Raw genomic sequence first — 121,896 nt, forward strand, 5'->3', positions numbered from 1 at the left:
ACTCGGAGCTACTCCGGGCTGTTTTAGCGAAGGGAAGGTGTGGGGAGGGGGGAGAGTGCACGAGAAAAAAAAAACTCCCGATTCATCGACTCCGAATCCAGAGCAGTCCGGATCAATCCAATAGGTTTTTTTTTTATCTGACGGAAAAGGTCAATATTATTGCAAGACGGAAATATTTTAAACTTAAAGAAAATTGTTATACTGAATCGTACATATTCGATGCTTTACTTGAAAGATAACACACTCATCAAAAATTGTCTGTAAAATAATGAACAGTCATTTTGGGAATAAGCAATTGCAACGTCAACCGAAACTACTCGCTAGGACTCTACCGGACTCGTTCAGACTCATCATGTTCCATTCGGAGTCATACTGACTGATCCGGACTGATCCGGACTGATCCAGACTGATCCGAACTGATCCAGACTGATCCGAACTGATCCGGAGTCGAATCCGGTTATGATCCGGATTAAAACATGAGTCGGATCAATATGTTGCGTACCGGAGTCGGAGTTGATCCATGACTTTGCTCCGGATTACCCATCACTAACTGATAGCTGCAAAGAATCAAAATTTACTTGTAAATAATCTATTCTCATGGAGATTTTCGGACTGATTTCGCTTCTGAAACTTCCTATTTCAATTCAAGAACGGATTCTCATTCCGGAGCTGATTCCAACTCGGGAGTCAATCCTGATTCCGTTACCGGAGCAAATTGCGATTCCCAGGTCAATTAGGTTTCCGAAGCCGATTCCGACCCCGAAGTCAACTCCGGAATAGGCCCCGGAATTGACTCCGGAATCGGAATCGGTTCCGGCATTGATTCCGAACATGAAATCGGAATCGAGTAGGTCCGATTCGGAGCTCCCACTACTACAATGTATACTGCATTGGACAATTACTGATGCAAATTGTACTGATTTGACATTTGATCTGTAAAATTTAGAAAATCGCGTATCTCCGAAACCGCGTTACTCGGGAACAGACTGTACATTCACGTGTATGTATACGTGCCAGCAGGTTTGAAATTTTGGAGTAATTGCTTTTATTACTTTTAAAAAATATAAATCATTTGGTCTCATTCAGCTCTTTAAATTTTTACTGTAATGTCCACTTGATATTCTCCATTTTTCATACACCAACCTACTTTCTTACATATACCTCATCACGGTATAGAGATCCGATCACGCAATTTTGTAGAAAGTATCGTAACAGTTGCTTAACATCTTGGAGAAATCATCACTATCATTTCTGGTCTCGGTAATACTCGCATCGTGGCTCTTCTTCATGTGTGCATTGAGCTGCACCTTGTACTTGTACGACTTATCGCAGAACGTACAGCCAAACGTGACGCCGCTGTGCGTTAGCTGATGTGCCGCTTTGGCGGTTCGGCTTTTGAACTTCTTGGGACAGTGCAGACACGTGTACGGTTTTTGCGTTGTATGCACATTAGCGTGCAATTTTAACGATTGGCTGGAAGGGAAGGTGGAATATAAACATGAATCGCAGTTTGTGCTACTTCTTCCTGGGCCAATGTATCCGTAGGCCAGTGCCAGAACGCCGGGCTCCTCTGCGCATCGCACCGTTTAGCTTACCTGGTTTTAAAACTCTTTCCGCACGTGGGGCAGTCATAGTTGCTGTCGGTCAGATGAAACCGCTTTATGTGGTCCCGCAAACCGTTCGGATGCCGGAACACATTACCGCACACGTCGCACCTGTACGATTCTCCAATTCCATGCTTAGCGCGCTGTAGTAAAAAAAGCGTGAAGCATTAGCACATAACGTATAAAAACTCCATCTGCTCCTACTTACCATGTGCGAGGTGTAGATGTTTTTGTGTGTAAACCCCTGGCCGCACAGTTCGCAGGATTTGACCACCTTCTTCAAGTGCACCGCCTGCACGTGACGCATCAGGTTAGCCGGGTCCTTCATTCGCGTCGGACAGTGCGGACAAGCGTATTTCGTTGCCGTCGCGTGGCAGGCACGGTGCAACGTCAGATTGTTTACCAGCTTGCCACACGTCGGGCAGAGCTGCTTTGGCCGGTTTCTGTGCGCGGGGGCGGCGTTGCTTCCGTCATCCACCGTTGCCATGTTCGTCGCTTTTCGTTTCAATTTCGGCCGCTTCAATGGTTTGCCAGTACTAGGTGGAAGGGTTAGGCTTGCGTCAGTATCGTTATCTCGTTCGGCCTCCGACTTTATTTGGTCCTGTGCGATACAATTTTCCGAACAATAGCCATCAGCCGAGTGTGGCGAATCGTGTGAAAACTCTTCGACACTGTACTGCCATTCCGGCCCATCCTCGGTTAATTTCGTTGGCTTTTCGCACACTATTTCAATTTCTAATTGTTCTACCTTTACGCTCGATGCTGCTGTTGGCAGTGTTTCGTCGGGAGGTTCTTCCTCCTGCCCGTATATAATGCTACTACTGTACAGCTGCTCGAAAAGCGCACTATTGGCTAGGCAGTTGTCTCGAAAGGCGACGGATTGTTTTAATTTTTCGGCACAATCCCGGCACAGCGCGTATGAGCCATGTTCTTCGTGGTGTAGCTGCGAAACGTTGGGACCGTGTGTTAGTGGTTGGAAGTCAAACAACGCGCCCCACGCTGCCCCTGTTACCTGGATGCCTGTAAAGCGTTCCACACTTTCTATCGTAAGAGATCCGTCCAGTGAGGTTGCGATTAGATCGAGGCGGGTTTCATTATCGCACAGACAAAACCGACAAATGGGAAACATTTTACTATCCGGTCCGGTGTCGTCCGTGTTTTCACTTGCTGGATAGGTGGATAAACAATGCCAGGGAAGGAAAATTGTCATAACAAAACAGTGACAGCGAAGCAAGGCACAGGGTGGTTCTGAAAATCGTTCGTTCGGAAATTTAAAAATTAACTGATTTGTGCTTGAGGCGAATGACTACGCCCAAAATCTCTATAAAAATGGTTAAAAAAGGAGAGATGATGGGAACAATGTGTTGTAACAGTGGACGCAACAATCAACTTCCTTTTCATTATCATTCTCCCCGCTCAAGTAGCTTTGGGTTTGCTTTGGTAATCGTAGAGGACTTCTGATTTAACGTACTCCCCTTGGAAATGATTAATACTCCTACTCATATTCTTCCCGGGGCGAGGACTCTCATCTTAAATCTACGCTTGAGTATCCGTTGTTTGCTCCGTCTCTTTGGTGGTCGCTCGTTCTAACGGTGCAGTACTGTCTGATTCGCTATCCGGATGCGTTTTCCTTAGATGCACGTTGAGCTGGGCCTTGTACCGATAGGATTTGTCGCAGTGTCTGCAGCGAAAAATAACGCCCGTATGGGTAATCTCATGTATTGTCCTAGCATAGCGATACTTAAACCGCTTCGGACATTGTCGGCACACGTACGGTTGCTCCGTCGAGTGGACCGGCTGATGTCTTTTCAGTCTCTCGCTGGAAGTAATCGAAAGATGTAGTGAATATACGGGCTGGTTTTCTCATTGTGCAGATTGCAAAGCTGCGATTCTTACGGAGTGCGAAACACCATGCCACAGGTAGCGCAAGGAAACGTCTCGTTGAGATGAACGCTTCGAAAATGGTTTCGCAGTGCACCTTGATGTCTGAATTTGACGAAGCACACACTGCAGTCGTAGGTTCTGCCGATGTTATGCTGCGAGCGCTGCAACAACAGCAAGATGGGAGTTTGTGCTGTGAATGTTAATGTACACGCGAAAGGCTAGTACATCACAGGAGACGCTTACCATGTGCGAAACGTAATTATTCTTATGGGTAAACCCTTTCCCACACAGTTCGCAATACATGATTATCCTCTTCTCGTGCACCTGTTTAACGTGGCGCATCAAATTGCACTTGTTGATCATCTTCACAGGACAGTGCGGACATGCAAAGTTAGCCTGCTTGTTGTGGCTAGCGATATGCCCATCGATATTTGTAATCCAGATGCCACACACGTAGCAGAGCACTTTCTTGTGCTTCGGGGCCTTGGGTTTCAAAGATGGGTCACTTTCATTCTCTAGTATCGTTGGCGTCCGACTGGGCTGCTTGGTGGCGTCTGACCGGGTGCCATTCAAGTCTGCTTTTCTTCGTCGTGGTTTCCCCTTCCGTTTCGGTTCGTCAGTATCAGTATCATCGGAGAAAGGTTCTCCAAGCTCGATGTAGTTGGCTGAGTAGGGCGCGTTGTACTCTTCTGCTTCCGCGACCTCTTCGCAGGAGACTGTTTCTCTGGCAACTTGATTGGCAATTATCTGTACGCTTGTGTCTTCGTCATACAGTTTAGTTTCAACGAGTTCATCGGTGAGCATATCAAATTTCAACTCCAACGGATCGGCATCAGGCAGCACCATTGGATTGTATTTGAGATTGGTCGGATCTTTTTTGTCAACAGAGGATGGCCCAACGCACAGCCGACTAAAGGTGGCATCATTGCGAATGCATGCGTACCGGAAGTCGGTAGACTTTTTCAGACTGCCCAAGCATTCAAAACATATCGCGCAACGCAACACATCGTCGGGAAGAATCTGCAATGAAAGATTTCTATGCAATGCACATGGCGAAGTGTTTGTTTATTTTCTTTTTCCAATTAATATGAACTAATTGAATCTATTTGCACGAGGGTCCGGATGGATGAGGAACTTGTTTCAAAGGATATCGAAACCGCGGTCACTAGTAAACCGCCCGGCAATTCCTTAAAAATTGTTTTTCTTACCGGTATGCCAGTGAATCGTCGTACATCTTCGATCGTCAGGGAAGAGCATATCGTTTTTGCTATCAGAAGCAACTGTTTCTCCTCCTGGCACAAACAAAACCGACAGATAGATGATAATTCTTGTGGAACGATCGCCATTCAGAACCGGAAACAGGTTGTGTTGATAAACAAAGTCGATGGAACGATTGTCAAAATCCGACAAGGTCAACATAGATCAAGATGTATGAGGTTGTGTGATGTGCAATCATTGGTTCTCCTTTTCCATTTTCTGTATGTAGATCAAATGTTGGAAAACCATACCGTTGCTGGAAAAAATATCAAGCGAGCAGAGGTACATTAACTGATTCGTGTCCTATCATGTAGTCATCCAATTCAAAATCTATACTAACTTCGTTCCGTCCAGGAACTATTCCGAGACCCTTGACCCTTCCTCGATACGATAACGAACCGATTTGTGGTATAGCAACAATGAAGGAATTCAAGCGAAACTCATTTAGTGTTGGGTAAATCTGATTCAGATTCATGTATCTGAATGAATCTTTGGAATGATGCAATGAATCTGAATCTCGGTTAGAAAGAGTCATAAATCACGACAGATTTATGAATCTCGAAAGATTCTTGAATCTCGAAAGATCCACGAATCTCGTAAGATCCATGAATCTCGAAAGATTCTTATATCTCGAAAGATTAACGAATCTATAGGGATTCATTAATTTCAAGAGATTCATAAATCTCCCAGGAATCATAGAATTTATTTATTAGTTTTATTATTAGGATTTATTAGTCTTATAGATTCATGAACCTTAGGAGATTTATTAATTCTTGGAGAGTCATGAATATTTAGAGATTCATTAATCTTTCATGATCAACTAGAGATTCGCATCACTATTCACTGAAGATCACAATATGAATGAATCTCAACGAAAGATTCATGAAACGCAACTCTAAACTCATTGATATTACTGAATTCTGAAGTAATACTGAATTCATTAAAATATTACTTAAAATACATTGTATAGTATTATACAATGCTTCCTTTATTAAAACGTACAAAATAATCAGTTACAGTATGAATTATGCAGGTGCATCTATGTACAATTTCTGGCCGTCTTTGCTATCATGACGAATTTCAATTCCACACAATTTTCAGTTAAACGAGGGCAACTCTAGGAAACATTCCCGTGATCTTGTTAACGAGTAAAGCAACTGAAAAAAAACATGATGAGACCCACCACAATCCCAGCCGTGTCGAGTTGGAGCATCACAGGACCTATGGAGTGACATGTACCTGTTCTTTTTAAGGTTGAGTTAAAAAAAAAACATATCTCTATCAAACGACCTGTTGTTGTAGTTTGCACTCTTCCGCATCCACCCTTTTTCGCTCCTTCTGTCCATTTGCATAGAAAATCACACCTCGCATACGCCTCGAATGAATCATTTCGAGCAGGTTTTTGCTATGCTGTGATACTTTTTAAAATGATCTTCCAAACCACAGGAACGGGCAAATTGTTTCGAGCACACCTGACACTCAAACGATTCCCCAGCGTCCTGATGCATGCGCTGAAATTGCAAAGCGAAGTTGGACTTTAGTTCGAAAACACGCTCCAACCGAGGGAATGGCAAACTTGTGCTTTCCATTCCCTACTATCTTCACTTACCATGTGGTATCGGTAGGTTTTGTGATGGATAAAGCCCTTGCCGCATATTTCACACCGCTTGCCAACCGTTTTCAGGTGCACCGTTTGGATGTGTTGCGCCAGATTGCCCTTCTGCTTCATCCGCACCGGACAGTGCGGGCAGCCGTAGGTAGCTTCCTCCTGGTGGATCAGTATATGGCTCGGTATATGGTTCACGAATATGCCGCACCAGTCGCACAGGTGTAGTTTGCGCTTGCCACGCATTCGCTCATCTGTAGATTTACACACGGAGGAGATGAAAAAAACAAGCTGTATGGGACTGTCACTGGCCACATCGGTCTATCAAACCTCGTTACCTCGTTTCGATTTTCGGTCCCGTTTTCTAGATTCACTATCTCGCTCGAGCAGCATGTAGTCTACGCCGTCATCATCGGACATCGGTTCACCGAGTTCGATGTAGTTGGCCGAGTAGCGGAAATCGTCCAGCTGGTCCAGCGCCTCCTCACTGTTGCCCACACTCATGCCCTCCGTGCCCTCTAGGATGTACTCTTCCTCTTCGTACCGCACGTCCGCGTCCGGGTCGCTCTTTGGGCTGGACGGTCCGGTCCACTGCTCTGTCGTGTAGACGTCCATCGGTTGCTGTTCCTGCACTTCGTACACCTTTTGTTCCTCATCCTCCTCATCGAACTCGCTTTCCAGATACTCGACGGTGTCGTCGTAAGCACTCTCGGCACTGGCCGCCAGCACGTTACTTAGCTCATGGAAAAGCGTATCATTGTTCAGGCAGGTGTTACGGAAGTTGGCCGAAATTTTCAAACTGTTCGTACACTCCAGGCACATCGTGTACGTTACGTCGCCGTCGGTGCTTATCTGCAAAATAAAGCAAATGGATCGGTTTTGCTGGCAAGCGTTGCTTCATGGAGGCACCACCGAGCACTGTCGCGAGGAACACGCACCTTAAGCCCGGAAAACCGCTGTACATCCTCGATCGTTAGCGAAGCGTCCAGCATTTTCACGATCGGAATGAGATACTGTTCGTCCTGGTTCAGACAAAATCGGCAAATGTTCGATATTTCCTGCTTGATGGACGCCATCCCGAGCAACGCAGCAGCGGTTGCAGCACATCGAAGGAGTACGTTTTGTTGACAAACAGTGCGATAGCTGCAGCAAATGTCAAATTCGCGCGCACTCTCGCTCGCACACACCTTGGGTTTGGGGAAAAAGGGCCTCAACAGTACAGGGTGATTCGCTGAAGCGTTGCTCATATAGCAAAGAAAGGGCACAGCTAGTGATGGGCAAAATGGGTCTGCAGACGGATTTGGATTGATGCGAATCCAGCTGCTTTCGGATTTGAATCCGGATCAACTCCGGAGTTAGTAAGGGGAGTGCTTTTTGGGATGTATAGTAAATTATTTATAATTATGAACTCTTAATTACACTTCCTAATTTACGTTCCCTTATCTGCACTATACAGAGCCACTAGACACTGTATGGATGTAGCCATTAGCTATAAGTTTTCTAAGATTTGTTGAAAACTTTCCAATTTGTCTATGGGTTCAGCTCATGATTTATTGTTAGCTTCCAGAAAGTATTTGGATTCAATTAATTTATTTGAACTATTCAACAAGTTATTGAACGATACCCTAAATTGTTTGAATTATTCGTTTGAAAAATATTTAAATAATATATTTTTCTTTTGAAAAATGCCAACTAATTCTGGGAATAGGTAAACATATGCGGAAAACTGTTAGTATAGCGTTGAAAGAATCCAAATATAGGATTTGGGAAGCAAACCATAACTTACGAGATTTATCAAAACAATTAAAATCTAGAAACAACTAGAAAGCCATGGAAAACTCAGTATACGGTTTTGGCGGTACGCACATAGACAATCGATTTTTACTTATAAGTTCTTCCATTTGGCGTTACCTCCTACGCGGACATGCCGGCCTATACAGGCTTTCGAGACGTCACTAGGCTCAGCTACAGAGTTGGTCGGAAAATGGACGTTCGCAACTACGTCTCCCGTTTTTATCAACTCTGCAAATCACGTCTGCAAACCTAATCTGGTCCTGGAATGTTTACTCGTTCGGGAGCATGAAAGAAGTAAACTTGGCAACATCTACACAATGATTTCTGTATTTCAATTCACAAATCCACGCGTTGTTCTTCCAACCTTTTCACTTCTAATAAATATTACCAGGCGCCTTCAGTTTTCGCCATACTCGATAACGGTCGATTCCCCTTCCGCCGTACCCTCGCCGTGTGGTGGCGTTTCTGCGTCGTTTTCGCCACCTTCAAGCGGGTGCTCCTTTTTGATGTGCGCATTGACGAGATACTTGTACCGGTACGTTTTGCCACACAGGGAGCAACCGAACAGGATGCCGCTGTGGGTGAACTCGTGCTTTTTCCTGGAGGTGTCGCTTTTGAAGCGCTTCGGGCACTGGCTGCACATAAACGGCTGCTCTTTAGAATGGACTAGCTGGTGACGCTTGAGCATGTCGCTGCAAACGCAAAAAAAAAAAACGTTAGCAATCGTTAGTTATGAGCTGCATAAGAAGCTTCCCGTTTAGTACGTTAACTTACAGCATCTTGAATAGTTTGCCACAGATGGGACAGGCGTGCTCCTGCACGCCGTGGAACCGTTTCACGTGCTTTCGCAGCACACAGGCGTCCGGGAACGTTCTCGAGCACACGCGGCACTCGTGCAGCTCACCGATTCCGTGCTGTGTGTACTGAAAACATAAAGCAAAGCACTGGAGTTAGAAAAAAAAAATGCCAAAATTGTTTTTTCCGGCCAAAGGATAACGCCAAACGTACCATGTGCGACCGGTAGGTAGAGTAATGGGTGAACCCAATGTCACAGATTTCGCACGTCTTTATGTTCAGTTTCAGGTGGACGGCTTGTACGTGGCGCAGCAGATTCGATGAATTGCTCATCCGTATCGAACAGTGCGGACAAGCGTGGCCCATCTCTTTGCTGTGTGTTGCGCGGTGCGTTGCAATGTTTGTCACCACCTTACCGCACGTTTCGCAGAGTGGCTTCTGACGCTTGCGCTTGGTGCGGCGAAATAGAATGCTCGTCGAGGTGGCAGCGCGAGTATTACCGCCAGCTTGTCCGCTCCGCACTAACACGAGCTTGGCTCGTCTGGTGCGTGAACCAGTCCAGCAGGTAAGATTATCATTCTTACTTAATGCAGCTTCCTCGCCATCAGTGGGTGGTTCACCCAGCTCTATGTAGTTGGCAGAGTAGAGCGGATCGTCTTGTTCCGTCGATTGCTGCATCGTTACCTCGTCTTCATGGCGTTTAGGCGGACTGGTTTCCGAGATAGCTGTGCCGTCATCATAATCAACGGAAGCGATGACCTCTTCCCTGTACTCCATTGTATCATCGTTGGTGGAGTCTGTATTTCGTTTCGTTCGCGTTCGATTTGGCTCATCATCATCATCCTGTTCGAAGTCCGTTTCATCGTCAGAAGGCGAGAAACCATCGTTTATCGTATTATCAGTGATCTCAAAATCTAATGGATCCTCCAGGACAGAATCATCGTTTTGGACATCATCAGTAGCACCTTGGACGTCGGTGAAACGCGACCTTGAGCAGAGCTGCCGGAACAGGTAGTCGTTGCTGATGCAGTTGTTCCGGAATGCCGAAGCCTTTTTAAGCTTGCTCGTGCACTCCAAGCATACCGCCTGCGTCGTTGTTTGATCCGTACATATCTGTAGAAGCACGCAAAGCAATTTTGCTTTAGTACAGTCACCAATGCGTCGCATTATTCAGCCGTGTCGAACTTACTTCAATTCCTGTTAACTGTTGCACATTTTCGATTGAGAGCGACGCGTCCAGGATCTCATCGAGCAGAATGATTCGTTCATCTTCCTGGGACAAACAGAATCGGCAAACGTTTAGCAATCCCTGCGAGGCGATCGCCATACTGCGGGCGAAATCTAGAAAAGGATTGTTGGTAAACAAATTTCCAACGAAACGGATTGTCAAAACGGCGCCCATTTGTATCGTACAGGGTGGTTCCGAACTGGTTCGGAGACGAGAGAAAAGGTTGCTTTTCCAGCACATGCGTGTACTTTTATGGCAATAATGATTTTAATGCTATTTTTAGGTTTATTTTTTTCTGTGTAACTTAGTGATGTGCTCTTTGGAGCGCACCCACGACTCCGGACGACTGTGGATGACTTCGACTCCAACCGATTGCGGACGACTCCAACGACTCTGAACAACTCCAAAAGACTCTGGCCAACTCCCAGCGACTTCGGACGACTCCGACGGCTCTGGACAATTCCAAACGACTCCTGATGACTCCGACTCCCAACGATTCTGGTCGACTCCGGACGACTCCAGCCGACTCCGGACAACTACGGACGATTCCGAGAGATTCCGAACGACTCCGGATAATACTGGGTGGACCTACCTTCCGAAGTCGACTTCAAAATTATCGGAGACGACTCCGGATTGTTTTCAACTTAACCCAACACCCGTGTAACCAAACACGTTATTTTAACTTGCATTCAAAGCTGTGAAACCGTTTGAAGTGATCTCTCTGCGTGAATTCATTGCTGAACGTTTTGCTGCAATCTTTGCATTCAAATCTTTTCCCAGTGGATTCATGAGTCAGCTAAAATGTAGAGAGGGCGAAAGAAGCTCCGGTTTTTCGATCATCATTTCGACATTATTTGTATGAAACATACATCCCACTACTTACCATATGATAGCGATACGTTTTGTGGTGTACGAAGCCCTTCCCGCAGATGCCGCACGTTTTGCCGACCGTTTTGAAGTGCACCGTGTTAATGTGGGCCATGATGTTGCTCTTCTGCTTCATCTTCACTGGACAGTGCGGGCACCCGTACAGCGACTCCTGCCGATGATTTAGCAGATGGCGGCGTACCCCGATCACGAACACGCCGCACACTTCGCAGAGCGTCTTCGGGCGCACACAGAGGCCCGCTTTGTACTTTTTAATGTAGTAGCCCGGGCTCTGATCAACGATCGATGCATCTAGGATTTTCCGCTTCTTTCCCTTGCTCTTGCCCGGTCGGCGAACGTTGGGCTGCACGTTTTCAAGCAGATCGGCGCCATTTTGTATACTTCCTCTCTGCTTTGCCGATCTTAGCAAGAGGGGATTTGTTCGACTTTCGTCAGTTGTCTCCGAATGGTACGGATCGTCGGGCGCAATATAGTTCGCAGAGTACAACTCTGCATCATCGTCCTGGCATTCTGGCGAGCTGATTGGATTGCGCTCTTGTTCATCGTAACCGTACCCATCCAGTGTGAGTGCTTCGAATTCGATTGTTTGATCGCTCATTTGCTCCTTCTCCTGTTTCTCATCGTCGTCGGACAATTCTTCACACTCCCAATCTTCATAGTACGCGCGTTCTGCACTGTAAATGAAAGTCATGAACAGCTCCTGGAATTTTATATCGTTTTTTAAGCAGGTGCATCGGAACTCCGCAGCCGTTCTTAGCCTGTTTGCGCACTCGTGGCAGATGGCGTAGGTCGCGCAGTCCTCGTCTGGGTTTATCTTGAAAGTGGAGCAATCTCTTAAGTTCACCCGAAAGCGTATCCGATCTCTTCATAGAGCGAGGATTTCTGCTCACCTGTATTCCGGTAAATCGTTCCACATCTGCGTGCGTAAGTGAAGCACTGAAGGTTGCTGTGATCGGACAGAGGCGCTGGTCGTCCTCGCACAGGCAGAACCTGCAGATGGGCACAATTGCTTGCAGTGCATTCGCCATCCCCGATTCCGAATGCTGGTTTGTTGTCAAACAAATATCAGCTGCGATTCAAACGTCAAACATATATGTTTTTGTTCACAACAAAACGGTGGATTTTTTTTAATCGTAAAAATCTTCACAGGGTGGTTGCGAAATTACAAGCCCTGAAGCTGTCATCCCACGACGCGCTATCCTTTGCCAACCGTCAAAGAGTCTGCACGCACACAGAACCGGAACATCCTAGGACTGGATGGGCATTTCTCCGAACTCGACACATTTTACCATAAAATAATGGTAAAAAAGAACTCGCAGTGTGGAAATATCAAGAGAACATTGTGATACGTTCGCAGAACACGGGTAGAACGGGTGAAACAGGCGCACAACGCCGTCCAAACAAACTGCGCAGGCTGTGTGTGTGTGTGCGTGCGACAGGTTTGATAGGAAATATGCCGCCAACGGCTGAACCGCCAACCGTGGCCAAGAAAGAAGCATCAGCTGCCCTGCCCAACAAAAACAAAGCAAAACAAAAAGTTTCGCTCAATATAATCTATCCACCCTTTGAACCGGAACTTCTTGACTTTTGGTTTCTTGCCTTGGAAGCCACGTTTGTTATGAATGGCCACTACTCGGACAGGTACAGGTACAATGCGCTCATCACTTGCCTAGGCAGCCGCGCCAAAATGGTCCGCAAGACGATCCAAATGTGTAGTACGTTAAACTCGAAGAAAAAGTACAAAATTCTCAAAGCTGCCGTACGTGCCTGCTTTCCTACGGTAGAAGAGCAGGAACCCGCCACCACACCTCACCCGCTCACCACCGTGAAGCTTGGCGACCGGAAGCCGTCCGAGCTGCTAGCCGAAATGCGCCTCTTGGGCAAAGGATGCCCGGATTCATTGCTCGAATACGTTTGGCTTCGTGCACTGCCGGCCTCGATACAGTCGGCCGTTAGTGTGCATGTCGATGCCGTAGAGGTTCCTTCAATCGACGACTCGGCTGCCAAGGCGGACAAGATGTTGGAGAAATTACGCCGCGCGGAGGAACGAGCCAAACAAAACAAAATAACAAATCAGCAAATGTCACAAGTTACTGCATTGATGGATAAAATTATGAAAACAACCGAAGAGCTGCGACTCCTCTCCGCTTCTTCCTCCAAAGCGCAGGATTCGAGTAGTACCGTTTCGTGGACCTGCTGGTATCATAGCATCTACGGCAGACAGGCGTATAATTGCGAGGTGCGGAATAAAAACGATTCTAGTATTAAGTGCGATTTCTTAGCCAGAAATCCATAATGCAAATTTTAAAATATCTTGTGAAATGTCTGATCTTTTTAAACCAGAATTACAACCTATAGCCATCGATCATTTGACAATGTATTAAATCTGTTAAAAAAAGAGAATACAATAACAAATTGCTTTACGCACATTAATCTGGAACATCCGAATTCCCATGTTTAGGCGAAGTTTGAAGGAGTCCCAAAGTGGCCATGGAGTAAAATCCTATACCAGCATCGATTTAGGCTCCATTTAGCGATAAAGTGAAAATCCTCACGAGGTATCGTTTCAAGATGATATCAAACAAAAAAAACGTTGTCATGTGGGACATTAGATACGAAACGGAGGGGTAATCGTTTCCTCCACCATTTTAGTTGTATTTTACATCACATCTAAGCATTATACATAGATTTTCGTCATTATGATGTAATCAAGCAGAACAAAAAGGACATTTGGGCCTAGGGCAGTTACTACTGGCCCAATCCGAACCACTAGTTCCTTCCGGAGTCGGAGACGTTCGGAATCGTTCAGAGTCGGAGTCGTCCGGAGTCCAGCCAACTCCGCGACTCTGACGTCAACCAATTCCGGAGGACTCTGACGACTCCGAACAATTCCGGATGAGTCCAAACGACTCCGGACGACTCCAAACGATTCCGGACGACTTCGACTCCGACTCCAAACGAATCTGGACGATTCCGAACGACTCCCAACGACTTCGGGCGATTCTGAGCGACTCCGCATAATGCTGGGCGAACCTAGGAGTCGGAGTCGGTTCCGAAATTATCGAAGTCGGATAGGAGTTGCCTTTTTTTCTTTTAATACGAAGGGAACTGTTGAAATGTTATCTTCGATTCATTGTTTGTTTCCTTTTTTCTGTTAAGGCTATAGTCAACTTTCCACATGTACGGCGTGCTGCTGCAGTTGGGCACAGTAATTTAATTGTATTCTCACTAACTGTCAAATAATTTCCTTTTTGTCTAATATATTCCTTTCTTTCTGTTTTGTTCAAAGTCTAACATTGGTGCCCTGGTGAGCCGGTAATAACAGGGGGAAAATATTCTCCAACTACTACCGTACGTTGGCACAGGATTGGCAAAGGCAACAAAATTGCAGTTCCGCTTTTACCGTGTATTTCTTTTTTTTTGAGTGAGGATCAATTCACTCATTGCTAAGATCTTCCGTCGGGTGCATTTTACGACGGTGTATATTAAGCAGCGCTTTGTACCGATAGGATTTGTCGCACACCGTGCATTTGTACTGGATGCCGCTGTGCGTGCGTAAATGGGTGGCTCTAGTTTTGGCGCTTTTAAACTGCTTCGGACACCGCGGGCATGCGTACGGCCTTTCCGTGCTGTGAACTAGCTGATGATTTTGAAGTGCTCTCCTGCAAATAAACAATAAAAAAAGCGGTAAAAACCGATTGATAACATTGTGCAGGGTAGCTCTGTTGTACGGATGCAAATCTTACCTCATTTTGAACGTTTTGTCACACAACGAGCAGCTGTAACTCTCCATTTCGTGATACCTTCTGATGTGCTCTCTCATGCTGCTCCTGTGGTTGAACTTCTTTCCGCACACTTTGCACTCATGCTGCGTCCCGATGCCGTGGTGTGATAGCTGCAAACATATGGAACGATTGTTGCCTGTGTAGTAATTGTGTAAGGATTTCCCTTGCCCATTCAACATCGCTTTTCAAGTTGCGTTTCGTACCATATGCGAATCGTAGCCATTTTTGTGCGTAAATCCTTTGCCGCATGGTTTGCACGTCTTCACTATCCTGCGCTCGTGTACCGCCTGCACGTGCCGCATCATGTTGGCCGAGTGCGTCATGCGGACGGGACAGTGCGGACACGCGTACCGGGCCTCCTGCTTGTGGCTGACGATGTGCGACACGATATCGCTCACCATCTTCCCGCACATTTCGCACAGATACCGCTGGCGCCGATACTTCGACAGGTCCAGCAGGTGGTACATTTCGTTCGAAATGTACTCTTGCTCAACTTTCGACTGCGTGTAGGCTCGTTGCGGTTTGCGCATGATGGCGTTGTACATTTCCGCTATGAAGCTGTCGTCGTCGCTGGAGCCCCGCGCGTCATCGTCCAAATCTTCGCCCGGTGCGATGTAGTTAGCCGAGTACAGTTCTTCTTCCACTAGCTCATCCTTCACGCCACGATCGACCGATGGTGGGGGAGAGGGGCTTGCGAGCACCATCGATTGTGTGGTGGGCTGTTCGCTTGAGAAGCATGAATATCCTTCTTCCTCTTCTTCTTCTTCTTCTTCTTCTTCCTCTTCTTCTTCTTCTTCTTCATCTTCATATTCTTCTGACACACTCGTCCCTTGGGAAGAGGATGCCTTCGGAACGACACTTTCCAACTTCCGGTTAACACACGGGTCGGTACTGTGATTAGCCGCTGCAGCATCTACTTCATCCAGTATGTCATCAGCACACATTTGTGGGTAAATTTTACGTAAATAGGCATCGTTCCTTAAGCAAGACCGCCGGAAGACAGCATACGTGTACAATCGGTTGGAGCAATCGGTACAAATGGCATCGTGAATGTTTTCGTCCGGTTCGATCTACAAAGACAAGCGCGGGCATTAATTTTAACCCAGAAAGGGACGCGACAAGGCAACCGGCAATTCCCTCCTACTTACAGCGATGCCCGTGAATCGTTCTATATTGTCGACGGTGACGTGCTCGTCCAGTGCGTTCCTGATCGGGATAAGAAGATCTTCGTCCTGGCTTAAACAAAATCGACAAAAGTTCCACATTTCCTGCACAACTAGCTCCATGGTTGGTTTCTGTTTCGGTAGCAGCGAACGGCACGTAAACACAACACACAGCACAAACAGCCACAATTCACACGGACGCGAAACGTTGTTTGTGTTGTTTTGACAGCCTTGCACAGGACCAAAGGCAGCACAGGGTGACTAGTCAATAAGTTCAATAAGTTCGAATACTGTTCATCGTTGTGTAGTAGTGATGGGCGGGTCGACCCGAACCTATCGGGTCGTAGCCATCCGTAAGCGAGCTTGAGTCGTTCGGTTCAATCCGAAAGGTACAAGTAGGTTCGATAGGTTCAAGAAAACATAAGTGACTTCGACCCGTTGGTGCAACGAATTTGAGTCGGGTCGGGCCAAGGTGGGTTCATTCAACAGTGGCGTGGTTGCAGCGAGTTCGGGTCGACCCGAATGTTCAGTAGGTGCGAGAAAGCATAAGCGACTCCGACCCGTTGGTCCCGTTGGGTATTGAATCTACCTTGACCCTACCTAACCCGAACTCTCTACATCAACGGGATACCCGGGATTCAATTAGTGATGGGTAATCCGGAGCGCAAAATATGACTCCAACTCCGGATCATAACCGGATTTGACTCCGGATCAGTCCGGATCAGTCCGGATCAGTTTTCGTACATATTCGATATATGACTTGAAAGTCAATGAACTCATCAAGAATTGTCTAAACGATAATTGACAGTCATTTTGAGAACTAGCAATTGTAAGAACTGAAAAAAATGTAAGAACTGACAGAAAAATGATCATGTCTTACTGCACATTACAACGTACGGCAGTTTTTTTTTGTGTCAAAGCCTGAGTTTGACAGAAAAATATCAATCGAGGATGACAGTACTTTCCTTCGTCTAATGAGCCTATTAGAGTTTAGTAATATATCAAACGTATCGCCGTTCTAGTTCTAGCGATACATAACTTCAATGCGAAATCATACAACACACAGAGGGAATGAGAAAGCTCCGTTGTGTGGCTATCCCGCCAACAGATGGCGCGTCACTAGCATTTTTTGCTGCTTTTAGAATGAATCAGTCGTTCATAATCTGTTAAACGAAGTCTTTTTAGATTCTGTCTAAGTTGAGAGCTTGAGCCGTTTAGAACTCGTTTAGTGGTCGTTTAATGGATTTGTGGCACTTGGGTAACTAATTAGAAAACTGTCATTTGTTGTCTGTTAATTTTAACATACTTTTTACTGTTAAACGATTTTAATACACCGCATTGTTGATTCGTCTATCTATACAATTCCTTCATCTGCACCACCTTCGTCTGCATTTTCCGATTTGATCACTGCCTCCGGGTGGTGTTTTCGCATGTGTATATTGAGCAGGGATTTGTACCGATAGGACTTTCGGCAAAGCTCGCAGGAGAACGTGATACCGGTGTGCGTGAGCTGATGCGTATTGCGAGCGTACCCACTCTTGAACCGCTTCGGGCAGTAGCTGCATGCGTACGGCTGATTGTCCGAATGTACCCTGCCGTGTATGTTCAACGCCCGTCTGTGTTGAAGAAGTAAGAGAGTAGAGTAGTGGAATTTAAAACACAATAGAAAATATTCGATTTCAATTATTAGTTTCGGAACAGTTGGGCAATTCTTTGAGCGATAGTAATAAGAGTAAGAGCGCCTGAACTGATATCATTTAAATAAAATCATACCTGGTCTTAAACCGTTTGCTGCACAGCTTGCACTCGTATTTACTTTCATAGGTGTGCATTCGGCTGATGTGCTCCCTCAAGCTGCCCTTGTGGTTGAATATTTTCGGGCAAAGTTTGCACTTAAATTTCTCCCCGATACCGTGTTTGGTGCGCTAAAAATATAAAATGGCTGGCTAAATTCGTATCAGCTGCAGGCATCGGAGCGCGTGCTTACCATGTGCGAGTTGTAGGTGTTGTAATGCGTAAACCCTTGGCCGCATGCATCGCACGTCTTGACGATCGTTTTCATGTGCACCGCATTGATGTGCCGCACGAGATTGGAGCCATCGGTCATTTTCATGGAGCAGTGTGGACAGGCGTACATCGCTTCTTTGGTGTGGCTCAGCAAGTGGCGCTTCAAGTTGGTAACCATCTGGCCACAGAGGTCGCAAAGCTGTTTCGTTAAATATGGCCAATCCAGAACGAACGGCTGTTCTTGTGAATATGCTTTGGGAGTGGCAGCCTGCTTCGTTAGCCGTAGCGTCTTGGACCTTTCGCCCGCTTTGTTTGCTTTCGGGCGTATGAGCCTTTTGCCCCTACCGGCACGAACGTTTACGGCCGCCGGTGTCACTAGAACGGTATCACTAGGATCGTGACGACTGTCCAATTCAATCAGCTCTTCATCACAAGAAACGTACTGCTCAGTGCTAGCAAGAATTAAACCAGTATCATCGCAGTTTACATTTTCAATTTCATCGAGAAATTCATGCTCGCATTCGTCGAAATCATCTTCCGACTTGAGGTGAACAGTGGCAGGAGGTAGCTTTCGATCCGTTTCGTGCCTAGTCTCGGCTATGAATTGTGAGAACATTTGCTGATAGATTCGATCGTTGCGTACGCAAGACTTCCGAAAGGCAACTGATTTTCTTAAACCATTTCTACAATCGGTGCAGATCACGTAAGGTACGTTGTCATCGGTTGGGATCTAAAGCATCCAAAAGGAAGGTGTAACTGAGGATTGTAGACAAACCAACGTGCAAAACAAACCTGTATGCTGGTAAAATGTTCCACATCCTCCGAGGTAAGCAAAGAATCAAATACATTCTTGGCAGGAACTAGGATGTCCAGCTCTTCGCACAAACAAAGCCGACAAATGTTAGTTATTTCACGTAAAGTGTGCACCATCTCGAACGGAAATGAATTTGTTTAACAACAATGCCTCAGCTGAGATATGTCAAACACGATTACAGGGTGGTTCTTAAGACGCAGCGTGCCATGCTGCCAGTTTATTTTTTATTGTTTGCATCTTCTAATCCGGTCCACCAGATCCGTCCGTGTTTTCGGCAAACAACTCCGGGTGAAGTTTTCGCATATGCATGTTAAGTTGAGCCTTGTACCGATAGGACTTATCACAATGCTGGCAGGAAAATATAATGCCCGTGTGGGTGAGTTGATGCGTATTGCGGCCGAAGCTGCTCTTGAACCGTTTCGGACAGTGGCTGCAAGCATACGGCCGGTTGTCGGAATGTACTCGTTTGTGTATATACAGCGACCTTCTGTGATAATAAAAAATATAATTATTAAAAGAAAGACAGTATTTTAACATTCCCCATTCTTTCCCCTTCCCTTGTACATACCCGCACTTAAACCGCTTACTGCAATCCTTGCATTCAAATTTAGTTTCGATACTATGCCGACGCCTGGTATGTTCCTGTATGCTACGTGTACTGTTGAACTCTTTGTAGCATATCTTGCATTTATATTTTTCCCCAACATTATGCACGCCACGCTGAAAACGAAAGATGAATAAAAAATATAAAAATGAAAAGGTATTGGTGTGGCACATGTTTTTTTTTTCAAAGCCCAGAACCAGGCTTACCATATGAGCATTGTAGCTGTTATGATGCTTGAATCCTTTACCACACAATTCGCACGTTTTAATGATCAGCTGCATGTGCACGGCTTCGATGTGGCGCGCAAGATTCGAGCTGTCCGTCATCTGTATCGGACAATGCGGGCAAGGGATTCGTACTTCTTTCGTGTGCGTCAGCTGGTGTCGTTTGTAATTGGTAGTCGTTTGGCCACATATGTCACACAGGTATTCCACATGACGATTCGCATACTTTTTGCGTCGTTTCCTAGTGCGTATTGGTGGGTCCTGCAGGTTGCTTGTTTCGTCAATTGCCATCGGTTCCGGGCGAGGAGACGAGAGTGTTGATTTTAAAGGGGTAGCTTCCGTTTCAATGCTTTCCAAATCTCTTTCATCAGCGCTAACTAGCTGCTTGTTCTCAGAAGCAGACAGTTGCTTTGGATGAACGGGGTGGGTGAAAACCGTAACATCGATATCATCATCGGGTGTGTGATGAACAATCGTTGCAGGTTGCTTTCGATGCGTTTCGTTCCGAATCTCGACGATCAATTCCGAGAACAATTGGCAATAGAGTCGATCATTGCGTACGCAAGACTTCCGAAAGGCAGCTGATTTTCTTAAACTACTTCTACAGTCGGTGCAGATCACGTAAGGTACTTTGTCATCGGCCGGGATCTAAAACATCCAAACAATGTTGTAACTGAGGATCGTAGCGTCCAACGTGCAGAACAAACCTGTACACCGGTGAAGCGTTCCACATCCTCCGTGGTAAGCGAGGAATCGAATACATCCTCGGCAGGAACTAGGATGTCCAGCTCTTCGCACAAACAAAGCCGACAAATGTTAGTTATTTTGCGTAGTGTGTGCACCATCTCGAACGGAAATGAATTTGTTTAACAACAATGCCTCAACTGAGATGTGTCAAACACGACTACAGGGTGGTTCTTGATTAGCAGCGTATCTTGTAGTGATGGGTAAATAACAATTATTTCCGGAGTCGGATTGATCCGACTACGGCACCCATTGGAATCGCATTCGGAGTTTCCTCGGACTGTAGTAGCGGGGTGGAGGGGGGTCGTGCACGAAAAAAAAACTCCGGACTCGTCGACTTCGAATCCTTATCAGTCCGGTTCAGTTTGGATCAGTTCTGTTCAGTTCGGGTCAGATCGGATGATCCTGGCAGCGTCCGAGCGAGTAGTTTAGGTTGGCGGTATAAAAACAGTAAGGTTATTTCACTTTTGACTGAATGTAATGGGAGGTATACGGGAACTACAAGGAAAAAAGGTTTTTTAATCTGACGAAAAAGCTAATATAATTGCAAGAACGAAATATTTAAAATAGAAAAAAAAAAAACATTAGGTTAGGCTGAAAATACACGAACCGAGATCGTTGCGGTACGACGCAATTCGCGCCTTGCCTTTATAACAGTTGAAGAACAGTTGGGCTGCCAAATCTTTCGCGCCTCCAGTTTGAATCCCTGCTGTTGCGCAGAGATACCCAACTTCGGTATTGCTTGAGATTTTCGCTGAAATTTGTTTGAAAACTCATGTCGAGAAACGAGTTTTGTATTTGCTTCACAAATTGATACAAAAAATTCCATCTTGGCACATTCAAATGTCACCAAACCTCAGATGAGTCCATACACGAACCGCGATTATCTCGGCTATTTGTCAGATTTTACAACAAAATTTAAAGTACAAGTCACACGCGATTTTCACGGTACCGCGAAAATTTTGTTTCAATTATTTCCAGCCTTATCGTATCGTATTGGATATCTTACTTGAAAGCGAACGAACTCATCAGTAGTTTTCTGAATGATAATGGACAGTATTTGGGAATTAGAAATTGCAACGTCAACCTGACGTTACTTTCCCGGACTCTACCAGATTCAGTCTGACTCATCCGAACTGATCCAGACTGATCCGGACTGATCCGGAAAAGTCCGGATTGATCCAGACTGATCCGAACTGATCCGGACTGATTCGGAGTCTAATCCGGTCATGATCCGGAATCGAAGTTGATCCATGACTCCGCTCCGGATTACCCATCACTAGTACCGTGCTACCACTTTATTTTTGAATTTTAAGTCCAACGGATCCGTCCGTATTTTCGGCAACCGACTCCGGGTGAAGCTTTCGCATATGTATGCTAAGCTGGCATTTATATGGATATGACTTATCACAATGCTGGCAGGAAAATCTAACCCCTGAGTGGGTGTGTTGATGCGTATTGCGTGCGAAGCTGCTCTTAAACCGCTTCGGACAGAGGCTGCAGGCATACGGCCGGTTGTCGGAATGCACTCGACCGTGGTGTCTTAGATCTCGACTGAAAGAGAAACGAATGATATGATTGCTTTTGCTATTGCTTTCTTCCACCTTTCAAACCAACCTCGTTTTAAATTGCTTGCTGCAAAACGTGCATTCGTATCTTCTTAGTGAGCTGTGTATCCGGTTGATATGATCTCTTAATGTACTCTTCCCGTTGAATTGTTTAAGGCACATTTTGCATTCATACTTTTCTCCGATACCGTGCGTGGAGAGCTATGAATAGAGTTTTGTCATCATATACGCTGAACATATTTCCCCATTTTAATATGTTAGTAGAGGGCTTACCATATGCTGGTTGTAGGTGACCTGATACGTAAATCCTTTCTTGCATATTTCACACGTTTTAACAGTCATTTTCTTATGAACCGACTTAATGTGACGCACGAGATTGGAGCCATCAGTCAGTTTCGTGGAACAGTGTGGACAAGCGTACATTGCTTTTTTGGTGTGGCTCAACATGTGACGCTTCAAGTTGGTAACCATCTGGCCACATATGTTACACAGACGTTTCGTGAAATACGGCCAATCAAGATGCAACGTACTTTCTTGTACTTGTTGTGTACCTGAAACATCATCTTGTTGCGTTGTTAGAGGTGCTGTTGTCGCTTTCGTTGGTTTACTTCGCTTGCTTTTGGTTGACCGAACGGCTTTCGCAGCAGCCGACTTTGGCTCACTCAGCTGACTGGAAATGGGGGTGCCAGAAAGGCTTTCCAAATCATGGTGAACAGTTTTGGTGGCTTGTTGTTCTGTTTCGTACCGAATTTCGACGATCAATTCCGAGAACAATTGGTTATAGAGTCGATCATTGCGTACGCAAGACTTCCGAAAGGCAGCTGATTTTCTTAAACCATTTCTACAATCGGTGCAGATCACGTAAGGTACGTTGTCATCGGTTGGGATCTAAAGCATCCAAAAAGGAAGGTGTAACTGAGGATTGTAGACAAACCAACGTGCAAAACAAACCTGTATGCTGGTAAAACGTTCCACGTCCTCCGAGGTAAGCAAAGAATCAAATACATTCTTGGCAGGAACTAGGATGTCCAGCTCTTCGCACAAACAAAGCCGACAAATGTTAGTTATTTTGCGTAGAGTGTGCACCATTTCGAACGGAAATGAGTTTTGTTTAACAACAATGCCCCAGCTGAGATATGTCAAACACGACTACAGGGTGGTTCTTAAGGCGCAGCGTGCCATGCTGCCAGTTTATTTTTTGCATTTTCTAATACGGTATAACGGTCAGTGGTTTTGGCGGGAAAGAGGCGCCATAGCAGATCAGCATGGTTTTAATTCCATTATTTATTTTTTAAATTTCAAAGAAAATCCTCTGCAATGCGCAATTACAGTTCGATTTATGTTGAATGTAAAAGACAAACAATAATGAAAATGATTTAACAATTCTCAGGATGTACTTTTTTGACGTGCTGGCTAAGCAGTGACTTGTAGCGATACGATTTATCGCAAACCGAGCACGGGAAAATGTTCCCACTGTGTGCTAGTTCGTGGGTAGATCGGGCAAATTGACTTTTAAATCGTTTCGAACAGATTCCGCACGCGTAGGGCCGGCTCGACGAGTGTACCGTGCCATGGTGCTGAAGTGCTTGTCTGTTTGTAAAAGAAAATGGATTAGCGGGACTGAAGGAAAGCAAACGTAGGTGCCTACCGACCTGCTCTTAAACAGCTTTCCACAAACCGTACAGCCAAAGTTCCGTTCGTTTTTGTGAAATAGAGTAATGTGCTTCCTGTAGCCGCTCAGTTGTTTGAACGTTTTCGAGCAAATTTCACACTCCAAAGGCTCTCCTACGCTATGCTGCGCACGCTAAAGAACAGTTCAAAATTCAATTTAAAAAAATGACGATTACAAAGCAACAACTCTACGTCCCCGACCTACCATATGAGCATCATACGAATTTTTACTCGTAAAACCCCGGTCACACGGTGTGCAGAACATGATTACTTTTTTCTGATGCACCGCTCGTATATGACGCATTAGGTTGGAATGGTCCGTAAACGTCTGGGAGCAATGGGGACAACTGTAGGTACTGTTCTTGGTGTGGCTATTGAGATGTCGTGCTAAGTAGGTGACTGTTTTGCCGCATAACACACACAGCTGTTTCTGTTTTGCCCGCTTATGGCCCGGTTTTTGGGGAGATTCTTTCGGCTCATTGGTGTTTTCCAGTTCGCAAACGGCAACAGATTCTGGATTGGAACATTCGTCTTGTTCTGGTTCAAATTCCGGGATCGACTGTTCGAAGGATGATCGATCACCGTCCTCTACAGCAAGTGGTGTGGTTACTGTAGCTGGATTAATAAATTCAATCGCATCAGAATCCCACGCTATTGTTTCGGCGCTGCATTTGGTCTCATCGGTGTGATCGTTGCTATAATTGGATTTTGAGAAAAACAATTGCCTAAACAGTATGTCATTGTTGAGGCAGGCGTCGCGGTATTCAACCGAACGCTGTAGGTTAGCTTTACATCGCAAACAAATAGCGTATGCCAGTTTTCCTGCAGGGTCAATCTGTAGAACCATCGGAAAGGTAAAACAATTACTCGAAACATCATATGTAGGTCACAATGAGAGGTAGAAGAGGTCGTTCATACCTGAATGCCGGTGAACTTTTCTATGAGTTCCGTAGTAAGGGAAGAATTCATAACGTCCGATGCGGGAATTGTTTCGTCTTCGCCCAAACAAAGCCGACAAATGTTGGAAATACAAAGCTCTATTTTCACCATGATGCAGTAAAAGGGAATAATACAGCAAGGACAGCACAGCTCCACAGTTCACTAAAATATCTCCCGCATCTAGGTAAATTGTTTGTAAACAATCACCAACAGCTGTGAAGAAACGTCACTCAAAGCTTGCTGTGACAGTTAATTATTTACAGGGTGGTTAGTAAAGAATTCAAATTTTCTTTCGTTTATTTCAAAACCTTTCACAAAAGTTCTACGTTGTTTCTGCTCTCAAGAGGCTTCGGAATGATGTTTCTTTACATGTGCATTAAGCAGAGATTTGTACTGATAGGATTTATCACATAACGAGCACGGAAACACGACCCCGACATGGGTCAGCTCGTGTGTCCTTCTGGCATTTAAACTTTTGAATTGCTTCGGGCACATCGCGCAACTGTACGGCCGATCGGTGGAATGTACACTTTCGTGTAGCTTCAACGCTTGCCTGTGAAATGGAACAGAAGTTTCGTTTAGTTGGTAAATATATTGCACTAGAAAAACGGTGCAGCAGCAGGACTTACTTATCCTTGAACGGTTTACCACAGATCGCGCATGGAAAGTTCCGTTCGCTAGTGTGGGTGGAGGATAGGTGCTTTTTATAGCCGCTAGGTTGCCTGAACGTTTTCGAGCATATTTCACACTTGTACGGTTCACCCATGCCGTGGCGTGATCGCTAGCGAATTGGAAAGGCAAGAATATGTTCAAACGTGTTGATAGAGGTAATAGTTCAGACAGCGTGTGCTTCTTACCATGTGCGCATTGTACGAGTTGATGTGAGCAAAACCCCTCCCGCACGGTTCGCAGGATTTTACAATTTTCTTCAAGTGTACCGCTTGTATATGGCGTGCGAGATTCGACTGATTTCTCATTTTTGTGGGACAATGCGGACAAGCGTACAGTGTTGGCTCGTTCGTATGAATATGAACGTGGTGCGACGGATTGCACACCAGTTTGCCACAAGTGACGCATAGCTGTTTTTTGAATTTGGTCGAACCAGTTCCTTCGTTTTGAATTTTGCTTGACACATTCCTCTTTTCCTTTGCTTCACATTCCAAAGGCTCTCCTACGCTATGCTGCGCACGCTAAAGAACAGTTCAAAATTCAATTTAAAAAAATGACGATTACAAAGCAACAACTCTACGTCCCCGACCTACCATATGAGCATCATACGAATTTTTACTCGTAAATCCCCTGTCACACGGTGTGCAGAACATGATTACTTTTTTCTGATGCACCGCTCGTATATGACGCATTAGGTTGGAACGGTCCGTAAGCATCTGGGAGCAATGGGGACAACTGTAGGTACTGTTCTTGGTGTGGCTATTGAGATGTCGTGCTAAGTAGGTGACTGTTTTGCCGCATAACACACACAGCTGTTTCTGTTTTGCCCGCTTATGGCCCGGTTTTTGGGGAGATTCTTTCGGCTCATTGGTGTTTTCCAGTTCGCAAACGGCAACAGATTCTGGATTGGAACATTCGTCTTGTTCTGGTTCAAATTCCGGGATCGACTGTTCGAAGGATGATCGATCACCGTCCTCTACAGCAAGTGGTGTGGTTACTGTAGCTGGATTAATAAATTCAATCGCTTCTGAATCCCACGCTAATGTTTCGGCGCTACATTTGGTCTCTTCGGTGTGATCGTTGCTATAATTGGATTTTGAGAAAAACAATTGCCTAAACAGTATGTCATTGTTGAGGCAGGCGTCGCGGTATTCAACCGAACGCTGTAGGTTAGCTTTACATCGCAAACAAATAGCGTATGCCAGTTTTCCTGCAGGGTCAATCTGTAGAACCATCGGAAAGGTAAAACAATTACTCGAAACATCATATGTAGGTCACAATGAGAGGTAGAAGAGGTCGTTCATACCTGAATGCCGGTGAACTTTTCTATGAGTTCCGTAGTAAGGGAAGAATTCATAACGTCCGATGCGGGAATTGTATCGTCTTCGCCCAAACAAAGCCGACAGATGTTGGAAATACAAAGCTCTATTTTCACCATGATGCAGTAAAAGGGAATAATACAGCAAGGCCAGCACAGCTCCACAGTTCACTAAAATATCTCCCGCATCTAGGTAAATTGTTTGTAAACAATCACCAACAGCTGTGAAGAAACGTCACTCAAAGCTTGTTGTGACAGTTAATTATTTACAGGGTGGCTAGTAAAGAATTCAAATGATCTTTCGTTTATTTCAAAACATTTCACAAAAGTTCTACGTTGTTTCTGCTCTCAAGAGGCTTCGGAATGATGTTTCTTTACATGTGCATTAAGCAGAGATTTGTACTGATAGGATTTATCACATAACGAGCACGGAAACACGACCCCGACATGGGTCAGCTCGTGTGTCCTTCTGGCACTTAAACTTTTGAATTGCTTCGGGCACATCGCGCAACTGTACGGCCGATCGGTGGAATGTACACTTTCGTGTAGCTTCAACGCTTGCCTGTGAAATGGAACAGAAGTTTCGTTTAGTTGGTAAATATATTGCACTAGAAAAACGGTGCAGCAGCAGGACTTACTTATCCTTGAACGGTTTACCACAGATCGCGCATGGAAAGTTCCGTTCGCTAGTGTGGGTGGAGGATAGGTGCTTTTTATAGCCGCTAGGTTGCCTGAACGTTTTCGAGCATATTTCACACTTGTACGGTTCACCCATGCCGTGGCGTGATCGCTAGCGAATTGGAAAGGCAAGAATTTATTCAAAGGAGTTCAATGTTAGTTCCTAGTTCAGACTGCGTGTGCTTCTTACCATGTGCGCATTGTACGAGTTGATGTGAGCAAAACCCCTCCCGCACGGTTCGCAGGATTTTACAATTTTCTTCAAGTGTACCGCTTGTATATGGCGTGCAAGATTCGACTGATTTCTCATTTTTGTGGAACAATGTGGACAAGCGTACAGTGTCGGCTCGTTCGTATGAATACGAACGTGGTGCGACAGATTGCGCACCAGTTTGCCACAAGTGACGCATAGCTGTTTTTTGAATTTGGTCGAGCCAGTTCCTTCGTTTTGAATTTTGCTTGACACAACTGCTGTGGCTGTTGTGCATGTGGTAGGGCTTGCAGACAGTCTTTCATTTTTGTTTCTCTTTTCGTTAGCCTCGTCGCTAATAACAGCTTCGTCGAATTGATCCTCGCGTCCTTCCGAATCATTTAAAAACACTTCGGTTAGATCTTGGCTCAAACCATTGCGCTCCTTAGATGCTTCCTTTAAGTACATAATTTCAATCTCAATCAAGCCGGTATCCTTTTGCTTCGACCGTGCTTCGGTTTCATCATTACTGTTGCTCGAGGGAATAGTGCACTGCGAAAACAATTCTCTAAACAATACATCGTTACTAACGCAGATGTTGCGGAATTGGACCGATTGATTCAGGATATCTTTGCAGTTTCCACACACTACATACGGTACTGTTTCCGCCGTTTCAAGCTGCAAAACGAACAAGATATGTTTTGTTAATCACTAGAACAAAAGAAACCGGATCAAACTTACCTCTATCCCAGTAAACAGTCCAATGAGCTCGGCGGTAAGTGAAGAGGAAAGAATCTCGCTGATGGTAACGAATTGTTCGTGTTCTTTACTCAAACAAAACCGACAAACGGTCGAGAATTTGCGTAAATCATTCATACTAAGTTCATAATTCACTGGCAGAGGCGTTAGCAAAAGTAGGGTAAACAATCACAACGTCAATGAGCTGCCGAAGTAGTTAGACGAGCCCCGTTGTTTACATTCCGATCGACGACGAGAGTCGATAAAAGTCGATGAAATGAACAGTGCGCTAACGATTTACGCGGTACATATGTTCCGAAAATGTAGGCAATTTTCATTATAGTTTACAGAACAGTTGATTTGGCCCCTAAATCAAATATTGTATAGGCTTTATGTGACTTTAAGTAGACTTATTGACGCGTAGATTGTTGAGGATGTAGTTCCAAGACATTTTAATCGACTCAATTACGTTATGTTAAAGTTAAATAGCTACTAATAGAATATCTAAAGAACAACAACAGTTTCAATGAAATTTAGAAAAAAAAAAACCTAATTAACTAACATTATTTAAATACAGATGTTTTCAATTAGCTTATTAAACCGGTAGTCATCATGCGTAGGACTGATTCTCCTGCTATGGACAAATCAATAAGTCATTGAAAGCCAAGTCCACTAGTGATACAGGCAGGCCTTGACCGACATCTATTGTTGTGCCAGAGAAGAGAAGAGAGTCATCATGTAGAGTGTATTCACAAAAAAAAAAACTGGTGATTAACCTGGTATTACGACACTTGATGAGTCATACTAAGCGGCCAGCACTGCAGTAATCGCTATTCATTACTTTTGAGCGTTACCAATCTATCCTAATCAAGGACACTCTATTTTATGTTTTTGTATTTCTAGCAGGTCTTAATCAGGGGTTCGGAAAACAATGTAAAGCGTGATACGAATCATTGAAATAAAAAGTAAAATAGATTTATTTTGAGTATTGATGTCAACAACAGATCGGTCGCTTATTAAAAAAAAAGAAGATGGAATGTCATGAGTAATAATACATTTCAAGAACCTAGCACATAAATGGATGAATATCACGATCACTATTGATTATACCATTTGTGAAATTTGAGATAAGTACAACTTCCAAAATACAAGCGAAAATATCACAGTGCCACTTGAAAGCCAACGATGGCTGACGTTGAGTCGGTTGGCTGCGTTGCAGAGATCGCCTTGGCAAAAGCACATGTACACCTTTTTGTAGTTATAGACGGTGTACGCACAACGATCCTCAGAGTCCGAAGGGCCACGCTGGACGCACATTCGCTGGGTAGCCATATCATAATCTGTTAGAAAGAGTAAAGCAAGATAGGTGTTATCGGATCGGATCAGATCAGGGTTCTTAATTATTGATCAATATTATGATTAATTTCGTTTTAAACATACCATCTTCGCGGAAGGAGCCCATCCCTTCGATTACTTTGCCGCACCAGCCAGACGCACACGGCACTGCCGATACGCCACGTTCGTTTTCGCTCTGTGTAGCATTGAACAGGAACGGATCTTTACAGCTGCCAAGCTCGCTCCGGGATCGACATTGGTAACATCGTTTCAGCAGGGCTAGGGAAAGTAGTAAAGCAAAAATTACAATATTACTTTATGCTTTCAAGATGTGTACGATTCTTGATTTTTTTTTTTTTTTGTTGGCTCTAAAATATACATCGCAGGGATCTTCAGCAGATTCAGATTAATGCTTCAGCAAACGTTTCTCACTATACGCGACATTCTGAAAGTGATCACAACCACAGTGACCTTCAGGCATTGTTCAAGGAAGTGGGCTTGCCGTAATTGTTACATTCACCATCGGATATTGGCGATAGGTGTCACAAACACGTTCTCGTCACTATGAAATCAATGTTTTTTTTATAGGCACGACGTAATAATTTCTAGGATAAGCATCATTTGAATACCTTTTATATGATTTATTTTTTTTCAAAATTTTCTTCAATTTGAAAAGGGAAAAGTATGTGAAATATACATAAAAATAACATTAGTTATCATAGAGCTTGTTACGTTTTTGATTAAAATTGTTTAAAATATAGCCTTTCTCATAAAGTAAAGTTTTTCGTATAACGACTGGAACACTCAAATTGAACTCGTAGAAAGAGGATCCACTGTTATTGCCTAAATGACATCATAGTCCGTTTCGCTGGACAGGCTTTCTCACTCTGCCAGATAGGATTGTTTATGTGCCAGAGCGAGAAAGCTTGTCTGTTTTGTTTAATGGAATAAAAACTTAGTCGATTGGAAGATTTGCAGACCCGCAAAGGAACCTTCTTAATTCGTTGAATTAACTCACCGTTTGTAATCGCAATCTCCGTTGATAGCAAAAGCAATGTAATCGAAGCAAACCAAGCGTGAAACGATCCATTCCGATGAAACATCACTCAATACGTGTCACCGTCCTAATTGATTGAACTATGTTTTGCGTATTGATGACACGTTTGCAATGTTGCAAATCAGATGGCTAAAGTGAGCGCGGGAGTTTGATACGCTTCCGGAGCTTTGTAAGCAAGCGCGAAACGTTTTATTATTGTTTATTCACTGCACTAAGACACTTTGACCTCTCTGAGCATGCGTAAGCCTTCCGGAGTGGTCTGGTGAAATTTATTGCAAAACCAATGTAAACATTAAAATGTCAAACAGCTGCAGCAGCAGTTAGACGAGGTGCATTGCTCTCGTCCCAAATCGACATCGAAAATCGATGTACGCGATGGCTGAAGTAGTGAATAGAGCTAACGTAAAAACTTAATGAAATTTAGTTTGTTATAGGTAAACCGATGTACCGTATTAAACGGGATAGTTCCACATATTATGTACCTTTTTTAAAGTATTGCTTGAGTTGAAAGATTTTTTTCTTGGAGTCAATAGTATTTGAACGAAATTTAAGTTGCGTCTTCAGGACGAAATAAAGCAATAATTATAGCAAATCAAAAAATGCTTCTTAAATGCAAATATTTAAGGAGCAATTATGTATTAGACCCGTGACATTGCTTTTTCGCATGCGATTTTATCGGAAAGCCTGTAAAATTTTTGTATGAGATTCCCGTACAACATTTTGACAGATCTTCCGATATAATCGCATGCGAAAAAGCAATGACACTGGCCTAAGTGTTGTTATGTGAAGTTATAGTCATCAAACAAAACTGAGTACAATAAATTAAAAATATAAATAAAAAAATAAATATAAATAAAAATCAAATACAGTCATTATCCGATATACGCTATCGGAAGGGGACCGAGCACAATAGCGTATCTCGAGTTATCGCGTATAGCGGATTCCTTTGGAAAAATAGTTTACACTACCGGTTCGGTAGTGAAATATATCGCCACAGAGTTTTACAAATTTTATTCAAAACGCATTAAGAACATTAAGAAAATTCAAAAAGAGCATAAAACATTTCAAATAATTAAAATATTTGCAAAAAACACATGAAGCTGTCAAATTTAGAGGAATCGCGTACTGCGAATTCACGTATATCGAGTATCGCGTACTGCGGATAGTTGCTGCACTCTTTTGTCCTTAAAATAGTTTCATGATTTTTTCAAATTGACTGTGTTAGGTTATAGAGAAATGTACAATTTGAGTTAAGTTTGATTGTGATATTAAAACATCAGAAATTCAATTCAAATACTTTTAGTTTAGTGCACATCGCAGCTTGTTGGCCTAACACAAAACAAAAATTTTATATTTATTTAACGAGTAAAAGTGAACGTATTCACAAACGTGTTCCAGAAGGAAAATCCATGTTTTAAATAAAGCCACCTGGACGTTGCACATTTTTTAAATTTTGTCGATGAAAACTGACATCGCTCCCATCGAACTATCCTACCCCCGCACCATACGCCACCGGGCGAAATGTCAGCGCGCTGTCAATTGACGGCGTTTTTTTCTACCCCATTGTTGCAGTGCAGCTAAAACTATCGCGTTTCGACGACCCGCAAGCAGTTGGGAGGGAATTTGCGTGGTGTTTTTTGCAAGGTTTCTGGATAGATTCTTCATCAATCCATCCGTCTGCGTTGCGTATCGTGCGGCTCGACAAAAAGGAATCAGTAAAGGCACGGAATCAGAGCCTGTATCGTAACGCCCCGTTTGGAAGAGAGGAACGATGTACACCGCGCAAAGCTGAAGTGGGAAAGTGGAAAACAAAAAAAAGCAATAAAAAAGAACCTGGCACCATCAAGCGTTGGGCTAAGAATGGCGATTGATGGTCGGCACTAGGAAGCAATGTACTGTAATCATTTGTTAGGAACATGTAAGTAAAAGTGGTTCCGCTGTTTCCATGTTTCGTTTGTTCATATATTTTGGCATTATTTGTTGTTTGTTGGTTTTGCTTGTAGCATTCGAAACGAAACAAATCTATGACCCTCGATGTATCCAGCCCGATCCGACTGAGTGTGACATTGAACGTGGAAAAGCCAAAAAGGTCACAATTGCAGGCGGTTGCCATTGAATTTCCTCCGGGAGACAGGGCCACCAAATTAATTGCACAACGAACCGGTTTGTAAAAAAAAACGACGAACCGAACGAAATTATCCTGCCCGTAAGCATTTCCGGAGAACGGTCCGGCACGGTGGTTAGCACAGAGGTTTTTCTTTTCGTGAAACCCGTACCAAAACGCACACGCACCCAAAGCAAGGCATTTTAAAGGATTGAGGGACGCAACAGCTGCTTCAAGCTGAGGCACGCATAAAGGTAAGAGGCAAGCTTGAGATCTAGTCACCTGTGCGGTGATTGTGTTCTCACTCTATCAAGTGTACTCGTAGTCTTTCGGCTGTGGTGCAAGTACTGATGAGTTTTCATCCCCTTTTTTTCTCTACTCCATTTTTCGGCCCGGGCGCGCACTAGGCAATGCCATCGGCGGTTAGTGGCGGCGGAGGAGGTCACGGCGGCGGTGGTGGTGGAGGTGGCGGCGGCGGTGGCGGCAATATGAATCCGCAGACGAACGAGGAGTGCGGCATACGGGACGTGTGGCGCCACAACCTGGACGAGGAGTTCCGCACCATACGGCTGATCGTGCAGAAGTACCATTACGTCGCGATGGACACGGAGTTCCCGGGTGTGGTCGCCCGGCCCGTCGGTGAGTTCCGGTCGTCGGCCGACTACCAGTACCAGAGCCTGCGGTGCAACGTGGACCTGCTGCGCATCATCCAGCTCGGGCTGACGTTCATGGACGACGACGGGCGCACGCCGGCCGGTTTCTCCACCTGGCAGTTTAACTTCAAGTTCAACCTGAGCGAGGACATGTACGCGCAGGACTCGATCGACCTGCTGCTCAACTCGGGCATCCAGTTCAAGAAGCACGAGGAGGACGGCATCGACCCGCAGGACTTTGCCGAGCTGCTGATGACGTCCGGCATCGTGCTGATGGACAACATCAAGTGGCTCAGCTTCCACTCCGGCTACGACTTTGCCTACCTGCTGAAGCTGCTCACCGACCAGAACCTGCCGGCGGAGGAGGGCGACTTTTTCGAGCTGCTGCGGATCTACTTCCCGACCATCTACGACGTGAAGTATCTGATGAAGTCGTGCAAAAATCTCAAGGGCGGCCTGCAGGAGGTGGCCGACCAGCTGGAGCTGCGGCGGGTCGGCCCCCAGCACCAGGCCGGCTCGGACTCGCTGCTCACCGGGATGGCGTTCTTCAAGATGCGAGAGGTACATAGCAGCGGTTGCTTTGCAATCGTTACCGACCACAGCGCCGGTGGCGCAAAGCACGGTGACAGCCCGAACCGTAGCCGCAACAGTAGCGGCATCGGTAGCTTTGAGTGCACCTGTGCCGATCGGTACGAGCGTTGCCTGCGCCAGTCGCTGCATCACATCGATACGCGGCTGAAGTGCCACCGCAAGCCGGAAGACTAGAAGTGGTGGTGGTGGTGGGTGATGAGGGCAGATAGGAGATGAGAGGACGAACAAAGCGGAACACACATTCCCAGCCAAGCGGATAGCTTGCCTTCGCATACGCTACAACCGATCACGGTATTTTACAGCGGTTTTGCGCGACATGTGGCTGTGTACGGGCCGGGGGCAAACTGTGGCGCGTGTAGGCCAATTTAGACAGTGCAATAGTGTACAGTTGGTTGCAGAGTGGCATTAGGTTGAGCTCAGTGAAGCTCCCATGTGAAGAGTAGACTATACAGGGTTATCCAGGGGTTCTCGTAGTTGTGGGACACTTGCTTAACTCTTTCTTATGGGAAGTTAACTTCATATGATGGGAATTGGACTCTGTGGCACCCTTTTCAAATAGGCTCCTTGGATTTGTTCCTATTGGATTTGTCCAACAAGAGTGCTATAGAGTCCAATACCCATTATATAAAGTTCATTTCACAAAGAAAGAGTCAATAAAGTGTCCCACAGCTGGAACTCCTGGAAAACCTTGTAATTCACAGCGCCACACAGTTCCTTAGCTCGCTCTCGATGCCGCTCCGTCCCTTGCTCGCCGCGTGATGTGAGCGAGGGTCAGTCGGCAATATGATAACTGAGACAGTTTCTCCGTATTGATGCGTTGTGGTGTTTTGGGTTTAAATTTTGAGTTCCTTACTCCTAGCCGCAAGAAGAGATAGAGAGAAGGAGACACAGGATCGTGTGGATGAAACGTGTAGGAAATGGAATGTTGTTGAATTTATCGAACTTTGGAATAGAATTTATATTTGAACCGGCTGCCAGCACAGCCGCAAGCAATGCAATTCGCGTGTTATTTTCCTGCCCTGCGGCTCTCATCCACAACCAGCAAGTAGTAGGGATTAATCGGTGGGGCATCCAAGGGGCAGGCGGGCAGAAAACCTCACACCTCATGGTAGTAGCACTTTGTATTCACTATTTGTCTCTTTTTTTTCTTTCTTTCTCTCTTTCCCCGCCGGACCGATGGTTTGGCGCGAAAACCACACACCGGACGCGCAGATGTTCTTTGAGGACAATATTGACAATGCCAAGTACTGTGGGCATCTGTACGGGCTCGGCACATCCTTCGTCGCGAACGGCAACAATTCGGCACCGGGCGGAGGTGGAAGCGGCGGCGGTGGTGGCGCCGGCAGCGGCGGCAACAGCGGTACGGGTGGATCGGGCGGCACCGGCGGTGGTGCTTCCTCCGGCACGGGCGGCAACAGCGGCAACAGCAACACGACCGGAGGCAACAGCGCAAACAACAACAGCAATAGTACGCAATTAAGCTATTTATTCCTTCCTTCCCTCCTTCCCGCACTCGATACTCCAGATCACTCTTATTCTATCCCTCTCTTTCTCTCTCTCTCTTTCGAACTTTCTATCTCCTCCCCCGTTTGACCGTTTTTGAGCTAGTTTGAGCCATTGGTTTGCGTTAAAACAGACACTTCTTCTCGTTGGTTTGTGAACATGCGATTTAGATCGTACTATTTCTTGCAGGTAAACCGGAGCGGTAGAGCCAGCCAGGAGAGGGGAATGGAACCGTGTCTAGGAGGCGCACAATCCCATAACCCACAGCACAGCACACCCGTGATTGAGGAGCAGTTTCTATGTTTTTCGCGGATTCGATCAGCGCTGGATTCGAACAACGTGTGCCGGTCATCAGCCATCCCTTGTTGCGTCGTGGTCGTGCGCAGGAACGAGCGTTTCCGGGTTGGATTGGCTTCCAGCGAATTGTTAAAAAATCCTTCCCTGCCCACACACACATACACCGCTTGGGAGTGCTTGTTGCTGCAGACGAACCGATTACGATAAGACATACAAAGTTTACGACCTTGACCCTTTGCAAAGTGATTAAGTGTAGAAAATGCGAAAAATTCAGCAGGTGTAATGATAATAAAAAAAAACCACACACACAGTTGTCAACAACCGTTTCGAAGTCATTTTAGAATTCCGACAGCATTATCCGGAGTCGTTAGGAATCGTCCGGAGTCGTTAGAAGTCGTTAGAAGTTTTTAGGAGTCGTTCAGAGTCGGAATCTGCAGTCGTCTGGAGGCGTCTGGAGTCGTTCGGAGTCAGCCGGAGTCGTTAGGAGTCTGAATCATAATGAGTCGTCTGGAATTGTCCGGAGTCGTCCGAAATCGTCCGGAGTCGTTCGGAGTCATTCGGAGTCGTCCAGAGTCAACACGAGTGCAATGTGCTTGTGATCAGGCATTTCATTTCGTTGTGTTTTTCGTCTTTCACTTTGCGCGAGCACTTCTTATACAGGCTTCTGTTTCGAAGGCTGACTCTGGCCGACTCTGACTCCAACCGATTCCGGATGACTCGGAGCGATTCCGGATGACTCCGGACGACTCCGAACGATTTGGGACGACTCCGAACGATCTGGGACGACTCCGACAACTCCAGACGAATCGGAATGATTCAGACTCCTAACGACTCCTGCCGAATCCGAACAACTCCGGGTAAATCCGAACAACTCCGGGCGACTCCAAACAACTCCAAACGACTCCGGACAACTCCGAACGACTCTGGACGACTCCGGACAACTCCGACTAGTGGTTCCCATTTTGATGGAGTCGGAATCGGGCTAAGAATAGCCAATAGACAAAAATTGATGACTATGAAAAAATTGTAAAAAATGAAAGACGCTGTTAAAAATTGCGTCAAATATTGGTGAGTTTGAGGTCAAATTAGGGGAATAGATCGTTCCAACATCCTTTTTTTTGATTTAACATTCATCACTAAACTAAACTTATAATAAGAAAAACTGAGGAGTGTGGAGTACATATCACATTATAAAATAATTTAAATATTCTTTGCTACAAACGGAAGGATTTACACGTGGATTGTTGATTACAAAATGGTCCGTGTTTTTTTTTTACAAAATAAGATTAAAACATGAGTTTTTCGAAAGATTGTTCGGTGTCGTTGTCGTGGTAAAAGTATTGCTAAGTGACTTGATTCCATTCGAGGCTTCTATCTCTCTCCATTTCATTCATATTTACAATTGGTTTGTTATGCTGATTGGCCAAACGTTAGGCTTTACCGGACACCGATTTGCCTGCCTGTGTTGCTTTGATCTGGGAGCTGATTTCTGAGACTAATTGGCATGCACCGCTGCACCGGGTGGTATCCCTGGTAACCACAGGCTGTGCGCTTGCCGCCACCTCTCATCCGCCGGCAGCTCTCATTAGACTCATCCAATTAGTGTACTGCACCCGGGTCTGTACGAGCCTATATACGTTTTGGAAAAAAAACGCTCACATACACAGTATAAAGTGTGGAGCACAAATTAAAAACAACATCCGTTTATCCCATCACTCCGTTTAATGGGTTTTCCATGTTTTACCTTTACACCGGCGTAGTCTTTCGCGCTCGATTGTATGCCACGGGAAAACGCATCAGACACGCTTTAGCGTGATTCGATTTACCGAACGCGCTGGAAAACCCCTTTTATCGAGCACTCACAGCAATTGGTGCGGCGTGTGTCAATTCGTATTGAAACTAATAGAACTCAACGCACTGTGCCGTATTGCGTGAGTTGATGGGGCATTTTACTATTTAAAAAATGGAACAAAATAACTGCTATTCTGCTTGATAAAATGGCACCCAATGGTGATTGGTTTGCCAAATTGGCTTACACCGTGTTGAGAGACGGTGTTAGGAGAAATCTTAATAACATGGGGAACCTATTTTGTACGACCAATGTGTTGAGCGTGTGTTAAGGCGCTGTACATAATTAGTAATGCCTTTTCGGAAACAAACACCCGAACAAAACTGGTTCGTGGCAGTCCATGGGATCGAGGCGCGTGGTGTTTGTTAATTGTTTCGCACACGAAAGCAAAACTAACCATTATGGTTGTGCGATTGTTCGGGCCGATAAATGTTTTGTTTGAAATTCTATTAAGAAAGATGCTTGTTAAGATAGTAGTAGCTGGAATGAGTGATAGAATGAATGATGGGCTTCATTGGACATCTAGAATTGGACCGTTTGTGGACTGATGGAATTTAATTTATTAGTTGTGTTTTCGTTTTCGACATAAAATAGTTAGCAGCGTAAGCAGTTCTTTATTGACTGCAACACTTGAATTGTTGTAATGCGGAACTGTAACACCCGATCTGTTGTATCGTGCACCAAGGACGATAACGAAGGATTAAAGATAGGATTCGCCGTCAAGACGAAGGCTTTGCTTCCATAAGGAAGATCTGTGCCTACTGCGGATCACCTCGTTGGGTCAGATCAGATACGTTCGATTATGATGATCTTATTGACGAATAATACTAGTAGGCAATGATTTTTCTTTCTTCTTACTTGGTGCAATAATTGTCGTTGGTCAACTGTCGCGATGCGTCCACTTACAGCAGGACATTTCTGTCTCGCGTATGTGGTGTATGATCGATTCCCGATTTAATCTAGCAGCGTGACATGTTGTAAGGTTTCACATTTGACGGCTGTACCATTGTCAGTGGCGAGTTTAACATTTCTCCATTTCTTTTGCCTGACTCTGTGTTGTCAAATTCTGCAATACTTATCGCATAATTAATATTTTATTTAACATTTAAAGATATGTATACCGGTTTTGAATAGTCCATTGATGCTCTTAAGTTAGCTCTCATTTTCAGGTAAATGTACGCTTTAGTTAAATTCTATTAATATTTTGTCAATTTCGGATTTAATAATAATTTGTCAATTTCCGATTTACGATTTAATATAAAGTACATTATTTATGACGATTTCCTCTGTTTTTGTGAACATCTTCGGGAGCTTGATGCATTGTTTCCCAAATGTTGTTTATTATTTAATAATGAATTATATGAAACTGATAAAAACTGTCTAGATTAAGAGACAGTAAGAGTACACCCACATATACAACTTCTATTGTATAAAGTCTGTAGTAAATTGGGGAAAGAAGACTCCAAACAAATTGATTTCAATTCATACTGTACACTCGTCCTTGTTTCAATGAAATCGAATTCTTCAATTCGGTCGATTTGAATCAAACAAAGTAAATCTACCCATTGCACATTGAAACATAGCTAGTACATGTAGGTTTCACGTTTCTGTTAAATTGTCTCATGATTCTGTACCATTTCTTCCGTTCCTTTCGAGCGGCAAGCTCCAGCAAGCATCTGCTCGGTGCGCAAAGCGGATTTCCACTTGATAAGCTGCCGTTTTCTGCGGTTTGTGCACCCTTCCCATTTGGTTGAGTTGAGTTGTAGGATGCTTGATGAGAAGACGAAGATATGCAAATCAATCATCAGCCGTGACGCTGAATACGAACGATCGTAATGGAGTTTTCTACAGCGTACACCCGTTGAGATTCAGAACGGCAGGTGAGAATTCGCTTCGTTAGCAGTGCTTCCTCCTTTCGATGTGGAACCTGGGTGGAGAAAACGAATTATTTATATTTTTTTTTGTATAAAAAAAACCGAGAAAGATCTTTAAGCTTTGCCGAGAACCCGGCGAGCTGGAATGAACGCAACGAAAGGAAAAGCTTTTACATCCGATTGCGTGCAATAGAACGGTTTGGGATTAGCGAGTGTACTGAGCTTCTGTATCAAATAGGAGAAATAAATAAAAAAGCGAGACACCACCAGCCCGATAATGATGATTTGATGCTGGGCCTGGTAAGGGGTTGGCTGTTAATGTGCTAAGATAGGAGTAAGAAATTAGCTCACCTTTCATCTTTCGATTGGATGGTCGTCTGCATTGGGGTCTAATTGTGACGGGTAATGGGCACGAGTTTCCGCGCAAGGTGCAATTTACTTGCCCCAGGGATTAGCCGAGGTACGTGATGTATTTAAAGTAATTGTAACGAAGCTGGAGCATGAACACTGCAAGATGTAAGTACGATGTGGAATGATGGGATTAATTTGTGTTCTTAACACTGGTATTTAAATAATTTATCATTTTTTGTACGTTTTTATACCATGTTGCGTATGTTAATTGAGCTTGCTATTCTCTTCTTAAAATCGAAATAGAAAGACACATATGAATAATCAATGATATAGTTCGGAATTAATTGATTGATATTGATACATAATTATGTAAAACATATAAAAATCTTTTTCTAAGCATAAAAAACCTTTAAGAGAACTCATTTTGGTTAGAAATGAATGTTATCAGATATAATTCTTCTTCTTCTTCTTCTTCTTCTTCTTCTTCTTCTTCTTCTTCTTCATCATCCACTTTCACAATCTCGTTCGAATTCGGGAACGATCGAAACGATTGTCAAAATGACATGAACTGGTGGTTTCATTCAATGTTTTTTTAAACATTTTGTCTCGTTGTACTCATCATTGGCCCGGATACTCATGAAATAAGTTAAAGTAACCGTTGTAGCTAGGTAACTGCAAACTATCCTCGTTCGTCTTCGATCGAATTTGAGAAAGAAGCTTTTGCAAAGAATTATAATTAGATGTAGACAGTTGAAGCTAGCTAATAAAATGAACTAATAAAATGAGTCTCAATACCTTTTAAATTTGTATATGTCCATAAAAAAACATTCAATGATTTAATAAATAATCGATCAAACACCAATTGAAACCATCAACGAAGTGCAAAAAAAAAAAACAAAAACTCTTTGAAATTCACATTCTTTTTAAAAACATTCTTCAACTTTCAAGTTTCTTTGTACGTTTGAAGTCTTTAAAAGCCCCTCACTCCCTCAGTTTCAGTTTAAATCGACTACTTTTGAAGCATTCCTTGGGCAAACTTTTCAAACCCGATACGACAGCGTTCCATGGACGGCATTCCACGTTCGAGCAGTTATCGTAATTCATTGCAATTTATGAACTTTAAGGCAGGTGACAAACCGCCAAGCAGCCTGCCGGAAGCGCTCCCATGTCCCAGTTATCGGCAGTTTCCTGCCTCTCGGGGCCGCTGGGGAAACTGTAGTGGACCCGGGCTGTAGCGGAAGTATGCATAAATTATTCGCTGCAAGTACAGTTCCCCCGCGGTCACGCTTCCACTAGCACAAGATGTTTCAAAGCACACCCGTTTGAAACCCGTTCGAACCATGGCACCATGGCGTATTTTGCTCTTGTGGTAAAGGTTTGCTCTTAAAGGGGTTGCTTTTTTTCCTTTTTACAGTGGGAGAAGAAAGAAAGATAATATTGCACTTAACATTAAACTCAGCGAACCCGGCCCGGGCTGCTTGTACGCCTAGAGCGCGTTTGGGGGAAAATAAAAGGAATAGGCTAGCCACGGTTGGCAGAAGTGAACTTAATTAAGCTTAAACGATGCACTCATTGTGACGATGACGATAATAATGATGTTGAGCAGCTAGTTTATCCCGGTGAAAGTATTTTAAAAGTTTATTTTCCGCTTCTCGTTGAACGCAAGCAAAGTGGAAATTATTGATTGAAGTTTATGCATTCCCTGCGTTTGTTGCCTTTTTTTCCTGCACTCCAGATCGTGCATCACTCAGACAACCCCGGCACAAACTCGGAGTTGATCTAAAATAGTTAAATTGCTTCTGTGGAAGCCGTCAACCGCAAACCGGGACATTTTGTTGTGGTGATTTCAGCGTAATTTTGGCACTGTCCTGTTGGTAACCGGGCAACGTCGGTTCACACTGTTGGACACAAGCTAGCGAGACTTACTTCAATAACCACAATCGCGGTATCGGAAGGGTTGAGTTGTGTATTTTATTTTGCTTCCAAGCGGTGGCACTCGATGGTAGCGGGAAGCTCATTGACAAGTATGCTGTTTCCTTTTTTACTCGATGAATAATTAACGAAAGTTTTTGACACTGGCGGTAGCAACATTGAATTGCACCGGAAAGAAAGTTATAACAAGGAACAAACTTACCTTGTCAGCAACTGAGTGAGCAGATTTTAAGTGATAACAGACATTGTTGACGTGTTTGCAGTGGACCATTTGTCGCTAAGGTGGGTGAGTGGGTGATTGTTTCTGTATCGTGTTCTCGGTTAATTAAAATTTAGTTACTGACGATACCGACGCTTTTCGACAACGACACACAGTTGACAGTGAAGTACCAAGTAAGAACTATTCTCAGAAGTGTTCTACAGCAATAAAGTTTATTAAATTAAACTACACATTCTCGGATAAAAATACTTAATTATATAGAATGAAAGTAGGTGTCCTAGAACAGCACTAATCGCAACTGTTAAATACGTAAGTCATCGCCGTTGTGAGTTCTGAAATTATAAATGGTCGTACCACATAAATAAACATATAAGATAATATGTGAAAATTTAGTTAATTCGGGCTCTAATGCATCAATTTGCCACATAGTGCATCAGTTTTTGCCTCTAAGGCACAATTTTTTACTCTAACGCATCTATTTTTGTAGCTAAGTCAACAATGTTTGACTCGTATGGGATTCATGATAAATTTTATAGATATTTGAGCATATTTATGACAACTGGAATTTGAAATCCCAAATGCACTACAAAAATCGTGTAATTTGATTTATTGTATGTGAAAAAAAAAGAAACTTAATGAATTCTAAAGCACACACTTTTCACTCCAATACAGGGTTCCTCAAGGGTGCACTCAGAGGTGCATTCTTTCTTATGGGCAATGAACTTTATACGATGGAAAATGGACTCTTTGGCACCCTTTTTGGACAGATTTATTAAAAATTCTTATTGGACTTGTCTCAAAAGGGTGCTATAGAGTTCAATTCCTTTCACATAAAGCTCATTTCGTGAAAAAAAGAATCATGAAAGTATCCCAAATGTAGAAGTAACCCCTGAAAACCCCTGTAAAACTCCAGAAATTGGCATAATAAGAGTTATATTGTAAATTCCAACGATGAAATTATTAACTACTACACTTACATTCTATAATTTTGGAACTATTTCAGACAGTACGTTAAATGTTGTAAATAAAGCGATTGAGTCACAGTCAAAAATTGATGCATTAGAGACAAAAATGGAAGCCTAAGTGGCAAAAATTGTGACACGCTGTTAAAAATTGGTTCCTTAAAGACAAAAATAGGTTAATTAGAGCCAATGTTTAGTAGCTACGACTGTAAATAGCTTCGTAATTTTCAATTACGAAGCAAACAATTTCAATTGATAAATAAATAAAATAAATTAATAACTATCCTATCTTCATTATATGCCCTCATTATTGCTTGGATAAGAACAAAGTCGTTTGCTTCAATATTCCCTGCTATTGGGCTAGGTATGTGAACATTCCTTAAGCATAAAGTTAAAGATAACAGGAGTAATCCTCAGATAGTATAACATCAGTAAATGATAATCACGTAACCACAGAATGGCATAACTTTAAGAAGACGCGTGTGAACTTTATTAGAGCAAATCATTGATGTTGTTGTGTTTTGTTTTAAAATGAAATTACGGTGCTTGCTCTAACAATCAGCGCTCACGATTGCACATCACATCGTTTCGGACGAAAGTGATTTATGAATATTGCATTAGAGCATTTCCCGGAATACTTTAATGTGAAACACCGCACTTCCGAATACGGTTTTATTATTTCACACTACAGAATAGCTTAATGTTCAGCAAACAGCAATTAAACCATTCCGCACTGACTGTGTTCCATTCCATGGAAAGTAATAATCAAGCGGTAAATACATTCCGCACATAAAATGTCATTATAAGGCGTGCAGATAATGGTGGTCCCGCTATCGGAATGTGTTGTGTCCCCTGACCTGCTTTCGATTATTGTTCCGGCCACACCACATCACCACACCTCCAGGAGGGACAGTTATGTTTTTTTCTTCTTCTTCCGCGATCGTTTGGCATTTTTGGCTGCGTCACGTTGTTTACCTCCCGGTAGACTAATCACAATTTAAATGGTTGTGCCGTCGTTGGTGTGTCCCGCAAGGAGGTTTTTTTTTTCTTCTTCGGCGGCATCATCCAACGTGAAACCGTTCTTTTACCGGCGAGGCTCATCGTCTTTCGTTTGTTCGTGTCGTTTGAAGACATTAAAGTCAAATCGACGAACGTAGTTCGGGCGCCTAACGTGCGCCGATGGCAGAAATGAGAAAGAAAGCTGTCTACGTTAGCGATTTACGATAAAGTTGTCTTCATTTGCACACTCCCTCTGGCTGTTCCTTCTATATTTTGCTTCGGTGTAGGCCGCTTTCGGTGGCCGAACGATTGTGATGTGTTCACTCCGGATGGAAGAACGAGGGTTGGTGGGGAAAGGGGTGGCGAAACAAAATCGAAAAATATAGCTTGTCGATACGATGTCATTCCAATCGATTACCGGGCACTGGGCGTCTCCATCGGGGCGGAGGATGAGCTTTTTTGTTTGCTCGTGCTAGAGAAAGGTTGCTAACAGGTATGGAACAGAGTTAGTAAATGTGGTGTAGATAAAAAAAAAGTGGAGGCCTTTCTTATTTACATTTTGTTGGTTAAAGAATGTTACGATGCGGTTAAAGTAAGCATGAATTAAATCTATTGCGCTGAGGATATTTGCTAGCGAAACGAAGTACAGAAACGTTGGTTTATAAATTTTAGTTCTTATTAATGTAGTAATGTCTTCTTTTTCTGTGGTAAACCGAATGGACTTGACTATTCGGGACTTATTGATTACCCATAGCACTGAGAGCGGTCCAAAGGTACAGTCGTCAACTCGAATGACTCAATAACATCTCCGTCATGGGTTCAAGCCTACAAGGGATCGTCCCCCGTAGCAAGGGGCCACGTAGGACGTTACGCCAAGTAGAAGAAGCGTGATAGCAAGTTATACGTATGGAGCTAATAGAACTATTGACAGAAAATACAAATGGAAGCAATATGTCTGTGCAATACAGTGGAGATATCTAAATTTTTCAAACAAAGAATCAATTTCGATATTCTACATTTTTTTTGCTTTGGAATGTTTTTTAACTAATTGTATATAATCTGCATAGTCTTTATCTGTGGTCCTATATTTTAAATGTTTATTAATTTTATTCATTTAGTATGTGGTTTCCGTGGCTGACAAACATCACATTACACTAATCGCTCTTTAACTAAGAGTTCCTTTTTAAGACCAAGAATAAACTTATTAAAGGATGATTATTGAACGATTGAATAAATTATTGATAATTAATAAATTTTATCAAAATAATATTGTTAATAACTATTAATGATCGATTCGATTAGACAGTGTTGTTTGCTCTAGTTCCTGACACAGAAGGCCACGGCAAATGTTGAGTTTTATTTGCCAACGTGAGCCACTGATCGGGCCTTTTCATGAAGTAAAAATTATGAAAACCCCTGTTCAGAAGCAACAAATATATTTTTATAAAAAAGCATACACTAGGCACATCGATCAATTACACCAAAACACCAAAATCAAAGGACAGTTTCTTAAGATTCTGTTAGGATTCCGTACACATTGGCGAGGGATAATAAGGCAGAAGTTTTATTGTCACTAACCAATACTTGGAAAACAAACAAACAGTAGGCAATTAGTCGGCTATTATCTAAAATTTCCAGACAAAACAACTGACAGGGGGGCTTTAGAAAGGAATAATGTCAGTATTTAACTACGACAGTAATGCTTGAGAACCTTTTTTTAATTTTTTCTTCTTCCTGTCAACTCTGATTTCTTGTGTAGGGAACCAGGGTACTGGACGCATATCCATTTATTGGATACAAAAGGGCCCAAATTCCTCATAAATAGAGCAACTGTCCTAAAAAAAGATAAAATTAGTCGTAAAAATCTACTTATCTTTGTATAATGCCTATCGTCCAATTGGTTGTAGCAATCACAATCTTATGTCATTCTTTGTATATTTATTTGTTTATTTGTAAATGTTAAGTGATTGGCCATCATTGGCCTTATCACTGATCTTATAAACTAAAATTATAATAACATAAAGCATCACGGTACAATGTAACATCAGCACAAAATAAATAACACAGAGTATTACAGCAAGAAAAACAGGTTAACTTAGGGAATTCCAGTCAAAAGAGTCATAATGTGCATTAAATCTAATAGCCATCGCAGTCAAAGGTTCATTATCGCTATATGCACGTCTAGTTTGGTCAACTCTTAGTAGCCTAAAGTTTCTTAAAATACGAGCAGGTACGTGGAAATTAACTCTAGCTAAAAGGTCCGGTGAATCTATCTCTCCTAGGATGATTTTTTTCATAAACAAGATTTGCGCCGTTTCGCGACGAGTAGCTAGAGACTCGAGTCCAAAAATTAAACACCGGGCATGATAACTAGGTCTCGCTGCTACGTTACGCCAGGGTGTGAACCGTAAGACCAAACGGGTGAATTTTTTCTGCACTGACTCAATCTTATTCGACCATAACGACGACGATGGGCACCAAACTACTGAGGAGTATTCTAAGATGGATCTGACTAGTGATTTGTAGAGTGCGACAAGACAATGTGGGTCGGAGAATTCTCTCGACTGCCTGCGTATAAATCCTAGCATTCTGTTCGCTCTATCAATAATTTCGTTATGGTGCACATGAAAGTCAAGTTTACGGTCAAGGGTAACTCCTAAGTCTTTTACTGCACTGTGTCGTTGTAATTGTGTACCGGAGATGCAGTAGTTAAACACTATTGGACAATTAGAACGGTGAAACGACATGGACAAACATTTATCAACAGAAATTTGTAGGTTGTTGTTCAGACACCAGTCGGAAAAAGAGTCGATCGATGCTTGCAGGACATGACAATCACCAAAACACCTCACAGGAAAAAAAAGACTAAGATCGTCCGCATACAATAAACATTCAGATTCCCTTACTACAGTAGTAACGTCATTGAAAAATAGAGAAAACAGCAAAGGTCCAAGGATATATGAACAGCTTTGTGTTACAACCTTTTTTTATTACTTTTGTCAAACTCTTAAGCGTTGAAAGAATTAAAGCTTTGCCTTTCGTCCTGGCTCTGAAGGGTCCACTGTGTTCCGGTATCGATAATAGAAAGCTAAACATTCATCAAAATCAAACATTTTTAAATCTTTCCTTCCCCTCAATGAATCCTCCCAATCGCTCCTATCTGTTTACGAAATATGATAAGCCAATCGGCAGCACAATAACATCGCACATTCTTCTACAATTGAGATGATTTTCCTGGAAAAGCCAACATTTCTTAAACATTTGCTCGGAAGCCGAGCCCGGCCACACCACTCGCTTCCCCGCTCTCTCGGCGAGCTTGTGCAAATATTTGAACGACCCTTACCAGTGACCTAACGGCTCACGGTATCGGTCTTGAGGTTTGCAGCCTCCAGCCCACCCTCATCCTCCGAACAAGTGTCGGACAAAATCTCGTGGGAAAACTTTCGCTTTCAAGGAACGAAAGGCGCTGGTTTCTTTTGTAGCAAAGCATACTTTTGCAGTGAAACAGGAATGGGAAAAGAACATTTTGCTTTGCTCCGGACCAGCTCAGCTACCCTTCGGTTACATGTTAGTTTGGATTCAATTTCCTGGCTTTTGCCCCTTCCCCCCAGCTACAACCATTAAATTGTGACAAAATATCCACGAGATCGAAGTTCTAATAAGCGTTCAATGAAGGTAGGATTCCGTTTCACGTGGGAAGCAATTATTTATTGCCCACCAAATCGTACCCACATCGCACATCACACTCGGTCGCCGTTGGGGTATCGATTTCGGATACTTTTCCCGGCCCCATTTTGTGAATCCCCGTTGACGAAGGGTATCGTGCGTGCGTCCTTTCACAGAACCAGCAAGATGTATCGAAGGAGGCGCTTTAAAGCTACATTAAAGTGGTTTCCGTTGTTGCGGCACTGTACCATCATGGCACTCCAATATGGCAGCATCTTTGGTTTCTCTATGCTCTAGGCTTGGTCGGACGAGAGACGAGCGTACCTTTTTCGCTACAGATGATGAAGCCTTTTGAATATTTATGATCACATTACACGATAACGGACGGTGGCGCCCGGATACACCGTGATGGATTGCTGCGCTTGAGATTTTAGCCGTACAGAGATTTTGTGCTCTCGGTCCAATCGGTGGTGATTGATTTTTAGCATCACGTAGCAGGCAGCGCAAAAGTTGCTTCCCTCGGTGTAAGACGTGGAGTGGCGATCGTACGCGTGAATGTTTGCAGCCCGTCGGCACGCATCGTGTAGACGTGGACGGGTTTCTTCATGGGTGATGGGTGAAATTGGTGTCGATTACGCTCGCGCAGGCAATATGTTTTGTATGATGGCGTTCTTTTTTGCTGTAAAGATTGCAATAACAGATGAAGAGTCACGATTTTTTGCATGCGAAAATAGATAATAAGCATGTGAGTGTACAACCATGTTCGATACTAAGTGATAGGAAGGGGAATTATTGATTCAGTAGTGATGGCTTTGCCGTATCGCTTTCATGTATTGCGTATTTATTGCATTAGAAATATTTCAGCGTTTGGATTTAAACCTCTGAAAATAGTTTAAAATTTTGGAGATTATTAAATTGCGTAATAAATCGTAAGTTTTAACTGTGTTGGATCACGAAATGTAATCTAATGTTTGATTTTATGCGGGATAAGTGGGCGAATAAGATTTTGGAGTTTAGTTGGTGGTTGCACAAATTTTAAAGATTTACTACAAATGATTGAATTCCCTAATCCAGATTGCTTACACTAATTCAATGAATGATTTGTTCGTTACCTTAATAAAATATACATTTAATTTATTTTCATCCCATTCATGCATTTGTAAGCTTTATTTAGTTGCATTTTGAATTAATACTTAATCCCAACAAGAAAAGTGTTCCAAAGGAGTTTTCTTGAGTTGTTTCTATTCTAGTTGCACGCACCATCAACATCCCAAGAGTGACCTTTGATATCTTATGTTTTAAAAATAATAATATACGCAGTTAATATAACCCACGAGCAAGACAAAATTATGGTTTGGAAGGCGATTAAAAAGAGAGGAAAGATATAATGCCGACTTGCGAATAATAATCAAAATGTAATGTGAAATCGACACAAGCTTACCTCCGAATCTTATATGATTATCATAACTATTTGCTGCACCTATTAAAGCTAGTTTTATTTTATCAAAATATATTAAGAATTGATAAATGATGACATAAATTACCTTAAAATTGAAGGAAGTAGTATCTTTCAAAAGAAGCGTGCTATGGTACTTTAAAAATTTTCTAATACACTACAGTTATTACACAAAGACTAGTTAAACTCGGAACAAATGCAAGGCAATTGCCAGTGGCAAATCATAAACAGTGGTGAAAGGATGCAGAAACCCCGGTCAATGCACAAGCACAAGAGGAAGTATCTTATTTCCGCTGCGGTTAAGGGGACTGGTGCGTTTAAAAATACTTAAAAATAGCACCATAAGAGGGAGCCGCTCGTTATCGTACGGTGAAGAATAAAATCAATTGTAATGAAATTTCGTTCGATCGATCGTGATTGATTTTTTATTGAAAAAGGGCACAGGGTTTTTGTAAGGTATTTTGTGGTGCAAGAAAATGAAATGCAGAAAAACAAAGCCTCCAAGCAGCGGGTTCAAAATGTGCCGATGCAAAGGTCAAACACTGACGAAACATCGTCCTTGGTGCACCTGGGCCATTAAATGGGATTAGATTCCCTTTGGATGTAGAATTTTTGATCAAATGTTGTTGGCTAGCAAAGGTGCAAGGCAAAGGCTTACGGTGAAAGCGTTTCACGACATCCTATGCGCGTGAACACAGGACTCAACCCACCGTCAAACCGGTTGTCCCAGTTTATGGCAAGCAGCAAGCAGCAAAGTGATAGTAAAGCGTTCTCGCTACTTCATCGACAATTTGATCGAAAATTGGATTTTGATTGAAGTAGATGGATAGGGTGGCAAGCAGGCAAGTAGGTTGACAAATGAAGTAGGCAGAACACTGGGAACGAGCGCTGAGGGCACAGTGAGGAAGGCTAAAACGGTTGCAGAAAGATGAAAAACGATCATAAAACTGGTTGCGTCCCAGCGCGTACTACTAAAGGAACATCAGAGGGGATAAGGTATAGCATAGAAGCATAAGAAAAACGCACCACAAACGACAAGGAAAGGCAGTGAAATGTCAATATTAATTTTCTGTTCTAAAAGTGAAAACACAGAAGCGCGAGATGAAAGGCGAAAGATGTTCGATGAGGTTTAAATACGAAATCAACTTTACAGGAACGCACCGGCCGGGTGGTAGCGGATATTTCTGTGGTGGTTTTATGGCAATTCATAAATATATTTAATACGTTAATCGTTTAAGTTCAAACTGCAGCTGAGCAATTCAAAGTAAATGGGGAATAACGTTTACAATACAAACGTTTGCAGCAGCTGGGCTGTCTGGGCGTACATTTTCACCTTTTACCTTTAATTGCACCATTCAATCTTTAATCAAGACCTATCCATTTTTCATCGAAAATGGGTTTTCTCCTGGATCTTAATCGAACATTTGTATCGGAGCTCTGGATTGGTATTGGTGAGTTCAATTGAAATGCTTTTATTCCTTTTCATACCCTGAATTGCTGTGGCTCAAAGTGGAGATTGCTTTATGTAGGTAATAATGAAACCGTTAGCAATATCAATTTATAACATTCACAGCGTGAGCGAGCCATGTTGTTTGTGGCACGTTTGTGGAAAGCTCATGCCATTTTACGTTTAATATTAAAGGAGATTGGAATTAAAGTAACGGGGAGCAAAAATTTAATAAACCAATTCAACGAAGTAATAATAAAAAAGATTGCTTTTTTTAGTTCTGAAATGAAATGACATTATTTTTCATTTCTTTTCATTTTCCATCAACTACTACAACTACTATCACATGAATTTTTAAAGTGTACAGATGGAAAACAAACGCAATCAATATAGCAAAAGTAACCTACCTTTCTGAGTAATGCCCTGTTTTATGCAATAATTAATCCCATTAGGCTCATCCATAAATTACGTATTGTATTTTATTTGATGGGGAGTGCGGATGGTGAGTACCTGTTTTATATGTTACACAGCAGTTACAATCTAAATCGCTCCAGTTAAATGTGTTACGTAATTTATGGATATGTGGCGTACCTCGCACGCAAGCTGCACCACACTATAGTTGCGCTAATACACCACACCTGCGTTACACCACACTTGCGTTACACCGCATGCAAGCAATCGGCTTAATTCGGTAATCGTACCGAACCGGATAGTTGCACTACCGTGCATCGGAAATAGAATAAAAATGCTCTCTTTCCATTTTGACCGCTAAGCAAACCAGACGTGAGTAAAATCATTCCGCACATCCGAAGTAGCTAATAATTGACACGCATAACCCTATAGATATTTCTATAACAACGTTTATACTACTAAGGACTGTTGAAATTGTTACTTTATTTTTAAAGATACTTTTGAATAAAGTAACGTAGCAGTAACAACCCTTATTTAATGCGTTACGTAACTTATGGATATTGCTAAAACAACGTTTACACTACTAAAGCATGTTGAAATTGTCGATTTATGTTTAAAGATACGTTTGATTGACTGGTTCATTCTCCTGTTACTGATAAAGTATGATTGAATGTGAATGTTGAAGTAAAGATATGGCATAACTAACTATGATCTTAGTAGTTCAATGCATTTTCACTCAGTAGTGGGGAACCCTATAATTGAAAGCTGGAATTATAACCAATGAAGTAATTACAATCATTATTAACTTATTGTATTGTTAAACTAAAAACAAAAACACACCGACGTAGCTCCTTGAAGAACATTTCGCCCAACACGTAGACACCGTTTGGCCCCACCTTACTTTACCACTGTTTTTATGCGCTGTTTTTTTGCCCCTCCGGAAGCTATCTTCGTTCGTTTCGGAAGCAAAAACATTACCGACAGGGAGTCACTTCCAATCAATGAAGTTGTCACAATTGGAGCACTGGCAAAGGCGGGAAACAGTAGCAAACAAATGCGTACACAATTTGTCTCCATTAGTCTACTGCTGCCTTGCTTGCTTCCGGTGCGTTTGTGTGCGAAGCTCGAGGGGAACGAAAACTACACCCAACGACGACCGAACGACAGTACGCTGTCGGGGTAAAGCCTTATCGTCTTACCGGTTGACATAGGAAAAGTTTGTACCCTGCCTTGGGAGGGTGTGTCTACCAGGCGGGGATGCTTTCGAGCATTTCCGGAGTTGTAGCTTTCGTGCGCTGGAATTTGTAACGTTTGTCCCAATCGGCCGTGGAAACTATCGCCGGAAAGAAAAGTTGTCAACCCTGGATAGCTATAGCCGTCAAGCGTTGGACGTTATTTGATTTGTGTGTTTGATTGTGCCGGTTTTGATGAGATTAGCCCGGCTGATCAAATGGCTAACTCTATCGTACCGGCAGGAATAGGTTGGTAACAGTTGTTTCGATTGTGTGGTTTTCTTTATATATTTTTTAGAAAGGGGATAAGCATATGGGTTATTTGAGGGAGAGTTGGTGGTTTTCATCAACTAGATATAGTAATAGCTAAAGAGAGTGTTTTCTTTGAAAAATTCAAGAGACGGACATTTATTTTTGGATTTATTCGAACTAGATGGCCTTACTAGGTTTATTTACACCACGTGGTAGGGGCCTATTTTGGTCTCACGGTCATAGTTCAATTCTCATCTGGATCTCAATGAGGACCACAGTTTTATTCGTTTATTATTTCATATCCTCAACAATCCTTCGTGTCCCAATAGGTTTTCGTTATTTTTTCGTTTGTGTTACTTTAGCTGTGTTGTTTTGCAGAAAAACAGATGTTATATTCTCAACGTTATTAAAGACCTGTTTAGATCGATGAGTCGATGTTCGAAGGATAAGTCGTTGCATTCATCTGTCCATCAACATTTTTTTAAAAATATTTTCTCAACAGTTCTTTCTCAGCGAACAGGTCTTTCTCAACTATTCTTTCATATTAATTGCTATCCCTGCTTCGGTAGCAGAGATGTTCCAATACAAGTATCTAGATCTAGGTATGGAACAGACAGTGAACATCTTAAAGTTTAGTTTTGAGCATATAGTTTCCCGAACGATGTCTTTAAGTAATTGTATGTAAAATTATACAAACATACAAGAACTGATGGTAATGTTACACAAAATGTGATCGATTTTTTAATAATTAATTAATAATTATATTTTTAATAAAATGCTGAAACAATGACACTGAAGAAAATGCCATAATTTGGTTCTGGTTGCAATACTTGACAATACTTGAGCATGAAAGCTGAAAATTGCTATTTTTCCAATTTCGCTACTGTTCGACAAGCGGTAGCTAAACCAATTAACTTATATCCCTAATAAAATCGATTCAATTTGTAAGCAAATAACTAATTAATGGCTTTGGTAAGCTAAGTTCCCGATGGCGTATACTATTACTTTGTGGGGGTTTGAGTGTAGTTTGGTCCATTACGCTCAACGGAACGATACGTCTACCGTCCTTGAATCCGTTCCCTGTTGCTTCAAAACCTCAACTTTCTATCCGAACTGCACCTGCACGGTGACAGGCTGTTCGAAGGAATGGTGACCAAAGAAGAAACGATAGTCCACCTTCTACAAGTTATGCAAGAACGTTGCGTACCCAGAGCCAGAGCCACGGTCGCCGTTTGCACGGTGACAGAAGCCCTATGATGAAAACACTGCTAGCATAAAGATAAACACAGGAAACACACTCACACACACTGGCTAGCCAGCTTACCGGCTGCGGTGTGTGACGTGCTTTGCGTAGAACCTTCCACTATGAGTTTGCTCTTCCGCTTGCGACACAGGAGATAGAATATGGATTTTATAAATCCACCGAGTTAACTCGAACGATACATTAACGAAACGGATTTGATGCAAGCTCGGCAGGATCCATCCGCCTTTTACAGCACGTGACTGAGGATCTTGGTGAGCGGAACAGTCTGTGTCGGTTCCTTCCGATACCACGCAATTCGATACGGTTCGAGAAACACTCCGTCCTTGACCTTTATAGTACAGTGTGTATTTAAGAGCGGTTGCCATTCGTGAACGATTACGTCCAATTTGTGCTAAAATCTTCATAATGTTTTTACGCTTAAGAAAACACGGCGATGGAGGTGGGTGCGCTTGCGGGAAGGTGCTGCTTTGTACATCGAGAGCAACGGTTGGTAGAGTGCCATTTATGCATGCAGCTGTTGACAAAGTATGGCCAGCCTGGGTATTGGAGCTTCACCGGGATGGTAAATAGGCAATTCTACATACCCGCTACACCTGCTGCTGCTGCTGCTGCTGCTGTAGAATGTTCAGAATTGATTGGATTACATTATGCAGTTGCGGTTCTGCCGGATTGGAAGTTTCCGGAAAACGGGAAGACACTTTCCCTGTGCTTGTGTTTTGTTGGCCCTGTACTTCGAAATGGTGGTAAATATTTATTTACAGATTTGATTGTGTTTACTTACTCACAGGCATCGATCGGTGTGGCTCATTTTATATGAGCGCTGCTTCGCTAAGCGATGACATCGTACCGAGGAGGGAAAAGCTTCCCCCCGCTCGCTCGCAGTAAGCTGTGAAATCGATTAATCTGTAACGATGTTGACAACCTGTCGGAAGTGTAATGAACCGGAAGGTACATTTTTGCACACCGAGCATAAATTGTAGCGTCAATGTATTCGTTTCATTGTAGCGATGCCCTACTCTGGGTGATGAGGGTGATTTGCAAATTGCGGGAATACGCGGGTTTTGTAATTCTGCGTGGGTGTGTTTCGGAACCAGCCCAGCAGTTTGCATGCCGAGAAGAGAGTAGTATTGTTTTTATTTTCCTTTTCAGAGATATTTGTCCTCATAATGGAAGTTTTTGCTTGAGAGACATTCAAAAGAATGCCTATGTATTGTTAAGCAATATGAAATGAGAGCGATATTAAACAGAAACCCCCCAACTTGTGAGAGCTTCGAGGTAACAAGCTTACCGTTCGTTACGTACGTTACAGCTGATACAGCGTTACACGCGTCGGAAGAATCGATCAACTTCTTCTATCCAACGTTCCCGAACGGTTTATGTTTTGTGCAGGTGAACTTTTTAATCTTTGTCATTCGTCATAGAACTGCAGCCATTATATGACAGGGCCGGGGCTGGAGTTGCTTCTAATAAAAAGTTTCTTGAGTCCACACATTGAAGCCCCACATTGCGAGCGAGAGTGCAGACTGCTTCCGTTGTCTGGAGGAAGCGAAATCGATAGTTCTATCGATTTTCACCACAACGTTTTTATTTTTGGTTTATTTACTACACCATCGATAATTGAATTACGGTCCAAAGTGTCATCATTCATCGGGTAGGTTGTCCTTCCTGGTTTAACACAACCGCTACAGTAGTGGACCTTTCGACGGAGGGACACAGTGAGTGCCCAAGGAGTGCCGGTGGGTGCGGCGACATCCGCGAACACTCACACGTACCTACTGACGTTAGCGTTCAATTGTTTTTCGACGTTTCCAAAACTCCTCTTCACTTCGACATGTGAACATTTGTCTTTACAGTCCACTTTATACTCGATAGCAAACACTCTCACACACACACGCCTTGTTGAAAAGGCTATTAAGGTGAGTTCTGGCACCAGGTTTTGGGGCACACGGGGTGAGCACGTTCCCAACAGGGGAATAGAAGTTTAGCGTGAAGGTTATCGAGTTTTCATGGTGGGATTGTCCATACCAGTAGGACACGTACCCTTAATCCCAACGGGAGATGCCGCATGGTACGACTTTGCGAGTGTGTCAGCTGGTATGACCTAACTCGCCTAGTAGTCGTTGGGATTGGCACCACCTAACCTCAATTCCGTCATGTAGGTAAGTGTGCCCGTGTGCTCCGGAGGTCGAGGTGCGTTAGTCAGCGAAGCGATTACTCAAGTGCCCTCGGTACAATAACAGCTGTACTTTAAAGTGGTCTCCTCTCGTTTTTCGAAAAGGGGTCTGGCACACACACACACAGCCCCGGAGAGCTTAAACTGGTTTGAATTGGAATTGGATGGCCTTGTCTCGCTTGCTCGCTATATCACGATCAGGGTGTGACAGTTGAAGGTGGTTCAAGTTTACTGTTGTCAACAGTTGTACTTCAAGTTCATTACTGTGCAATCGATTGGAGATGTTCATCAGTTCATGGATTGTGCAGAATTGATAGAAGGAATGAGTTTAATCGTACGTTAAACTACATTTTATATGATATTTTCATAAAGTGGGTATTCATAAGGGTATATGGCATTTTTTTTGAATGCCATTGTTATACAATATTTGCAGGGAAGTATCTCTTTTGCCTCATCAACAATCTCCTTGCTTTACGCCAACCAGGAATCGGAGCACGATGCTATCAGCAGCTCAGTTGTATCAGACTAACTTTTCCCGCTTTTTAGGAGTAACTTTTTCGCCCCCGCTTATTCCGGGTGCTCCACCAGACCGGGAATATAGTCAGCAAACAATGGAGCACGATAACGTGACAAATTGAGATAACTTCCAAAGTGCTTCGACCGTTAAGAGTGTCGGAGTATTCGGGTGAGATTCAAGTAACGCGTGCATAAAAGCTAAACCCGTGAGATAGCAAAAGGGCAATGAACAAAACATCTAGTGTTTTGCTTCCGGGCGTACTAGAACTTGTCCTCCTCAGCCCCCGTCGAACGTTGGCATTTGGAGTGCCGCACTGGAGAGAAGTGTGGAAATGCCAGCCAAGCTGAAAGTTCACGATATGAATCTCACACCACAAACCTGGTGATGATTATAGAGAGTTGGGAGACTTTCGCAAGGCTTCGTTTTGTCACCGCAAAAACACGACGTAAATGGGTAAGGTCACGGCCAGGCAGGGTAGAGATCGCTCCTCTGAATCGATTTTGGATTTTCCAGGGACTCAAAGATGGGTACCAAAAGGTCGGGTGCGTATCGGGCGCCTCAAAATGCTTGACGTTGACAAATGCTTTGGCAGTGCGAACTTGGGTTAGCAGCGCGTTAGCTTACGCCCGGAAGTGGTTTATTCAATTTTTGCACTCCTGCAACACTCACTCACTCAAACGTATCGCGGCAGCGGTCTGTTTTTTTTTTTTAAGCTGACTTGCAAACCTTCTATATATGTACGGCAGCAAACCACTTCCTGCAAAAATGCGATGCAGTGGGTGGAAAATTAATCTTCCATCCATTCCTCTGGCTCTGTGTTGCGTTTTCGTTATCTCCCGTGGCTGACCTTTTGTCCGTTCTGTTGTGTGTTCTTGCGTGGGATGGGGGATGGAATGAAAGGAAGGAATAAGAAGGGGCAATGAGTTCCTTTGGGGCGATGATAAATGAATGAAGAGCACGGGGCAATGTGAAGAGTGTACTACTACGTGGCCGGTGGTACTGTGCGTTGTGCCTTTGATCGATTGTGCGATGTGTATGATTGGATGTGCACGAGATAGCATGATTACCGCCCCTGCTTAGCTAACGCTCTTTATGTTGTTTTATTGGAATTCTTTGTGAAAGATTATGCTCACCGAAGCACGCTCTTCGTGGCATACACGCTGCAATCTTGCCCATTGTTCGAAATCAATCAACTTTATTGAGGAGTTTATTAGATCGTTGCTTAGAACAGGGATAGGTGCTTTGTGCGTTTTTTTGTTGAGTACCTAGTGAAGAGCTATTTTCATTTACTTCCTACACAGAAAAAGCCGACGTGACGTTTGATAGATTAATCACAATTAACACTCGAAACGCGGAATGTTCTAGATGAGCACACTAAGGACGTTCTTGTGGAAGCAGAAAATGATGACACGGATTGATATAACGAACCTCTTTGCATAAATCCAGCTCAAACAGGACGCACTAACCACAAAAGCACACAGAAACAAAGACATAAAAGGACCATCAGTAAGACCCCGACGTGTATCGCATATCCACCATTCAGGCGGACCAACCTTCGGGATCAGTTCCAGTTGGAAGGTACACACCTTCATGCTTCGGCTGTCGGTAGTACAGGTACAGGTGACGTTTGCACTGTCGCCACACGGATTAGCCACGCCAAGGCTGTCACTGTCGGGTGCAAACATCGTACTCGAGCTGATCCGTACCGGGAGCAACGTACAGAGAAGCGGGACGTTCGGCCGTGTAAGAAAGCCCACTCCCCCCCCCCCCCCCCCTTCTGGATGGTGTTTGCGCTTGGGAGTTTGCCATAATACACACACACACACACATAAAAAAGCGAATCGTCAGCGTAGCCAGGACAAGGTTTTGCTCCTTTACCGTACCGTACCAAAACCAGCGTGGAACAGCGAGTTGAAATGGCAAACACAACAGCCGGTCGAACTGGAAAAGGGGGGGGGGGGTCTGATGTTTGAGTAGACTTTGCCACAACCACGGCTCTCCGCGGTGGTGGTCGCGGAGTGTGAGAAGATGAATGCAACCGAGGAGCTTCGGTTAAGTAAACAATTTATCTTCCAGCGTTCCTCAAGCGAACGACCGAGTTTCGATCGAGCGGTGATGGCGTCAGGAAGACTGCTGGCACAAGGGACCCTACTGGTGCTGTGAGGTGCGGTAGCTGGCACAAGGGACGGGAAGACGTTTCGCGGTAGGCAGCGCTGGCGAAATAGAGTAGTTTTAGTAAGCGCACGCAACGGTGTCTTGACACGAGTACGTCGATTATCTTGCTTTGTTTGGGGGGGCCAGTTGGACAGTTTCGTGTGCTTTCGCTTCTTTGCACTGGCAAGACAAACAGGGAAGAGGTGAAGCATTTCGGCGGGAAGAAGATCAAACTTAACAAGGTACACCTGGGCAGGTGAACGTTCTGTTGGGGGTTGTCTTTTTGAAGCATTTCTGTTCAGATAAAGTGTTTAAGTACTCTTAAAATAATAGAAGATATGGATCAATATAGTTTTTTTTTAAATTATTGTAAATAATTATATAGTATTTTAAATAATAAATTATTATTTTATACAATACTGTTAGTACTTTACTAGAAGTAGAACTTGAAGAAGTTAAAGTCACTTATTGAAGTTATTTAAAATAACAGGATATATTGTCTTCGTGTATCATCAATTCATTTCCATGAAATTTCATCAATATTTACGTTATATCAGAGATACCAAAATCATCGAAATTCTCTAGAATATATTTTCTTTTTTCGAATTTCTTAGAAAATAGATTGATGATCATTGAAACCATGTGCTGAGTGGCTATCTATTATCTATTATCTCTATTAACCTTTTCTTTCTTCGAGATTAGGTTATTGTATTTCGTCGAACGTTTAAAAAAAAACAAAACTATAAAAATATGAAATATTTTTTGCGCATTAAAAAGAATGTTGTTTAAGAATATCGAACGTTTTTTGCAGAAATGTACAAGGAATAATACAATCAGTGAATAGCACGTACCTGTCAATAATGTTGATAGTTGGTTCATATTTCTGTATATGTATGTCGGACAACTTTCTTGATTGGCTCCTGTCCTTCATATGTGCATGTAGTCAATTCCGAATGTTGTACCGGTATCTATGCCTTTTTCTTCTTTTACTCTGTTACTGTTACACAGTTTCCCGCATGCAAAGTTGGCTGCATCCTGCTAAACCCTTCGATCCTGCGATCCTTCGAACATGCTGTGAACCTCTACTGCTGTTGAGTCACTCTGCGCCACTCAAACACACAGTTGCATTCTCTCTTTTGATTGCTCTCGAAAGCACCTGAAACTCAGAAGTTTGAAGAGTCGCGTAGTAGGTGAGACCTCCTGATTCACCTGCTGCATTCGTAATGGGATTTTGTTGTACCGATGTTGTTGGATTGGTTCATATCACGTTCAGTGTCCACTGGTAATACGATACTTTTCCTGTGTCGCATAAGTGGACGTCTGTTACGAGTCTCGTTCGAGGATATGCTTTGCTTCGCATTGTTGAGGTTCATATTGGTGCTTTTCTAAGGTAGTTTGTAAACATAAAAAATAATTAAAATTAGATTAATATTTTAACTAATAATGAGAAAGTCATTTTTTTTTAATTTTACAAAATCATCGCAAGCCTCATTATAGGCTCTTGCAGGCCGCAGTTTGGGGACGCATGCTCTACAACAAGAAAGTAGTATCCATGAATCTCATTAGAGAACTAAGACAAGACAAGGTTGTATCATTATTCCTAATCTCGTCATGGATCTTGTCTGTCTAAATAATTATAAATCTCGTTTTAAATATTTTCTGTAAGACTTACATCAATCTTTATCATTCCTCTAGTAACAGACTAGTTAATTTACAGTGAGAGTAAAACTAGTGTACGATGGAGAGCATTTATTACATTTTTACGTGGGAACGGTGCGTAGGTTAGGCAAAGAAGTCAATCGAAACTATTTTCTAAATGCATTCCGTCACTTACGATATGCATCAAAATGCTAACACTGCCCCGAAACGTAAACAATCTTCAGCATCCACAAACAACAACAGCCCGAGAACGTTACCGCCCCTCGACACAGCGTTGTGGCGTATTATACAGCAGCTTGAAGATACGATTATTCTCCTCCGATTCAAATCAACACTTACCAGTACGTTTGGAAAATGCGTTTCATTTCCTTGGCACGTTTTAAAAGAGCGTTCAGTTTACGCGCGCTCTCGAGCAACCGTCTTCGGCGTCCGTCTGTCGCCGGCTTTACCACGGGCGAGAGTGACCGTGGAGAGAGCGAACGTTAGTAGGCGCTGAGAGCGTATAGATTATGGGGCGAAATTTCGCCCCAACATCGTGCCGCCTGTGCCTTACGGGTGCACACGGCCAGCTGTTGTGGATGCCCCGCTCCGGTTGCGTCGGCGCGTCCCATATGATATTTGTTTTGACTATCGTCAGCCTGTGTCTTCGGGTGCGCGCGCGAAACCACCACACGCGGCGGGATTGCATTTGCGGCGAAAAGCAAGCGGCAACTCGTCCGTTCACATACACACACACATACCGTTGGTAGAGCTGTGAGCCGCCAAGCGCACAACCGGGAGACGGTTGATCTGCCTCTGGGATGGGATGCGAAACAGGTCGATTCGGAAGACATCGGTTCGCTTTGCCCGCCAGTTGGAAACGGTCGGTCGTCGGGTACGCACGCGGATGCAACCCGCTCTACTGTGACTGTGTGCGCCCGTTGGATGAGCAAAGCGCGTGTGTGCTAGTGGTGCCAAGGTTTGGAAGCGTTTGAATTATAGAACAGCAGTTTTGATGAAGTGCCCTCGCACGGGTTTATATATAAACCCACTGGTGGTGGCGAAGAAGCAAGCGGTGTGCCAAGTGTGCTGGTGCGCTAGAATGTGCTGGCGGGCTTACAGATGGGAAACAGGTGTCACGAACAGCGGTCGGACAAATATTGTCAGTATGTAAAGGTGAAACTCAATTCCATTCCGGTGGGGTGCGGCGTGTTTGGAATTGAATGTGATTTTTTATTCACTGTTTTTGTCCGGCACGTGATCAATGGGAAGTTGAAAATGACTAAGCGAAGGGATGAACCGTTTGCGGCTGTAGCTGCCGCAGGCCCCTGGCCAAAGTGTAAATCTCTTATCCCGTGTGTGTGTGTTTATGTGTGTGTGGGGCTCTGTGGAGCAGTGTTTCACAGTAAATTACATGTTTGAAACAAAAATCGATTTTATTGGATGAAAGTTTTGCTTTCGTTTAGTTTTATTCTCTATTCTGTTCTGTTGTGCGATGTGCTAGAGATTATTGCGTGGTTTAAAATGTTGCCTTACAACTCGGCAAAGAAAAGTTAATCCTCCAACGTGTGCTCGTGCGCTGGCAAATGGTTTGAATGTGTTGTGGTTGTGACTGACGTGTAGAATGGGCATCGAATGGTTCCGGGTTTTAAGCTCTTCGTGAGCTTCCGAGTCCGATGGGGGATTTTTGAAAAGGTTTAAGAACGGTTCGGTAGATAAGCAGGAACAGAAGTTTGGGAAGCTTTTCCGGCAACATACAAACAAAGAGAAAGGGTCCGTCAAACCCACACACGAGGGAGATTTTCATAGTGTGGAACGCATTAGTTGATGGTAAGTTTGGTTTGGTTTTTATGGGTTGTGAATTTTAATTAAAAAGAATGGTTCGGTGAAAATTTAATTCGGTTATTAAAGGTTTGTGGATTTCTGTATTATGAAGGTTAGCGTTAGGATTTATGCTTTGTGGTTTATATTTTAATTTTCCATTTGAAGACTAATGGCACATCTGGGAGTCGGTGTAGTAAAGAGTCAGAAACGTGTGAAACATGTGATGAGCCAGATGAATACAGGGTTTCCCACGATTTATTGGTTGGTTCCCATCAATTTTTGGTGGGTTCCCATGTTTGTTTGGTGCGTTCCCACGATTTTTTGGTCGTTTCCCAGAATTTTTTGGTGCAATTGTATTGATATCCAATCGGAAAATACCAATAAATTATGGGAACAAACCAAAAATCTATGGGATACGACCAAAAAATCGTGGGAACGCACCAAAAAATCATGGGAACTGACCAATAAATCGTGGGAAACCCTGTAAGGGTTTAAGTATGCAATAAAAAAATCTTTAAATAACAATTAATAGTCAAACAAAATTTAAATAATAGAATGTTACTTATAGTTTGATTATTTTAGTAACTCTAGTAAATTTAAAAAAAGAAAAAAAGAAATTAATTGGTCGTTTATTTTTACATATGATAACAGCAATCGAGTAAATGATCCATCAGAAAAGCGTAAAAATCCATTTTAAGATTGATGAATTTGATGAACTCATGAATTTTGTAAGCTCGCAATCACATGCCATTGTACAATGACGTGCTGCAGAATGATGTATTGTACGTGTGGGGAAACTCCTAAAAATATCGTAAAACAGGACGTAGACGCTCAGCTATGTTTTCGCTACTTCAGCGTTTACGTTTACGCGATCCAATGCGTTGCTTTTCGCCGGTGGGAAGTAACCAATTTTCGTCTGACGTCACAATTTGCAAAGAGGAAGCATCCTTCTTGGTCGTGCTCGAGCAGCGTATCCTGCTACGTTACGTGGTGTCGTTCTTGATCTCTTGATTTCTCGGCTGCCCCGAGGGACTAGTCGTGCAGGAATGCTCGAACCATTCATAACGCTTCAAGCAACGGAAGGGCAACGGTGGGCAGGAAATGAGATGCAATTGAGTTTGCGGCGGCACTACTCGGGGGAATTCTTCATGGTTTGGCGGTTTTAAATGTTTACTTTTATCGAGCACTGAAAGTGGTTTTGTTCTGGGATGTAGAATTTGTCGCAAATCGTGCCATGGTAGAGGTGTAACACTTTTCTGTTAAAAAGCAATTAAATTGCTTTAAAGCATGTCTTTTTATGGCTGAGAGTGACTAATGTTGATTGTGTAATGCTTTTATTCCACATTTGTTAGTTCGGTGATACAAGTTTCAGATGTTGAAATTTGTTCTAATCATTTTAATTATTAAGTATACTGTTTTTGGACACTACTATACTTACACTGGTTTATTATAAAATTTTAATGAAAATAATGAATTCATAAAAATAATTCCAATAATTTTAGTAGTTTTGACCAGTCTGACTGTTCAATAGAATGTGTATCTTCTTTTTTTATTTCTAATAAATGCTTGAACGTATGGTACGCCAGGTCTGTTCCGTTTTGGAGGAGCCCATCCAGTATTTATTGAGATTTGTGTGTTTTGCAAGGCAGATATCATGAAATACTTCATATGAAACAGTTAGTGTTTTATATAAAGTACAATTATTGGAACTCCATCTATATCAACTGAAAATAGTGTACAAAATACGCAGAACAAAGCTACAATATAATTTAGTTGTATTTACTAACAAGACCTCTTTTTTGTCGAATTGCTAGCAACATCATGTTTGCAATCTGATCAGGAATAAATTATCTTCCAAAAGCAACCCGACTCAAACACGGGATTCTGTATCCGAATCCCACAGTCTCAGACAACAAACAAAATAGATCGTTATACGTTTTCACATTCAGCTCCGGTAAGATAACACGCTGGTGCGCGTTGTTTATTAAAGGCGGACCATCAACGGCTTACGGGTTTCGGTTATCGTTCTGATAAGAATCCGCCTTAGGATATCAAAACCGATCTGGGTGCTGGTGTGTCGTTGCATTAAAACCCGAACACACCGCACGATACCACCACCGTCATCCAGTGAGTGTGAACCACGTTCACAGCCCGACAGAGATATGCTAGTCACGTGCGAAGATGACACTTTCGTGCTGGGGATGCTGTGAACCGAAGCGGACAGTATCTCCGTCGGGAGATTAAGAGGCAATTATTTGCAAAGCAGTATTGTAGCGCGATACCGACCCGAGGACCGGGACCGCCGTGTCTCAAGTGAATGAATCCACATTGACAATGTCAACCAAAATTGGATCAATCTTGATTTTTTGTTGCAAAAAAAAAAAAAAATAGAAACAGTCCGAGAATCATTCCGGACGGACGGATGCCGAACTGCCAACAACTGTCTTTCACATCGTGCCAGCCAAAAAAAAGGGTCGATAAAAATGCGAGGGAGGAGAAATGCTCATCTCGCTCGGTGTTGGCAAGGTAAGCAAAGTAGGTTTATGCGTCGCCCACTTGCCGCGTGTGCGTGCGGGCGAAGCACGGCGACACTCTCCGCTTCGCTATTTCCAGAAATATTCTCACAGCCGAAAAGCAAACGGTATCTTCTGGTTTTAGTGCTTGTCTTTATTTTCTTGATTTGCTTGCTGTGCCTCCTTTCAATCAAAATGGTGCGTTACAAAGTGGCCAACAAATAAATGGAAGGAAAATGTTACTTACCGTCGGTCAGATGATGAGCTGTTTTACCGAAAACGAAACGTTTCTTTTCCTGAGTTGTTTGAGCGAACTCTGAAGTACAGCGCAGGCAGGGAGTGAAGGGAGTGGTAAGAAGCAAAGAAACAGAATTCGGCATCGTATTTCACAAGTGTTTGTTTACTTTCTTCCGGAAGTGATGTGGTTTGGCTGCAGGAAGTAATGGAGCGTAAAAACGAGAGAGAGAGAAAGAACGAGAGAAAGAAATCGGATGCATCACAGTAAGCGAGGTTAAGTGCTTGGAGGAAGCATGCTTGCTTTCTTTCGCCTGCTGCGTTGCTGTGGCGGTATTACATTTTTCTCGCAAGTCAAAAATGAAATTAAACCTGTGTGTTGAAGACGAACGCATTCTATAGCGAGAGAGAGAGAGATGGAGAGTAAGAGAGTAATAGAGAGGTAAGCGAATTGAAAGTTATTCTTTCATTAGTGCAAGTGCTGCACGCACAACTTGATCGTGTGTCGATGAATCACCCACCGTGGAATGGTAAACATTTCAAACGTGTGAAACTGTAGATCCCAATCGCATCCCCGTACGATTGCATTCCGTGCTCGATTGCGGTAAACGCTTTATTTCGAAGAAAAATCAATCAACTGTTGTGGGTGGAAGGAGAAAAATTGTTTTCTCGCTTTTATGATAGCCACAAAAATAAAAGAAATTGGATAGCATTATTACACAGAACGAAACGGTACTTATTGCTTCGGTGCTGATGTTGATGGTGGAAAGTGTGAGACATTAATTTTAGAGTGCGATGTTTCGTTGTTCTTCTCCGGTTTCACAAAACAGCAGCACACCTACGGTGCAAAATGGGAAAATGGGAAATCGATTTACTGGGAAGTGCGGTTTTAATTCTGCGAATTATTTGCTGACCCACCGATACGAACCAGAACCAGCACTGCTAACCGATGAAAAATGATATTGATCATCGGAAGAGCGATCGAGAATGGAGGTATACCATTCGGGGAATGAATTATTACACGCTTTTGCGCGCAGTAAGAACTGTACGGAGGAAAAACAGAAAAATCGACTCACATTTGCATTAAACAAACGGTGAAATCATGCGCATTTTATTTGCCTTTCCACCTCCCTTTTCGGTAACAAAATCAGTCAGCACTCATCCGTCAAATCCAATCCGATTGATCGATCGACCCGGTTTGCCGGTGCCGGCTCGTCCATCCACAGCGGCACACTTATTGTCGGTCCGCTCTGGTGGCCGGCATAACTCTCAGCAATTGCAATAAAACATTAAGCGGACATCTTGGCATCTTCGCTGTCTCTCGGTCGCCACGGTGCGGGGCGACCCCGATAAATGCTGATCTGCTGATTGGGCCAATAAACCGTAAATCGTAAAGCAGAGCCAAAATGCAAATGTTTTCTGGGTCAGTGGAGCGACGACGCTCCCTGGGGCGGGGAGAAGGGGGGGAAGGGGATTGTCTACCAGCGCAGACCAGAACGCAGACCGTCGGGTCCCGTTGAGTGAGATGGTGCCGGCTTGGGAATAAAACACATGTACAAAAAAGCGTCTCGCTGCGAGTCGGAAATTCGGTCAGGTCGGAATTAGTCTTTCCCGAGTTCTGGCCAGCGTTCTATAGCAAGCGTGCGGGATGGCGGAGGCAAAAAAAAAGAATTGGATTTGGATTCTTCAGACTACAATTGTCTGCAGCGCAAAGTGCTTCGTTATGCAGAACTCGTGGAACAAAGTGCAAAATAAGGGTAGCAACTAGCAACATCATAATTGGATGCCAATATTTGGAACACACGAGAGCATGAAAAGTGGCACCGTACATAATCTCGAAATGGATATTGGATTGCCAACGGATTGTTGTTCGAGTGGTTCTGTTATTTTGGCTATTCCCTTCCCTCCCTTGGTATAATGTAATGTGTCCCAACGCCGAATGGAGATAAATTACTTTCCACCTTTTGCGCTGGATTAGATGCTGCGGCGTGACGGCGACATCATCAATCTTTCGTCGGGTTTGCGCGCACCGGGCTCTGCGTACGAGCGTTGGGAGGGTTGAAAATTGTCGTCACGTGTCAACGCTGGGGCGCACTTTTAGAGCGCCCTTTCACAATAAGCAACCGAAATGGATTGATGTCACCGAGTGTGCGCACCACTGTTTTAGGGTCGCTTAACAAACAACTGTAGGGAAGCAGCTGGGGTTTAAAAATTGACTCCCTTTCCCGGTTGCAGTGCTGTGCCGCTTGTACCTTTAGTTGGGTGCATAAAGCCTAGGCAGGAATTGAAACAATGACATTAACGGCCCAGCATACGGCGCTACGACAGGTTTGTGTGTTTGGAACATTAGGGGGTAAACAACTCGCCACTGGCCACGAGTGGGTTTTATTGATTCAATTAAAGCGTCAGATTAAATCAATTTGTTGTGGTGTGTTTTGCTTTGTTTGTGGCTTGGCATGCGCTTTAGTTGGACGCGGTTCAATTGTCGCTGGTGCTGGTGCAGATTGGAGCAGATTTATTGACTGTATACGCCGACCAATCTGATGGTTCGACAGAATGGTTTTGAGGAGGTAGTTTGTAAGTACAGCAAGGGTTCACCGTATAACATTTGCTGGTAATTCAGTATTGGCAATGAAGGGTAATGCTAATTGTGAAACAATTGCACGATGCATCATTTTGATTTGTTGATTAGCATTACGTGAGATCTCAGTCTTATATTCTTGTGTGGGTGTAATATTCTTGTGATAGCTACAGCTACAAAGTCACACGATGATTGTATCGCATCTAGACCACGTCGTATATTTTGATTTAAAAAAAGAGAGACATTAAGGTATTGAATGCTGTCATCTGTCGTCAATAAAACCATTTGAAGCTTATGCTGGGATCAGTACGTTATCAATTAGATTCTATTAGTGGGCCCCTTTTTTCTTTTAAGATCGTAGACTGAAATTTCAGCCTGTCAGCTGTTTGCATTGTGGGTGGGTGTAATAGACAGGTAGGCTTATACCAAGGTGTATGCATTTAGAAGGTTGATTTTGAACGCTTCTGCTCTTGAATGAAGATTTTAAGAGTGTTTTGTGTATTCGCGGAGTTACCAGAAAGTCTTTTTAAGCAAAAACCTTCACCCGTTAGGCTATGAGACTTCCTTTGATTCGAGATTCCTCGCCTTGATATCTTTAATGCACCTTGAGATGAATGAAAAACCCGAACTTGTTTTGCCATTTTTTCGAGCAGGTACTCGAATGTAATTCTAGCTTTGAGACTGAAAATCGCAGCCTAGTTTTGTGTGTGGTTTTGTATGAAATGTTGACATCCAGCCACCAACAGTCAAACTCAAAACAAAAAAGCTGGCTAGTATCGTGAAAGGACCCAGCTGCAGTTATTTTCTATTCCAAAAAATAAAGTAGAATATTGAGCAAATTCAAGTAATTATGATTTTTATTGTAAATCAGTATGAATGTAAATGTTGTGCATATAATATTCATTGAAGTTTACAAAAATCCTATAATTGCTTTGTAGCAGCCTCTTACTTACTCGTACTCTTGTGTACAAACTGGTTTTATATCTTATGTATTAGGATTAGGAGTAACAAACAGGATGATGTGGGAATGAATCTTACTTTACTAATCCCAAATATATTTGAGATGCCCCAAATATGTAAATCTAAATTTTTCATTCTCCGCCCTTAAAACCGTCACTGATTTATTGCCATGTCAGTTTCACACGCTAGCAGCCTGGTAAAAAATGTGGTCAATGATCTTGTGCGCTCAGATATTCTTAGATTTTCACCGGATTATGAACCCAAAAGCCCCATGTACAAGGTAAGATTATCCATTCCAAAACCGCGTAATCTGACGCACCTTTGTCGATGGGAAATGGTTCCATCAGTGCATCAGATGGAAGGTGTTATGAGTGATGGAAAATGTCACCTTCAGTCATGGTTGCTTCCCAGCTTCTAGTTGAGTTTATTTGCGTCTCAAATGTGCGGGCTTAAATGTAGAAGTTTCGATTAGAAGGAATAACTGCTACGGTCGTTTAATTCAACTTTCTTCCCCATTGCTTCCGTTGGATTCAGGATTTGGTTCCTTCCCTCTACCGTAGAGGATTTTCTCTCATCTTATCGAAGGCTTAACAGACAGCCGTATTGATCGTATTTTTCCGTATTCTTGCGAAAAATTGGCAACCGATGGTTTGGATGGATCCCTTTTTATCTCTCTCTCTCTCTCTCTCTCTCTCTCTCTCTCTCTCTTTCTCTCTCTTTCTCTCTCTCGCTCTCATTCTTTTCTTTTGCTCCTAACGGTATCAAAATGGAGGAAGTGAGTGAGTGTTTAAATTCCTGCTTCCGAGAATGCTCGGTTTCGGTGTAAATCGAGCGTTGAAAATTTGAGCCCGCTCGATGCCCGACTGGACGCACCGAATTTCACAGCAACGCATATGGAGCACTCACACACATATAAGAGAGCAATCCCGAAGTAAAAGAAGTAGCTGGGAGATATAAATTCCTTGAATCGCTTATCGAAGTTCAATGAAATGAAAAATTGTTGATTGAGTGGTAAAATAGGCACCGACCGACCATATGATGACCGACCAGTATCAGAGAAGGAGACACGGAATGGGCCACTCGATGTAATTGGGTGTGGAAGATTGTCCTTTGTGCGCGGTGTAAGGTAGCGGAAAGACAGAATACAGCGTGACAGCGGCTGGGTCAAAGATTTGCTGTGGATTAGTTTCGATGAAGCAAGAAAAAAGCTAAAAAAACCGACGTAAGCTGAGGATTATGAGGCACGAAGGAATGTATACTGACTGCTGTGTGCTTTCCGGTGGGTGGAAGTTATTTGTTTTCCTTCTTGGGATTCAGTTCCCAGTTGGCGGGCTCTTGAATGGACGTTGAACCGGTGAAAGCAACATCGAATGTTTGTATCTAACACACTGGAAAAGTATACGAGATGAAGGATGCATTTCGTGCTGCAAGATGGAATGCAACGGTTATTTGTTTTTAATCACCAAAAGTGATAAAGAGCACGTGCTTTGCTGTACCGGGAATGACTGTAAAAGTATATAATTTCCAATTGTAAACTATTTAACCAGCATGGCAAAATGTGGACAAAGTATTACAGCATGTAAAAATTGGATTTATTAAAAATATTTCATATTCAATATATTCCATATATTCAAGGCATAACTTTAACGTTAGCATACAATAACTGAATTGACTAAGGGAAATTGAATTATTGGGAGTAACTCATCATGAGCGTTGTGTTCAAAATATTTAGTTATCTGTGTAAAGGCTTAAATGTTAATGTATTCTGTATGAATGTCTAAAACATGCGATTTAATGGAATTATTATATGGATAGGTCATACATAGTTAAGGTTATAGCTCTTTAGCTGTTCCAAACTTTGTTCTTATGAATTTATATTTCTTCTTTTCTTTCTTTTTCTATTGCCTAATTTTTTACATGTTTTAAATTATTACTTTGTTTTTAAAATATAAATTTTGGTTTAATGATATTTTTCCACAGTAATTTGCAATCATTATAACAAATTATTGTTTATTTTTCAGTTTTCTTTTATCATTTGTTTCAGAATTCGATGTTAAAGATAATTATTTAACTGTGAAATAATCTTTATACAATCCCGCAATTTATTTACATGTTGTTTGTTTATGACTGTATGAATAAAACACAGATTGTTTAGTTATAGCTATTACAACGCTCGCTAAACGATGGCAACATTAATTCAACAGTTTAATACTAGGTTTAAATCTCCATTTAATATTCCAGACCTACTCCAATATAATTTAAAACAAATTCATCAGCTGCTTTCACTCAGCATTTTGCGTTTCTTATTTCACTCACTGTGCACTTCAAAGACAAAAACTGCATTCCGACGACTGCCATTGCTGCTTTGAAGTGCAACTGATGTTTTAAGCGTAACCGTGGACGACTTTCCGCTTGGTGGCATACGCAGCTAAAGTGGTGGTTACTTCTTTTTATTATTGCACAAACGTCCACCGCTGCTTGTTGTGAATTGCAAGATTGCAGTTGCAACGTTTCGTATAACTATAATTGCAACAGTTCTTCAACCGCTGCTAAACGACGCTGCCGCTACGATCGTCCGCCCGTACAGCCCCGTTTAGGTGTTTTGTTGTTTCACGTTTAACGTGGGGGTGTAAATTGCACACCCCAATCCCCGCCTCCCCCAAAAAAAGACACGTACAGAACACGTACGCGCTCATTCAGGTTCGCGTGCAAAGGACAGTCCCGGCATTGTGAAATGCGCACCCGGGGTCCGAGGTGTTTCGTTACGTGTGTACGATGGTGAAGGAGGTGGAAAAGTGTTTACACTGCTCGTTGCTCGCTCAATTGTGAAGCTGAAAGGAAACCCCGTTTACATGCTTGATCATGGAAATCCGGTTACGGTTGAAAATAAAACGGAGAAGAAAGGAAAGGGATGAGGATAGTCAGTAAACAATCCACTCGAGTTGTAGATTGCGCTACGAACGGAGCTGCGAGAAATGTGTGAGAGTCAAGAAAACGTAAGCAAACGTACGTTTCAATATTGCTGTATTGCGATTGGTGCAACCGTGCGAGTGTTTGGGAAAGAGCAGCAAACACACACACACACTCAACACAAAACACTAACACAAGTAACACATCTTTGTTTCCCTTTACTTTCCTTTCCCTACGTAACGCAACACCTCCGCGTTCAAGTTCAATTTGTCCGAAAATTATGGCCCCCTATTTATAGGTGCAGTAAATTTAGAAGTAAAGTAAAAGTCCACCACCGTTTAAGGGTCGTCTCGGTAAGCTGCCGGCGGCAATACGGCGAAACGACACCGTTTGCACACTGATGAGGTTTTGAACGGTTGGTTGGTATGAATTTATTTTACGCCTGGAAATAGGATGTCAGCTTGCGCTTTAAAGTAAAGTGTAATTGTATATAAATTAGGGATATTTTTATATTAGTTTTGTATTTATTCAAATTTAAATGACAATAAATACTCTATAGAAATAAAAGTAAATTTTTAAACTATCGTATTGATGCTTTAAAAGGCATCATCACCTTTAATAGATCCATTTTTTTATCCCCACACGCCACGTGGTTATCTAATGGAGACGCCCGGTACGTCACGCTGTTGGCAAAGTGGACGAGCGTTTTAATTCACCATGATTAGAAACGGGACCGTTTTGCCAAGAGTGTCCAAGGGTGTGAAAAATTGTGTCCGTGCGGTAAGGTGTACAGCCAAATGCACGGTTGGCCGATCGCCAAAGGTGCAAAATGTGCAGTCAATCGCGACGCGAGCGCACACTTGTCTGATGGACGCGTCTGAACGGTCGTCTGGTCGGGCGAAGCGCACATCGTGGTCGTGCCGTTGACCGTTCATGACACAGTAGTAGGAGCGATGGTGTGTGTGTGTGCATGTAGTCTTGTGTTTTCACAGCCCCCTTGCTACGGTATGATGACTGTGACCACCTGTTTCATGATTAGACTGCGAGCGTTTTCATTATGATGACGGTGGTAGTGGTGCTGAATTTAAGGGAAGATCCCGAAACGTAGCCTGCCCCTTTTTGTTCTTGGGCTGGCTTACAAAACACAATAAAATTTTACATCCCTCAGCAGCCGTAGCCGTAGGGGTTATGTGGTGAATGCGTGTTTCATGCCAGGTCGCAGGTGCGATATGCAAAATGTCACCGTCACGTTCCGCATAACCTTTTCGGTGAATGTTTTTTAATTAAATTATTCGTGCGAGTGAAATGTTCGCGATTGTGCAATGCGACGCGTGATGGTGTCATCCAATTTCAGCTGCTGGTCGGTTCGCTGTTTTGGGGTGCGAGTGTTAATTAAATGATTAGAGGCACAAGTGTAGTGGGCACGTGGGTAGTTCTGTTTTGTTCGAAATTAGTTTATTGTGGTGTAGCACGCTGATTAAGTAAGCCATTTAATTATATCAATTAAATCTGGCACCCATGTGTTGTTGATTCGTAATGAACTCAGTTCATCACTCACTGAGCTATGTATGGGGTAATTTAATATGCTTTCACAGTATGCTGCGATGAAGAGTGCAGCTGAGGTTACAGTTTCATTTAATTTTAAAGTAGGTGCAGCATGGGCCATTAATGAAAAACTAATCCATATCCTCATCGGGACTCGATCTCGCCCGGATATGCGAATAACACGGATAATGAGTCAAATAATATATTTAATCACAAATTTTTGATTTTTCTTAAATTTATCTTGTGTTTTGATAAAATAATACCCAGTTCTTATTAGCTTTATGTTTTTCCAATATCCAATTTTCCAGATAAACGGACAGCCTGATAAAAGGTATCCGGATAAATGGCGCTCCACTGTTTTTTAAATGGTAGCAAAGTGAATGTAGTACAGCAGAACAAGGAAAGATGGTTTGTATTTTTAAGCTTTCCTTTTTTATGATGATTGGAATATCCCTCCCTGAAAGAACTACCAAACAAGATGTTTTTTTTTTCTAATTCCCACAAACAAGCTTTCATTGAGCGCGAAACTGCACTCTCATTGTGATGGCAGCTCGTAAGCAGCGTAAAAAGTACACTCCGGCTCGAAGGACCAAAACATGTTTTTTAGTACACGAAAACCTATTAACCAACCGTACCAACAACTGCCGAGGCGGCGGTCTTTTGATGAAAAAACACATCTTCACTCTAGAAAGCCGGAAAACAGGACCGACGGCACGCACACGCCCAGCCAGGACCACTATAAATCATCTCCACCCGGGCCTTTCATTCCCCTTTTGCGCTTTTTCTCATGTGTGTGTGTCTATGTGTGTCTGTGTGTGTTTGTGTGCAAGAGTATGCGGGGTTTTCTGAGGTTTCTGCGCTTTCCTTTCACGCCCGTGATTCGTGATTTGTCGCAATGCCTGCAGGAAAAATGCTGCAAATGCGGACCCGCTCACGGTATGTAAATCGCTTCCCATGTGTTTCCTATGTGTGTGTGTGTGTGTGTATGTGAGTAGTGGTTGTGCGGGCTGCTTCCATTCATGAACCATGCCGTTCATGGGTCATGGCGTAAAGTTCTGCAGAAATCCCTGTGCTGCCCGGCTTTCGTACGTTCCGGCGGGTTTTCCGACCTATATGAGATTGCTATTTCTATCCCCGTTGTGCCGTGCAAAAAAGGGGTTGAACGGTTGGTACAGCCGTTGTTCCGCTTCATCGTTTCGTCGTAGGCTTTGCGGCGCTCATCGTCCATCGGCGGGCGCCCCCATCGACGAAGCATTTGCAGAGGCGGGTTTGGCGACAGCGGAATGAAAAGGTTACGAGACGAGATGTGCGGGCTATTCATGAATAGATTGCCTCGCGCTCTCGCTTCACTTTTCCGATCGTGTGTGCTACTCCCCATCCATCCACCCTCTTTCACCATGCGAATCCATGACGTCGGCTTGTTTGTCAACGGCGAATGACCTCAATAATGGTAATTTAATATCGTGCATATTACAAAGGAATAAATTTTTCGGGAACAGACCTGATTTCCTGCTTTCTTTTATTTTTCGCAAGACGTTTCATGCTGGTCGAGCCATGTGAGACGGATGTCGTTGAATGCGGTGCTGACGGGTTTAGAGCCGAAGAGGAATTTCTCCGAAAGGCTTAGCCCTTTTGGATAGTCCTTTTTTTGGGTTTTGTTTGGGTACGATGGACCTTTTTTCCCCTACGTGACAGCGTAGGACGTGCAAAGACATTCCGACTTGACGTTCGGCGAACGAAACCTTTAGCCTGCGTTTGGGGCCTGCGGTATGTCGGAGTTCATGGGGAGTCGTGCAAACGAATTCAAGGAAATGTGTGGCGTGCATCAGCACATATCACTAGGGATTAGGATGAGCCTAGAGTCAAAATTGTTCTCTCGATTATAGTACGTTTCTTTTCCTCCAATAGTCCGCAAAAAGCTTGAATGTCTAGCAGCTCTAAATAGTAACGCTTTGTTGTGTTTTCGATTCGTTTCAGATCAAAGTTGGCAAACTCTCGAAGACTCTTGCTCGAAGAGCGGAAAATGGCACAGTGGGAGTATCTTCTACTGTCTGCAGCTGGCAAGGATATCGAAATGAGCACAACGCCTTCCCAGTAACAGTCAAGGGGGTTTGTAAACTTAATTAAAATATCTCCAAAGACAAGCTGGCATTGTGTGTTTGTGAGTGTGTGTGTTTGCGCGTGGGTAGAAAAGTTCACTGCTTCCCACTACAGAGATCGTTCGAAATGTAGCATAAGTTCATCGCAAAATCAGATTCCTATTACCCAAGAGAGGCAGGTGTAATTTGTGTTACAAAGTAACGCACGGCGTGATGTAGGGGGAGGGGTTTGTGTTTAATGACCTTTTTGTAGGGTAGAAAGCAAGGGGACAAAATGCTGTCAGTTTGCTGTCAGCTGTAACGCTTTATGTAATTGAAAAAGGATAGGAAGCAACGAAGTGTTCGTATTTTTTTTAAATATTTTTGTGTCTCCTCTAAAGTGAATTAAAGCACAGTGAAGGTTTAGTATGTAGTGGTGAATGTGTAACAAAAAAAAATGCCAACAAAGTGCACACGAAGCGCGAGTAATAATAATTGAATTTTCATCAACCACCATCAACCGAGCGAAGGGTTGAAACAAGGATCGAAAGTGGTAGTGGAAGGTGCAAGCGGATAACGTGTAATCAAACAACGACCAAACAGCGTGTGTGCGATGACGGTGTGCTAGTGGTTGCGGCATCATCGGTGGTAGTGCGTGAATGCGGAACCAGACACAATCGAAGCGCCGAGCAGAAATTAACCCGAGTCACCCGAGCAAGCAAGCGAGCACGTTCCACACGAGAGGAAGCGGGTTGGGGAAGCAGAAGGTCACGAAGATGCTTCGCAACTGTGGGTGTTTTCAGCGGGCTCGGCGTAGCTCCAGCTTCGAGGACTCGTCCTCCTGCCGGTCGTCCGAGATCGAGCGGGGCGGCGAGATGACACCGCACAGTGGCAGCCTGCTGAAGCTGTTCACCTCGAAGGGCTGGTGCAGACAGTGGCGCAAGAGTGGCCGGGGCATGAGCATGACCAAGATTGAAAGAAGTAAGTATTGTGTGATGTGTATGTGTGTGTGTGTGGGGTGTTTTGAGGTTGGGAAGACTGCTGTGGTGTAGTGTTTCAAGTTCAACACCATCATTAACCGAGATCCGAGTAATAATTCCAACGGGGAGATTGTGGGCAGCACGAGGGATATGTGGTAGTTTAGTGGATACGATGGTTTTTTTTACGGTTCCCCGTACGGGAGCATCCATTTGCCGTATCTTTGTTTATTATCTTCTGGCTGGAGAGGTTCGTACAGCGATGGCAAAGGCTATGTCCCAACGGGAATAGAATGTGTTTACGCTCGTTCTTTGTGCCGTCTAAATTGGTTGAGAACGTTTTATTTGTCCTCCGGGGGAGGCAGGATGGGTAAAATTGTTTCATTATCATTATAGCGAGATATGTGACCGACTTACGTCTGGCGTTTGGCCAAGGGTAATATGACCCGCAGGTCAGGAAACTCTGAAGTCGTTTTGAGCATTTGATGGGAAATGTCCAAGGTCAAAATGGACCAAAAATGAATAAAAATAGTCAATTTTAATCATTAGACGATAAGATAATAGGAACGTTAGACAATGGGCCACTTCTCTCATTTATGCCAGAATACTGAAATTTTAGCAGCTAATTTGATGTGAGCAATGCAATGATTTCAGCCACCAAGTGTCAAACTTTATATAAAAAAGCTCTCTAGAATTGTAAAACTCCCCAATAAAGTACTTTGGTTGGGGATGTTCAAAGCTGCACGTAAAAAAACCCGCTCAACCGAAACATGAGTTAAATAAAGAATAAAGAATTTACTTTATCAACAGTTTATGTATTATATAAATTACATGAATTTAAGCGGATAAATGGTAGGAATTCGTTTTTCAAAGCGTTATATTTCAGCTTGTCGATCAAGATACAGGGAATAGTTTAGTTTAAACAGTAATAAAGCAAAAATCAGTATGATTTGTTCTTGTAGTGGATAAATTATCGAATCTTAAACCACAATGAAGCCGTGATGATCTATGATGGAATAATAAGCCAAAGGAGGAGGTTCCAAACATTAACGGTAAAGATATTCGTGAAAACGCTACAGTTCCATTCAAACCGTTAGTTTTCTGGATAAACTCCTTCATTTTTCGTTACATTTCTGACGAATAGATACACTCAGTTAATGCCCTGATCGCTTTATGACAAATGACCTTTAAAATCGACGATATAAAGCTAAAAAATCGATTGGCTTTTTGACATTATATTTGAATAATACAGCTGCAACCAAAACTGAAATGTTCAAAGGAAAATTTATCCAGATGAACAGATTTATGTTTTCAGCACTATCTCGTCACGCAGCTAATGGATTTACTGATTACAAAAATGGCGAATCGTTTCAATCCAAACCCGTCCATCCCAAATCGTGAAACAGGAATATTTCCAAAGTATCTACACCAATAATCAATCTTTACCCTTGATGACTATGACCAGTCACAATTTTCACCAAATAACGCCGTACGAAATGTACCTTCTTTTTCGCCAAATATTTAAGCAAATTAATCTTAATTGGAAACTAAATGGTTGCCATCTTCATCCAATAGAAGAAGGTCATTCGTACGAACAAACAAAATTTTGACTCTTTCTACATGGTTTATCACACACAAATCCACATTTTTTGGTATTTCGAGTACCATTCAAGCAGATCATGGTTAAAAATTTATAACAAAAGTAACTTGGAAAATAAATTATCTTATGAGTCTTTATAAAGAATGTCCATGATTCGTCGACGAGTAATTAGTCTTGACATGGGTGTAACAAATTCTTCTCACACAATTCTTGATTTAAATAATTGAGTTACTAAACAAAACGTCAATATGCAGTCAACTCATAGTAAGATGACAGAGTAAGATGAGACTCTAATTATGTACATTATTGTTCTAACAGAGTTAAACATCCATGTTCTAAGACCACAACTAATACATTCCTTGGTTTAGAATCACTGTATGCCATTAAGAGGAAGAGTGATATGTTAAGTTATAGTGCTCTCAGCAGCTCTTGTTGAAGCAAGACCCTTTGGAAAATACTACTCAGACTAGCATGAAATTACTCCGTAGGACAGCACAGCTCACTTACAACAAACAGTCTTCAGGAAAGCGGATAAATAAAAGCAACTTGCTAACGAGTCCATTCGTTACAAGTCACAAACACACACACAAACGCACACTTAATGTCAGTAATGAAACGTCGTCATTGGGAGATTGAAAACTAGTTTGCTGCCCGTTAGACCCGTACGTAATGCCAGCCCGGAAGAGCGTTGCTGGTTTTGTTTTACGATTTCTGGTGTGCAACATAAAACCCCTCACGCAGCAGGAAGAGCAACCAGCAAAGCAGCGCACGGGGCAGCACCATAATAAAACTGTGACATGCTGTAGCATAGGAATCAGGAGAAATCAAGCTGGAACCGATGCAGCCAGCGGTCGGGCAGATGTAGCGCCAGGAAATGTAAATATTCAATGTAATGCTCGTTACGATAGGCTGTGAAGAGGGCCGGTACACCGGGACAGTGGTTGTGTGGCGGGATGGTTAATGTACGCTCGGAAGCTCTGCGACAGATGATGGAATGCGGATTTACGGGCGTTTGTAAAGTGCGCGGAAGTAATTTAATAAAGTACAACGGGCACGGAGCAGCAGATAGCGCAAGCCGTACTTTGTAGTGTAGCAAAACGTTTTGGTCGTTTTGGGTAGAATGCGATGTGTATGCGTGGAATGGTTTTATGCTCGCGCCGTTTGCGAAACCGTACATTTTATTGCATCTCCTGTGCTCGAGATGTAATCAAATTCCAAGCGTCGTGCATTAAAATGTGCGTTGACTTTAGCAGGGAAAAAGAAGGAACAAAGTAGAGAAAAGTCTTCTCCAAGCACGTGTAATTTGCTGCAGCGAAAAAGTTAAATTGAATCACATAAAATGGAGACGAGGCGAGCCGAAATGATGTCAGCCGTGTGCGAAACAATATTCGACCAATCAGTCCTGCTTGCGGACACCGAAAGTGATTTTACTTTACGTGCGAGAAAGAAAGCGAGTAAGAGAGTTAGCAAGAGCGAGAGCAAGTGAGAAAAAGGAAAATGCAATAACTTCTTCCAAGCAAGCCCAACTGCAACGTGACCTTCGGGAAGAAATTTGCTGGTAAAACTGTCTTTTTTCCCTTCGAGGCCTCGAGGCGTGCCGTGCGTCTATCACGTTCCGTGCCAAATTTCGCACCAAAGACACCCGCGGGACGACAAAGTTTTTCGTGTCTTGTGTGTGTGTTTGTTTCAGGCACAGTGACATACAAACACGAAGACAATCTGAAATGGGACTGTATTTGCGTATTTTTTTTGTTCCTCTTTCAAGACTCTCCTCTACGAGTGGTTTTCCTCCGTGGGTGAATATTTATAATATGCTAAAGGCAGAAATAGAGCGATAGTATAAAAAACAGAGCGAAAATCCAAAAAAAACACAATAAGCCATTAACTTTCCGCGTAACTCTGTTTGTTCAGCTTTTGGGGACGGTGCCAAACACGCAAAAAATGAACTCAAACACCCGAATGGAAGAAGTTGGACCAAAATGGAAAATGTTATTATATGCCTGTGTGTGTGTGTGTGTATGTGTGTGTGTGGAAAATTCTCATGGTCAAACGTTCTCTTCCCCTCACCGGGAGTGCAGTTTGCTGACGTCGTCGTACGTCATCGTTGCGTCAGGGAAGGAAAAATGCTGCAGAGCCGGTGGGAACGCACGAAGGCAAGCAAATTATGCTTGGCAAAACATGAAAACAGCATATCCATCATCGCACCCGGCTGTGTAGGAAGTGCGGGACATGTCGGTCAGCTAAAGTGGTCCAACTTTTTTTTGTTGGGCTCAGCTGGTTACACTTACCCATTGACCGATGAGGGTAGAAGCGATACTTTGTTTGTTCGGCCGCCTTTTTTGTTTACCTTCGGGAAGGAAACTCATTTCCACGGCAGTTCACCTTTACGCGATGGGCGCGGGTTCGGGCTGAGTCATCAGGTGCGTGAAGGGTGGGCAGGATTTACGCATCCGGCGAAACGGGAAGGGACAAACATAACGGAGTACACACATACACTCTATGGGCTGGAAGGATATAAATACTTTTTTATGGCCAGAACAGGCAAACTCATCGGCCAATTCGGACGGGGAGGGTAAGGGAGAGAAAAGGGAACAGAAGGCTGCGTATTTTCATTCATAAAAATTTACGCTCATTTGCCGGTAATGCGATGGTTAGGCTGAAGAAAGGTAGGACGTAAAAGCCAAACGGGAAGTGGTTAGAAAGGAAGTCTCCAATAAATAAGTTTTTTTTCTGTTACATTGACATTCTGTGCAAAAACCAGGAATGCTGAAATGGGATCATTCCTACTCGGAACATGTTTACGTCTTGATGGAAAAAATGGAAATGAAGCAGAAACTCGCAGCAGGGACAATCGAGTAAGCGCGGTGGGATTTTGAAACTTGTTCCATCGATCCAACCCTGGAGGATGTTTCCAGCAAGCGGTGTTACACTGCGCGAAATGTATCGTTTGCAAGGAGAACGTCCTGCAAAGGCCTCATCGTCCGCTGAGAAACGATAGTGACTTTTACTGACGGGCAGACGAAGTTGATTCGATGAAAGCCGCTTTCAAAATCATCCGTCCCAGCACGGCGGTTACCATGGGAATCGGCAAATGCCACCCGGTAATTGATTATTCATCTGTCATGTTTTGTGCGGCGGCGTGTCGGACCGGTCGCCCCCCCGGGTCGGGGCAGGATTGGCGGACTTGGAATTTTTATGCAAACAAGAAGCTCAGGATGGGTTTAATCTGCTCGAAAGGGAAGCAACATTTTGAGGCGAGCGAAATTTCGTCCCCGATGTTCCCGGTTCGGCGCAGTCGCCCGGCCCAGACCGTTGCGCGTAGAGCGTAATGTAAAAGTTAAACGAAAATTAATTCAAATTCTACGGCTGATTTCTGATGCGTCCGGCCGGGGCCGGCCTGATTAAGTTCAAACGGCATGGTGTCTTGTTTGTGTTTGTCATAAAAGTCGAACTGCTCAGAGCTCCATATTTGGCCCGCCACTGTTACTGCTGGGTTGGAGCAGGGTTGGTTTTAGGGAGAATGAAATTTTGGTGAAATGTTTGTGGGGGATGGTGAATTGTGTGTTTTTTTTCCAGCGTACTGTACTGCAACGTTGAGAATTTAACGAAATTAAATTGAAAATTTTATTGGCACCCGACTTAATTGTTTAATTAATTTTAGATGAAGTCGTTCACTTGGTGGGTCGAGTTCTAGAAGGTTTTAATTATAGAATTTGATCGGTGGTGCAATTGAACAATGTTACTTTAATTGCTATCATTTATTGCTCAAAATCATTTAGGAGCAAAACGCTTGACTGTGGGAAAGTTAAAAAAATAAAAATAAAAACTCTTAAATTAAAACGCTTAGAATCAATTTCACCCGTTTGTTGTGTCTATAATAGGTGGAGGTTGTTTGCAAAGTTTGATAGAATTTTATTCAGGTTTTAGAAATATCTTTTTTGTTGAAACATATTGTTTTTCAATATTGGGGTCCTTTCCGTTTTAAGCTGGTAGGCTGAAATTTCAGCCTGTCAGCTGTTTGCATTGTATAGCAGTTTTCGAGCAGCTATCTAACTGGGTATAATATACAGGTGGGCTTATCTCAAAGTGTATAAATTTAGAAGGCTGATTTTTATTGCTTCTGTTCCTGAATGAAGATTTTAAGAGTCTTTTGAGTATTCGTCAAGCCTCCAGAAAGCTCGTTTGAGCAAAAGTTTTTACTCGTTCTGTTAAAAAGTGATGCTCAAAATTGGTTATAAAAATGCTATGAGACCACCTGGACTACATACACTTTGATTCTATATTGCATCACCTGATCTCCTTAATGTACCTTGGGATAAATGTAAACAAACCCGTGTTTTCGAGCAGGTACTCGAATGTAATTCTAGCTTTGAGGCTAGAATAATCTAGACTGAAAATTGCAGGCTAGTTCTTTGTGTGGTTTTGTACGGAGTTTACATGATTTCAGCCTCCAACTGTCAAACTCCATACAAAAAACTAACTAGAATCGTGAAGGCCCCCATTATTTTTATCTGATTTAATATTTCAATATATTTGCAATGTTCCACCTGATTTATGAAGTTTGGGCATCCTTGTAGCAATCAGTTATTTTAATTAGTAAATGATTCTTATGGTAATTAAGCTCATTTGGTGCTGTAAGAGTGAGTGTTTTTTAGTCAAAATAAGAAATGGTGTTGTTTATTGATTTGTTTAACTGATTTGTGCAGATTATTTTAATTTGTTTTATTATCTTGCCTCTCTTATTTTTACAATTACACAATTAACAATTGTAACAATAACAATTTTACAATTATCTTCACTCTAAGTGATTGGTATACAATTTCAATTCTGTAAAATGATTGTGTTTTTAAAATGGTATTTGTTCTTCTTAGATTAAAATGGCAGTACTATCCATTATTTGAAGTTAGAATTAGACCATACTTAAGTAGGAAAAGGTATATGACTGTTTTGTGATGGTATTGTATTAATCCTAGGCAGTCTCAACACTGCTAGAAAAATAGGAACCTTAAATGTTGAAAACAATCTTTCCTCGCAACCAAATGGTCTAGAACATTAGAATCTGTGTTGGAAGAACATGCAAGACATAATAAATTTTGTTATGTATTTTTACAACTTTTATAAAATTACGGCTTGACCCATTTATGTCAAATCATCAATATCATTCTATATTAATAGCAATAAATGAAATGTATGGTTTGATATTCACGATCGAAGAGAATCATATGTTACAATCCAAAATGTTACAAATGTTTAGATAATCTTTCACCTACACTCTTTAACGCATTCAAACATGTCCAACACAAGCACCGTTGACAGATCCAATCTTCTGCACGGGTAGTGTCCTACCCCACCGGTCCCAAAAATACGAAACTTGTTAAGTATCGCTCGCTTATGAAATTAAACGCGAAAAGGCGTAGGTAGCTTTCCACAGCATAAGCTGTACCACCCTTCCAAACGTGCCGCTTGACTAATACACTCTTCTTCACCGTTGGCCGTCATTCTAAGCGTAAATGGATTATGTTTTCGAGCCTGTCCATCCCATTAGCCGTTCCGCGAAATCAGCGGCAGGCGAGCGGTCGCCAGGATCGCGCGCGCACAGCACCCTCACTGACACATCCAAAGCGAAAATAAATCAAGTGAAAACTCAATTTCCTCCATCTGTCACAGTGAGTTTGTTTAATTTTCACCACAAACTCCCGAAAGGGGTGAAATGTATGGGCTGGGCCCACTTTTGGCCCACTCTGGGCGAGCTGTGGGTGGGAGGTTTTTTGTTGCAATCAACTCACTTTCCCTCCTTCCCAGGTTCCTTGGAGTTTTTGCTACGCTGGGAAGCATTTTAACGTACGCCGGAACGGAAAGCAACATCTAATAATTATGTCATCGTGTTGGTTTGGTGCAGATTTGGTGGTCATTTTTGCTTTGTCGTTGTTGGTGTTGTGTACGAGAAAAAAATGTTTCACTTTTTGTTTTGCCGGTTACATCATTACAAGTTTCCCGTACCGTCGGGCGGGAATTCAGGAGGAAAACAGCCCCGGGGGTTGAGCTGGAAAGCCACTCGGTGTCATTCCCACGTTTTGGGCGAAACAAAACTGTCGTTTCACAAATTTATGGTTACATAAAACTGCCGACAACTGGGCTAGAAGGGGGAATCGGTTTGGTAGGAGCCGGTTACGGTGCGCTGCGCACACAAACCGGAACCGTTTTGGGCGAAAAGAGTGGGAAATTATCATTCGTTTGTAGGGTTTGCGCCGGCATTTGCTAGCGAAGAACGTGGTATCCGGCGAGCACCGGATGGAAACTTAATTTTCTGTTTAAAGATGAGATCGTTCTTACGCGTATTCGAATGGGTTCAAGCTGTTCTAGGGTAAATGGCAATGCTTGATTGTGTTGTTTGCTAATAGGTTCCTTAGCAAGTAGACGTTACGCTTTAATTTATTTAAAGTATAATATTGGTAGGGAAATTATGTATTAAAAATTTCAAAAACATATTAAATTGTTACACCATTTTTCTAAACATTCACGACGCTAAAAACAGGGCTTAGCAAATGTATGCAGAAGATAACTTCTGTGTGCTTTTAATATTAGTTTGAAAGTTATGCCCGGGGTTATGCTGTTCGTTGGCTGTGTTTTTGTTTCATGTTTTACGCGCTCGAGAAATGAAGGATTCTTCATCATCTGAGCATGGTTCATAAAACGCAAATGCTGTACCCGCACGAAGAAAGCGTAAAAGCTCCAGCCCTGATCCACCATATTGAAGCGCAAGCAAAGCAAACAAAAATCGCTGTACAAAACCCATAAAGTATGTGTGTGTGTGTGTGGTTATCGTTAAGCGAACGTTTCTTATACCACACGGAGTGAAATTTCCACCGTATTCACAACACACACAAACCGAAAGAACTCTTCTTGTGCCAGCTCATCACAGCCTCGATCCGGCGGTCCGGGGGCCGGGGCGTGCGAAATGTAAAGGTAACCTTCTGCATTATATTATCCGCGCAGTTTACGAGGAAATTACCGAGTGCGCTTTCCTGTTGGTTTTCGCCCGCTTGATGGGCACGGGATGGGATATGGTTTAATGGATTATTTCCACATCGATTGAAGGTTTTTCGTTTGGCTGTGGAAGTTGTTTTTTTTTATTTCGGTGTTCAATGCTAGATCTTGAGAGCTTTCTGATGGAAGATGGAATTAAAATTGTAGAATCATGAAGTAGAGATCGAATCTTTGTGCGGGGAATTACATTCACCTCGGTTAATCCGATGGTTGCAAAGCGATTTAAGTGTTGTGGTGTGTTGTGAATGACGATGTAATTTAAGGTGATGTTTTGTAGTTAAAAATATTACAAATCATGTTTGAAATGGTGGATTTTCGGTAAAGAAATAACTACAAGCAATGTGGAATTTTCGCCATACAGCCAAAGCTATAAAGTCTTTTTTGTTGTACAATTCCCTCGTTACTCGCCGAGGGTAAGGAGGCACGGTTGCATCAACAACCAAAATTGCTAAAAATCACGCGACCACCGTTCTGCAGGGGTGATGAAAAAATTCTACAACATCACGCCCAACACGCCCGTCGCGGGCAACGCAGGTTGATCGTTCATTATCTGATTTCATCCGGTTTGGCGCTTTCTGCTCCCGCTGGGCGGCACGGTCAAGCGTGGCTCGATTTCACGGCACACGCTGGGTAGCGATGCGTACCAATTAAGTACAATTTCCTTAACTTCCCTTCCACTTCCCCCAACTTCCACATTCCTTAGCTTTCTTCCCACTACGAGGGTGGGGGTGTGGAGGCAAAGTGTTGCGGCAACCACCGGAATGGGAAATAAATTGATTTTATCGTGTAGCGTGCGTACCCCGTTTTGGGGTATCGGAATAATTGGAATTGGAGCTCGTTTCGTTTTGGTTTAATTTGTGCGAGATTAAATTTGGCTGTTCGCTCTTTTCTTGCACCCGGCTTTTGATGGGTGAAGTATAGCGCGGAGAAGGGAAAGGCAGTGTAGCGTTTGCTGCCGGAAGGAATCGTTCAACAAATCCAATAATGCAATGGCCCGTTCCGATGGAGGTGGCTGATTAACGCGCAGCGGAATAATTTACAGCAGGTGTTTGTTGGTTGTAAACTTTTTCCTCTGTGGTAGGGATGGAGGGGTAACTTTGAAATGTAAGGATTTTGTTGATTTGATTCAATTGATGAGGTTTTTATTTATTTGATTGTTTACGATGTTAGTTGCTTTGTTGGTGTTTTGTATACAACAATTATGGCTTGGGGCATACTACGTGTCATTTGTTTGATTTTATAAATACATTAAAACTATGATAAAAGATATAGAAAGGGATCATAGAAGCGGATTTAAAGTAATTGAAACTGTTAAAGGCTCCAGCTAATGCTGAGAAACTCATATGCGCTCGTTCTATTGATGTTTTCCTACGTATTAGATGTATGTATGTTTACATTTACCTTGCACGTTTTACATTCTTAAATGATAGAATATGAGCTGAACTTTTATTGCTAGATATTGATTGAATAATCGCTGCCATTTTATATCTATTACTTCTAAATTCTATTTATTGCACAGGAGAAAATATTTCGCAAGCGGAATACATCCGGGATCAATTGCAGGATCGAGACAGAATAAATTAAATACAGTTTTACAACTTTAGGAGTGCTTTGTACATAATCTATAACCTGACCAAATGAGTTGCTAAATCATAATCAAGTATATGTGTTTTTGAAAATACGTTTGATGTTTGATGATAGCTATTCTTTAGTTTTTCTGTAGACCAATCCTGAGTATTATGAAAAACCATGCGTCTCCATCGATGCCATAGCTCTCTGTGCATTACAGTAGTTGCCGCTAAATTTTGACTCTAACTCACCTATTTTTGTCTCAAAGGCACCAATTTTTGACAGCGTGTCACAATTTTTGCCTCTAAGTTATGGGGTTTTTACTGTGAGTCAATCGCTTTATTTACAAAATTTAACGTAATGTCTGAAACTGTTCCTGAATTATAGAATTTAAGTGTAGTAGTTAATCATTTCAATGATAAAATTTGAAATAAAACGATTATTATGCCATTTTTTAGAGTTTTAAATGAGTGAAAAAAGTTAACATGTATTCCCAGGCGTAAATAATGACTTTAGAATTCATAAATTTTTATTTTTTACACATAAAATAAATCAAATTAGACGGTTTTTGTAGAGCTTTTGGGATGTCAAATTCCAGTTGTCAAAAATCTGCTCAAATACCTGTAAAAATTATCAGAAATCTTACAAGAGTCAAAAATTGATGACTTTCAGACAAAAATAGGTGCGTTAGAGTCAAACATTGCTGCGCACTGTCAAAAATTACTGTCTTAGAGTTAAAATTTGGTGACAACGACTCTATTTCAGGATTGGGACAAATTACATAAAAAGGCAACGTTTCCTCTTTGTTTGATGGAGTATTTTCTAATTATTCTTATTGGAGTTTTATTTTGTTAAACAAATCATTCAAGAAACAGATAAATGCATGTGTTGAGCAAGTAGTCGAGTACGTTTAAGACAATGTTTATGATTTTTTTTTGAGATTTCTTTCGAAATCTTCTTCTTCTTCTTATTATACTTCTTCTTGAACATGCTATTGTACAACAGATTTATTTGTAAATTTAAAAGTTGAATTTGCTGAAATCTTTCCTGCGCTTTCCTGAATGTATGTCATTCTGAGGATCATTATCTCGATATGCTAGAAAATTGCAGCATTTGATTAGCTATGCAAAACCGCAACTACAAAAAAATCCCACGGGCAATGCGAAAGAGCTGAATGGCGCTTCTAGCAACTCATAGCAACAACAACAAAAAAAAACTCATCAAAATCGCACACAATGCATACGACCCCCGTTCATGGTATTTTTGCACTGCAACGCCATTTGATCGCTGGTTTTGCGCTATCGTCAGGCAGTAAATTAGCATAATCCAAGAATATCGTGTAAATAGAGCGAAGCGTAGTAAGTGAGTAAGACTCCCATGACACGCCAGAAGAACGCATTTCGTCAGCACTTTCCTCCATACTATTATTTGCCTCTGTGTGTTGGTATATTTTTATATTTCTCGTTGAAGTATTTGCTCCACTCTCTGCCTTTTACGGGTGTGTTGAGTGTAAATGGAGAAGTTTTTTTTTTATTTCGCTCTCTATTTCTCTATAGCCTGTCCCGTTACAACCCCCCCCCCCCTTGAAAATGTGGTTTAATAATGTGAGGTGCCAGGGGTGCCTTGCTGAAATTGCTCGCCGGGCCATGCACAATCCTTTGCCGACCCTTTTTTGCTTGGCGGAAACCGATTTATTTCCGGAGAATTGTACGATGTTAAATAGGGAACGAGAGAGAAAGAGACAGAGCGAAAGAGGGTTATCAAGACGAAGCGGCACCATGTATCCATACGCCACGGTAGCATTGTTGGTGTATTATTTGACGTGCTGGATCCCCTCTCCCCTAAGCTGCTTCTTAGAAGCCCGCTGATGACTATCCCCTGGTCAGGCGTGTGCATCGTAATGACCCACTATTAGCATAATTTGGTATTCATCGGTAGTTTAGCAGCATTCTAGGGCAGGGTGGTGTTGATGGCGGGTAAAAACACGCGCACACCCTTGACGCTTTCCGCTTGCCGTCCCGCTTGCTTTGCAAGTGCGGATAGTGTGATGGGCGAGTAGATAATTTAGCGTTGGTGTTTGGTGGTTTTTGCAGAAATTTGCACAGCATAATGTAGCTTGGACGTGGACCGTTTCCCCGTACTGCCTCGTACCGGGCTTAGTGGCAATCGGCTTGGGTGAGTTCGTTTACTTTTAGTGATTACAGCATGCCTAGAATGTGGGCCGATTTGTGGGCCCAGTGCCGGTATGCTGCCCAACCGCACTGGTCATCGATTTCGGGAACCCATCAAACGGGCCACAGATACCCGATTCAGGTTTTGTGGTCAGACAGTGTATGGTCGTTTGGTATGGAACTAAGCGAATGGAAGAGCTTTTGGTTCGATTTTTCATTTTCCTGCTACACGCAGTGCACTGAGGTGTGTATGAGTTTATGTGTGTGTGTGTTTGAAAGAAGAGTCTTTAGTGGTTTACCGTTCACCGTCGAAAATGCGTTGGTATGGCTTCCGGAAAGCTTACCCGATCGGGGCATAAATTAGATTTAATTCGATGCTGTCAGCCGGAGTAGCTTTCGGACCGAAATACTGGTCTTTAAACACAAATGAGCTTTAGCGTGATGGTTGTTTAGGCGTTTTCTGGTTCTACTGTATGTGCTATGAATCAGCCTGAGTATTAACTTTGTTGAGTTAATTTAAAAATTAAATTTTAATCAGAAAAATCCTAATAGTAAGATTCACCATTGGCAAAAATCCTTAATTGTATACAAAACAATGAAATCTTTCAATTCTTACATAGAGCCTATTTCAATTTCATTTATCTAAATGGTTTGCCTAGACTGGCCTTACAAAAGATAACTAATACTAGACTTAAAGCTAACCTAACTAAACTAACATAACTTGATTAAAATAAAATAACTTGACTAAACTCAGAGACACCAACACAGCTTATTTTACTGCTCATTGAATAGGGATTAAAGGATTAGGTAAAGAAAGGTACGGGAAGATTGCGAAAGGGGGTATAAAAGGTAATGCAGGATAGTAAGCTGGAACTCATTTTAAGTAAATCATAATAATTTGGTCAGAAGATCAAATAGTTTTCAACAATAATGATTGAATATATTGATGAATATGTGAATATTTTGACAATACTTGAATATATTGACAGTATTGGAGATGCAAATAAAAATGGTAGCTTTTTGGTAAAGTTTTCACAATTAAAGAAGATTATCAATATTATTTTAAATGATATCAATTGATAATTTGCGTTTAAGAATAGAAAATTGATACTTTTTAAGCATTTTAATTGAATAATAGAAAATAAAACCTCAGAACGTGTACAGCTTTTTCCAGTTAGGGACCTATTGAATGGATGGACTTTTGATGGAAGGAATGTGCACAGGGTATACTGTTGCATGCTGCTTAATGATAATGGAACTTTGATACACCAGCATTTTTATTAATCATTAGTTTGTTAAAAGCGCATAATTACTAATTTATAATATAAACATTAAAATGAACTTTGAACAAGCTAGTTGTTCTTGCAATCTGTCTAGCAAATTCAAGTTTTTTTTCACGAATTATGTGCAGCAAAACCGTTGATGTCATTAAAACCATGAAATGAACAAACAATAACGAGAAAAAAAAGATTTGCTACCTGTTTGCCAAGCACAAAAATCTCTAAAAGTTCAACAAAAACGCAATACCACGCGCAATCAAGCTTTATCTGATAGGTGGGTGCTCCTTAAATGAGCAACACCGTTTCTACTTTCTCTCACCGTTTCCGTTTTCTAATCAACAGAGCAGAGCGGTTTAAAGTTCAACATCAAAAGAAAAGCACACCTAGCGAGTGGGAGCAAAACATAAAAGGTGTCAACGGTTATCTGTGGCAAAAAAAAGATCAACAAACGCTTCAATCACTGTCTGGAGCTAATGAACGACGCCCTAATTAAACCTTGTTGACCTTTTCCGGCACAGTACGGCGTAGACTAGCGTACGGGCGGCAGGGTGATAAATCGATATCTCCGAAGAGCAATTGATTTAATTAAAAACCGTGAACCAACTTTTTCTTATGGAGTACTGTTTCCTTTGTTTCTCGTTCTCCGTCAGGACTTAAAACTTTATTAAGAAGCTATCGTTTGTTGTTCATGTTCGGTTTTGCTGAGTGAAGAGTTGATAAGGAAAATATATTGGCATACCAACACAGTCGCTGCAGTTAGAAGGAAAAAGGATTGACGCAGAGAAGTTGAAAGTGAAATAGAGATCGACAGCGAAAAGAGAAGAAAATCTTTTTCCATTTGTCATTTGAAGGTATGCAGCTTTTCCAAACGTTCATTTTAATCTTTTCTTCATATCACGATTGGTTCGTTCGCGGAAAATCATGTACCTAAGCGCACGAGAGCTTATCGTCTTACCTTTGGGCAAATATCGGAACGCAGTATGACTATCTAATCCGCTTACGTGAACTGTCCCTGTGGTTTGTGATGGCTTGTGGGAGGGTTACAAAAAAGAAATCGGTTTAAATGCTTACCCAGAATCATTCATAAGCGGTTGAATCGATCTCCTGGCGCGCTGGTAACAAATCGCACAGTGTGTGAGATGAAAAGCTTTATAGCTTAGGAGCGTAATCCATGTGTAAGCAATTACTTCATTCTTGTATCAATAGGAGCACATAGCGGGAATTGATTTAATTTGCACCCCTGGAACATAGCTTCGCATGAACAAGCATTGAGTTGATGTATTGTGGGACTATTTTTGGCATCGATATGTGTACTAAGAAAAGCTACTTGCTTACGCGAGGTAGTAGATTGGTGATACTGAAAGTGAACCTAAGGACTATTTATGAAATGAATGTCTTTTTCCTGAATCTACCACAATAAAAGAAGAAAGAAGAAGTTTAATACAAATCTCTTCAAACCAAGCTGGTTAAGCTAAACTCGACAAATGGTGCAGAGCAATCTAAGTTTTATTGAATTTAATTCAAGCTCAACCATTTTTTTTTGCGAATTCCCAACAATCGCTCTAATGAGGACAGTTTGCCAACGAGATTTGGTACGAGAAATAATGGATTAGTTAGTGGCACACTAACAGTGTGATATTCTGAGAAATATTTCAAAAGCTCATCACGCTTAGTCTTTCAAATTTTGTGTGTGTTGTGTGTGTGTGTGCGTACCGGCACGATGGCTGAGCAAAAGTTTATCTGAAGAAAACCTCGGTATGATCATAGATGGGGCTGCTATAATCTCAGTGGACGACGAAGTTACTTGGCAATTTGGTGGTCTTGTCAAACTGAATCCATTTCTCGGAAATGGTATGTACGTGCCATTGGTGAGAACAAAACCGTGCGAACAGAAAACTTTGTGATGGATTCTTAGTTCATCGTGCAGCTCTTAAATCATTTGCATCTGAGCCAATTTTAAAGAACAGGGGTTTTCAATGCCGACGGCGCATCGTTTAAAATACAGAGCAAAGAAGTCGGAAAATAATGTGTTTTACCGTGAAACATTCACAATTAAACTATCCATTTGAAATCTAAAGCAAAATAGGGCTGTCGTAATCTTTAAGCTAATTGAATACGTTTGCAGACAGCTATTGCCCCTTGGTTTAAGCTCAGAAGCGAATTATCAAGTTAAGAACTTATTGTATAATCATTGGAATGTGTATCCTTTTTCTAATGCGTAATTTTCATTATCAATTCTGTTTGATAGAATTGAAAAGAGTCCTATCGTGTGGAACAGTCATCAAGTCTCAGGACCTCACTTAAATTCCCTAGATATAATTTTCACTCCTGACTTACTTACTTAGCCGGCACTTTCACCGCTTTGTGGTCTGCTGCAGGAGTATCCGTAGCCGTTCACGGTCTCGCGCCTTCGTCTACTGCTAGGCTATGCTAAATTACACTAAGAATTATTCTAAAACACAATTGTATGCCTATGTATGTGATAATACGTCTGGATGTGGCACTAAACGTAGCTTTAATTTCCTCCGAGAAAATAACGATACAATGGGACATTACATAAAAATTGTCTCTAAGTTTTTTCAAATAAAAATAAAAATTTAAATTTCATCATGAATCAAACTGTTGCTCAACACCGAATTTTCTATAGAAAACATAGTAGAAACAACCTGGAAAAAGCTGGCGGTGAGACCTTAAACATATGTTACAAACAGTCAACTAAAAAGCTTGAAGTTGACTTTTTTATGAACGAAAACCCCTGTAATACTTAGCCTGATGAATGTCAAAAGCTTCCTCCTTGATTATGGCACTAGAAGTGATGGAAAACTTTGTTGCTGATGGAGTTGGTGCGTGGTTTGTTTTGCTTAAGGAATCGCTTATACAAATTACACATTGGGCAAACAACTCGCAAGACAAAGGCATCTGGTGCTATTTTACCTCTGTAAAGGCAATGCTTCAAAGAAGCAACAACTGCCACAAATGGTGGTGCACATAAAAAAAAACCAAACAAGAATGCTCTGGATAAATTGCCTCCCACCCGGCCGGTCCAGCGTCAGGTATAATTATTTCTACACGCATCAGACAAAATAAATGACACTGCCGCAGCAGCGGTGGCGTGCGCGTCTATAACCGGCACGTGGATCGGTGTGCCGGAGCCATGTTTCTTAGGCGCGCGCGTAGGCTCAATTAATGAGCTTCCCCGAGCGAACGCGAGCGTCAAGTAGGACACGATGGCGATAAAAATAATGATAACGATAATGATGATACCCGTCCACCGTCCTGCCTACCATCGATGCTTGTCGGTAATGGCAATGGGTCGAAAATGGCGCATAGCATGAGAAATGGTCGTGTGTAGCCGGCTGTGGGTGATTCCGTTTCGGGGGCTGCTAAAGATCGCGGATCACACGTGCATCGTGGTGAAGCTGGGCCGGAAGGGTGGGTTGCCTAGTTTGCGGAAATGGATGCTGCCGGTAAGATGTTCGGGGTCGTCCTGTTTAATGAGTTTTTAATTGGAATAAATTTGGCCAGAAGCTCAAAGACAATAAATCGTGTCCCGGTACAAACGCCAACGGACGATGGTTTGGGGGGGCCCAGTGATGATGGTGCGCACCCGGCCCTGTTGCTTGGTGGCGTACGGTTTCGGTGACATAAATTAGAAAATATTTATGTAATCATTTAGAATCTTGTCGGGATGAATTTGCTCCTTCACCATTTGGTTTCGGTTCGGCGTTGATGGAAATGGTCTGTTTATTTTTCATCGGGTTCGTTCCGTCGTGGCAGGGGGCAAAGCAGTGTTCCTAATTTAGACAAATTTCTTGCCCCTAAAAACTTTCCTGCAAACGACGCCGAGTAAGTATCGAACCATGTGACTTTTATTTACAAAAAACCTGCGAATTGAAGTTTATTTGTGTGTGCGATACGTAGATCAATAATTGTGATTCATTTATGCTGGTGCTATCATTAATCAGGATACTTAAAACGGGTCCCGTATCCTTTTGCGTGCGTGCGTGGGGCGGGAGCGTATATCTCTAGAGCAGATAAGAAAGTTAGCAAACTGATAAAAAAGGACACAGCAAGGAAGCGCAGACACTCGACACGGTTCGCCTTGGTGACAGAGGAAAGTTTAATGAATTCAATAAATTATGTCGTGCAGCGCCAAGGGACGGGGAAGGGACAAAAAAGAAAACCCAAGTTTTGGCCCAAGTTTTGGCACGCGTTTTTGCTGTTGAAAATAGAATTCACATTTTTCGGGATGATGTTTTTTTTTCTGTTGCTGCTTAATTTGAGTCAGAAGATTGCTTTGTTACTAACGGGGAAGGATATTTTAAGGAAGGTAAAGCATGTGCACCCAAAGCAAAACAAAAAATTGTCATATTTATTCATCGTTAGTGAAGAAGTTTTGTATCTCGGCGAGTACGAACGCATTAATCCCTATTCGTGCGGTATCTGATGAAACTTTTCTTCTGTGTGTTTTTTTTGGTAATTTGTTTCCATGCTCCGGTTCGGCCAATTCGTTCAACGAACGTGGTGTAACGTGGTGCAGCAATGAAGGCGGCCATTCTTATACAGCGCTGGTATCGGCGGTTTCTAGCCCGGATCGAGATTCGGCGGCGTTACACGTGGACCATCTTCCAGAGTATCGAATATGCGGGCGAACAGGACCAAGTACGGGTGAGTAGAGTGGAATAAGTGTTGGAGAAATGTACCGAACTACACCTGTTTACATTTGGTAGGGCTGGAGCCTTGTTTTAGTGCTGTATTTCACCTTTTGGGATAGTTTTAGATAGATAGTTAATAAATATAATAACAGTGAAGAAACATTAAAAGTGAAGTGACTGTGCGAAGCTGATACAAAATAATAATATCTAGATATAATGTTAAATTCGCCCTGAAATGGTATTATACTGTCTTGTTGTTTTATTCACATTAAATAACTATTTGCATGGTGCACACCTTAACAACGCAGTTGAAAATTGTACCGTATACATGGTGTGGTTCATAGGTAATTTTGATCAAACGATCCACCAGGCACGCTCGCTGCACTCGTACGAATATTGAAATTGGCTGCACTTGAGTACGGTTTTTAGCTGAGTGGATCAAATATTTACTCACCGACAGCGCTGCAACCAGCGCCGCATGCATCGAAGCCACGAGAACGAGGCGCTATATTGATTTTGAATTAAGACTCACTTCACTAAGCGCCACGTTCCGGCGGGCACACTGTGTAACCACTGCTGCACGTATCGTTTCACCGCTGGAACGTGCATGCTTCGCTGGCAGCCTAGCTGCCAATCGCTCTCCATTCCGGGGTGGATAAACTGTGGCAATGTGCAATGTGTAGCCACAGCGCGAAGCATTGATCGTGGCGATAATTAATCAATAATTGCAACGATGGTGTTGAGTTTCCCGTAGTCCGTAGTGTGTTTGGCAGGTGGCGATGTAGAGTTTCAGTAATAATATTGGCTGTACTCTTTCTACTTTCAGCTGTACAACTTTTTCAACGCACTACTTACGCACATTCCAGAGACCGCCGGACGTCCGCTGGACTCGCAAAACACATCCCGCTCGTCGTCCGCAGGTAATCCCGGCGTGCATTCTTGATCCCGTGTGCTGCTCCACCGTGTGAGAAAGAGATTTTTCTGTTTTTGTTTGAAATGCTTGAAAAAAGAAACGCTCGCTGGCACGGTTTTATGACGAAAACTATCTTACTGCAAGCATAAACGAGGACTAGGACGCCCGAAAAAAAAACACCAGCAAGAAGCGATTTCAGCAAAAAACACAGCAACGCTCAGCCTAGCAACAAAGCATAAAAGCAAAATCACCAAAATCTCATCCACGAGTCAATAATATTAAAAAAAAAACAAACGATCATTTGTTCGCAATCCTCATAAAACCTGACATTTTGTTTGGTCTGGTGTTATTTTTATTCTTTTTCTCTTTCTCTCTCTCTTTCTCTCTCACTCTCTTTCTCACCTTTTTAACTGTCTCTCTCTTTCTTACTGGATTGATGCTTTCACTTTGATCTACTTTTGTGTCTCTTTCTGATATTTTCACCATTTACTTACACATTTGTTAATGCTTTAATAATCCATTTAAAATCTTAAAAAAATACTCTTTTGGTTTGGTGGTTACACCTGCCTTTCCAATCACCCATTGGCTGCACCTTCTCTTGATCCCCGGTTGTATTCTTTCTCTCTCTCTATTTCTCTCTCGTTCTCTTTGGTTTGAATAATCTTTGTTGATCATTCAAATTACATGCTAACAAACTACTGTCCCATCCTGCAATTGGCTGGCAAAATCATACTTCATCGCCATAACCATTGGTGCCTAACCTCCCCTGAACTTCACCTCAATTAAACCGTCCATAACAAACCTTCCGGCTTCCACTGGCTATCGGCAACACGGTTACAATGAACACAATCACATATCTATATCTGCGCGCACACACACACACACACGTACACCGACACAAAACCTCACCCATCACCCTCACCACCACGAACACCAACAGAGGCACTGAATATGAAATTTTCCGACGAATCGGACGATCTAGCCGACGAGGGTATTACCGGACCGGAGCGTGGCTACCAAGGGCCAGATATCAAGTTCCCGCTCGACAAGAAGGAGCTCGAGGTGATCATCGATCTGTTCCGGAAGAAGAAAAACCGCCTGCACGCGAAGTACGTGGCGGGGATACTGCGGGAAGCGACGTCGAAGCTGAAACGGTTGCCAAATTTAAACCAGGCGTCGACCGCCATCTCCAAACAGGTGACGATCTGTGGTGATCTGCACGGGAAGCTGGACGATCTGCTGGTCGTGTTTCATAAGGTGAGATGAGTTGGGGTATCGAAGTTGGCTCTGGATCACAGGAAGATAGTTTATTTGTTTATTGAGTGTAGGATATATTTGGTGCCGTGACCAGGATAAAAACGGGGGAGATTATGTCAAAACCCAATTATGTTCAATATCTGTTATTGAAGGATGCTTATTTATAAGTACGTGTCAGATAACAGACGATGCATAAAATTCAGATAGGGAATTGAGAAGGGAATCATAAGGAAGAAGATTCGTTATCTCGGTAACTCAACGAGCAAAAACACAGAAAATGTAATTTATTCCATGTATGAAATGTTGTCTGCACATTGCTGTACCGTTCAATTTCCCATGCTCAATGTAAACAACGTCTCGCCTCGATGCACCCAGAATCGATCCCAAGTGTCACAAGCAGAAAGGCAACTACGGTGCCCGTAGAAAAGTTTTCCCCGAATAAATTTGCTTCAGAATTGCATTATTGCATATTTGGGGAGCCCGTGTGTACAACGGTTGAGTTGAGATTGAGTAGAAAATCGAAACGAAGCTCCAAAGGAATCCTCTTACATCGTCAACTCATACCAGCCCTTTTCATCTGTGCCGCTTTTTCCAGAACGGACTGCCATCGCCGGAGAACCCGTACGTGTTCAATGGGGACTTCGTGGACCGGGGTAAGAAAGGGCTGGAGGTGCTGCTGCTGCTGCTCTGCACGTTTCTGGTGTTTCCGGGCGGCGTGTTTCTCAACCGGGGCAACCACGAGGACACGGTCATGAACGCTCGGTACGGCTTCATCCGGGAGGTGCACCAGAAGTACAAACACAACGCCGAAAGACTGCTGAAGCTCATCGACGAGGTGTACCGGTGGCTTCCGTTAGGGACGATAGTGAACAACCGTGTGCTGGTCGTGCACGGCGGCATTTCCGACTCGACCGATCTCGATCTCATCCGCAGCCTGGACCGTGGAAAGGTGAGCTGGTGGTGTGCTGCATGTTTGACCATCATTCAAACCAATTCCCGTTTCATTCTATCTTTCCCAACCCCGCTCACGATGGACATCCCGATGCATATCAATAGTATATATCACTATTGCGGCCACCCATCACCGAAAGTACCGCCCCGGGCGCTGAAATCATCGATAAGGTGGAATGGAAACAGGTAATTGATTATCGCAATAATAGCCACTGTCGGCCTGGGGAAGCAATATCAGCCTATCATCGTTTGATTCGTTTTAACCTTCGGTTTGGGGGACGGATGGTTTGGTTAGGGTCATCAACGGGCAGGTCAGGGTAACCGTTTTGACTTACTGCCTTTAATCGAGTATAGATTGATTTGACAGCTACTTTGGCACATTGTCCACCGTTATCTTGCTAATGTGATATTGATTAGGTCTTTGGCTTGGGGCAACTCTGGACAATTCTGGAACATTGACAAAACAATCTGGGAGGGAGTTAACAACATGCTTTGAAGCACGATTTACATGTGTTAAACAGAAATTGAGATACATTTGCATAGAGTATATCTAACGACGCTGCCTGGAAATTGTTTGCGAATTCTCGATGTGGAAGGTGTCTGCTTCTAGAATTACGTCTAATTTTGTTATCGCATGGGTGATACATTCCCCAAGCGCGTTTATTTCATCACAGCACAACCTCCGTTCGTTATGTGTGTTAAATTACCAAAACCACCCATGATCTTTCGTTGGGTTACAAACTTTTCATCACACCCCGGACATGGTTGCAGGATCGTAAATCCCTACTAACCTCACGGATTAGACACGATCAGGAGCCACGAAAAGCATGGAGCGTGTAGGGAAAGTTTTAATTGTGTACCAGCAGCCTTCGGGGAGCAGCCTATTTGCAGTGAGATTAGGTTGGGTATCCGTTCCCGTGGCAATTGAGTGCCATGCTCCTGGCAATGCCGCTTGGTAGGCAAAAGTTATCCAATGTAAATTTCGACACCCGTCCGCGTACGACAGAGGGAGCCAGTTTAAGTTATGCAAAGGTCCAAATTAATTTCCTCGGCTAAGCGGTTATGCGATTCAATTGATTGTTGGTACTGAACATTCGTGGTAACCCGCACGAGGATGACATTTACCCTGATGGAAAGAGCCACAGTAAGCTTTAGATTAGATTATCAATGTTCCTGGGGGACTTTAGTTGGAGAGTTTAATTTGTTAAACTTGTTAGTAATAGAGCAATAAATGGGATGGGAAAAGTTAAACTAGCTGGTGAATGTGTAGTAGTTTCTATTCGCAAAGAAAAATAGGTGCAATGGTAGTAACACGGATAAACGATGTAGTTAATAAGATATGTAAAATGAACCTGATTGTTTGAAAGAAGCTCTCTAATTCAATTACTAATTGGTACAGGTAAATAGGGATTTTCGGATTTTAGGGATCACAATCAATAGCTGATTAAGTTGTCATAAGCTGTAAAGCTTAGGCGGCGCTCTAGCAGCAATCGAACACGACATCCGACACGAACAAACCCATATACAGGGTTTTATAAGTCAGAATAGAATGTCAGCAAAACAATTTCAGAAGCTCAAGATTCACTTTAGCTGTCAAACGTTGTTGTTTCACCGCACCGATGCTATTTTCAATAGCGCAATTTGATTTTTAAATCGCTCAAGTTGTTTTTTTAGAAGCCTTTCGCATCGTTTTGCAAATTCAAACACTCATTTTTAGATTATATGATTGAAATCAATGCTTTTATTCATTTAAGCATTATATTTATGAAACATTACGTATTTATGGTAAAAATGGCGATTTTCTGTGCAAAAAGACATACGCCTGTACAAAGACTGTACATGTTTACATACGCAAGTGCTCGTAGCTTTTTGCACAGAAACACTCATTTTTTACAATAAATACGTAATGTTTCATAAATATAACGCTAGAAATGCACTAAATAATTGATTTGTATACAAATAATCTCAAAATTCGTGTTTGAATTTGCAAAACAATGCAAAAGGCCTCTAAAAAAACAACTTGAGCGATTTAAAAATCAAATTGCGCTATTGAAAATAGCATCGGTGCGGTGAAACAACAACTTTTGACAGCTAAACTGCATCTTGAGCTTCTGAAATTGTTTTGCTGACATTCGATTCTGACTTGTAAAACCCTGTAATTATATGGAGGTGCACTGTCAGACACAAACAAACAAACAAGACAAACATGTCAAATCCCATACATTTTTCATGTTCGATGTCGTGTTCGATTGGTGCTAGAGCGCCGGGTTAGTTTGAAAGCTTTCGAAACATTTACAGGGTTTTCCATGAGTTCTCATAGTTGTGGAACACTTCCTAGACTCTTTTTTATGCGAAGTGAACTTCATATGATGGAAATTTGACTATATGGCATCCTTTTTGAACAGGCTCCTTGAAAATTCCTATTGGATTTGTCGAACAAGGGTGCTATAGATTCCAACTCACATTAGATTAAGTTCATTTCAAGTAAGAAGGAGGCAACAAAGTGTCCCACAGCTATGAGAACCCCTGGAAAACCCAGTATCTAACATAAGCGTATAAGTTGCGATAGACAAACGATCCAATCACTTCGGAGAAGCTCAATCACAAGTAGCATGCCACAACATTTTTTTACGGGAATATAAACCAATCCCTGCTAAATGCACCGTGAAACGCGGTCATTGGCATTAGTTGAGGCGCAAAATTAATAACACAGTCACACAATCCGGCACTTTTCCATTTGTTTCCATTAAAAACAAAACCCCACCATTACGATGTGTGAAATGGGGAAAGCATGTTCTGCACAATTACACTTACACACACATACACATACAGTTGGTGCACCGTTTGGCGAACTGGAACTGCGGACACACAGAACAGAACAAATAGACCGAACGGTGTCCGCCAAAGGGACAAGCGAACCCACGTTAGTCCAGCGTGTTGATAACCGGCTACTTTATTGTAGGTGTCAGGGAAATGCACTTTGCTCCCGGGTGTGTCATCCCGGGCGTGTGTGAGGAGGTTAAACGAGCCCGAGCTCCCGGAAGCGGAAGCACAAAAATGGTGTACAATGCAAACAACCATTTGCTCTTTGCCCCGTCTGTTTGTCGTGCAGTTTTTGCAGTTGTGTGCTTTTGTGCAGTGTGTTGCATTACAAAACCCCCAGGTCGGAGTCTTTTGTCGTTGGTCGCAATCATGGCCGTGGTTACTGTGTTACGATACATGCAAGTATGCATGCATAACCAGAAAGTGCAGGATGATGAGTGGGCATGTTTGTGTCGAGGTTCCATTAGCCGTTGCGTTTGGAGACTTTCCCGATGCAGTGCGACGTCTACCGGCAGCTTCCCGCTGATGCTGGCGTTATTTGCATATTTATTGCAACGTCTACCCACATACGCACACACACGTTTGATGATGTGCAAACTCCGTTCACTCGCTTTATCCTTTTCCTGTGGGCAATCTAGCAAACCCCCGGTATGCCCGTTACGGTCGATTTAATCAACTCACTTGGCGGGCGGTGAAAGGAAGGCAAAACATCTTGATTATGATTGTGCAATGGAACGTACCGTGCTGCGTGCGAATGGTTTTATCGCACTATTTTACCGCTTTACCGCACTGCGTTTTGTTTTGAAAAAAAGCGTTTCATCTTTCACCCTGCAAGGTGTTCGACATACTGTGGAGCGACCCGCAGCACACCGAGGGCTGCCGGCCGAACTCGTTGCGCGGAGCGGGCACCTACTTCGGACCGGACGTCACTAGCAAGTTCCTACAGCGCTACAAGCTCCAGTATCTCGTCCGCTCGCACGAATGCAAACCGGACGGGCATGAGATAATGCATGGTGGCAAGGTAAGGTACCGTGCGGCGCGGTACATCGGAAATCTGAAGTGTCTGAAGGTTTGTTGATTGATTTTCCTCGCTCTCTTTCTCTCTCTCTCTGTCTCTGTTTCGCCATCACAGGTCATTACTATCTTCTCCGCATCGAACTACTACGAGATTGGCTCGAACAAGGGTGCCTATCTGAAGCTGGATCCGCAGCTGGACACGCACTTCGTGATGTACACGGCGGCCGCCTCCAAAACGCGCAAGCTCACGTTCCGCCAGCGGGTGGGGCTGGTGGAAAGCTCGGCCCTGCGGGAGCTGGCAGCGAAGCTGCGCGAGCGGCGGATAGAGCTGGAGCGGGAGTTCAAGTCGCGCGATCCGGAAAACAAGGGTAAGTAGGGGAGTGTTGGCCAGTAGGAGACTCGGCCGTAATCAGTGCAATCAGCGACATAAGGCTGGGAAGGTCGGGAAGAAACGAGATAGGGGAGAATTCAGCCAAGGTGGAACGGATATGGCTGAGCTGTGTGAGCCTGTCAGTGTCAGCGGTGCCGGGGCATTATCGTGTAAAGCCACAAGTTTATGGCAGCTATTGGATGGGTTCGAGATTCACATTCTCGTCACGGTGGTTAGTACCGCTCGGACGAAGGAACAAAAAGTAGTACAACGTATATTTACGAGACTTATCTCATCTCAGGGCGTTCGTCGTTTTGTTCGACCGATAGTGTCCAAACAGGACCAGATCCCAACGAGCTCGGGCTGGCCCTTTTTGTTCGTGGACTGTGATATCTTTCCGTGCTTTGTGTTTGTGTGGCTGTGTGTGTTACAGAGAGAGAGAAAGAGAGTCATCGCACAAAAACAGCAAGCAAGACTCTCCAGTCGTCCGAATGTCCCGGTACATCCAATGAAGAAGAAAAGATTACCTAAACGGCAGGACGTGACATGTTGAGGACAGGATTGAAAAGATTTATCGCACCAAGGGTTTTTCCCGTCGCTTCGGCAATGTGATAGTTTAGTAGTTTTGTTCTTGTGTGTGTGTGTTACATCGAACAAAAACTTGAAGCATTCCGACTCCCCGTAGAGTTACTTGCCTCTTCCCTGGAGGGATTGGTTCGGAGCTGTCGCGCGGACGGGCAACGGGTATCTCAAAATTGATGACTTCAAGACTCAAGGAGAGAGAATGGGACGAAACAGGAAGAGGAAAAAGGCGTGCGGAATTTATGATTGCCAATAAAATGTCATTTTCAACCATCTTGAAGCGAATTGGAGTTGGAAAGCTTCCTGGGCTGCAGATTCCATGGTCAGAAAACGGTACCAAAGATGCGTAATTCGTCATTCGGTTGAAGAAAAAGGTTCTGTTCGGTAGGTCGACAAAATACCTCCAGCCGGATTCTGTGTTCGTGTAAATCCCGCTGCTCCCGGTGAAATGAATAATGTGGATGAGAAAATAAAACATAATCCCTCTCCCGATGGCTGCGACGGCTCGGAGGGTCATTGGACACCCGGCTGGACGTTGTCGTAATCTACACCTGACCGGGTTTTGGGGGGCAGGAGGAGGGGGAGGGGTGGGTTTCTTGTTTGGAACTTACTGCAGAAGCAGCGTAGTGTAGTGTAGCAAGAAATAAACAAACAACGGTCCCGAAAATACGCATTCCTTCCTTGCGACACCATCTCCCGCTCTTGGGGTTGTCCGCTGTCCGGGGGTTTCTGCTTAATTCGGCAGAAATTTTATGACTTTCGCCGGAAATTGCTAGACCAGCGACATTGGAAGGTTTGCAACCAGCTTCGTGGTGGTGTCCCGTTGGGAACACACAACACCATGGGAAGGGCATTTTGAACCTTTTTTTTCCTCTCCACAGAACCATTATTAACTTTTTTGCGCTCTTTAGCAGCTTTATTTTGTTGCGGACGGAAGGCGCACAAGTACAAACAGTTAGTAAGTCCAGTTACCCGTCCACTCGTTCGTTCCTCGTTTGTCAGGGTTTTTTTTTCTTCCATCGGCGACAATGTATTACCGTAGAATGTGAACCGTACTGGGAGCTGGGAGAGATCATAAAATTTCCATCACCGTCGAAGACTAGAACCTTGGTAGTCACCGAGTGAGTGGGTCTTTCTTGCTGCTTGCAAACCCCTCCCGGAGGAGATGTGAAGGGAAGCCTTGATACTCGTCCCATGAAGAAGCCAACCACGACCGGCGAAACACCCTCATTGCTAAATCATTTCCCGTGGTTCTTGTTCTCGTGCGTAGAAGCGGCGGAAAAAGGGTTACCTCTGCAAGCTTGACGTGTCGATGCGATTTAGTACGGTTCATTTTCTTTGTGGCAGTTTGATGCAGTTACTTGTTACTGTCCCTCGTCCCGTTTTTTTTGCTGCTCGCCTACACTGGTAGAGTTATTTGTCCAGCGAGTGCGTCGTTTACCAGGGTTGCACTTAACCGTAGCGCGTAAAGGTCGGGACGAGATTTCGTACCTCATTATCTGTTTGTATTATGGGCTACGCATAAAAAAAGGGAAGTCGAGACATTTCATTCTGCACCTCGTTTATATTTTTAATGTCAAGTTCGTTACGAAAAAGAAGAAAAACTGAAGTCACATTCTTGGAGACGCTCCTAGGAAACGGCACCAACAATGTCGTTAGGACGATTTATATTTATCTCAATATAACAAGCAGCGTTTCCAGCCCCAATTCCAGCTGCATCTTGGTGCGATGGTGGCAAAAAGCTTCGAAACAATTCAAACGTCCTCGCTTTTATCTAGCATCATCACCGGCCCTGTTAATGATACCATTAGCAAGAACACCTGCCACACCTTGCCGACCATTCATCTTTGAGCTGAAGTTATTTCTGGAACCGTTCCATTGCATCCGTTCCGTATTCGTTCTTCGTCCGCAGGTGTGCTGCCGCTAGCCAAGTGGTGCGAGGCGCTGGAGAGCGCCACCAGCCTCGGTTTGCCGTGGCGAATGCTGAAGGATAAGCTTGCACCCGCCGATAATCCCACTGCCAGTACGGTCGCAACGGTGACGGAAGTCAGCTACCGGAAGACGCTGCATCTACTCGACACGGACTCATTCGTAAGTATCGCAAAAAAAGAAAGCAAAAGGACTACAAATACCCGGGGATATAGCTACTATGTCAATGGTTTAGAGATGCGGTTTGAGGCTAGTAAACGTTGAAGAATGTATCTCACTGCGTGATGCGGTAGATTGACGTGCTGCGGTGAAAGGTGGTGTTTAATTTTGTAACATTTCAAACGATGATGTTGCGCTTTTGTGGACATCCGGGAGAGAGAGAGAGAGAGAGAGAGAGAGAGAGAGAGAGAGAGAGAGAGAGAGAAAAGAGAAGGGTTGTTTGTTTCCCGCGAGATCTGGGCTGGGGCTCAAATTTGTAAGTCAAACCCGAGCGCCGTTTGATGCCAGCTGGTACCGGGACTTCGCCGGTTCCGTCAATCATCGTTACTGCTTGCGATGGGGCTGTTGACGTTAATGGCGGTATCATTTCGGTTAACCGAGATCGGGTTATCGCACCGGCATGAAAACAGGCCGGCTTTTGAAGTGGGTATTGATGTAGAAAGGAATGCGATGAGTCGTGGGATAGCCCCATTTGGGAGTTGAGGCTAGATCGCTGTGGGTAGATTAGGATTTTTGTATAAATGATATCTTTAAAATGGTTTGCCGTTATACATTCAAAATTTATGGTTTTTATTTTAAGAAATTGAAGTTTTTATTTTGTTTATGATTTTTATAGGATACTTGTAATGATCTACTTAGTACAAGTTTGTTTTGATAAATTAAATGAAAACAGAGTTATTTTAATGATGATGATTAAGAATAGATTTCATGCTTTTTAGACGTTAATTCTCATTAAACTCTAATATCAGCATTAGGTTGGTTTGGATGGATGGGAATTTATCTTTTTTAGGTATACTGGAACCTGCGATATTTTAAGAACGTTTTTTTCTAAATCAGAGTATCTCAGACACACGAGTACGTTTTCGTACCACTGTCTGCCAACAGTCTAACACCAATTTGAATAGTTGAAAAGAATAACAACATCCATTGATTGCTTATAAAATGATTAAAAAAAAGCAAAGAGACAGGAATTAAATGGAGAAATAAATGAGTGAAATCTTCATCAGGCATCGAATGACATAATAATTGACGGTTTTGTTGTGGATCTCGTAACAATGAGTGCGTAATTGTATCATTATTTGTACATTCTACGAGCACCAGAAGCGATCATATCGGTTTATCCCTCGCCCCCACCCCCCCCCCCCCCCCCTCGCAAAGGACATAAAAAGTCCTATGCCTACATTGACAGCATAATCATGCGATAGCTTTCCAGAAATAGACGACTTGGACAGCAGAGGGATGGGTATGACTAGCTTTATTACAAATGCCCCCACCAAGAATATAGACAGCGTAGAGTATCATTCCCTCGGTTGACTATGCCATCCGCCGGTGTACTACATTCGTGTCAGTGCGTCATGTCACTCGCACACGACACAAAACAAGTCGATCGGTACCGTACCACAAGCTATCGGGCTCCATTTGAAAATGACACTGTACCGCCCCGGGTGCGATTGCTTACACCCCCCACTCCCTCCCACCCTCCCTCCAGACAAACAAACGATACACCAAAACAATTTGGTAGCGTCCCGAAGTGTAATTTCATCTTTCCTTTCTTCATTTCCGGGTGCGTGTTTGCTCGCTGGGCCATCAGAAATCGGCCCAAAACGGTACCACCTCCGTGGCGGAATCGCTGTACAAAAACAAGAGCAGCCTGGAAGCGATCTTCCGCATACTGGACAAGGACAACTCGGGCCAGATCTCGCTGGAGGAGTTCGGCGAGGCGTGCGAGCTGCTGCGGCGCCACTTCCCGCACAACACGCACGAACAGCTGCTCGACATGTGTCGCATGATGGACATCAACAAGGACGGGCTGGTCGATCTGAACGAGTTCCTGGAAACGTTCCGGCTGTGCGAGAACGCCAAGGAGCAGCTGCTGATGAGCCTCGAGGAGCGCGCGATAGCGGAGAGCAACGGGAACGGGTCGGGCAGTGCGCTCGACACCATTGATCTGCAGCCGTCGGGCCCGGCGGCGGCGGCGGACCGAAAGAAGGACGGCCTGCCAGACAGGAATGGGAACTGTGCGGCCAAGACTGCCAGGGAGGACTGCCAGGGCAAGACGGATGGGCGCCGGCGGAGCAAGAAGCGTGCGAGCGGCAAGCGAGCCAACAACGGGCCGGAGAACGGGGCGCCGGAAGCGGACGAGGACACGGACGACTACGAAGACTACGAGGCAAACGAGCCGGAGGAGGGCGAGAGCAGGGAGAAGAGCGCCGGCCCAGTGAACGGTACAGTTATAAGCGCATCCAACACTGCCGCTGTCGCTAATAGCACCGCCAACGGTGACACTCACAAGGACACCATCGTCGCCTAAACGGGGCACAGGCTTATGAGTGTTTCTTTTCCTATCTCTCTCTTTCTCTGTGTGGATGTGTTCGTATGTGTGTGTGTGTGCGTGTTTGCGTGTATGTGATTCCGATCTCCAAAGTACCTCCTCCAAGTTTGTTGCTGTGTTTCTATCGCTCCTCTACCTTCCCATCTCACTGTACACTGTTTGTATCCGGCGTTTAGTACCGTGACTCCAAGTGCGATGGAACTTGGAAAACAAGTTCCAAGATTCAGAAGGATTTGATCAGTGGAATTGAGCGTTACCTGAAAGAAGGAGAGAAAGGGAAGTGAACGTGAGGCAGAAGAGGTAAAAGGTTTCCCGCACATTCTTCCGGCCCTCGTACGGTTGCCCACCGTTGCACACTTTACAGTTTACAGGCAGCGTGTTTGACCCAGCAGTACTACAACAAGATGAAGCTGTCAAGGAGTTTTACAACAACAGTGGTGGCTTTGGTTTTGACACATGGCTTCTCATTAAGCTCACCTGTTGGCTTATGGGTTAGCAGCAGTACCGGATCAGGTAGGAGCACACAGAGCTTTAACACAACAATGTTTAAGATTGTAAAAGGGACAGCTACATCTACATCTCAACATCTCGTTGAGCGGTGGATTACTCTGCATAGTGGATTACCCTTTTTCATTCAAACAGTAGGTACGTTCAAGCTTTTTATTTTTCTATCCTTGCTTCATGTTACCTTCATGCTGATTGCACATTTAGTGTTACGTTACCGTTTACTTTTACGACAATCGTACTACAAGTTTTATTGATAGTCTGGTGTAAAACAGTAATGTTTAATCATTGAATCGTTGTAGATGTAAATTGGCTTCTCGAACTTCATCTACAAAATGTCTATTCCTTCTCAGAAGGTTAAAGGCTGTTCGCTCTTTTAAACGTGGTTAATATCCTCATCAATGGTCTGATGAATTGATACTCTTTTTTTCATAAATTTAGGAGTGAGGAACTACTTTCAAAAATACTTTTGGCAACAATTTAATGTAATCAGTGAAGTGAGTTTTGTGTTGAATGGCAAGACTTTTCCTAAGGTAGGTAAAACTTTTCCCGTCAATCAAATACTTAAGCTGACTTATAAAGAAATACGTTACTCAGACAGCTTATTCATTACAAATATCTTTTGTAGTATGAGGAAGCATCCTTCTCTCTGTCAAGTATATGCAAACGAAAACTTTCAACGTTAAATTAAATGCAACATCCTGCAAGCAAGTTCTTCCATCATGAATGAACGGACCTGTACCGAACAGCCGGTAAGGAACAGACAGACTTATGTATTTGATTTCCTCAAAACTCCCTCAAACCGATAGGAGCAGTGTTGAATTTCTCTAGGCATGTAATTCAACCTTGTATGCACAGAAATGTATTCGATTTTGTAGGGTATGTTCAGTGGCCAGGTGTGTGTCTGATTTTTGCCGTTACTGGCGATCACTGCCACCATACATGTCTTGTTAGTGAAAAGACTCCTACCTTCGACGCTGAAGTGGAACGAAGCGTCAATCACTGTCAGTGGCGTTAAAGGAAGGATTTCTGAAAAAGTTCATTTTGCCAAGTGTATCGATGCTTGAAATGTTTTACATATTCACAACCACTATTTTATTTGGCGTGTTATGTGGTAGTGTAGTGTCCAACCGGAGCTTTAAGAGTGAGGGGTTCATATTACTAAACGAGTGTAAAACACAAGTTGAAGTATGGATTGATATTGTGCTTATTTATGACCTCTAACCAAATAAAGCATTGAAATGAATGAAAAAGGCATCAGGAATTTAAGGATCGAGCTCTGAGAATGATGTTGTGTTGCGTAAAACAAACCAAGCAAGTAGCAACACAAAGCAAAAATGCACACCTGAGACATGGAAATGGCACCCAATCTAGCACTTTCTGACACAATCCATTACGGCTAGAGTAATTAACCTGGAGTAGCAAGTGTGTGTGTGTATGCTTTGTGATGCCCCATCACTCAACACGTGTGTGCCATGCTGCCAACATCACTAAGGGGAACGGGAAGCGAATAATTGCGATTAGCCAGGGAGTGGAAAGACAAAGACCCACTTAACTCATTCACAAACACACACACACACACCGTCACACGTTTTCGGAAGGAGAGAGCATGCTCAAGTTTTTGCTTCATTTCCGGCTGTAATCAACTGGATAAATGGCACTTTTTCCTGCTCCAAACCCATGATGTGGGTGCTGGGTGCGTTTGCCGGTGTGGGCGAAAGCGTTATTCATCGCAGCGCCGCGTGGTACATTTTGTTCATCGAGTCGGTAAGGTTTTTCAGAATGTGTACTTGGTTGCTCGATGCTGTGTAATGGTACTGGTACGCATGCACCAATGCGGTAGAAGCGTTTGCTGATTAGCAGTTGATAGACAGGTGACCATAAAAGCATTACTCCAACGTCGTTAGCCGTTGCGAAACTGGTGAAGTGCTAAATGACTTCAATTAACGCTAGGCTGTAAGTAAAGGTACATGCAATAGTTGTGTGCCATACTAGGTGTCATTTGTTCCCACTTTTCTCGTTATATTTGGTTACCATTATAGCTCGATGTCACAGAACGTTTCATTAACCTTTCGTGTTTGATTAACGGACTTTTTGCGTATTTTCATTTCATCCATTCAGCTTCATCCCCGATATCAAATCATCGTTCTTCTCGCTCACAACAGAATTGAAAGGCCACTTTCTTGCTTGCCTGTCCCCCCCCCCTCCTCCTCCATCCCAAACAGTCACAATACTTAATGTGTGCACTTTAGTAGCGTCTCTTTCTGCAGGCTACAGCGCTGTTCTTCTTAATGTCATTAACGTCAATAATGTGTCACTTTACTGGCTGCGTGTATGCGAATGGGCCACTCTCACTTGCCATCATCATCATCATCCTCCTTCAAGTCTCCGGCAGCAACACAACAACAATGCCACCGAGCGTTGAGAAGAAAGCAGTGAACGCCGAAGCTCCTGCTTGCCTCCGGGGTGGCAAGGGCCACGTACCGTCTCGGCATCGGTTTTGATTCTTATACTTTATTATTTCTCATCCATTTTTACTGGCTCGATTCTGGTCGCCCGAATCGTTGGCTGTTTAAATGACACTGAGTGTGTGAAAGTGTGTGTGTGTGCGTGTGATAAATGTTCATACAGCCATTAGATAAAGATTTTATGAAGGAGAGTAAAAGCAGAAGCGTTGTCATTACATTGCCTTAACTTGTCGAACAGTGTGGCATTGTTGGGCTGGTGCTGAAAGGTTAAAATAATGTCTCTGAATTTCGGTGTGCATTATTCGCGCTTCAAGTTTAAATCGATTAGAGAGCATTTATGGAAGTGAGCTTTTGCGTTGGAAGCGTGGGGTGACATTATCGTTGCCTTTGACAATGGTTAGAAGCCATTGAGTGCATTTGATTTTAATTAAATTCAATGGATGAATTCGTTTGAACGTAGAGAGAACATGTTTCCACGAAGAGGAACATTCAATCTAGAGTGTTCTGTGCTGCTGCTAACATAATTCATTTTGGAGCTTCTTTTCAAGCATAATTTTGAGATTGAAAGCAAACATTAATCTCAAATATAATGTCTTCAAACATCTAAAATTATATAAACTAACAAAATTAATTATTTTTAAAGTTTATTAACAATTTATTTTTTAAATTTTCCGAAAGCTTTCCGTTGAGCTTTTTTGCTATGAAGCACCAGGCTTCTCCATCGAGCGCATCAAAACAGGGGGTTTAATATTTTTATCGCTTCAAAAGCATCAAAAAGGTCACACACACACTCCAATTCCCCGGATGGATGTTAAAAAAACATTTCAACGAAATCGAAATATTGTTCCCTGCACGATCCAATTTTCCTAGGAACGATAAAACCGAAACCAACCCGACCTGGTTTGCCCCGTTTTTCAAGCACCAAAGTAGTAGATCCACTTCACTTAAGTGTCGTAAAATGCTGCTGGTATTATTTTCTGAGCACTTTCCTTCCTTCATACACGATATTGTAAACTTTCTGTTCCTGGTACAATGGCGCTACATCCTATTTGAGCGTGGTTCAGATTATTTTTTGGTATTTGAAATTCAGAAATACCCTTCTGCCCCTGCTGCTTTTCGTAATCAGAAAGCTGATTACGGTGTGAAAGTTTCCGTTTCGGCCAACGTGTACTACCTGCGCTTTTCTCTTAGCCGGCGGGCTAAGATCAAAGCTCGCACAATCACACCAGCGTGCCAAATGTGATTTGTACGGTACGGCACGTGCCGAGCGTTGGTGCAGATGGCAAAACTTTGCCTCTAAATGGTTGTGGTTTTTTGATTTTCCCTTTTATCTGACTTTTTGGAAGAATGGAAGGAAAGAATGTGGCCCGTTTCCGGAGGCAAGGGCACGACACATTCCAAAAACCAGTGCAGGAAAGACAGGAAGTATAGCAGCTGTTGTGAGCTAAAACCGGGTGAAAAAAGAACGTTGAAAAGGAAAGTGAAGAAATAATTTGGTTGGAAGGTTAGGTTTCCCTTTTTTTGCATTACTTCTTTAACGCGAAATAATGTGACAGTGGTGTGAATAGTCCACACACATACACATACACACAGGCAAAGAAGTGACACCAAGTGAATGTAAAGTATGCAAACAGAGAAAATAAAATTATTCTCAGCCGTTTGGTAGGTTGAATATTGAATCGGAGGTGATTTTTGCTCCCTTTCTTCATACAGTTTCACATTGCAGATTCACTTTCTTCGAAATGAGAAATGAGAAGCAACATCCATTCTCATTACAGTTCATTACTGCTTAACATAGCAAAGGTTTTTTTTTTTTTTTTTTTTTTTTTTTATCTAAATTAACTGACTCGTGAAGGTGAAAATTAGATGGCAGCTTCATTTCTGGTGACCTTGAAGGAGGAGGAACATGTTGGTGCATTTTGTTTCTTTTCTATCTGACTTCTTTCCTCCATAAATACTCTCGATGATTGCTTTCGTAACAAGTTGAGCTACTGTTTGTGTGTGTTTGCGTGTTTTCTGCTCGTAAATGGGAGTCTACGCTACTACAAAACGACAGACGAGATCGCATGGAAACTTGAAAGGGAAAGAAAAACACGCAAATACGCGAGAAACGCAATGATACATTTCCAAAAGTTTTAAATCTGTTTGTGTCGTTTTCCGGGCGGTAAGGGACTGCTTTCAAGCAGTGTAGGAAGTGTGAGAAAGTCAGGATGAGCTCAGGCTGTGCAAAACAAACAAAAAATCATATCCTATTTCGAATTGAAATTGGGAAAGTGAAACAGATTATGGTTACTGTGTTGGGGTGGGTGCGATAAAAACTCTCCGTCACCGGAAACGGAAACTGTTTGTTATTATTAACAAAAGCGCGTTGCCCGAAGAGAAGGGATACGCTGTGCTGTAAATATTTCTCACGACAAGCTTATCTCAGTTTTTTGTTCGTTTTTTTTCTGCACTCCATTCTCTCCAACGTGAGAGGTGGAGATTAATTTTTCCTTTAGCTTTCGTACAGCTTTTCTTTAAACGTTTCAAAAGCTCGAAAATACAGCGCAAGTCGTACTGGACTGCATCCGCCTGCGCTATAATCCTTTTTGCCATGTATGAAAGTAAGCTTGGCTGCATTTCTACACGATCTACTTCACATTTCTACGCTCAGTGCACATTCCGCTTGCATTCCAGCGGGTGAAGCAACCCCTCTCAAGCGTGTTTAAGATCCACTGCACCGTGAATGGAAGGCATTTCACTATCGGTAAGCTTCTTACATACCCAACGGTTTTCTTTTTTCGAATTAAATTTCATTTCCTGTCGCACTGGTGTTAACTAAAGTGCTCCGAAAGTCCACACTCACACCATATCGCTCATCCGCTCGAGAGTGAGTTGCATTATATTTGTGTGATTTTTTCAACACACACACACACCTTCAGGTTTTAAACTGTGTAAAATTGTGCATGAAATGTGTAGTTTTATTTCTTTAATTTCCTCCTTCTGTCTCCCGTTTTTATACCAAAAAAAACTGCGTCATTTGGCTTCTGGGTCTTGCAACTGGCGCAATTTTATGTATGGCAGCTCCAGCGGTGGCAGAACACTCTCCCAAAGGTCAACGCTGGGCGGAAGAGGTTCGTCCAAGGCCAAGGATTGCATTTGCGTAAACGGTGTATGCTTCCGGTGGGTGGTCGGAAAATGCGTGATGCGGGAATTGTGTTTATGTGTATGTGTGTGAGGTGCGGATATGCGGTAAGCGAGTGTGCATGGTAGGAATTTTATAGAATTTAAAACTGCAACAGACATGAAACGAATCTCGTGGGAACAAAATGAGTACACCGACGCTTAGATGTTATCGATTCCTATACACGTTTTAAATGTTATCGTATCTGTGAAAGGAAAGTGGCAGACAAATAGAAGGGCAGATGATGAAGGAGAAGGAAATGATGAATAGAAAATAAAGAGAAAGAGAATGAAAGAGAGATAGCAAGAGAGAGAAAAGAGAGGAAGAGAGAGAGAGGGCAAAAGAATAGTAAGATAAAAAAGAAATTCATTATCAAAGTAAAACCAATGTTTCAAATTAGCTAAACAAAAGCGCAAAGCGAACTAAAAAAAAGGAAAATAAGAAACGTGAAGACAAAAGTAAACTCCAAACATTGTGTATGTGTTTAATGTCGTTTTAACATAACGACACATCTCAAATTCAACAAGAAACAAACCCACTCAACCGAAACAGGACGGTTTCCCAGTGTTAGTAGATAAAGCGAGAGAAATACTCTATGTAACGTCACGGAAATGAAAGAAAGCTGCTAAAAACTAAAAAAAAAAAACATAACACAAAACTGTGTGAGCCAAAAGAAATGAAATCTTAAACGTAAAATGATAAAATCATACACAGTAGAAACACATCAACGCAAATTATAAAACCGATATTAAAAGCTAGTAGCAAAACCATATTTAAACTTACTGTAATGGACGAACGAGCACAGTTTAAACAAATCCACTTGCACGAAATTCCCATTTTTTCGATCTTCGATATTCCTGATAGTTGGTCTAGCTTATCGCCAAGCATGTAGCGTACTGGTGGTTATACACGAAGTTAGATGAAAGATGAAACGAACGAGAAGAAAGGTTTAGCTAAATTTGCCATTTGCCATTGTACTCCTACATTATAAAAGACGAACACACATCTATATACATATATGTAGCTGTTTTATATCGAATCGCCGTTATATCGAAAATTTCCTAATACAAGGATAGAACTAACTAGTGGAGACTTTTAAGAGAAGAAATAAACGTTACAGAGGATAAGAAAGAGTGGGAAAATTGGATTGGTTAAGAGTAGCAAATGGAACTATAAAATCTATAAAACTATTTGTATCAAAGTCAATGCAAAAGCAAAGCGAAAGGTTAAAAGAATAACCGAATAGCTTAACCATTGTTGCTAAATATCATCCTCAAGAATGCCAAAGATGTTACCAACTTTTCTAGCACGATGAAACAAAGCAGAGGGAAGCGGGAAGAAACAAACAACTACGAAATGATAAAATCATTTTTAAGCTTTACTAAACAAAACATGGAAACCAAAACAACAACATCTAAAGTCGTAGTAGAAGGTATCTTTATTTAGGTTTTGTATTCCGTTTCGGTTTAAATGTCACTTTGTGCGCGTAAAGTTATGTTACTGCTATGGTTTAGTGTGTACGGGCGGACGGTTCTCTTTTATAGTACCATTTATTAGGCAAACTGCGTTAACCATTGCTAAATGCTCAGTGGGATGAGCGGGTAAGGGCAGACTCGTGATCAGCGTAACGGAGTCAGTGATTGATAGTGTAATAAAGTACTGATTTTTCTTCGCTCTTGGTTTAATTGTTGATGTCCAATAGAGCGTTGATCGAGAGAGAGAGAGAGAGAGAGAGATAGAGAGAGAGAGTGAGAAGAATGACAAAGTGTGAGAAAATGATCTGGATAGCATGGTAAGTAAATAGTTTTTAATGTATGTACTTGGTTTGGATGATGGAGATAAAACCAAATACACATACCAACACGATATAAATTAGATCTGCTACGCTACATAAACATGTATTTAGTGTCCTATGTTGAAGTTATTCAATCTTCGGAGGGTGTCATACGGCTTCTAAAAAACAATAAAAGATTATTTATTAATGATGACAACAGAGTGAAGCAGTGTCCGTTCGTCTAATGCGAGAGAAAATAGCTGAATTGGGTTGGACAAGAGGATAAAAAGCATTTTTGAAGAGAAAACGCTCACAGCTGGTGATCGAGTTTTCTGGACACCAATTGGTAAAGTTTTGATCCAAAGGATGAGATACAAAGTCAATGACAAACAAAAAAATCAATGCATTTAGTCTCCCGAATTTTTAATACCAACATCCTTTACTGGGGCAATATACTAAAGGCTGACTAAGCTAGAGGCACTACCATTTAGCACTGGACATTCTGGACCCAGTCGCAGATCTTGCGCACATCGTCGAAGGACGTTCCGATAGGGCAACGGGTGAAGCGAAGGATAGTGGTACCGATACAGTTCACGTACTCCGAACAGTTGGACGGGTTGCGGATCTTCGCTCCGAGTGGCTTTCCACGGCACAGCATCTGCAGGCTGTTCAGGTTGCTTGGCGGCTGGGGCTGGGGCATGGGCATGGGCACTGGTGGGACGATCGGCAGCGATGGTGGCATGATCGGTTGCGATGGCGGAACGATCGGAAGGGACGGCGGCTGGATCGGTACCGAAGGCACTAGGGGTGGGTTCGGCATGCCAACCGTTCCACAGATGGCCACATCGCGCTCTACGCACATCTTGCGGTAAGCATCGAACAGCGTGCCAGCGGGACACTGGAAGTTGATGGCGCCCGTAATCGAGCACTGGTAGAAGCGGCTACAGTCGGCAGTGTTGGACAGCAGGGTCGCGACGGGCTGGTTGATGCACGCCGTCACGGTGTGCTCGATGTTCGCCGGCAGTGCCTTGAGCGAGGAGGTCAGAATGCTCGTCGGGATATCGCCGGGCTCGCAGCGTACCTTGTTGGTGGAGTCACAGGCCAGCGTGCGCGGGTTGAACAGCGTGTTGTCCGGGCAGGTGAATAGAATGGTGCGCCCGGTACGGCACATGAAGAACTGCTTGCAGTTGATCGGGTTGGGCACCAGATCTCCGGTGTTCTTGCAGAGCTGTGGCCAGATTAAAATAGAATAAAATGTCTGGGATGAAAAAAAAAGACCTTCCTATTTAGTCATCGATTGTTCACTATTACCTGTGCGCTCGCTGCGGCGATCAAAGCCGCGAAAATTAGAAAGCGTTGCATGTTGGTTGACTCCTCCGACTCTGTTGCGTATGATGTTCAGTCGTCCGACAGCGAAATATATATATACATCACAACGAAACTCGAGTCAACATTTGCAAGATATAATTCCAGGTAAGCATATCAAACTGATAAGATAAGAAGATCTCGTTGACATCAATGACCTATCTATTGTTTCGCTATCGACAGTAGATGCCAAGGTACGTGTTTGAACGATTGCTTGAGCCATCATATTTTGGGGAAGATAGCAAAGCTTGTTTCAAAGTTTGACAAAGACGATCACATCGTGTTCATTAGTAGTTATCGGTGGACGAGGAACAAAGCGGATGTCACCGACGAGGACGTTATCAGTCGTTTCTCTGACAGAAACAGGAGTATCATTTCCGATATGTTGAACTGCGTAACGCACCTGACAGTTAACGTTGTTGCAGATCTTGCGGAAGTTATTTGATAGATATAGGAACAAACATTTTAATCACCTGCAGGGGAATTCCCATCCCTGGACGATCAGGTGCGTTGAGCGGCATGTCCGATGTTGTACCGATACGAGGTACAAGGAATTTTTATGTGGAGGTAAAGCGTAGTAGCAAGATCTTCAAGGACGATTAGTATGTTTAAGAGTCACTATACAATGAATCATTTGTGAAGGTCATTTCAACAATGTTAAAGTAGAAGATTGCAAGAGAGCAAAATTCACCTCCGTTAAGAACGTATTCATGTAGCGATTGGAAGAAAGTTGCATGCAAGTTCCATATCAATCTGCGTTAATTCCCAAGCAGCAAAGCTGTGTAACGAGTAGAAAGAAACGTTTAACGTTTAAATTTGTAAGAGTGAAGTTAGTTGAAATTGTAAAAAGTTAATTAGAACCTTATTTATTATATCTTTTTATGTCAAAATAAATATACAATATTAAATTACAAATAGCTCTCCATATCTAGAGAGAGTATTGATAGAGCTTATAAAGTAGGTAATAGTAGGAAAACTTGTATTTTGAGTTTTTATCTATTTCTTTACACATCTATACATCTATTTCAATTGTTTTTCATTACACCTTAACATTTGGGGCGAAACAGTTGAAGTGATTTATAAAATTCTAAAAAAGTGACAACTTAATTAATAGAAATGTGAGATTAGTTTCATAGTACATTTGAAATTCTCCTTGCCAGATTTCGCCCGAGTATAATGGTTGCTCAAAGATTCTCAAGCGCATAAACAGACAAAAAGGTTATATCACAATTTTTAAAATTTAATAAAATAGGACAACCTACGTAAGAAATATTCCAAATCAATTCAATCGTAATAAATTACACACTATGTGAAGAATACACTAACAATAAAACGTTTTAGAGTTAATTTAGTAGAAAATATTAGCCAACAAAACACATTTTGCTTGCACATTGAGCTACATGTTTTTAACAGCTTGATTTAAGAAAAAAGAAAAGGAAAGAAATGAAAAAAATGGTTGCGCTTTTCAAAACTACGATGCCAACTTTTCATTTTTTAAATCAAGTAGATTTTAAAGAAAAAACATTACGACCAAAAATGTTTCATCATTGTTTATTTCCCTTCATCATTATGCTTCATATGATTCATATGTATATGTTATTCTTTTTTTTAACTTGTTTTGATATTTTATAAGTACTTTTTCCTCGGTATAGTTGTTACATTTGTGTTTTGTCCTCTTGAGTTTTGTTAGGATTGGATTTTTTGGATTAAAAATTGCTTTCGTTTCATAACGCATTTATCACCTGTATCGAGCATATACTGTTAAAATTCTATACGTTACAAGGCGTTACGTTCTCTCTTCAAATAATGCATTGTACATGTTTGCATTCGTGAGCAGCTTGCGTGCAATAATCTTGCACTTGTAATATGTTGCTTGCGAGTTTCTTCATGTCGGATCCATCTTAACTAACCCTTGTGCTCACAAACCGTAAAAAATCATTTTTGGAATCTTTATTCTGGCATGTTATCCGTTAGAATTATCTGGTGAACGCAACATATGAAAGAAGAAACGCGAAGCAAAGAATAAAGTGCAAATTGATTCTCATTAATTGTATAGTTCTCGTGAAAAATTGCACAAGCATACCCTCTTTACCATCTGTTACCTTCAATTACAAGACGATTGACCGAAACGTAAAAGATAGTTCTCGGTGGAGAGCACATGATTCAATCATAACTTCTGTTAAAAAAAATGCTCTAAAAAGAAGCAAATAATGAGCATCTCTTTTGGGTCACAGTGTGACATTTACCCCGAAACGCTCGTTGCTCCCGTTCGATGAAGACGATGAACTCCGAGAAGATGGGCTTAATTTACCTTCAACTCGTCAACTGACACCCGAGGCATCATGTGAAGAAAAAGTCATCTTAAAATCCATAAAACAAAGCAAAAAAAAAAACTGCCATAACATGTATCCACACACGCAAGTTTTTTTTTGTTATTTCGTTCATTCCTGGCTCCTCTGGGACCATTCCCGGAGGCATGCCCGATGACATGTAGCGCATAGGATCGGATTGAATTTTTACACTGTCTCTGCTCTTCGGTCACACCCGTGGTAGGGCCGCAGAGCTCGCTCTTCTCGCACCATGACCACCGTGCGCGCGTTGACCTGGACGTTGATGGACGATTTCGAATGCGAACTGACACGCTGAAAACTGAGCCGGCCACGAGGTGTGAAGGATTGATTCTTACAAGTTTAATTTTATTAAACACCACGATTGGGAAGGAGGGACGCACACGTTCCAGCACACGGACAGTTTCGGTCAGCGTTACGGATCACCGAAGAGGAGTTATTTATCGCTCGAAACGGTCCATTCCCCCCTCTTTAGAGAAACACATTTTTGCGTAGAGTGACATAACTTTTTTTCTTCTTCATCTCCTCCTCCTTACCCCTCCATAATTAACACCTTTCGGTGGGACCCGTGCGTATGTGAACAGAGGTTTGATAGGTTGGTAGAGGATTTTTTTTGCTGGGACGTGAATTGCTGCACTTTTCGTCGATTGTTCCAGCGATTCGATCTGCTGGAAGACGCACGTGCGATATTCTCGGCCGAGCAGCAGGGCCCGGTCGGGTAGCTAATTAAATTATTGATTCGTGGTGGTCTTCCTGTCAGCTATGGTACCGACCATGGTCGAATCCGTACCGGGAAAGAGTAGCTATATCGGGTTGAACCAGAGCTTGGCTGCCTGGCTAGTTGGCGATAGAGCTCAACGGGGAACTGGGTAGGTAACGTTTAATCATTTTGTTCCTCCGGAATATGTGAGGAAGTGCGGGGAACCTTTTTTGTGCTTGCAGTAGCACACTAGAATTAAAATAGTAAAAAAACGGTGCCCATGAAAATTGCAGAAATAAGTTTAAAAAAACCCTACCTCAATGAAAAAGAGCTTTCGTGACGAATGGAATTACAAACCGTAGATATCATTGGGTTTTGTTGCTGCCGGCACACCGTTCGCGCGGGACCAGTAATCGGGCAGCACAGGCAGCCTTCTAGATTCGGTAGCCATGTTCGACTGATAATTGCATAAACTTTCACAAAAATGACTCACGCTCACTGTTGGGGTGCTTTTTTCTCAACTTTTGTTTTTTGTCTGAAACCCAGAGTGAATCCAGTAGACATGCAAAATGAACCGTCGGCCCAAGCACATTCCGACCCTTTGACAAAACCCGCCGGCAAAGGAAATCGACCCATTAATTAGCTATCGGCTGGGCAGGTAACGCTGCGTGCACGCATCAGAAACTTGGGAACGTTTTGTAATGTTCGTTGGGCGAATGGGAAATGTTAGGTCGAGAAAAAAGCTTACCTAAACTATCAACGGTAGTTGTTATGGGTCAACCGTTTTAATAAGATATCTAATAGTTTTTTTGTGAATTGTAAAGTTTGAACTTCAACAGTTAAATTTCGAAAAATACCTTCAAACGAACCGAAATTATAAGACTATTTTTAAATCTGTGAGTTAATAGCTTCTGTAGTTTTTTACAAAAATCATTAAATCAATCTGTTTACTTCAATTAAAAAATGGTCATTTTGGTTTTACGGTGCAGAATTTAAATACCATGAAGCTTCCAAATCAATAAAGTAACCCACTGTCCCTGGAGCCATCTACCGGAAAATGCGCTCTTAACTATGACACTAAAAGAAATCTATTTGAACTCTCCTCAACCTGAACATCACCTATTTATTAAATGAACTTTTAACCCGTCATCAGCTATTCATTCATTGTCCCGCATTTCCGGAAAGGGGGCGGATTTCCGAGCTCATGCATGCTCAATGAGTGCTCTTGCGGGAAAAGCTGCAATCACGGCACCATGTAATTTCATCCACTGAATGAATGGACCGTTGTGGTACACTTGTGAATGACAAATAGCACAGAGAAATTGAATGAAAAATCATTTGCAAAACAATGCACAAACTTGGAACCCCCATTGGAACAATTGTCCATTGGAATTGTTTGACGACTTCTCTCTCGACGACATTCTCTAGAAGCGAGGCAAACCTAGTCCATCAACGGTTTCATTCACCCTATCTCGTAACTACCCCAGAATGCGCTTTTTCTTGACAATTTTTCTCAATGACATGTACAACTTTTCCTCCCCGTGCGAGCACCATTGAGCAGATGAAGCACGAAAGCTTTAATTTCCGACCAGAAATGCAATAAAACGTGCATCCGGTTGGTTAGTACGGGTAGAACGAACGGTAAGATTAGTAGCATTTGTTGAGTCGCCTCTCGCCTTCCACCCTAGATACGGATTTATGTGCACTCACTTGAAACTTGGACAGCTTGGGACGTGGTACGCATTTATAGAACGCCTATCTATTATTAGTGACAATTATGACGGATGGTACGCGTTTAGCGAGCGATGCCTGCCTGCGATGTTGTTGATTTGGACGCAAGCAACGCGGTGGCCTTTTGGTTGGTGTTGTTGATGATTTAACAATTGTCGACCACAGCGAGAGTGTTGGGAAGTGGCATTTAGATGCGTTGAATGTTAATTGCAGAAGCGAAGATGAGTTGCTCGCAGTGATTGGTATTTTGGGGGCGAAATTGAGAAAATTTGCTGACAGAGGGCGCTAATTGTATCTTGTACTTAGAGCAGAAGTCAGCTATCATCGATTAGCTCTACTCAGTGATTAGCTTATAACGCTGATTTAAACACGATTCACTAGTTAGAAGTGTGTGCTTTGTCCTACAAAAACCGTTCGAACTTGACAATCGTTGCATTTTGGGACATTATGAGCAGTGAAAAAGCCTTTGCCACCACCTCTATATGACCCAGAAGAGAGTTGCGAGAATGAAGCCTTGTTCGTTAAAGAGCTATTTTGTAGACTTTTAAAATATTAATAAGTGGAAAAATAAGAATTATTTGACAAAAGGGAAATGTCTTTGAGAGCTGTCTAAGAACACATACATAGAACGGTGTAACATTATTGTTGGACTAAGCAGAAGTGCACACCGCGGGTCTCTGACTAGTCCATTGCATTACTCAATAATACAAAGTTATGGTGTTATAATCAAATAATAAAGTGCATAAAAATTTACGCGCAAACAATGCTTACTAATTAATAACTTATTAGGGAATTGCGATTTCAAAGCAACACCATTTACTCTCAATACTAATTCAGTCTCTAATATCTTTTATTTATCTTTCTGAACAAACAAACCCATTCACCATTCGCGCACACTTTTACCGCCTATAATCCGCCTATAAAGACATGTTTTATTTATACTTCAGTCTACCGCAATGCTTACTTTTGCGCAGTCTTTGCCCAGAACAAGCCCATTGAAGCATGTGGACGACGAAGCTTACCCTGCCTCTCGTAACCTTGGGCGCGTAGCGGCCGGAGTGTCGATCCAGTTTCCAGCAAAAACCAAGCAAAAACAAAACCTAAACGACGATTGCGTCAAACGCGGTGGCCATTGTTGTTCTGCTTGTCGTATTCCCGTGGTACCGCCGCGCCTACCGCGCCTTTATTTACCCTGGCTAAGCTCTTTGTACGGTGTGTTTGTAAAAATAACAAAATTAGCTGGCCGTCCGTTTGTCGCAAAGTGTGGAGAAAACGGAGCACATAACCCTCCAATGTCGGTGTGGCAGTTTGAAGAGGTTCTAGATGACGCGACACACCGGTCGTAACGGGGCAAAGAGGCGCATGTTGTGGTTTTGCCTAGCCACAGCGCAGACATTGATG

General features: G+C 42.8%; 12 protein-coding genes across 17 annotated transcripts; 2 read left to right on the forward strand and 10 right to left on the reverse strand.

The window, feature by feature from the left end:
• Nucleotides 1-1,009: 1,009 nt before the first annotated feature.
• Nucleotides 1,010-2,814, reverse strand: LOC120955766 (zinc finger protein 32-like). Its single transcript, XM_040376899.2, has 4 exons — nucleotides 2,617-2,814; nucleotides 1,813-2,547; nucleotides 1,596-1,747; nucleotides 1,010-1,473 (listed from the first exon to the last, which is right to left on the reverse strand). Exons 1-4 carry the CDS (start codon nucleotides 2,812-2,814, stop codon nucleotides 1,185-1,187), a joined length of 1,374 nt encoding a protein of 457 aa, XP_040232833.2. The 3' UTR covers nucleotides 1,010-1,184.
• A 76-nt stretch (nucleotides 2,815-2,890) lies between these two features.
• Nucleotides 2,891-4,866, reverse strand: LOC120955765 (zinc finger protein 37-like). Of its 3 annotated transcripts, XM_040376896.2 has the most exons (5): nucleotides 4,697-4,866; nucleotides 3,732-4,508; nucleotides 3,501-3,649; nucleotides 3,379-3,423; nucleotides 2,891-3,285 (listed from the first exon to the last, which is right to left on the reverse strand). In XM_040376896.2, the coding sequence occupies exons 1-5, from the start codon at nucleotides 4,832-4,834 to the stop codon at nucleotides 3,141-3,143; spliced, it is 1,254 nt and encodes a 417-aa protein (XP_040232830.2). In that variant the 5' UTR covers nucleotides 4,835-4,866; the 3' UTR covers nucleotides 2,891-3,140. The 3 variants fall into 3 exon arrangements, with proteins under 3 accessions (XP_040232830.2, XP_040232829.2, XP_040232832.2); XM_040376895.2 differs by having other exon boundaries at nucleotides 2,891-3,423; XM_040376898.2 differs by having other exon boundaries at nucleotides 2,891-3,423; nucleotides 3,732-4,524; nucleotides 4,697-4,827.
• Nucleotides 4,867-5,685: 819 nt separating this feature from the next.
• On the reverse strand, nucleotides 5,686-7,517 carry LOC120955771 (zinc finger imprinted 3-like). The gene is made up of 4 exons (XM_040376904.2): nucleotides 7,290-7,517; nucleotides 6,690-7,203; nucleotides 6,355-6,605; nucleotides 5,686-6,256 (listed from the first exon to the last, which is right to left on the reverse strand). The coding sequence occupies exons 1-4, from the start codon at nucleotides 7,425-7,427 to the stop codon at nucleotides 6,131-6,133; spliced, it is 1,029 nt and encodes a 342-aa protein (XP_040232838.1). The 5' UTR covers nucleotides 7,428-7,517; the 3' UTR covers nucleotides 5,686-6,130.
• A 935-nt stretch (nucleotides 7,518-8,452) lies between these two features.
• On the reverse strand, nucleotides 8,453-16,260 carry LOC120956271 (uncharacterized). The gene is made up of 10 exons (XM_049609005.1): nucleotides 15,990-16,260; nucleotides 15,045-15,911; nucleotides 14,803-14,951; nucleotides 14,497-14,718; nucleotides 11,947-12,046; nucleotides 11,052-11,870; nucleotides 10,130-10,426; nucleotides 9,154-10,053; nucleotides 8,920-9,068; nucleotides 8,453-8,837 (listed from the first exon to the last, which is right to left on the reverse strand). Exons 1-10 carry the CDS (start codon nucleotides 16,125-16,127, stop codon nucleotides 8,543-8,545), a joined length of 3,936 nt encoding a protein of 1,311 aa, XP_049464962.1. The 5' UTR covers nucleotides 16,128-16,260; the 3' UTR covers nucleotides 8,453-8,542.
• An 814-nt stretch (nucleotides 16,261-17,074) lies between these two features.
• On the reverse strand, nucleotides 17,075-18,966 carry LOC120957634 (zinc finger protein 177-like). The gene is made up of 4 exons (XM_040379936.2): nucleotides 18,804-18,966; nucleotides 17,992-18,741; nucleotides 17,778-17,929; nucleotides 17,075-17,620 (listed from the first exon to the last, which is right to left on the reverse strand). The coding sequence occupies exons 1-4, from the start codon at nucleotides 18,939-18,941 to the stop codon at nucleotides 17,359-17,361; spliced, it is 1,302 nt and encodes a 433-aa protein (XP_040235870.2). The 5' UTR covers nucleotides 18,942-18,966; the 3' UTR covers nucleotides 17,075-17,358.
• A 30-nt stretch (nucleotides 18,967-18,996) lies between these two features.
• On the reverse strand, nucleotides 18,997-28,379 carry LOC120957633 (zinc finger protein 91-like). The gene is made up of 9 exons (XM_049609006.1): nucleotides 28,172-28,379; nucleotides 27,431-28,108; nucleotides 25,205-25,356; nucleotides 24,918-25,128; nucleotides 21,008-21,151; nucleotides 20,361-20,513; nucleotides 19,636-20,301; nucleotides 19,394-19,545; nucleotides 18,997-19,312 (listed from the first exon to the last, which is right to left on the reverse strand). Exons 1-9 carry the CDS (start codon nucleotides 28,304-28,306, stop codon nucleotides 19,066-19,068), a joined length of 2,538 nt encoding a protein of 845 aa, XP_049464963.1. The 5' UTR covers nucleotides 28,307-28,379; the 3' UTR covers nucleotides 18,997-19,065.
• On the reverse strand, nucleotides 20,505-23,088 carry LOC120956272 (zinc finger protein 345-like). Its single transcript, XM_049610229.1, has 4 exons — nucleotides 22,917-23,088; nucleotides 22,239-22,853; nucleotides 22,015-22,166; nucleotides 20,505-21,951 (listed from the first exon to the last, which is right to left on the reverse strand). The coding sequence occupies exons 1-4, from the start codon at nucleotides 23,052-23,054 to the stop codon at nucleotides 21,696-21,698; spliced, it is 1,161 nt and encodes a 386-aa protein (XP_049466186.1). The 5' UTR covers nucleotides 23,055-23,088; the 3' UTR covers nucleotides 20,505-21,695.
• Nucleotides 23,193-24,819, reverse strand: LOC120957637 (zinc finger and SCAN domain-containing protein 32-like). The gene is made up of 4 exons (XM_049610230.1): nucleotides 24,555-24,819; nucleotides 23,842-24,471; nucleotides 23,618-23,769; nucleotides 23,193-23,555 (listed from the first exon to the last, which is right to left on the reverse strand). Exons 1-4 carry the CDS (start codon nucleotides 24,684-24,686, stop codon nucleotides 23,342-23,344), a joined length of 1,128 nt encoding a protein of 375 aa, XP_049466187.1. The 5' UTR covers nucleotides 24,687-24,819; the 3' UTR covers nucleotides 23,193-23,341.
• A 742-nt stretch (nucleotides 28,380-29,121) lies between the features above and the next one.
• Nucleotides 29,122-30,849, reverse strand: LOC120957636 (uncharacterized). Its single transcript, XM_040379939.2, has 3 exons — nucleotides 30,522-30,849; nucleotides 29,609-29,782; nucleotides 29,122-29,508 (listed from the first exon to the last, which is right to left on the reverse strand). Exons 1-3 carry the CDS (start codon nucleotides 30,604-30,606, stop codon nucleotides 29,273-29,275), a joined length of 495 nt encoding a protein of 164 aa, XP_040235873.2. The 5' UTR covers nucleotides 30,607-30,849; the 3' UTR covers nucleotides 29,122-29,272.
• A 1,263-nt stretch (nucleotides 30,850-32,112) lies between these two features.
• On the forward strand, nucleotides 32,113-36,018 carry LOC120957319 (CCR4-NOT transcription complex subunit 7). 3 transcript variants are annotated; one of them, XM_040379464.2, is made up of 5 exons: nucleotides 32,113-32,478; nucleotides 32,564-32,918; nucleotides 33,072-33,878; nucleotides 35,121-35,376; nucleotides 35,582-36,018. In XM_040379464.2, exons 3-5 carry the CDS (start codon nucleotides 33,075-33,077, stop codon nucleotides 35,602-35,604), a joined length of 1,083 nt encoding a protein of 360 aa, XP_040235398.1. In that variant the 5' UTR covers nucleotides 32,113-32,478; nucleotides 32,564-32,918; nucleotides 33,072-33,074; the 3' UTR covers nucleotides 35,605-36,018. The 3 variants fall into 3 exon arrangements, with proteins under 3 accessions (XP_040235398.1, XP_040235399.1, XP_049466188.1); XM_040379465.2 differs by having other exon boundaries at nucleotides 35,601-36,018; XM_049610231.1 differs by lacking the exon at nucleotides 35,582-36,018 and adding an exon at nucleotides 35,517-35,541.
• Nucleotides 36,019-60,926: 24,908 nt separating this feature from the next.
• Nucleotides 60,927-114,262, forward strand: LOC120956479 (serine/threonine-protein phosphatase rdgC). Of its 2 annotated transcripts, none has more exons than XM_040377968.2 (11): nucleotides 60,927-61,084; nucleotides 75,152-75,731; nucleotides 93,935-94,062; nucleotides 94,876-94,969; nucleotides 95,945-96,219; nucleotides 96,815-97,168; nucleotides 97,276-97,356; nucleotides 100,829-101,014; nucleotides 101,126-101,378; nucleotides 103,875-104,053; nucleotides 105,702-114,262. In XM_040377968.2, exons 2-11 carry the CDS (start codon nucleotides 75,410-75,412, stop codon nucleotides 106,419-106,421), a joined length of 2,592 nt encoding a protein of 863 aa, XP_040233902.2. In that variant the 5' UTR covers nucleotides 60,927-61,084; nucleotides 75,152-75,409; the 3' UTR covers nucleotides 106,422-114,262. The 2 variants fall into 2 exon arrangements, with proteins under 2 accessions (XP_040233902.2, XP_040233901.2); XM_040377967.2 differs by having other exon boundaries at nucleotides 60,929-61,084; nucleotides 95,903-96,219.
• A 468-nt stretch (nucleotides 114,263-114,730) lies between these two features.
• Nucleotides 114,731-115,789, reverse strand: LOC120956480 (chondroitin proteoglycan 1-like). Its single transcript, XM_040377969.2, has 2 exons — nucleotides 115,663-115,789; nucleotides 114,731-115,579 (listed from the first exon to the last, which is right to left on the reverse strand). The coding sequence occupies exons 1-2, from the start codon at nucleotides 115,711-115,713 to the stop codon at nucleotides 114,839-114,841; spliced, it is 792 nt and encodes a 263-aa protein (XP_040233903.2). The 5' UTR covers nucleotides 115,714-115,789; the 3' UTR covers nucleotides 114,731-114,838.
• Nucleotides 115,790-121,896: the final 6,107 nt, after the last annotated feature.

Source organism: Anopheles coluzzii, chromosome 3 (assembly GCF_943734685.1).
Source record: "Anopheles coluzzii chromosome 3, AcolN3, whole genome shotgun sequence".
NCBI lineage: Eukaryota > Metazoa > Arthropoda > Insecta > Diptera > Culicidae > Anopheles > Anopheles coluzzii.

Excerpts from the sequence above, each read along its gene's own strand:
- LOC120956479 (XM_040377967.2), top strand. The coding sequence starts at position 75,410 with ATGCGGAACCAGACACAATCGAAGCGCCGAGCAGAAATTAACCCGAGT. Across the intron at positions 94,063-94,875 it reads GCGAACAGGACCAAGTACGG|CTGTACAACTTTTTCAACGC; the intron begins GTGAGTAGAGTG and ends TTCTACTTTCAG. Across the intron at positions 101,015-101,125 it reads AGATAATGCATGGTGGCAAG|GTCATTACTATCTTCTCCGC; the intron begins GTAAGGTACCGT and ends TCGCCATCACAG.
- LOC120957634 (XM_040379936.2), bottom strand. The coding sequence starts at position 18,941 with ATGGTGCACACTTTACGTGAAATAACTAACATTTGTCGGCTTTGTTTG. Across the intron at positions 17,930-17,991 it reads ACACCTACAACTCGCACATG|CGCACCAAACACGGTATCGG; the intron begins GTAAGCACGCGC and ends TTATATTTTTAG. Across the intron at positions 17,621-17,777 it reads AGCAAACGGTTTAAGACCAG|ACGGGCGTTGAACATACACG; the intron begins GTATGATTTTAT and ends TCTTCAACACAG.
- LOC120955766 (XM_040376899.2), bottom strand. The coding sequence starts at position 2,814 with ATGACAATTTTCCTTCCCTGGCATTGTTTATCCACCTATCCAGCAAGT. Across the intron at positions 1,748-1,812 it reads ACATCTACACCTCGCACATG|CGCGCTAAGCATGGAATTGG; the intron begins GTAAGTAGGAGC and ends TTTTTACTACAG. Across the intron at positions 1,474-1,595 it reads GGAAAGAGTTTTAAAACCAG|CCAATCGTTAAAATTGCACG; the intron begins GTAAGCTAAACG and ends CTTCCCTTCCAG.
- LOC120957636 (XM_040379939.2), bottom strand. The coding sequence starts at position 30,606 with ATGTTTCATCGGAATGGATCGTTTCACGCTTGGTTTGCTTCGATTACA. Across the intron at positions 29,783-30,521 it reads GGAGATTGCGATTACAAACG|CCCTGCTGAAACGATGTTAC; the intron begins GTGAGTTAATTC and ends TACTTTCCCTAG. Across the intron at positions 29,509-29,608 it reads GGGCTCCTTCCGCGAAGATG|ATTATGATATGGCTACCCAG; the intron begins GTATGTTTAAAA and ends TCTTTCTAACAG.
- LOC120957637 (XM_049610230.1), bottom strand. The coding sequence starts at position 24,686 with ATGGTGAAAATAGAGCTTTGTATTTCCAACATTTGTCGGCTTTGTTTG. Across the intron at positions 24,472-24,554 it reads AAAAGTTCACCGGCATTCAG|ATTGACCCTGCAGGAAAACT; the intron begins GTATGAACGACC and ends ATGGTTCTACAG. Across the intron at positions 23,556-23,617 it reads GGAAAGCTGTTTAAGAGCAG|ACAAGCACTTCAGCACCATG; the intron begins GTCGGTAGGCAC and ends TTTTACAAACAG.
- LOC120957319 (XM_040379464.2), top strand. The coding sequence starts at position 33,075 with ATGCCATCGGCGGTTAGTGGCGGCGGAGGAGGTCACGGCGGCGGTGGT. Across the intron at positions 33,879-35,120 it reads CGTTCTTCAAGATGCGAGAG|ATGTTCTTTGAGGACAATAT; the intron begins GTACATAGCAGC and ends CCGGACGCGCAG. Across the intron at positions 35,377-35,581 it reads CGCAAACAACAACAGCAATA|ATCGTACTATTTCTTGCAGG; the intron begins GTACGCAATTAA and ends CATGCGATTTAG.
- LOC120956480 (XM_040377969.2), bottom strand. The coding sequence starts at position 115,713 with ATGCAACGCTTTCTAATTTTCGCGGCTTTGATCGCCGCAGCGAGCGCA. Across the intron at positions 115,580-115,662 it reads TCGCCGCAGCGAGCGCACAG|CTCTGCAAGAACACCGGAGA; the intron begins GTAATAGTGAAC and ends ATCTGGCCACAG.
- LOC120957633 (XM_049609006.1), bottom strand. The coding sequence starts at position 28,306 with ATGAATGATTTACGCAAATTCTCGACCGTTTGTCGGTTTTGTTTGAGT. Across the intron at positions 28,109-28,171 it reads GACTGTTTACTGGGATAGAG|CTTGAAACGGCGGAAACAGT; the intron begins GTAAGTTTGATC and ends TTCGTTTTGCAG. Across the intron at positions 19,546-19,635 it reads ACAGCTACAATGCTCATATG|CGTGGCGTGCATAATGTTGG; the intron begins GTAAGCCTGGTT and ends TTTCGTTTTCAG.
- LOC120956272 (XM_049610229.1), bottom strand. The coding sequence starts at position 23,054 with ATGGTGCACACTCTACGCAAAATAACTAACATTTGTCGGCTTTGTTTG. Across the intron at positions 22,854-22,916 it reads AACGTTTTACCAGCATACAG|ATCCCAACCGATGACAACGT; the intron begins GTTTGTTTTGCA and ends TGGATGCTTTAG. Across the intron at positions 22,167-22,238 it reads TCACCTACAACCAGCATATG|CTCTCCACGCACGGTATCGG; the intron begins GTAAGCCCTCTA and ends CTCTATTCATAG.
- LOC120955771 (XM_040376904.2), bottom strand. The coding sequence starts at position 7,427 with ATGGCGTCCATCAAGCAGGAAATATCGAACATTTGCCGATTTTGTCTG. Across the intron at positions 7,204-7,289 it reads AGCGGTTTTCCGGGCTTAAG|ATAAGCACCGACGGCGACGT; the intron begins GTGCGTGTTCCT and ends TTTATTTTGCAG. Across the intron at positions 6,606-6,689 it reads GGACCGAAAATCGAAACGAG|ATGAGCGAATGCGTGGCAAG; the intron begins GTAACGAGGTTT and ends GTAAATCTACAG.
- LOC120956271 (XM_049609005.1), bottom strand. The coding sequence starts at position 16,127 with ATGGAGCTAGTTGTGCAGGAAATGTGGAACTTTTGTCGATTTTGTTTA. Across the intron at positions 15,912-15,989 it reads AACGATTCACGGGCATCGCT|ATCGAACCGGACGAAAACAT; the intron begins GTAAGTAGGAGG and ends TTGTCTTTGTAG. Across the intron at positions 14,719-14,802 it reads GACAAAACGTTCAAAATGAG|GAGAGCACTTCAAAATCATC; the intron begins GTAAGATTTGCA and ends GTTTATTTGCAG.
- LOC120955765 (XM_040376895.2), bottom strand. The coding sequence starts at position 4,834 with ATGGCGATCGTTCCACAAGAATTATCATCTATCTGTCGGTTTTGTTTG. Across the intron at positions 4,509-4,696 it reads GACGATTCACTGGCATACCG|ATTCTTCCCGACGATGTGTT; the intron begins GTAAGAAAAACA and ends CTTTCATTGCAG. Across the intron at positions 3,650-3,731 it reads ATAATTACGTTTCGCACATG|CGCTCGCAGCATAACATCGG; the intron begins GTAAGCGTCTCC and ends CTGTTGTTGCAG.